This window comes from Aricia agestis, chromosome 18 (genome assembly GCF_905147365.1).
Source record: "Aricia agestis chromosome 18, ilAriAges1.1, whole genome shotgun sequence".
In the NCBI taxonomy this organism is placed as follows: Eukaryota; Metazoa; Arthropoda; class Insecta; order Lepidoptera; family Lycaenidae; genus Aricia; species Aricia agestis.
In genome coordinates, this window is record NC_056423.1 from 3,459,425 (window position 1) to 3,580,740 (window position 121,316).

The window sequence follows — 121,316 nt, forward strand, 5'->3', positions numbered from 1 at the left end:
ATTTCCTTAGTTAATCCGCCATTTTGTTTCTTCCACGTAGAAATTAATAATGCAATCATGCAGTGCCGTAAATAGGGCGGTGCCACCGGTGCCCAGGCACAGGGCGTAGACTCTGGGGGGGCGCAAAAATCGCCAGACCAGGCAGGACTATTATTTTTTTGCTTTGCTCCCGATAAGTTCCCACTGCGCCCCTAGTGCTGCACAGTGTGGGTGGTATAACAGGCGAAAGGCCTACTTGATATCAGACGGCTTCTTCTAATCAGTTCTTTAAAAAAGTATGTTTTCCAAAATTTTAGTATAGTATAATAATTGGTCAACCAACAGTCAACACCATGTTTTATTTTATCACCCTGAATGAAATAAAACAGGCCTATACAATATACATAGCATAATTGCTCTGGGTAGGTACCTATACTTATCTAAAAAAAAAAAACAAGGGCGCACTCGCACAGGGCGCAAAAAAGGCTATTTACGGCACTGCAATCATGCTAATCTTGCTGGCGGGGTTTTGTACCAAATAGCTGTTCACTAACTTATAAACCCTCAGTGAAAAGTTGCTTTGGCAAAAGAAGGCGTTTGAGGTAGCAAAAATGTAAGTTGTGTAACCTTTATGATAATATACGAACAGTAGAAGTCTATACTTAGAATTTATTTTTAAACTGATCACAAAGTGTTGTTATGATTATTATTTTATAGTAGGTAATTTAAATAATATAATCTGTGTTATAAATTGTTGTATAATATAATGTATTAACTATTAATATGCTTTGTAAAAAGTTTAAAAACATTCTTAACTGTACAGGTACCTGTTGTATTTTAAATAGGGAATATGTACTTACTTTTTGACCGACTGCGAGGGCTATGCTCGTATGTGTTTTTTGTCAAACTCTTTATGAAATTAAATTAAGTAACTATTAAATATTTCTGAGAATCTCTCTGATACCTGCTTCAAAGATGTCAATTAGAAAGGGACATAATATTGTGACGTCAGCTTAAGTCGGCACTACATATAGGCGAACGCGTTGGACTTGGCCGACGTGTTGGCCGGCGCGCTGGCCCAATGTGTAGAACAGGCGAAATACCTACCGCCAACGCGCGAACGCCCGTTCTACACATTGGGCCAGCGCGCCGGCCAACGCGTCGGCCAACGCGTTCGCCTATATGTAGTGCCGACATTACACACTACTAGAAATCTCAAACTATATATTTTTGTTTTAGGAAAAAACCATATTATATTTTAAAATAATTTGAGAGGTATTCTTTGCTCATTTTACAACAAATAATAATTATGGAGATTTGTTCCCAATTTTTTTTTAATTAAGTATTGCAATAATTTTTATATAATATACTTAACTTAAGCATTGTATGTTTAAAAAATCGTGCATATTCTCTGTTACTGTTGTAATTTATGTGTTGTAATTAGTAACTTAACCCTGTAACTATGTACTTATGTAGGGTAGGTTGTCTCACATTGAATCGGGTAAATTTCAAAGTCTCGCAGAATGCTTGTTTCTAAATTAATTCCCCAAATTTTTTTAAATATAGTTTGAAAATTTATTTAACTTCAATAAGGCCAACAATTTTATTTAAAATTCTGTTTGGTTTTAGCAATAAAAAATAAATTATAAAAAATTAGATTTGGTTAAATGTGTCCTTTGGGAGGTACACATTTAACCGGGGTATTTTCCACATTGAACCGCCTTATAAATCATTTACATTTAGACTAATTTGTATTTAAATTGCTTTGTAATGTAATAAAAAGCTAAATATCGATAGTATTATATTTATTATTTTACCATAAAACTAAAGTTTACAACGTCACTGTTCATTTGTACTTGAGCAACATGATTTTTATCACAAAATAATTAATAAAAGCTCTAAATCTTATAACCTAGACCTACTTTAAGCATAACAAAACATTTTTCTTAAACTTTTCGTTCAATTATTAGACCATTTTTTCTCGCTGCCAACTATAAGGGATAGTTATGTTATTTACCATCGCCATTTGGTACGCTACTTTACGACAGTCTTTTGGGGTCAGTCCATAAAATTTTAAAGTGCATTCTAAAATGTACTGTTTATAAACATCTTCTTGTTCGCTGGTAAAAATGAGATGATTGTCATAATTCGGTAGCAATCTCTTCCTAGCAAGGTCCTCTACGTTGACGTGCAAGTATTTTTCTACGTAACGTCGTAAAGTTGGGAACGCAATGTCATAAGTTTTCTAATACTTTCGCCTGATCTATGCAATTATTGGCAGCTGAATGTCCACCTCTTTTTCTTACTAACACCTTATTTCGCGCCATACTGTAACAAAATAAATAATTATGGTATTAGTACACATTTAACCTGTGGGGTGGTGCACATTGAGCCATGGTTCAATGTGTACCACCTACAAGTGGCTCATTGTGGGACAGACCACATTTTGGCAACTAATCTCAAAATTTTAGCCAGAAAATAATCTCGCACAGTAACGAATTAAGGTGCATTTTCAAGCTGGATAACTACAGTATACAGTTTTAATATAAAGAGACCAATATCATTGATTGTAAAAAAGTGAAAAAAGAAAGAAATTTGTAAAGAATACTTACTTTTCGAGTTCATTTTCGTAAAAATGCTTCTCACACAACCTCTTCGCGCGCTGGCGCCACGCAAACTAGTGGGCAGACAGAGATAGTAAATACCTCTCTTTCAGCCATTTTTGCAGAAATTGGCAACGTCGCATTTTGGAAATAAAATGGTGGTTAAATGTAGCTGCCTGGTTCAATGTGAGACATCCGACCCTACCTAATGTAAATATAACCTTAATGTTTAATATGCTTGTTTATTCATGTGCTATTATGTTCATACCTTTTCCTCCTTTATACTTACTATATATTTTAAATTTTCATCTAAATGTTTAACAAAGACAACCAAACTAATGCGCAAAACGAACAAGTTATTAATGAGAGTGAAATTATTGATAGTACATATTTTACTCAGTACTTATCTATTAATTAACAGTAGGTATGTCTTACAAATTTCTCTTTCTTTCTTATTTTTTCTGTCTTATATTTCTTTCTTTTCAACGCTTTATTACTAACATAGAATGGGTTGCCCTGTAAAAAACCTTGTCAAATTGTAATAATGATCTAAAAAAATCAGCATGGCAACCCTTATAATATTTGTTTCACTTATAATTATTTTCTTCTGCTTTAGTTCTATACAACACAATTCTATCTCCTTCTAGATCTGTTATGATTGTCACCACAGCTTTTTCAGCATTCAGGTAAGTAATTCTGAATTTAACGCAGTACTTGAACTAATTTTATACTAAAGGCTAATCGAGTTAGGAAGAGAATGCCGTCACTAATTCACCAATGAGTAATGACGTATACGCAGTACGTAGCCAGAAGCGTAGGTTGCCTCGGGGGGCTCCGTATGAAATTTTGTTTTGGGGCCCCCTTAGGAAGGGTAAAGCTTACCCCAAAAAATATTGCTTAAAATTTACGTTGGAGGCCCTTGTGATCCAGGGGCGCCGTATAACTGATAAGGTACATATCTACCTATTATGCAGGGCCGGTTTTAGAACTACCAGCGCCCTAGGCGAGATTTCTTCTGCGCCCAGGGTGCTGGTAGTGCTGAAAAAATTGGCGCCCCTTTTTATCTGGCGCCCATGGGCGATCGCCCAGCGTCGCTCCCCCTAACGCTGCTACTGCTATTATGCCTCGTACGTAGCAGTCATATTGTCATTGCGTTGATGATTCACTCGCTTCTTAACTCAAAAACTACTATTTATTCATTTCCTTACTAATTTTTAACACAGTTTCTAACTTTTTATGTTTTAACAAAATATGTAATATGTTTATAATATTATTATTGTATTGTGCTAACATTGTAATATTTTGTAGGTTTTGTGGAAGGTATTTTGGAGGATGTTCGAAGATTCCGGTATAATCTGGATTGTTTCTATGTAAATAAACTGGTAAGTAAACAACAATTACTTAATCAATACCTACCACAGATGAGCAATAATGTCTGTGATACCTACTAATATTGAAGATCCGAAAGCTTCGCTAATAAGCTCTATCCGATTTAGGCTACGTGTTGTTGCAGAAAAATGTACGGTTCATCTAGTAAAAAAATAATCTAAGGAATGACGCTAAAACGCGCTTAGATAGGTCTTGATTTCACAATGCTTTTACGCACAGCTAATTTTTGCAGTTTAGTGGAGTTCATTTAAACAATATGTAGTGTACCTACATTCTACAGGACGTAGTATCTTTCATCGTGGAAGAGTTTAAGAAGGCATAACATAGACATGGATACACCTCAACAATCAAAACATACACACATAGTATAGCTATTTTTGTAGATAGAGGTTATGTAGATTGTTTGATTTGATATCGTATCTTAGAGAAGGTTCGTAGTGTAGGTTGTGTTTCTAACAAAATAATAAATTTCTTATTAATACAAAATTCAATGGAACTTGTTAGTGTGTAAAAATAAATGTTGTTATTATTTTCAATGTATATTATTTTTTATTAAAGCCAATTAATATTATATTAGGTATGTTCCTGATTTTTTCATTGTGCTTGATAAATAAATGTTTTGCTATTAAAATATAACAGGCGTTGGGAAAGAAAAGTTTAACTTTTCCTTTGAACTCCCCATGGGCGTACCGAGGGGGGGGCAGGGGGGGCAGCTGCCCCCCCTGGATCATGTTGACGTCCCTACTAAGTACTTTTATCTATAAAAATTAAAAATTAAGAAAACTAATTTTTGCCATTTGTTTGCAATACAATATTTTTACAACTAAAAATTATGAATTTTTTATTCTTTATAAGCACCTAGGTAATGAAAAATCTGATTTAATTTCGGTAGCCACTCCGTAACTAGATGTGCCCATCTGTCCGGGTGCATGCGAGCGACGTGCCCTGCCCAGCTCCACTTTAAACTAGCCGCTTTACTGCCCGTGTCCATTAGCTTTGTTTTGGAGCGCAGAGTAGTGTTTCGGATACGATCCGTTCTTTTGGCACCTATAATGCTGCGCTCCGTAGCTCTTTGACAAACTCCGAGCCGGGACTTCTGTTGGTCGGTCAAAGACCAAGACTGAGCACCGTAGGTTAGGATGGGCAGGATGCACATGTCGACAAGTTTACGTTTTAGGCATACCCCGAAAAAAATATTTAGACATTTTTTAAATAAAATAAGGGGGCAAACGAGCAAACGGCTGATGGAAAACAACTTCCGTCGCCCATGGACTCTCGCAGCATCAGAAGAAGAGCTGCGAGAGTCCATGGACCATCCACCACTTAAGTTTGAGAATTTTACCAGCTAACCTACCTTAAGTCTGCTACTGGAAATATTTGAGTATTTTACTTAAATGTTCCTCCCATTTTCCCCCTGACCCATCGGGTCCTGTGTTCATGTAGAATTATTTTTGTCTATGTAGGTGCGTATATCTTTCACCCCAATTTCCGGTTACATTAAAAAAACAAAGTGTCAGCTAATCGGGATTAGGTGGCAAAGCGGCTGTCACACTTGGGCGCGTAAAACGCGGGTAATCTGCTGTGATATAAGCCAAGTGGGAAGCCTTATGACAAGGAACTAAGGCCACTTTACTTAAATCATAAGATATACCTACTGTTATTTTTATCCAAATTACTAAAGTGTTTCGGCGGAGTCGTGAAAGTTATGCAGCAGGCAGCAGCCCTGCGGGGCTAAAATGGTCACATTTAGCAATTCCTTTCAATCAATTCAGCAAATGAATTGTCGAAACTGTCAAACTGACAAATCAGCGGGGCTAAAATGGTCGCTTTGAAGAATCATGATATTACGCTTTTTTTGGCACTACCAGCATCCTGGGCGCCGAAGAAATTTCGCCCAGGGCGCTAGTGTGCTAAATCTAGTACTGCATCTAGGGCAGCAGAATTAGGAACATCGAACACGTTCGGGTTTTCGTGAGGTAACCAGCGGGGCTAAAATGGTCGCTTTGAAGAATCATGATATGAATCATAATATGATTCATTTTTCTAAAATCGCAAAATGCAACTCTGCTTGCAATTCATTTCTGTATTTTTGTACTGATTTGACATTTGTCAGTTTGACAGTTTTGACAATTCATTTGCTGAATTGATTGAGAGGAATTGCTAAATGTGACCATTTTAGCCCTGCAGGGCTCCGTCTTTGCTCTGGAAAGTTTCACATACTTACCTGTCTCCAGCGCTGTAAGGAGGGCTACTGACCCAAAAAATCAAACATCGTCCTTCTCTCTTCACACTCACGCCCGTCTTTCATATGCCAGGTGAAAAAGGACGCGGAATCATCGCCAAGTTAGTTTTACTTGAATAAAACATGAACTATAATGATCATGAAAAAAATATTTTGAGCAAATTTAGTTTTTATCAATGCCTTTTTAGATATTAAAAAATATTAAAGAAAAGACAGCAAACTTCGAAGATCCAAGCAAAAATGTGTCTAGAACAAGGTTTTTTGTAAAAAAGAAACTATCGAGCATTTTTTCAGTAGTCGTGTTTTCGTCTTGAGCATTTAGGTAATCTTCATAAACTGAAGTTTCTTGTGTTTACACAAGTAACTTCAGTTAAATCAGTTTTCTAGACCTTACAGATATTGAGATCTAGGTTTAAGTATGTAGTCAACTTATAATATAGGGTCAGATGCATTCTTCAAGACAAAGTAGGTTATCCTACAGGGTCCCGGGCAAGGTTTTATTTATTGCTCTCGTTTTTTATTAAAGTCCTTCTTCAGTATTTACGACGGCCATTGAAAACCATTCGAAACGTCGATCATATTCAACTAATCATGACTACCAATGCCCAATGCTCTCATGAAGAGTTAAGAATTTGCTTTGGTTTTATGACTGATAGATTAACCGTCTGAGACAAATGATACAAAGGGCCTGTTGCACCACTTCCTGATAAAGTGCCAGATATCCACAACTTTTTGACAGATTCTCTATCTGTCAAGTTAAGTGGTGGATAGCCTATCCTGCACTTATCAGTATTACATTATTATCATAATACTGTATTGTAAAAGGGACTGCATGTAACATATTCTTAATTTAAGATAATATTATCGTGATTACTAGGCTATTAATGCCTAAATGCTGATACAATATTGTTCTCTGGAAAACCCATATTATGTTCAAGTCATTCACACACACATTCGTGTACTGTGTAGGTACACCAAGTGTACACTGTACAATTATAATCACGTATGTGATAATACAATAATTATTAATATCAGATAAAAATATGACGATGAGTAATTGTAAGAAAAAAATGTTTACGTCATACAAGCAAGTATTATGGTACTACAATTTAATTTTTATGTTTCATTCTTATCAGCAGATCCTTCTATCAGCGGTATTATCTATAGTCTATAGTATATAGGGTAGACTGGGTACGATTGTGACATTTTTGGTTTGGAGGGCAATAATTTTGTTAATTTTACACCTAGCTAGGAAAATTTTATCACAAACCATAGTTTATTTATTTGTCTACATAAAAATACTAATATATCATGTTAAAATACGATATATTAGTCAAATTTAAAAGAAGGAGGGAAATTGTCACAACCGACCACAACCCAAGGACGGTTGTGACGGTGATTGGGGTCGGTAGTGCATCTACAAAAAATGTTTTATATGATTTTTATTTCAATCAAAATGTACCATAAAACATAATAATCTTATTCTAAACAAATTCATCTAGCGTATCAAAACATAGTCTATTTCTAAACATAATATTTATCAACCAAAACAACGACATCCGATTCATTTGATGAATTTCTCCGTTCTCTGTAAATAAGTCCTACGTTTGACTTCTTCGTAAGTATTGTCATATTGACTGATAATATCCTGCACTCGTTTGGTCTCCTGCAAGCGTTTTTAAACATGTAAGAAAAATTATAGGATAAATGTATGTCACAACCGTAGCCATAAGATATGTCACAACTGACAACCGTACCCAACACAGAATTTTAATTATCAAACAAGCGCCACGAATCGGCTAAACGATTTACGTAAAAAATAATCACTTGTAGTTAACTACTAATTATTATCAACTTATAACAAGAAAATAAACGACATAGGCTATCTGCATACAAAAATAGTAAACATTGAAATAAATCAAGCAAGAAAACCTACTTTTGACTCTTAAAAAGCAATGAAGGCCCCTGATAACATTATCGTCAAGTGCTGGCAAAAGCAATGCTGGGAGATGCATTCAGAATTGCAAGACGCGTCTTTCTCTCTTAGCACCCATCCCCATATTCCGTATAGTTTCGCTGTTATGACGACTGTCACAACCATACCCTGGCACAAACGTACCCAGTCTACCCTACTATAATATATTAATAAGATAAAAGTTATCAGCAACATTTTTTGTTTTCAAAATATGAGGGTTGTACAATGTACAGAGTACATTTACAGACCTTTGTCCAATATTATCTTCGCAATATGTCAAAGAACTGTACTTACGACTTTATTTAAATATATTTATGTGAAATAAACAGGAAAAGAAATTGAAATTTGTTTTTAATCAATGAATTGATTAAAAACAAATTTTTGGTCAAAGGGTTTAGCCGGATACGTATGACGAGTCGGCCCCCAAGTGGGAATCGAATCGAAACTTATGTTTTAATATTGACTTGATATACAAACACGATTTATGTACTTTTCACGGCCGCGGTTTGTCCTAGAGATAGAGGGCAAAACATCCGTATGCTTGACTATTACTGAATGTGATATATCTCTGAAGCTAATTAAGATAAATAAATAAAACTAACGCGAGGTGTTAAAAGCTACATTTTCGTGTACTAAATATTTATTCATTGCCTTGCTCGTGGTCATCGGAGGTAGGTATATCACCAGGTCACAAGTGTAATTATTAGCAATCCCATCATCAGTCAAGTTTGCGAATTATCAGCATCCTACTAATTATCAGCATCCCGCTTGTCAGCGCAATTTACTATTCATCAGCAATCCGCTCAGTGAAGTTTACTAACTGTCAGCGTCCCGGTCATCAGGTGCTACTAATTATCAGCATCCCGGTTATTAGCGCAATTTACTATACATCAGCAATCCGGTCAGTGAAGTCTACCAACTGTCAGCGTCCCGGTCATCGGGTGCTACTAATTATTATTATCAGCATCCCGATTATCAGCGCAATTTACTATTCATCTGCGATGCGGTCGTCATCAGTGAGGTCTTCGGGCGAGGGGCTCCGGGAGTCAGCTTCGGGCACGCAGCGACGCCACTTCGCACGACGGTTCTGGAACCAGGTCTTCACCTAGGAATAAAATAATAGCATTATAGTAGGTGTCAGTGGGACATATATATGTCGTAGGATGATTTGATAAATCGAATTTTCGCGAAAATTCTAGGGATTTCGCGAAAACACGGATTTATCAAATCATCCTACGACATATATAAAACGGGAAACGGGAACGCTTGACGCATAGCCGGTCACACGAGCGCTGCGTCATCGCAGCGTTATTACTTATTACGAAGCAGTCTTTAACGTCAACACCCTCTCCCGCTTCGTCTCGGGGGCTGCTGTCCGTCATGTATGCGTTGCGCGCTGCTGTCACTACGCAGCGCGCCGTGTGAACACCTTGGTTATTTGTAGGTAAAACAACGCAACGGCAGTGCTGCGTCGACGCAACGCGCCGTCTGGCTCTTATGTGATATTATGTCAAGTCAATATTAGTCGTAGTAAGTGTTCTCTGATCTGCCCCCGTAGACAAGTGGCAAAACGCTAACGCTAAGGCTGGCTTCTCACGGCGTATGATATCACAAGCCGTGCCGCGCCGAGCCAGCTATTACGAGCGAGCACGAGCCACAGGCGAGCACGAGCCACCCCTTCTCACGGCGCGTTATATCACAAGCCGCGCCACGCTGACAAACATTCAAGTAAAATTAAACTTTATTAACACGAAAATAGATATCATTTTGCTCTAAGTCAATACGTAAAATAAGTAAATTTTAATGAAATGCAACTTTATTGAGTAGGAAACTATTTAGGTTGCATTTCAATCTATGCCGCTAATTTTATTATATTAAGTTTAATTCCTTTATTTTGATAACAGATGCCGCTGCTTGGCGGCTACATCGCGCTATAGCTAGCACGAAGATATTTGTTATAGGTATAAGGTGATTATTTCCATTCATACTCACTCTTGGTGTAGTAGAATAATCGTGCCAGCGATTTTAGTCCCAGGGACCAGGGTAGCCGTACAGACGATTTCGTGATGTTGTGCTCGAACAGAAGCATCATTCTTCCACCAGTTTATACGTGGGAGAGCCATGTTTCGGTTGGTACTACTAATAAATATTCTGTGGCTTCGGCACGAATGGGCCGGCTCGACTGGAGAAATACCACGCCTCACAGAAAACCGGCGTGAAACAGCGCATGCGCTGTATTACGCCGAGTGAGTGAGTTTACCGGAGGCCCAATTCACTTCCATATCCTCCCTTATTCCCTTCCCTTCCCATCCCTACCCTCCCCTATTACCCTATTCCCTCTTAAAAGGCCGGCAACGCACCTGCAGCTCTTCTGATGCTGCGAGTGTCCATGGGGGACGGAAGTTGCTTTCCATCAGGTGATCCGTTTGCTCCCTTATTTCATAAAAAAAATATTCAAAACATCACCATAGCAACAGCTAAATCGGTTCAGCGATTTGGACGTCATGAGAAATAAGGGGGCAAACGAGCAAACGGGTCACTTGATGGAAAGCAACTTCCGTCGCCCATGGACACTCGCAGCATCTGAAGAGCTGCAGGTGCGTTGCCGGTCTTTTAAGGGGTAATAGGGGAGGGTAGGGAAGGGAATAGCCAATACGGGAGGGTACGGAAGGGAATAGGGGAGGGTAGGGAAGGGAAAAGGGTACGGGATTGAGCCTCCGGTAAACTCACTCACTCGGCGAAACACAGCGGAAGCGCTGTTTCACGCCGGGTTTCTGTGAGGACGTGGTATTTCTCCGGTCGAGCCGGCCCATTCGTGCCGAAGCATAGCTCTCCCACGTCAAAAGTGTAATAAAATAAATGAATTACATTTAATTTAATAAAATTAGCGGCATAGATTGAAATGCACCTTAGCTGCCTAGTGAATAAAGTTGCATTTCATTAAAATTTATTTATTTAACGAAGTGACTTAGAGCAAAATGATATCTATTATCGTGTTAATAACGTTTCATTTTACTTGAATTTTTGTTGGCGTGGCGCGGCTTGTGATATCACGCGCCGTGAGAAGGGGTGGCTCGTGCTCGCCTGTTTGCTCAAGCCGCGCCTTTGAAGTTACCGACTTTAATCGGATCGGGATGCGCCTGCACGAGCCGCGCCGCGCCACCCCTTCACACGGCGCGTGGCTCGAGCGGGCGCGGCGCGGCTTGTGGTAGCACGCGCCGTGAGAACGCAACCACGCCACCACTTTCTTCGGGCGCGTGGCTCGAGCTGGCGCGTGATATTAAACGCGCCTGCTCGAGCCAGCCCGAGCCACCCCTTCACACGGCGCGTGGCTCGAGCGGGCGCGGCGCGACTTGCGATAATACGCGCCGTGAGAAGGCACCATTACGCTAGCGCTACAAAATGTATGCGATTTGACATAAGTCATCGCTTCGCTAGCGAATACTAATGTCAAATCCATACATTTTGTAGCGCTAGCGACTAGCGTTAGCGTGCGGTCTTACGGCTTACCTGTCTATCAGTAAGTCTCAGACTGGCGGCCAGCGCCCGCCTTTCATCAGGACTGAGGTACTTGGCTGCTGAGAACCGTCTCTCCAGGGCCTGCGTCTGCGCCGCGCTGAACCGCACCTGCCCGCCCTTCCGCCGCCCGCCTACGCCCCACCAGCAGCAGCCCACGCCTGAAATATAAACAAGTAGATTCAGCGACTTTAATTTTTTCCAAACAGTTGCTCTATAATTGATTATATTCTCTATACTTCCTAGTTCCCTTGTGCACCCATTTTTTTTTAATCGATCGGGTGGTGGGAAGGGGTCGCCAGCGTTAATTAAAAGTAGGAAAATTATTATTTTCATGTGAGTGTAGCTGTATTGGCATTTTTTTTTTGTTTTTGGGATTACATATTAACTATAATCTTGCGTCAGAAAAAAGCCAACACAGCTGAACCCACATGAAATTAATAATAATTTTCCTACTTTTAATTAACGCTGGCAACCCCTTCCTCTGTATTAGCTCCGTGCCCCTTCCCACCACCCGATCGATTTAAAGTTTTTTTTGGGTGCACAGGAAGTACAGAGCAACTGTTTGAAAAAAAAGTTGCTGAACCTACTTTTTTTTCATTTTTTTCCCCACCCCACTACACCCACACACCCGCCGCCCACGGCCTGCCAGCACGCAGGTTATCAGAAAAGGTTGTTCAGGGTAATCAGGGAAGTAGCTAACGGAGTTTTAATACGACTGTAGCCACATGACGGATTTGGTCGTAAGCTCTTAGTCGACAAGACTTTTTCATTATCGCTATTTTTATAGAATCGCGGTAGGATGTGGAAGTTTTTTGTGACATACTAGACCATATGACAGCTGTTATCGCTTAGATAACTGCAAGCGTTTACCACAAGTTCACTTACTATAATGTGAATAGTTAACTTTCGTAGTGGTTATCTACGCATAAAGCCTGAAGAATAAGAATTATTTCATACTTTTTAGATAATTTTAAGAATGTTAGGTTCAATTTTTTTTTGTTAAAAAAATAATTGCCCAACACTGCCTACGGGCTACGGCAGCTCACTACGTATAGCGCCAACTCTCATTATTACACGTATCAATATTATCATGATTCTATATCACGCGAATCACATTATACTACTGCGATACTGCGATTCGGCCTATTACACCATCAATATTATCACGGAATCGTGATAATATTGATGCGTGTAATATGCCTCATTCATATTAGACGAGTCGAACGTCAACTTCATAATAATATTTAATTAATTAATTTATTTAATTCAGGCATCTTGGCCCATATTATAAATACCTTATAGACTAACATACATACTAAAAACTAACACTAACACTAAAACACTAAACACGTATTGTCTGCGACGTGGGGCGCGACGCGACGTGTTCGGAAGTCGTCCTCGGAACCCCTCCTGTAGACGACTCTAATCGGCCAGAACTCCTCCTTCTCGAAGGTCGGTAGATGGTGCGTCGGGACTCTCACCACAAAGGAGCTAAAATTCACTTTGTGGCGGGACTCCAAGTGCTCGACCCTCAAGACGAAGTGGGTCTTGCTCCTGATGTAGTCCACGGACCATGACCTGCTCGACCGTCGTGGACCAGTGCAGCCTGGACACGTACAGAGGCGTCGCGGGAGTCAATATTATATTATTCTCGAACACTTATGTCTAATCCATACATTTTAATCGGCGCGGGCGATTTTATAAAGAAGCAATACAGAAAACGTCTTGGCTAAAGGGCTAGGGGCCAGAAATCCTGTGTCTTTGATCTAACTTTGATCATGGTCTCTTATGTCACCGCCTGCAGAATTCTCAGGATATAAAATACTTAAATTAAGAAATAAATATCAGGAGCCCAGCTGGCCGATTCTGTATCGTACATTTGTGAGTTAATAACTGAGTTAGTATCGAAACGGAGGAGTGAGTAACCGAAAGTGCCACTTTTTGTATTCACTTGCATACAAAAGTGAGACTTTCCGTTGCTAACTCCTCCGTTTCGTTACTAACTCAGTGATTAACTCACAAATGTACGCAGAATCGACCAGCAATGGCAAAGAATCTGTCCTGGGTGGACAGATTTTGATCTTTTGTTTGTTTGACATGGTCGAAAGTATTTTTAGCCATAATTTGTTTGAATGCTACGATGCCACAGACAAACACACATATCGACATAATATTAAACTTATCCCTGTTTTCATCGGGATAAGTTTAATAAGCAAAAAATAATTAAAACCATTTTTTTCGATGTGAGACGTGAAATCACAATTAAAAGCAATTTTCCTTAAGGCCCTTCCCCTTCCGTAATATCATGTAATATACCAAATAGGGTATATTACGGAATATCCGTAGGGGAATCCGTATTTAGAGCCTTATAAACTCATAATTTGAAAGCTACAAAGTTATAATAAAAATACAGCAATAATCTTCGGTATATCAACTTTCCTTTCTCCGTTTTAAATTTTCTATTTTTGTTTATTATGCTCTGAATGATATTAGCTTCCAAAGTAATACCAATTTATTACAATTGAGGCATACTTTGTTGACTGCCATAGTGTTTCAAACAGCTTGGACCCCCTGGAATTACGCCGAGATGTAGCTTCACTCTGCATCCTCTATCGGTTGTATCACGGGGAGTGCTCTGAGGAATTGTTTGGAATCATACCACCTGCAACTTTTCGCTAACGTCCCATGCGAAAAACATACCATCCTCATCACCTTGATGAGTGGCAGTCTTCCACAGTGCGTTTTTCGCGTAACTTTCTGCCGCGCACTGTAAAACTCTGGAATGAACTGTCACCAGCAGTATTTCCAGACCGATACGACCTGCAAACCTTCAAGAAAAGAGCGTATTCCCTCTTAAAAGACCGGCAACGCACCTGCAGCTCTTCTTTTGTTGCGAGTGTCCATTGGCGACGGTAGTTGCTAACCATCAGGTGACCTGTTTGCTCGTTTGCCCCCTTATTTAATTAAAAAAAAATCTCCCTAATACTTATTTACAAATTACGTTTATTCGAAACACACGACAATGGATGGATAATTTCATTAACTACAATCTACATATTCCACGTTTTAACTTTTTTAGATCAATTTTAAACTATTAAGATAAGAAAAAAATATAGGATTTTTTATTTTTTGTGCGATCTCGGCAACGCTTCAAATGTATGGTCAAGGTCGTTTGCTCGGGGGATAGCCTTAAGAGGTGTCCACACCGCCCTTTTTTCCATACAAACGTTGTCCTCTGTTTCCTCCCTGGAAACACGGCCACCAATACAATGTCCCTATGTTTTCTTTTATTTTTCATAATTTAATTATTAAATAAGATATGAACGTTCAAAAACCCAAAAAAATGCCCAGATTTTCCGCTGTGTTCAAACGTCCAGAAAACAGATTTGGCTAGATTATACAAAAAAAGCAAAACATAGGAACATAGCTCAAGCCTTTCTTTAATCTTTAGTGAAAAAAGTACTTAAATTGGTTAAGTTTTGGAGAAGGAATCAGGGGAAAACAAATCGTTGATTTTCTGGATTTTCTGCAGTTGTCTCTATCGCATTCTGCGGTATAGGCTTGAGGTAAGGGAGACAGCTATAGATATTACATGTACTTTTTATTCATTTCTCTAGTCCCTGGTGTATCCTCTTAATTATTAATATTATGTTTTACAAACATAGTCCTAATTGGTTGAAAAATAAAAATGTTTCTCCCGATTATGCCTATAAGCTAGAATAATAAAAACTACCTTTATGATAAATATTATTAAATTTAAAATCCGTTTGATGTCTTATCAAATACCAATCTTATATTAGTAAAAATACGGTTATTTTTTGTTTACAATCCGATAATCAGATTGTCCTAATTGGTAAGTATCAGTTATTCTGATAAGAATTTGTTTAAACGATTGCTTTATCGAGTGGTAAAAGCGGAAAACTTAGTTTGATGGCCTGTTAATAGCACTTAGGTTCAATTAGGTATAACTTGTAAATTACTGTAAATTCCACCAAGACCATTTTTTCTAGATCGTAGTCTCTGAGATTTTTCCTGAATTATTTCTGAAGTATGTTTTGACGTTAGCCAATCAAAAGCACTATTATACCAGGGGTTCCCAAAGTGTGCGCCGCGGCGCCCGCGTGCCCTAGTGCGCCGCGCCATAGTAAAAGGAGGGGAAGTAAGTTATCTTCATACAAAGGCACCGCGCGCGGCTTGTATGTGTGCGCCATAGTATCAATGCGTCGCCACACGGCACACAACAAAATCTCGGACAATATTTCGGCATTACTAGTCGGGGCTAACACTTTACGCTGCACGCTCGCGCCGCTCCGCGCCACGGCTAAACGAATCAAAAATGTCCGATCATAATAGATCAAAAGATAATTTAAAAATACCTATCACATAAAATTATGATGATGCATATATGTTCATCACACAACAAACAGACCCTTCAACACAAACTAATATCGCATGACCATACATGCTTACACTCTACACCTGTAAAGGGACGCCTATGCACCTGCCCCGAAATTGAAGTCGTTAGAACCTTTAAATACCTGGGCCTAAACATCGATGATCGTTTAAAGTGGACTGACCATATTGATAGCGTTTGTATGAAGCTTAGAGCAATCTGAACCAAATTTTCAATAATAAGATGAAATATATCCTACAAAAACCTATTATCCCTTTATAACGCACTAGGTGAGTCTATTATTGATTACGGCATAAGCTCCTACGGTTTAACTTCACGTTCCCATCTTAATACTATTTATCAGCTACAACTAAGGATACTTAAAAAAATTGTTCCGTTCAAAATTCGATCTAAATTTCATAATAATAATAGTGGTCTGTTTAATTATTGTAAAATTATTCCTATACATGACAAAATAAAATATCGTCTACTAGTCGAAGAATTCTTCAACAGTAATATTCAAGTTCCGAAACAAAATACATACAACACTCGCAGCGCCAACTTATCAAAATTAGAAGTCCCTCAGTTTACAAATTCATACGGTAAAAATTGTCTCGAGTATGTAATACCTAAGCTAATCAATAACCTAAGTACAGAAATAAAAAATAATTTAACGCCAAAGAATATTAAATCATTCTTTGGCGTTAAATTATTTTTTATTCAAATATGTAAGTTTTTAATTTTTTATTAAATCAAAATTAAAAACTTACATATTAAAGAACTTAACTACTCAATGTGAGTAATTAACCCATATAGACCCGCCGTGCCCAAACGAGGACACTTTTTAAATTACTTAATTTTTTTTTCTTTCAAGTTAATACTTATTTTTATTGTAAGTGACAATTTGCTAAAAGTGTATTTTTTTATTACTAGAAGGTACAAATAATATAAAAATAATTCACAGTGTTTTATAATGATTTTTCTGAAGCTGTTTCTAACATCCGAAATGACGCCAAGTTATTATTTTTTATTTTTAAGTTTTTCTTTTAGGCATTCATATTTTTTTACTTGAAAGAGCTCATTACACTTTAACCTATAAAAAATATACATATAAGTGTGAAAAGCTTTAGTCTTCATAAGATTAGGAGTAGTTTTATACAAGTGTCCCTATTTGGGGCCAATGGACACATTGGATGTAAATTATTCCAATTTTGGTCCACCGATCAATTTCGTATAATCAATGAACTGAAGGGTATTCAATAGCTATGATAAATACTATGGATTTCAGAAAGTTGCTATGATTGAAGATGACAGTGGAAAGATATATATAGTCGTATTTCCTTCGCAACCATGTGTCTCCTTACCAGTTTTTCACTATTCCAAGGTGTAGCTGGCTATTGTGCAACTGATACTGTTGGCCAAGGCAGTACATAAAAGTGTCCTCTCGTATCCGTCAAGGATAAAAAAAAAGAAAACGACGAGTTTGACTACCGTTTCGACCAACTGAATTAGAATTTGTTTTATATCGGCTGGATTATAATATCTATGTGATCGGGAGAAGCCATTACAGCGTTTTTCTTCTGGGAAAAGTAAACATATGCATTACTGTTGAAAGAATGTGGACGTTAGCTTTGTACATTTTCATCAAAGCTATAAAAAGGATATGCGTGGGTTCAATCAACTATTCAATCGATTTTCTCGCACTGTCAAAAATTGGCAGTAACTGGTAGATACTGTTTACGCACATGCTGGATGTAGCAGTGGCAAACGCATGGCGGCTGCATCGTCAAAGTAATAAAAACAAGAATTAAATCAGCTCACATTTCGGTGGCATTTGGTCGTCTTTACTTGAGACATACAAGCGGTAGAATCCTGCAACCAGCAATACATATCTGTACTGCCAAACCTGCAGCATGAAGGGTAGTTTTCCCGAAAAACTGTTCCAACAATCGCGTTGTTCTGGTGAGCTAGCATTACGTCATGAAAAAGGTCAAAGGCAATTTGACAAATGTGTGAAAACACGGTACATTCATAAAATATGTATCGAAAATTTTCACACCGTATCACAATAAACATAACGACCAGTAGTTCGACTGCAAAGAGACGGACAGGTTTCAATATCTGTCAAATTCGTCGGGTTTCACTAGGATTATGAACGGAATGTGCCTCGCGCTGGCTGATGTCATTTATTTTTAAATATTTAAAATAAAGATTTCAAAATTGGATTCTGACAATTTTAATCACATGTGCCAAAACACAAACAACAATACGACCAAAGAGGAACACGTCCATCGAATATGTCATATTTTTAAATTCGTAGGTAACAAGTTAACAACCCTAGCGACGATTTTCGTCATAATACGTCAAATTTAAAAATTTCAACATCAGTTCTAAGTCGGTATACTCTATCATTCTGTCTACTCTGACCGTATGATCCCATTAGCCCCATTTGAGGACGGCAATTTTTTAAATATAAGAATTAAAAAATATATAAGTTTTTTTGTGTTTTCCTAATAATATTATTGGTTTCTATAAATTAACTAGATGTCCCGCGCGGCTTCGCCCGCGTAAATTAGAAATTTTACAGAATCCGTAGCTACATTTTCCCATAAAAAATATTTCCCCCGTTTTTCCCACATTTTCCTGAGTTTCTTCTGTCGTATTAGTCTTAGAGTAATAATATAATATAACCTTCTCGATAAATGATGAGTCTTACTCGATAAATGATCTATCTAACACTGAGATAAGTTTTTAAATCGGACCTGTAGTTTCTGAGATTGACGCGTTCAAGCAAACATACTCTTCAGGTTTATAATATTAGGTAGATATAGATTTTTTTTAATTATCGCTTGACAAACTCGAGTCTCGATCTAAAAGACTATGAAATGGTATAATATGGTAGTGATGATGATGATGATGATGATGATGATGATGAAGAATGTAATTTGCATAGTAGCATATGCTTTCTGTTCTTAAAACAACGCCGAAACTCCCAAACTTGTATCTATAAAGAATCAGGAATTCTCTCAGCACCTTCCGAACCACGGTATACCAGGTATATCTCGGTGCAAAATCTTACTTGTTGGTAGCATATGCTTAGAATACTTCTCACGAAACCGAAGTCACCATATGTTTCCCTATAAGTTTTGAGGAGTTCCCTCGATTATTTATGGATCCTTCATCAGATCACCACTGAAATTGGGATGATAGCCTATATACCAAAAGAAAAATTTTGAAAATCGGTTAACAAACGGCGGAGTAATCGTTGAATATAAGAAAACGAACATAACACCTCCCCCATTTTGAAAGTCGGTTAAAATTGTAGCCTATGTGTTATTTATTTAATATTTTAATCAGCACATGAATTGAATAACAAATTTTTTTTCAAATTAATCGTAGCACCATCTGTCAGGACAAACTAAAATTGAAATAGAATAATATTGAATGCGATGATAGCGCCGTCCGCCGGATCTAATGTAAAACATTCCAAAATCAACAACTCCTTATAAATAAGAAATTAATTGAAAAAACATTTTCCAGTAGACCAAACTGTAAATCTAAACCATTCTCGAATCTCCACGAACACACACAAAAAATTTCATCAAAATTGGTCCAGTCGTTTAGGAGGAGTTCAGTCACATACACACGCACACAAGAAATATATATATTAAGATAAAGAAATTTCATATTTTCCATGGCTCAGTTTCATTTGGGTCTAAATGGGTTAATGTTTTCCCTTATCATCCTGTATAATCGGTGTCTAACTACTAACTGCTAACCGGTTGTGAATGTATTGATAATTGAACGGCGCGGGCGCTGCCGTGGGCTGCGCAGTGCACGTCAGTCGCTGCGCGGCCCGGATGCGCGCGCACTTTTAGCACAGAGCATGGGCGTACCGAGGGAGGGGGCAGGGGGGGGTAGGGGGGGGACAGCTGCCCCCCCCTGGATCATGTTGACGTCCCTACTAAGTATATTATCTAGTACTTTCATCTATAAAAATAACGATTGTTTGCCATTTGTTTGCAATACAACTAAAAATTATTAATTTTTTATTCTTTATAAACACCTAGCTTATAAAAAATCTGATTTGCCCCCCCCTGGCCCAGAATCTGGGTACGCCCATGGCATAGAGTACTTTATTATATGACGTTTAGTATGACCATGACGCCTTACACACTACATTTACACTTATATACACGTTAATAGATGATCAATGTACTTATAATAATTTGCACTTTTTTGATATGTGAAACAACGACTGGACGGCGCATGGTAAAACTTGTATCAGCTTATATTGCGCCGTATAACATGTTTTTGTAATTTTTATTGATAAATAAAGGTTTAAAAAAAATCGCAGGAGTAATAGATATTGCTGTGTGTTTGGGTGTTTTAATAGTAATGCAACAATTCCAGAATTGTCTTTGTTTAAATTACCTGTTGAACAGGAAAGGTCAGTACTACTCACTTATTCTAGCATAATATAATAATTTTTACTTGATGATCAGATACCTACTTACTTCTTTTTATTGTATTAGTTTTCTATCACACAAAGGAAGTAGGTAGGTAGGTAGATCTACTTTCCCACTAGAACATAGTATAAATAAGATAATGTTTTAATTTTTATGTACTTTTGATCCGTCAACTAATTTGCCGCTATTGCTTTGTTTACGTAATAGTAATTTGCCGATTTTTCTGTGTTGTAGCCGGATATTAACTGACTACTTACAGTCAATTACTTATTTTAAATCGTAATTAAAAATAAGTAATTGACTAATTGTAAATCACAATGACATAAAGCAAAGTTCGAATCATAACAACAGATTTGTTTATAGTAAGTAAGTATATGAGACAGGCGTTAGTTTTTAATGTATTTTTACAGGGTATTTTTATAATTTTATTTAGACATCGGATTATATGCACGATGAAAGTGCCGAAATATGCATGCAAATATGCACGAAAAATGGCCGAAATATATAATATAAATATATCACGTGGTCGTGAGTCGATCCTCCATCGTAAGGCACAGCGCAGACGACAGACTATCCGAGACGCACTTTTTAGTCCGTGGAAATAGAACGTATGCAATTGTAAGCAGCAACGCATGCCTCCTTGCTGCGCGTCGTCACTCGTGTGCGTTGCGGACAGATGGACGGACAGACCGAAACTATAAGGGTTCCTTGTTGACTACGTAACCCTAAAAAATAATTGCTTTTTTGTTACTTAGTATAACTTTATCAGCATTAATTATTATCTTTATCGATATATCTTGTTCAATGAGTATTAGCATATATATAATCTCTTTTAATTTATTTAATAACTTTAATCTACTGTGTGATTACTTGATTAGCGATTAGTACAGATTAGGTTTAAACAAATATGTTGATAATCTTGGCTTTTTGTTATTTTGTTATTTAAATATTTTTTGATTTGGAAATACTTACGGCTTCAGTGAAGTTATGTGTTAGGTATTGAGATTAAAATAATGTGAATTATCGGTTTGCATTACACCGCTCGCGTCGAGTATTATTTCGCATCGAGTGGAAAATAAAAATTCATTAACACCGCGGACGTGATTTTTTTCATGGTCGCATACTATTGCTGCGCACGATAATATTATTAGCAATCGTATTTTTAGCAAGTACGATTAATTTAATTATTGCTAATCGGCATTTAACAATTAATTATTGCTAATGCTATTTTTATCAACACTACTACATACCTCTATCAGCGCCATATCTCATGGTATAAGGCGTCAACCTGTTCAGCCCAGTCCTCATGGTCTCATTGAGCATGGGCTCGCTGTAAAACATCGGTCGCTCCGTGTAGCTCTTCATCTTGTACCACGGCATCCGAATCGGGGTCGGGTACAGAGGGTACGTGTTTCTCCTCTGCTCCAAGTTCACTCTCATCCTCTCCTCGAATTCCCTCTGGTTGATTCTCTCCAGCTCCAGATTCCTCTCTCTCATTCTCTCAGCTTCTAAGTCTCGTTGATTTATATTCATTCTCTCCGCTTCTAAATCTCGCTGGTTGAAGTTCCCGTTCATTCTTTCTATTTCTAAGTTCCGTTGATTTAAGTACATTTTAATCTTTTCCTGTTCTATATTCTGCTGGTTTATCTTCATTCTCTCTAATTCTAAATGCGGTTGGTTTAATTTCACATTAATTCTCTTCGCTTCTAAATCATTATGATTATAGTTCATTTTGAATTTGTCCACTTCTACTTCCCCGTAAATATTCTGCTTCCTCTGTTCTCTCACCTCTTCAGCGTTCACTTTCAGCTTTGGAACTTCTAGCTCTCTATGAGCTTGTGCTACATTTATGTTTCTTTCCTTTTCAACAGGCTTAGCCGGTTCGCGGCACACGAATTTCTCTTTCGGTCCATCACTTAGGTTTTTGTAGGGTTTTTTGGGGTCCCTTAGTATGTCTTCTATAAGGAAGGAGGTCCGTTTTTGTCTGCACGCGCACATTTCGGCGTCCCGGTCTAAACTGGACAGTCCTTATCAGCATTTTAGTAATTGATATCTACTTGTTAAATGGACGCGTTTAATCTAATTGTATCTGATAGGTGATTAGTGTTATCGTTCTTGGAATTTAGAACGTGTGCTACATATTTAGGGTCCGTTTTCGATTGTATCTCTGTGTTTGCCGAGGAATCAGTATTGTCAATGATTCTATAATGCATGTTCATGGGGTTGACAGTGAGATTAGCGACTACAGAGTGGTGTGTAGGTGCGTGGGGTGCTGTCAGTTTTATTATATTGCCATTAATCCTATCTAATGGCTGCTGGCTAGTGATTACGTAAATGCGTTTTTCCTTATCCTTTTAATTCAGAGATAAAAATGGCAGTGGCATCGTAGCCTCAAAACAGCTAAACTGATTTTGATACCAAGTAAAATAAAATTTCGCAAGAGCTGGACAGTTTTATGTCCTTCTCCATACTCGATATTTAAAAAATTGAAATTAATAGTTTCACAGTTCAGACATTCTTCGATTAAAGTAAACAATCGTCATGTTCTTTTTTTTCAAGTATAGATCATTGGCAGTTTAATTAAACAATAATTTACGTACATTGTAGTATCTCGCCGTCTCCATGTGCAATCCGTAGTTTATTGATTTTGTCTATTTTAACTTCTCTGACCAACTTTATCGTGATACTATTAGCGGAAATGCAAGTTTGTTACATATTCAGCTGAGCCGATTTTAAACACATCAGCTTTGCCACGATATTTTTGATCTCCGACAAAAATAAGTGGATAAAATTTGAACAAGTCTGTTAGTTTGAAGCATCATACCTAACATACTAATTATTACCTATTCAAAGGAGGAGGAAAATCAGGAGCCCCGGGCTCCTGACTTTCTTTTACTCTTTAGTAAAGACTAAAGAGTCTTCACTCCAGTAATAATAATTTCGATAGTGAGGTTTTAACACCTCCGTCGTGGGTATCGCAGACACAATAGATCAATTATTATTATGCGGCAGCCGGCTGCCGCTTGGGGATCGATGGGTTAATTTAAAAAGGTATGAGATTTAACATAACGCATCGCTACAAGCGCCAAAAGTCTAAAATATATCTCTTTTTAAAAGTCATCTACAATATAAAATACTACTACTATCTTACACGTGGGTGAGCCATGCTTCGGCACGAATGGGCCGGCTCGACCAGAGAAGTACCACGTTATCACAGAAAACCGGCGTGAAACAGCGCTTGCGCTGTGTTTCGCCGAGTGAGTGAGTTTACCGGAGGCCCAATCCCCTACCCTATTCCCTTCCCTACCTTCCCCTATTCCCTTCTTTTCCCTACCCTCCCCTATTACACTATTCCCTCTTAAAAGGCCGGCAACGCACCTGCAGCTCTTCTGATGCTGCGAGTGTCCATGGGCGACGGAAGTTGCTTTCCATCAGGTGACCCGTTTGCTCGTCTGCCCCCTTATTTCATAAAAAAAAAAATCATGACGCCAGGAAAGGAAAAATAATTACCTAGCGGTTCTTCATTTAAAATCTAACTTTGGCGTCAAATTATCGAAAACAATTCGAAAAAACGTACAAAAAAGTCTCTTTCGCACTTGAGTGAATTAAGAAGCAAATAACAGCTACGGTTAAATTGAAAGAATAATACAAAAGACACGTTAAAATCGCTGAATAGGTAACAAAATAATCTACAGCCCTCAGACGGGGAAAGCCCTTCCGAGACAAAAGGTTTACCTCCCTGATATTGGTTTTTCTGCCTTTTGTGAGGGCTGAGGGCTCGAGAGGGCCGGGAGGGGTTAGGAGGTGGGTGGGTGGGCTAATTGTCCTTTAATTGGTGCGTTTTTCAGTTCGAGTTGTCTTCCCGTTGCGCTGATTTGACTTGCAAGGAATGCGGAAAGATTCTTTCGTAATTCGAAGGGCTAATATTTTGTTTTAGAATAGTAAGGTTAAGTATAACTTATAGTAACTATGTTAAGCTTGGATAATTTAACACAATATGATCTTTTTAATGGAAATACGATGTGTCTATTTTGCTACCAATTTAAATGCAACGTATAACAGGGGTTCCCAAACTGTATGCCGCGGCGCCCTGGTGCGCCGTGGAAAGGCAAGAGGGGCGCCGTGAGTCGACCCTCCATCATTATTCATTATCCATAGATCATAACAAAGCAGGCAGATTATTAAATATTTGTTTATTATTATTTACTTGCTAGGTTTGACTAGTAAGTGCGCCGCAGGCTGAAAAAGATTGGGAACCCCTGGACTATAACAAAAAATTGGTCAATTCAATGTTAGTGTCAATTCAGACCGCTACGCGGCGAGGCGAGGCGCGGTATGAATTTGTACTGAATGGGCATTGTCCACAAAAAAAATCACATGTACTTTTTATATTTTTTTTCGTTAAAATAGGGTATTTTAAGAATATAAATTAAATGATTTTGAAATTCATTGGCGAGTTTATCTCAATAAATTTTTAAAGTTTCGCTCTGACGTCATCATCGGCCGCCAATTGACCTCTGCATATGTTTTAAATTTCCTTTCAATCTTATTTATAATGGCTGGTTCGTCAAATGCAAGTTCTCATTATGTGAAAGCTGATACGAGAAGCTTACCAAAAGTTCGAAACGTAATGTTGGTCGAATTTATTGCTAATTTAACGCCATTGAAGGTCAAACAAAGGTTAAACGTATTTGTTCAAAAATATAAGTAACTAATGGGTATTTTTTTCTTTTATATACAGAAAAACGATCACTGACCTTATTCCTCGAAATGTTTTTGTAATGAGCAAAATTAAAAAAAAAATGGACAATCCCCATTGACATATTTCAATTTTCAATTACTGCGTGAGACGTCTTGCAAATCTGTCAAATACATACAGAAATGCATCAACGTGGCGCGTCGGATGAGTTTGACATAATATCGCGACCAAGTTATAGTCCGTGCAATCCACGAAGACGCGCCCCACCAATTTTTGGGTGAGCATCTTTCCCTTTGACCGTTACGCTTTCTCCTAATTGGTCTATTTATTGTAGTGTGCGCATGCACTCATAGGTAATTACTAATTAGTGTGTACCGATAACACTCAAACATTGGCGAAAGCTTGCACACATTTATACTAGAGACGATTAGGAGGAATTGTGGGGCGCGTCTTCGTGGATTGCACGGACTATACTTAGGTGCATGGGCGTTTATTTACCCAGGTTCTGGTGCCAGGGGGGGGCAAATCAGATTTTTCATAAGCTAGGTGTTTATAAAGAATAAAAAATTAATAATTTTTAGTTGTAAAAATATTGTATTGCAAACAAATGGGAGAAATTCGTTCTTAATTTTTATAGATAAAAGTACTAGATAATATACTTAGTAGGAACGTCAACATGATCTAGGGGGGGCAGCTGCCCCGTCCTGGATCATGTACCCCCCTCGGTACGCCCATGCTTAGGTGCGCTATCTGCCTAGAAATCAACTTCTCTGATAGTACCCAGACTACCTACCGCCCCTGCAGAATTACTAGAGACTTAGTTAAGTATGTTCTTAAATAAACTTTATTTATGAGTTTACACTAGAATCAACCATTTATTAAATAATAAAACCGTCTTATTTTAAATCTATGCGACGCACCGAAAGTTTCCTTTTTATACTCGTAGTTAAATAAAACTATTTTTAACCTTAACCTTTTGTTATAGAGTTCAAATTACCCTGTTAATAAATTAGTGGTTAGGTAGCAGATTTGTCCTAATTGAGGGTTTAATTGTGAATTGTTTAATTGTTTGTTAGTGAATGTGTTTGTTTGTTGTTTGCTCGGCATTGTTTGTACGTTGAATGAAATCGAAAGCTCTGAGGAAGAGGGTTTTTGTAAATGGCTATTATCTTCAGAATATTTATTGCGTCGAACTGCAGAATTTACCCCTGAATAAGGAGAAAAGTCGCTGGACTCGCTCGCTGCCAATCGAAAAAGGTACTCAATTAAAAAAAATGCTATTCATACTAGCTAGATACTAGCGACAGAGCATTGTTTATATAGTTTCTCTTCTTCTTTAGCTAATTAATATTTTGTTTCAAGTAATTTTATGTATTTTAGTAGAGTTTTAACTTGTCGATTTAAATGAAATCGAAAAGTTAAAACTCTATTAAAATAATAATTGCATTTAAAGGTATGTATAATAATTATTTATAATTTATTAATACTTTGGCAGCAAATATAACCGTCCATACTGAGCTCTGTTTTTTTTAATTTAGATAAAACTGAATAAAGATCAAAATAATAAATAATGAAGATGTGAGTGGAAGAAGCAGGTAAGTAACAAAAAAAATTGCCGTTTTTTGCATAAATGGAGGTTTTAGGACCAGGAAAATGATTTGAAATAAAAAATGTGGATTTTATGCATATCCAGATAGATATATTAGCCAGATGGTAAAGTACCTAAGCAAGTTATACGATTTGTTTGAATTATAAGGAAAGAATGAGAAATTGTCCTTATGTTATAAATTTCTGTATTCTGAGAACGTGTGAACTTATGACCTATGGAGATAGTTAAAGAAAGAAAAAGTTAAACGAACTGCATAGATAATAAATTACCTACGTACTCGTAGTACATAGTAGGTATAGTACCTAACTGTTTAAGAAACTGTGGATTTGTGGAATAACTATAAACTAAAGTGTAATATAATGGCAGCGGTTAAAATCAAAGAACGTTACGTCGTAGTGGGGGGACAAGGTGTCGAGGGGATATTAACGATCACTTAGCGTTGCCCAGGATTATAGGGAGGTGCTACATCGATATAAGACTGTCCAAAATAAATACTAATGTTAATTATTGTTAAGTACTTATAATAATCTTTAACGTGGGAGAGCCATGCTTCGGCACGAATGGGCTGGTTCGACCGGAGAAATACCACGTTCTCACAGAAAAATTTCGCCGAGTGAGTGAGTTTACCGGAGGCCCAATTCCCTACCCTACCCTCGCCTATTACCCTATTCCCTCTTAAAAGGCCGGCAACGCACCTGCCGCTCTTCTGATGCTGCGAGTGTCCATGGGCGACGGAAGTTGCTTTCCATCAGGTGACCCGTTTGCTCGTTTGCCCTCCTTATTTCATAAAAAAAAGATACTAAATGGCGTTGCGCCAAAATTTATCGCGCAGGAGCTACTACATACCAAATTTCATCAAAATCGGTTAAGCGGTTTGGGCATGAAGAGGTAACAGACAGACAGACACACTTTCGGATTTATAATATTAGTATGGAATTATGGATTTTTGTTTGTTTGCCTTGTATAGGTTCCAAAACTACTGGAATGGTTTTGAAATGTTTTGGCAAATATAAAAAGTGGGAAGTCTCATAAGTTTTTCACTTTCAGTGTCTAAACACACCATGCCGAATTTCCGCCGCGGAAGTTCCGCTTGATTCCGCCTGCAATGTATTTTAAATTACCGATGACACACCATGCCGAAATTCCGTCGCGTTATATTGTATGCGTTTGACATTGCTGAAGTATTCATGCGGAATTTCCGGAGCTTCGGCATAGTCTGTTTAGACACGTCTTATACTCTTTCTACTCGCTAGGACCCACAATATAGGAGTAATCTCCTGATAAAGATATCTTAAACTTATCCTTCGGGCTTCCTGAAATCATAGCAAAGGGTTTCCGTACTTAGATTATACTGCTGTCGATTTTGGCGACACAGATACCTAATGTTGAGGTAGGGATGTGTGTTTGACCAAAGCCCTTTAAAATACACCTATTGTGATCACATGTTCTTATACGTGGGAGAGCCATGCTTCGGCACGAATGGGCCGGCTCGACCGGATAAATACCACGTTCTCACAGAAAACCGGCGTGAAACAGCGCTTGCGCTGTGTTTCGCCGAGTGAGTGAGTTTACCGGAGGCCCAATCCCCTACCCTATTCCCTTTCCTACCCTCCCCTATTCCCTTCCCTTCCCTACCCTCCCCTATTACCCTATTCCCTCTTAAAAGGCCGGCAACGCACATGCAGCTCTTCTGATGCTGCGAGTGTCCATGGGCGACGGAAGTTGCTTTCCATCAGGTGACCCGTTTGCTCGTTTGCCCCCTTATTTCATAAAAAAAAAATATTCAATACTAATTGATATTGGTTTGTCGTATTTGATTTTATCTTTAACAACCACACGACAACCACAACCACCCCACGTGGTAGGGCGTATGTTTCGTATTGTAAATGAACTGGACTATTCACACATACCACATTTTGCAGTCGTTGTCGACTACTTGTGTGATACCGACCACATCGCAACTACAAGCGAACTAGTGGCCGACCACATTGCAACCACAACGTTGCGTCGATGCAATGACAGTGCGCACAAACCGCCCGCGCTCTTCCGCTTCCGCTCCCTCCGTTTTATTGACTTTCGTACGTAACCACATCGCAACTACTGGCGACAACGCAACCACGTCGACATTTTGTCGGTACCACAACGCAACTACAAAAAGTTGCAGCGACACCATTCACACGACGTAACCACTGCTTGACGGCATTTTGTCGTTGCGACGTGGTGTAAGGTGTGCTTGTGGTACGTGTGGGTTGGCCCTTACCATTTATATCAGGCCTGTTGGCTGAGGCATTTTATGTGGGAGTGCTCGAGTTATCGACATGATACCGTAAAGGGCACATCCCTACAGCGTTCAAATTGTATTGATTGTGTATTTCTGCCGCGGCCCACCTGATTGGGGAAAACTCTAACACGAATTGCGTGGACACAGTCAAAATCATCCTTACTAATATTAATGATCGGCCAAGCGCGAGTCGGACTCGTGCACGAAGGGTTCCGTACTGCTAGAACAAAACTAGGCCAAACATTTTGGTTTTTGTATGGGAGCCCTTAAATTTTTATTTTATTTTAATATTTTATTTAAATATTAAAGCGCACATATTATAACAAAGGACTTTGTGAAGAATTCAAGTGCCGACCTGTTTCCATTATTGATATTTGATATAAGTAGAGCAAAAGGGCCGAAAAAATCACGTTTGTTGTATGGGATGGGAGCCCCCCTTTAAAGTTAATTTTATTTTATTTTCAGTATTTGCAATTATAGGGGCAACAGAAGTAGACAATCTGTGAAAATTTAAGAAGTCTAGCTATAGCGGTTCTTGAGATACAGCCTGGTGACAGACAGACGGACAGACATCGAAGTCTCAGTAATACGGTCCCGTTTTTACCCTTTGGGTACGGAACTCTAAAAAAGGCAGACAGACATACGTCTCCCTGTCTATTACCTCTTCACGCCCAAACCGCTGAACTGATTTTTCTGGGTATGGAGACATTTGAATCGCAGAGAGTTGACATTGAGTCCTGCGGGGTAAAAATGGTCGCTTTGGAGAATCATGATATTATGATTCATAATGTGATTCATTTTTTTAAATTGCAAAATGCAAGACTGCTTGCAATTCATGTCCAGCAATTCGTACTAATTTGACATTTGTCAGTTTGACAGTTTTGACAATTCATTTGCTGAATTGATTGAGAGGGATTGCTAAATGTGACCATTTTAGCCCCGCTGGGAAAGGACAGGGCACTTTTTGTGATCATAAATGTACGGTTCCCGCGCTTTAAACGAATGTTGGCGTGTCGAAGTTGCGGGTGTCTTCTAGTTTGTTTGAAGGTTTCTCACGAGCTACTGGCCAGATTTTAATACAATTTGGCACCAGTAGACTGTGTCTATGAGGGATAAAGGCTCCTTTTTAGCAGGTTTCGTCAAAATTAAACCAACTACCTATGTACCAGTAGCTCTACCATGAGTTTAAAGCTATAGTATTTATCGATACTCGATACCGATTACGTAAATATTTAGTATGGAGATTTTAGTTCCGCAAGTGACCGCTAGAGGCGCCTTAAAATTTGCCATACTAAAAATTTACGATAGTCGGTATCGAGTATCGCGAATTACTATAGCTTTAAACTCATGGTAGAGCTACAGCCTAGGTATTTCTGTAGGACTATGTAGTTATTTATTTGGTCCTTACATAGGTGTCTTTCTTGGCATTATGTAGATCAGTGTTTTTCACCCTTTTTAACCGACTTCAAAAAAAGGAGGTTATCAATTCCACGCGTATGTATGTATGTAATATTTCCATAACTGCCCAGTTTTTGTATACGTTAGTCTATTTCAGTGTCTGAACAAATGTGCCAAAATCAAAAGTGTATGTATGTTTTTAAGTTTGTGTTCGCAAATCTCCGGAACTACAAGTCCGATTTAAATAATTATTTTTTTGTTGTACTTGGTATTGTTTAACTTAGAGAACACTATGAGTTTCATCAAAATCGGTTCAGTAGTTTTAGAGATAAGGTAATAATTTTAATTCTCAATTACGTACAATTTTGAAGTGGGTTTTATCTTTTTAAAATACTATTATTGGGTTATTCCTTTGGCTCTGTGTACAGTGTATGTATATTGCAAACTTTTTCGGCTCTAAGTTCTAACTAGAATGAGCGTAGATCTTAAACAGCTTTTCCTGTAAGAGATATGTCTTAGAAATGACACTGGGTACAAAGCAATCAGTTCTTTTGTTTTTAGGGTTCCGCAAACAAATAACTATTCAGACTCCTTATTTTACTTATTGTCCACGGAAAAATAGACAAAGTGACAGTTAGAAAATGGAAATCCGCTATTTTCGATAAAATCTGTCAGTATGTCGATTCTTTCCCATTTCTACTGTTGTTATGCTGTCTGCAGTATTCCCAAAAGACTTTCTGTACCAATAAAATCCATTAACTATTTCCCCATTAACATAAACCGTTTGATATCAAAAGGAACTATAAATTAGTATTAACAGCTCCATCAAACCTCGGAAGCCGTGCACTTAAGTCATACCTAAGTCATCATTATCGCCTCGTCGTAAACCGTCAATAGGGTGGGGTAATGAGGGTTGAGTTTATGGGGGTAGGAGATAGGGTTCCGTACTTTACTGACAAATCTATCCATACAAATATTATGAATGCGATAATATGTCTGTCTGACTGTCTTTTACCTCACCCCACTTTTGATTTTGCTGAAATTTGGTATAGAGATTGAAAATACTTTGAGTCCCGGAATAGGATACATTTTTATCCCAGGAAAATGTAGGGTTCTAACGCGATAACCGAATTTTGGCACATATAAGTTGCGGGCGAGGAGTTACTTTTAAGAACTGTCATTTTTGATCCGCATCTAGCCGTCATATTCTATTTCAATTCATTATTCCATTCATTTACTATCTACTACTTGTGTCATTCTGTAAAACAAACATGTCTTTCCAGTTTTCACCCTATGGCTATTTTTTTTTTTTTTTTACGTGGGAGAGCCATGCTTCGGCACGAATGGGCCGGCTCGACCGTAGAAATACCAGCTCACAGAATACCGACGGGAAACAGCGCTTGCGCTGTGTTTACCGGAGGCCCAATCCCCTACCCTTTTCTCTTCCCTATCCTCTCCTGTTTCCTTCCGTACCCTCCCCTGTTCCCTTCTCTACCCTCCCCTATTACCCTATTCCCTCTTAAAAGGACGGCAACGCACCTGCAGCTCTTCTGATGCTGCGAGTGTCCATGGGCGACGGAATTTGCTTTCTATCAGGTGACCCGTTTGCTCGTTTGCCCCCTTATTTCATTAAAAAAAGCCAAAAGGAAAGGAAGGGGATGATTTTGGCAGAGTAGCAGACTATGTTACATAGTTTGTATGCTACTTAAATATTCCAAATGAGATGACGCCTGCAATTCCATAGCGCCAAAATTAGTTTATCGCACGGGAACCGTACATTTTTCCGAATAAAATCCTATGTCCTTCCCCGGGACTCAAAATATCTCCACATCAAACAGCAAAATCGGTTCGGCGGATTAGGCGTGAAGAGGTAAAACAAAAAATCACGTTTGTTGTATGGGAGCCCCCCTCAAATATTATTTTGTTTTTAGTATTTGTTGTTATAGCGGCAACAGATATACACTCTGTGAAAATTTCAGATGTCTAGCTATAGCGGTTCTTCAGTTACAGCCTGGCGACAGACAGACAGACAGATAGAGTAACAGACAGACACGCTTTCGCATTTGTAATATTAGTATGGATTGCAGCTGTTGTCAACTTCTTCTAAATGATTCAAAAGTTACATTTAAGGTTTTTCTATCAACCACGGACCCATCTGTGACGATAAAGTCTTTTACGAGCTACCTGTGGCTCCCGTCAGCCGTCACATGTGACGCGCGTCACAGCGTCACAGTGACGAATGTGTGTGTCACGAAACACACTTTTTGTTGAGGGACCAAGGAATTGATTTGTTTGAATAGTTATTTCACCTGAAACAGGAACCTACGAATATTTCGTCAAGCTTATAATGCTTGATTAAAAATTCCGACGAAAAGTGGACTACCTCCAAAAATGTTTAAGCAAGTAATAGATTCTAATTGTAAAAGTTAATATTCAATGGTCAATCCGAGCTTAGATTTCAACTAGAAACAGAGCGATTCATACATAAGCTTGTAACCATTATGACAAAGGTAAATTATTAGCACATTTTAAATAATACATGTTCTAAACAATAATATCACGTTGAACGCACGTATAACTTGTCTCGGTGTTGAGCTAGTTTCAAAAATTAGGATAAGGATGTTACTACCTCGATCGTGGAAAACGCAGACAATATAGATTTTCAATTTTTATGCGGCAGCCGGGCGCCGCTCGGGGATTGATGGGTTAAACAAAATGGCTAGGATGAAAATGAAGTAAAAACTTGTAGTTTCATAGCTAGGAGGATACATACATACCCACACACACACATAAATCTCAGCGAAGACACGGCGCACTAATTATTACGGGGCAATTAAAATACTTCGCTCAAACCGTGATGCGACTGATCGATGGGCGAGTAATTAATATTCCTAAGCCCAAAGCCCAAAGCCCAATCGCAATGAGACCTCTAAGATTAAGAACACCGCTGCCTGCAAATGTAGAGTCTAAACATGGCGGGGGAAATTTGTAGCAGTTTTGTAGTACCTACCCTACAATATTAGGTAGACTATAAGTCTGGTAGTTTTTTTTTATGAAATAAGGGGGCAAACGAGCAAACGGGTCACCTGATGGAAAGCTACTTCCGTCGCCCATGGACACTCGCAGTATCAGAGGAAGAGGGAATAGGGTAATAGGGGAGGGTAGGAAAGTGAATAGGGGAGGGTAGGGAAGGATTGGGCCTCCGGTAAACTCACTCACTCGACGAAACACAGAGCAAGCGCTGTTTTCCGCCGGTTTTCTGTGAGCCCGTGGTATTTATCCGGTCGAGCCAGCCCATACGTGCCGAAGCATGGCTCTCCCACGTGCAAAAAAAGTAGTGTAGACTAGATAGATAAGTAGATAGAAAACTCTTTTTGGACACAGGCGAAAACAATAATTAAAATAACATCAATATCATGATGAAGGCGGCAATACTTTGGGAGCTTGTATTTATTTGTTTTTTATGTAAAGATGTGCTTTATTCATTCAAACTCAAACTCAATTTTTTTATTCAGAATAATTTTTTGCAAATGTTCTCTAAAAGTCTACATGATGCCTACCACCGGTTCGGGAAAATATAACCTGGCGTGAAGAACCGGCGTAAGAAACTTATGTGAAAATTTTGTATGCGGCTATAAAAATATTATGGTGTAGACGTGGAGATGAATATAATATTATCTTTCATTTGAAACCAAAATATCCTCGCAGTGTGACTCCTAATTCTTTAAAATGGTACCTGAAGATCGCTGATATTTTTGAAAAAATGTGATGAACAAATTCTCTTCAAAGTGACCTAAAAGTAATTCCTTATTAATTTTAGTAACAAAATAAACAAACCAAGTCTCCTGTCGATCCCAGTCTCAACAAGCCGCCCACGACCTATGAGGTCTGTTGTCGTTTTGTGAAGCGACTGGCGACACGATTAAGCGAACAACCTTTAATTGCTGGGTCCCTATTCTCATCACTTGAATATTGCTTCGATCGCAGGCTGTCACATTCGCGTGTCTTTCACACTATCTGCATTGTGCACGCAAGTGAGATAGTTTGAGATCGAAATGTTATTCTAGGCTTGAGAATCAAGCTCGAGAATTGCATAGAAGGCCCAAACGCCTTGTGATGAAAGACACTAAAATAGAGAATGTTATTGTCTAATGTTTAGTGTGAATACTATTTACTGTATTTTTTTTTCTATTATAAAACAAAGTCGTCTTTTTTCCTTCATGTCCCTTTGTTCCCTTTTGTCTTTAAAACTACGCAACGGATTTTGATGATTCTTTCAGTGTTAGATAGCCGATTTATCGAGGAAGGTTATAGGTTATTTTATCACGCTAAGGCTAATAGAAGCGAAGAAATAGAGGAAAATGTGGAAGAAACGGGGAAAATTATTTGAAAGGGCTAACTTGAACGCGCTAATCTCAGGAACTACTGGTCCGATTCAAAAAATTATTTCAGTGTTAGATAGCCTTTTTATTGAGGAAGGCTATAGGCTATATTTTATCACGCTAAAACTAACAGCAGAATGTGGAAAAAACGGGGGAAATTATTTGAAAGGGCTTATCTCGCGAACTACTACTGGAGCAATTTTTATGTTATTTGGCACAGATAATAAGTAGACCACGTGAAGGATCATAGGCTATCGATTCTAATCATTTTTTCAGTGGCTATAGATTTTATACCCGTGCGACGCCGGGGCGGGTCGCTAGTAAACTATAAAAAATTTACCGTGTCCTAGCATCAACACTTCTTCTACCTTAGTCTTTGGTTCTTCTTTTAGTTCTTCTTTAACTTTTATTAGAAGTTTCCAGTGTCTAAGCTGTAGTTGCAAATGTTTCGAATCACCCAAAACTCTACACAATCAAAACCGTTTAACGCAGGCGAAACAAAATGGCCGTCACTCCGTTCCCGCCGTCATTTAGTTGTATTTTGTTTTATTGACGCGCTTAGCTTAATAGTCCACGCTCCCGTTTAATACAGGCTGATGCAAAATTATCATCAACGAAATGACCTGTGACTTCGTATAACCATAGAGAAAATATTGGTGTAAAACTTATTTCATAGATATTGTACCTTTTTAACCCTTCACTGGACTTCCGCGGATATTTCGTGACTAAAATTTTGCAAATCAGTTCAGCCGTTCTCGAGTTTTAGAGAGACTAACAAAATTTTAAATTCATTTTTATCGACTAGACCAGGGGTTCCCAATCATAGAGGAGTACCGCCGAGTTTTTAGTGGGTAGGGGCTGCGTCCACCACCATCTTCGGACGCAGCAGAGACCCACATACTTGCGGATAGGACCCCCATCCCCCGCAAGATGCTTAAAAGCATTTTCTCGGCGCAAAAAAAAAAGGGTTCCCAATCTATTTCAGCTTACGGCGCAGTTACAAGTAACAATATTTTGTCACGGTACCCTACTCTACCATACCTAGGTAGGAGTAGTTACAAAAAGATACATAAATAAACACCTTTTATGATTATAGTTAGGTTAAGTAGGGAAATAGTAATAAACAAGTATTTAATTTTGTGTTGGAGAATCGACTCACGGCGCCCCTCTTGCCTTTCCACGGCGCACCAGGGCGCCGCGGCGCATACTTTGGGAACCCCTGGACTAGACGTTCTACGCGGTCGGAGATAGTAAGAAAATCCGTGAGAACCGTACGTTACCCGAAACAGTAGCCCAAAAAAGTAGCCTATGTCCTCCGTCGTTGTCTACTTTATGTTTGTGCCAAATTACATAAAAATCGGTTCAGTAGTTCCTGAGTTTAGCTCGTTCAAACCAATAAACTCTTTATATTCGCATAGCTATAGATAATTTCCTCGCTTTTTAAATGTGAATTTAGCATTTTGTATCTAAACGTCTTTGTAATTAACGAACTTAGGCAGTACCTAGGTAATTAGTTAAAAAATAATTTGTTGAACTACGTTCTTCCTTCAACTTATGCAAAAATCAATCGCGCTCGCATTTCTCGTAGTGTAGCTGTGTCAGTTATCCATTTGCTTTTTAATTTTCTTTTTAACTTATTAAAAAAAGAAACAACTTAAAAGCCCCAAAAATTATGATTATAGTATAGTATATCCCACAACCGGTACATTTTGTGGTACACTTTACGGAAAAACTATCACCTATTGATTTGTGGTTTAACATAGTATTTTTTATTTATATGTAGATGTGTTATCATCAGTCAGTCAAGGTGTGAGGATGCGAGCCCTCACAAAGCTCTGCTTTTAGAGTACTTTAGTGGGTTTAATTGGTTAAAAGATAAATTTTCTCGCATTTAAAGTAAATTTTCTGCTGTCAAAGTGATGTTTGTTGAAATTCAGCCGTTTTACATGTTTTATTAATTCGAATCATTCTGTATAGTCCCATTAATAACACAATCGGCATCGTAGTTATATTTTATCGTGTAGCGTAGTGAGCTGTTTCCCAGAAACCCGACGGACGTGGTGCGTATGTTAAGTGAGGCTTAAACGCGGTTTAGCTACTTGTCTACTTTATTGGCTTTTTTATTGATTTCAATATGTTAATGTTTAGTACTACATAGGGCAGTTTAAATTACACTTGACAGATTTGTTGATTTGGATTACAAATCAATAAGTTTATTTTATAAAAGTGGAATCACCTTTTTTGTAATTCGATCTAACAAACAAGACCAAACAATCTGATTAATCAATCAGACAAGATCTGTCGGGGATAGCCATTTAAAAATAATTGTAGAGGGTCTACGCCGTAGCGTCTACAATTTACAAATAATTACCTTAATAATTATTATAATAATTCATATTACAAACGCTAGAGGCATTTTCAGTATAATGTATAATTCGTCTATGGTATAATAATTAACTGTACCAAATTAGCCAAATTCGCATATTAGATAGTTTAACAATTAACAATTAATGCCGCCACATTATAACATGGCGGAAATTGAATAGACGACAAGCTAAGTGACATGCAAGTTTAATGAAATTGTAATCTATCTAAATAAAAATTAATTTTAAATTATGTTAGTCTCGCTAAATCTCGAGAACGGCCTAACCGATTTGTCTAATAGAATAATAAAAGCTTAATAATAATAAAAGCTAAGTTAAAATATTCGCAGAAGTCTAGGGAAGGTTTATATTGATGATGATGATGCGTGGGAGAGCCATGCTTCGGCACGAATGGGCCGGCTCGACCGGAGAAATACCACATTCTCACAGAAAGCCGGCGTGAAACAGCGCTTGTGCTGTGTTTCACCGAGTGAGTGAGTTTACCGGAGGCCCAATCCCCTACCCTATTCCTTTCCCTACTCTCCCCTATTCCCTTCCCTTCCCTACCCTCCCTATTCCCTCTTAAAAGGCCGGCAACGCACTTGCAGCTCTTCTGATGCTGCGAGTGTTCATGGGCGACGGAAGTTGCTTTCCATCAGGTGACCCGTTTGCTCGTTTGCCCCCTTATTTCATAAAAAAAAAACACACACACATACACAGCGTCATTCAGTTTTAAATACAACTATGTATAACATTGATAATTTCCTACTTAACACAAGACGCCATTTTTGTAACATGGCGTCAATTGTACAATAGTCAAGCTAAATGACATGGAAGCTCAATTATATGTTTAAATACATGTATTGTATGTAATGTACACAATACACCGGCCGGTAATATGTCAAACGTTGCGGCGCTAACAATGCCTGCACATACAAACAGCGGAAAACCACGCTCGTTCAAACATGATGCGCGCTTTGATATTTGGTTTTCTTCTTTCTTTCTCTTTTTTTTATAATTAGGTGATCTAACTTGGTGTATTTCATTTGGTGGCTCCTTACTAAATGTACTATGTACCGACTTTATATAATAATAATAATAATCTTTATTTCATTTACAAAAGTAACAGTTAAAGTACAATGATGGAAGCTACCTAGTAGGCTTACGGCCGTTCCCAATATTTGATCTATCTTTGGTTTTGCCCTACTAGAGATAGGAATAGCTCACAATTGAAATAAAATATATGTCTCTAATGTCTAATCTGAGCTATTCCTATCTCTAGTAGGGCAAAACCAGAGATAGATCAAATATTGGGAATGGCCGTTAGCCTGTATCAGGCAATGTCATTTTTTATCAATATTACTTGACGTGTTAATAAAATGAAACAGCTTTGTTTTAATATAGTATCTTTTGTCTTAGAAAGTTTTTATATACTTAATGTTACTAAAAACTATTCGCATAGCCAATATCTTTTCTCAAGGTAGTTATTTAGGTAAAGTCACCATTTTTGTCTGTCAGGTGACTCTTGAAACTTTTATATTGTCTCTAATCTAATAGGTTGGATTGGGTAGATATAGCATAGCTTTTTAAATGTGCTTTTGGATGATGTTAATTATGTAATACTTACATTAATCTCGATAAAAATTCGATAGCGCGTGGAATGTTTTGGAGTTTTGTTTAATCGATAGATTAACTTATTTACCCATTATTGTAAGAATACGATAATCTAGCTACATTAAATTCAATACTGTTTAGATAACAGATACAGTTTAGATAATTCCTATTATTCCCACGAAGTAACTTGATTTGAGAAATACATTTTATTTATTTGGAAAAAAAATATGCATTTTTGTCATTGTCATTTAAAGCGGTACCGCCAAGTTAGATAACATTGCTCTAATTTGGCAGTTATCTATGTCTAATGTCAGAGATTTATTTTCCCTCTCTACTTTCAAATTACATAATATTACAAATTACATTACATATAAATTAAAATTATAGTTTTATTAACATAAATCTTACTTATGAGAAAATAAATCTTTGTATTCTCTATTGATGCTAAAAATAGAACAAGTTATGACATAATATTTTAAAACAAGAATGCAAAGTAAAAATTATTTTCCAACATTAACATTTCGGATACTTACACTAGATTTAACATTTAAATCTGGTGCAAAAATTATCAATTTAGATGAAAAGTTTATTCCTTCCTTATGTTTTACATTATAGCTTTTTTATTGCTGATTTCCTGTAAATAGTATTATTTTATTATTACTAATCACGTAATAAGTATTCTAGTTCCTGGGAAAAGATGTGATACACACATTTAGGCCCGTATAAATAGTCAGTACTTAAGATGCGACCCGGTCTCAAGACGCGGTTCGGCTCTGTGATTGGTCCAAATTTTGACAGCCAACCAATCACAGAGCCTGAACCGAGTCTTGAGACCGAGATGCATCTTGAGTACTGACTATTTATACGGGCCTTAATGTAGATCAATTGTTTACTTACCGCCATCTTAAACGGTTATGGATACCCGAATTACTACAACATAAAAATTAAAACTATTAAATCACTTTTTAATAGTTTTATATTAAAGAGCTATAAAAATTTGAATTTTCTCAGCATATTATTCTTATATTTTGTAAATGTCATGATATTTGTTTTATGGGTACTAATAAATTAAAATTTTATGTTCTTATCGTATATTTTAGTGCCAAAATAGGTTATGCTTTTGTCTTTTTTTATAAAGATAAATTATTCTCATAATATTATCTATAATCTAAGTCATATAAAAATATTTAGTCACATTGGGATACTTAGTAATGAACTAGTTATTTACCCACTTATTTAACAATTTTTATATTCGTAAAATTTCTATAAGACATTGCAAATCAACAATAAAATAACAGGACGCAGAGAACTTTTAAAAAAATAACTGCAGCCCTATTTACAAAAATCTAAAACCGCCATGTTAGAGTCGTGCTACTGACCGCCATTTTGCGTAACGCGCAATTCAAATTTCGATTGTGGAAATGTCAAAATTCAAATATTGGAACACGCACCTGAATCACCCGCGTACACTGTCCCCTGTCTCCGGGAATGTGTGAGTATGTATCTGTGTGTGTCTGTAATAGAGCGATGACGTGATTGCCGCGCAGAGTTATTGCTACTGTAGCGGCTCTAAACGGTCCGTCGTTATAACTTTGTAATGCCGTAATATTTCATTTATTTAGTGAAAAGTTGTTATAATAGTATATTTTCTTAAAATAGTACAGGTTCCCTAGAACAATTTTTTTGATTATATCAACAAGTCGTTGACTACGGAACCCTAGAACAGAACCCTAACCAGCTGATTTGTTGTATATTGATACGTTAATAGTTATATAATTCAACCGTAATATTGTCCTACAAATAGAACAATCCATATTTTAGGATCATCAAATCGAAATATTAAATCCTTTCTATCTTCCCTGTTAGCTACCACTTACGAGAATTTTCGCAGAGGAAATTGTTGTTCGTCTTATCAAAATTAAGCTACTCACGATAGTTATAAAAAGTAATGTTCTAGTCTAGGGAACCTGTACTAGAATTTTTCGATTACAAGGATGATTGCGTGGTACTACAAAATGTGTAACGTGGTACCTATAATATGACGTGACAAAACTCTATGTATAATGTATATAGAGTTTAACTATTGAGGTAATTTGTTTTTAAATTATTATCTACAGTTATTTTTTTTATATAATTCAAGAATTTAAATGATAAACAACATTAACACGTTCATCGTTGGTATAGCAGACACAATAGATTTTCAATTACTGTCTTTTCTTAGGTTAACTCATCAAAACTCAAGTGTCAGCCGGCTGCCGCTTGGGGTTTGATGGGTTAACCTAAGAAAAGACAAAATATTGTCTTCAATAAACGATAGCAACATCGAATGGGAGGATTATTAGCTGATAACTTAACAATAAATTGTTTATTTTTAACAATACGATTTGTGATGATAGCTTGTCATATGATATGGTTAATTGAATACAGTGTTTCATCTTTGAAAAATTACTTTAAAGTGCATTGTGCATAATCTACATAGTATCAAAGTTTAACGTCTGATGTTAATCTAGGATTTTACATAATATTTACATTCCTAAATCTTCAAAATTTTGGATAACTATCACATTACACATACCGCTAACCGCACACAAGCTAAGAATTCAAAAAATAATCATGGTAAAACAAACGTCCATGCAAAGCCACAGCGGGCGCGCTTCGAGGGGGTGGAGAAGGCAAGGCAACAACTCATAAAATTAAGCGATTTGGATGTTAGTCTAACTGCGAGGACCGGCGCGTCAACTCCTCCCGCGCGATTCGTATTTCGAACGCCGCGCCGCGTTCCCGCCATGCGTTGACGCGAAGTGCCAATTGTGACTTTATTTTTTTTTCATCAACCTGTGGACTGTGTTTTTGTGACTCGGATTTTATAGGTCAGGTGAGTTTATAGCTTTATTCAAATAATGGCCATAAATCGGAGTGATTGATTGCCGCTGGTTAAATTTAATTGTTGTTTAATAGCGGTAATATAATATTGTCTAATGGCTTTTGACGGCCACTAGCGGATGCCCGTGACTTTGTTAATAATATAAAAGTATGTTTTTGAATTGAAAATATAACAATTCGAAAGCATTAAAGAAATGTTGTCACATATTTAATAAACAAACAGCCATCTTAGCTAGGTTGGCACTTGGCGGTCTATTTGAGTGATTGCGAAAGTTATTAACAAGTTTTGGAATTTTATCAAAGATAAAAAAAATGTTCATTGTACCATGGAGGAAATCGATTCCTAGGCAATTGACAGTTGACTACGTCATTATTTTGGTCGGATCATGTCAATTCAATGTTAATTGTGATCTGTCGGCTGGGTTTGACCTAACTCAACCAAATTACTTAGGTCCGCCATCTATGTGCCTAGGAATCAACTTCTCTGATATTTTTTAACGGGCTTTGGCCCACCACACATTTCCACCACTGTATCGCCAGCACGGAGTACTTTTTTATATATGGAAAGTCGCCAGGATCGACAGCGGTATGCAAGCACGAAAACCCTTTGATATGATCTCAGGGAACCCGAGGGACATGCTAAAGCTGTCTTGGGACCCGCAACGAATTTAATCAGAAGATAGGAGGAGTAGGACAGGGATAAGCATGACTCATGCCAATCCACTCTCACACACGGTCAGTTCTAACTGATCCAATCGGTAGCATCATGCCGATTAAACTATAGAAAGGATGGTGTATGGCCACCATTACTCAGACGAGATCTAATTATAATCCGCAAAAAGTAATGATAATATTTTGAGCTTAGTTTTGTGCAACCATGTACATATTTAAAAGAAATAATGATATTACCTTAAATACTAGAAAGTTTTTTTAACAATGTAAGTATGCAAATAAAGACATCACAATATCATGTATTAATAAGATAATTAGGGGATGTTTCATCACTAATTCATGACAAGTGCCTGATGGGACCGTCCACGATTTATCTAACAGAATTGAGAATGGAGTATGGAGTATCTGTCAGATAAGTTGTGGATCCGGCATTTATCAGGAAGTGGTGAAACAGGCCCTAAGTAAATATTTATCAGATTTGACTACACTCTTGTCCGTTTTCGTCAAGTGCTAAAGATTTTGATGAACCTCTTGAAACAAACATGGTTTCACCAAAGTTTGTGTGACATAAAATATTAAATTTCTTGAGGCTTCTAGGACTTTTGATAATATACAATATGTAAAAATACTAACTGATAATACATTAGGGTGTGAATGTGTCCCTTACATAGAGTTCATTGTGAAAGTTGCAGCGCTGAAAGAGCAAAATTTTTGAATGATTCGTATGAGACAGCGCCTCTGCGTCAAAAATTTTTCCATACAAAAGTAAAAACTAAAAAGTAAACTCTGGAACACATAAACAATATTACACACCCTAAAGTATTATCACTTAGTTTTGTTACACTCTGTATAACCCGTGGTAAAATTTTAAAAGAATACATAATACTCTTATTTACCAACACTTTAACATTAATTTTAATGTCTCCAAGGGATTGGTGAAAACGGGCATCAGCGATATATTTATTTATGTATTGTATATTTTTGTTGTTCTGCTCCTAGATACACACAGCACGTTGCGTGAACGTTGCGTCGACGCAGCGCTGCCGTTGTGTTGTTTTACATACAAATAACCAAGATGTTCACACAGCGCGCTGCGTCGTCGCAACGCACACATGAAGGACAGCAGCGGACAGCAGCCCCCGAGAAGAAGCGGGAGTGTTGACGTTAAGGGTCAATTCAGACCGCAACGTGACGCGACGCGACCTAAATTTGTATGGATTTCACAGATGTCGTCAGCGTGAGACGTCTTGCGAATCTGTCAAATCCATATGGATTAAGTGCACAACCATATGGTTGTGCACTTAATTTTGTTATAATTTAATATATTATATTTCCTTAATAATTAAATAATAAGTTCTCAAATTACACTCTGGATTTGTGTTGTGTTTGATTTCCACTGTTGGGATATAGCTCAGTTTGGGAATTTCTGTTTATCAACCGTTGGAGGAACCTTTAACATAATATGGCAATTCACCACTGTCGGAAAAAGACGAAGAATACATATCTTTGACACTTGACAGATGACAAGTGTTTGCTGGCGGCTTTTTGCCGCGGACCGGGCTTGATGGCATTCGAGAAAATTTTGTTCTGATAATTTTTCCTTGAAAAGGCTTAATCCAGCTGGAATTTCAAGTTTCTTTCCCTTTTGGTTTTTTTCAATATAATCGCTGTGAACTTTTTGTGTGGTCGGCCGACCAAAGTGCATCAAAATTCAAGAGTACTTCAGCTACGCTCCGGAGCGGACCACGCGCTACAGAAGACAATCATCTTGCTCCTACAAGATCCAACGGGCTTGCTGCTACTGCAATTGCCTGAGGATCACCCCTGCTGACTATGGAACAGGTTAGTCGGGCATGATACGGATTCCGGAGTGTCTTTTTTTGAGAACTTTGTATTATCCCGCAGGCAATTCAGCTATTTACACGCTATTGCCTTTCCACCATACTAATTTAGAAATTCATCTACGCGTCGCGTTGCGATCTGAATTGACCCTAAGAGTGAAGCCAAACTTCGGCTGGCAGAAATTCTGCTGCATTCAGTTTCATACAAAATTCCTGTTTGATTCACACGAGCGTAATTTTATGAGTCATGATTTGTATGAAAAGATAATTACGCAATCGAAATTCTGCGACTCACAACTCACAAATTACGCTCGTTTGGCTTCACCCAGACTGCTTTGTAATAAGTAATAACGCTGCGATGACGCAACGCGTCGTGTGGAATGGCTCTTACTGTAAGGTGAAAATTCGCGGATAATGCTCGATAATATTCACCAGATTACAAGAGATAAATTATATGCATGAATAGAATTATGCGTTTTCATCGTAATGGCATAGTAAAAAAGGAGGGGGTAATACTAATGGCTAATGAAATACAAATAATCCAGAAGGTTTTTCATTTAAGTAAATCATTAGGTACACTTTTGTTTGGCGCTTTGCACAAATTATTAAAATATTAAGTAGTCTATTTTATTTGTTTATTATTAGAAGATCATTAATTTAAAAAAAATATGAAGTTAGGCTAGTTGGTTAATTTATTTAAGGGTAAAAACGGGAACCAAAAAATTACAAATTTTGGTTTCATTACGTATTAGAGACCGCGTGGTATTAATTGAGGCTTTGATTTGGGGAGGGAGTCCTGTATACGCCTGTATACGGCTGAAGGCAAACCGCAGGTGGTTTTAGTGGGTAAGAGTCCCACATACCCCCGGGGTGCTTCAGCTAACTGAGGCACATCCCCAACCCGGGGCACCCATGATGGGTTTCGCCTGCGCATCAAAAAAAAAAGGCTTTGATTTGGGGCATATCTATGCGTATTATATCTCTCAAGTCCCAACTATAGGAGTGTTGGAGCACGCATAGCGTTTCCTCTGCATTTTTTTTTAATTTTTATTAATAGTTAGGTACCCAATTTTAATTAGAGATTATCGTATAAATAGTTAACATTTGTGTAGGTGTTGGCTTCTTAATTGTTTGTGTAATGTTATCAATTAATTAGTGCTGATCGCCGCTTAGTGGGGATTAAACACAAAAATAAATTGATTACGTTGTAACTGGTATTGCTACATTACATTTGAAGAGGTCAATATTTTATATTGAAACTCCTTAAATAAAGATTTAAAATGTATTGGGTGAAATAAACTTTTTGAATAGGTAAACTTACTATTAAAAATTGAAAGGGTGCTTCATAGTATTAATAATAATAATAATAATAATAATAATAATAATAATAATAATATCTATGGACGCTTCACACCACGTCAGTCTGGCCCCGTGCTAAGTACCTGAAGGACTTGTGTTACAGGTACCAGACAACGGAAATATATTTAATACTTTTATACTATACATATATTTAAGATTTTTATTATATCATACACATATTTAATACACATCCAGACCCGGGAACATTGAAAACTTTTTGTTCCGTCGGCGGGATTCGAACCCGCGATCTCCGGCTAGAGCTACCAACGCGCTCACCACTGAGCCACAGAGGTCGTCAAATTAATAGATACCAAATTGCTAACATAAATGAAGTAAACATTTTTCTAAATTACTCAACCGTAGGTAAATGCAATGGGTATTATATTATACTCACGTCAAAAACAATACGTTTGTCGTCAAAAACATTACGTACGTGTCTCTTATGGAAAAAAAAAATATCTTCAAAAAAGTTAATACTTTTTTTAGCTTTATGGTAAGGTGCAGAGTCCAGCATACATATGCAGGTCCCGTCTGGCTGCTATTCAGCCATCTAAAGAGAGACAGACTATTTTCCATTTGTTATATTAGTAGAGATAAATAGAAGCTTTTTTATACATGTAAAAATTGTAACACTTCACACGTCTTCTCTTATTTTATTTTAGCTAAAATAGGTCCGGCGGTGACAATTACAATACTTATATTATTTTTTTCTTCCTGTCCTCGCCGGAAATAGAAGTTTATTTGACTTCAAAATGGCGCTAAACATCAGAAAATAAGCAAGATTAAAATATTAACTTTCACAATAATTGTAAATAATTAGAAGCTATCCTATCTTTTTTGAAATAAGTCATAAGATTTAAATACTTTTCATTAAAGATTTGTGCGTGTAAAAGATATTTTAATGTTAACGAAAATAATGTTTAAAATTCGAACAATTTTATGCTAATACTGTGAGTGGTTTTCCGCAATTCGTATCCAAAATATAGTCATTTATCATTTATGTTCTGAGACGTTAACAAATTACAAAATTATTCTTTTTGTATAATTTTGCTCATAAAAAAATCATAAAATAATATTCCGGTCTGCTTAAACGGTGATATTTGATAATGCCCACTTTTTAGTCGAAGTCTGAAGCCTCCAGGCTAGGTTATACGAGTATTTTATTACTTAGGTATGGAAAAAATTAAGATTGGAAGATAATTATCATTTCAATAGTAATTGTTATGTAAGTTTTGCCTGACGAACAATTTTTTTAAACATATATTATAATTTGTCGAAGCATCAAATTCTTCTAAAATGTCTAAAAAATTTGCTTTAAGTAGTATTTATTAAGTTCTATAGTTAAACACAACTTTTAACCTGAAACATCAGCATGTTCAAAAAGTGACCAATTGAGGCAAAATATTTTTTAATTTGATTTTATGAAAATAAGGGTCTTAATTTTTGTATTTTCTCAAGCAGACCAAGGCCACCTCAAACTTTTAAGTTGTTTTTAAAATTATTACATTTTTAATAGAAATATTGATTTTATTTGATGAAAAATATATTTTGATATACTTAATACATTTTAATTTTTCTGCTTGAGCCCGTCCTAAAAGAACAGCTGAGTATTGAGTAAAGATTCTTACACCTAAACTCAGGGCCGTCTCTAGCCCATGTGGCGCCCGTGTGCAAACATTACTCTAGCGCCCCTTAGCAAGCGCGCGGTCAAAATGAAATGGGTACATAGTACAAGTACAGTTTGTCGGGCCGCCTAAGGGTGAAGACTCTATATTAGTATGGGTATAAGATAAGGGGGCAAATGAGCAAACGAGTCACCTGATGGAAAGCAAGTACCGTCGCTCATGGACACTTGCAACATCAGAAGAGCTGCTGGTGCGTTGCCATCCTTTTAAGAGGGAATACGCTCTCTTCTTGAAGGTTTGCAGGTCGTATTGACAGTGCCGTAAATAGGGCGGTACCACCGGTACCCAGGCACAGGGCGTAGACTCTGGGGGGCGCAAGAATGGCCAGACCTACTAATAGTACCAACTATTATTTTTTCGGTTTGCTCCTGATAAGTTCCTGCTGCGCCCCTAGTGATCGATCCCAACAATACGTTATACTTACATGCCAGTAACATCAAAAGTCTAAATAAATTAGACAAAACATTTTAAAAAATTAATAATTTCCTAAATACTAGTAGGTATATTATATAATACTAAAATGATATTAAGTATTATAATATATAATACTTAATATCATTTTATTATTATTGTAATTGGTCTACTAACACCAAGTTTTATTTTATCACCCTGAATGAAACAAAATAGGCCTATACTAGCATTGCTCTGGGTACCTACTACCTATAATACATAATTTTAAAAAACTAGGGCGCAGTTATGAAGCTCGCACAGGGTGCAAAAAAGGTTATTTACGGCACTGCGTATTGGTCCGGAAATACTGTTGATGACAGTTCATTACAGAGTTTTACAGTACGTGGCAGAAAGTTATGCGAAAAATGCTCGATGGAAGAATACACTCATCAAGGTGATGAGGATAGTATATTTTTCGTGTGGAACAATGGCGAAAAGTTGCAGGAGGTATGATTCCGAACAATTTCTCAGAGCATTCCCCGTGATGCAACCGATAGAGGATGCAGAATGAAGATACATCTCGATTCTCGGCGTAATTTCTAGGGGTCCAGTCTGTTTGATACACTATAGAAATCAACAATTCCCTTCGTTGGATATGATCCAGAGGGAGATAGTTGGTATTTAAGCGCCCCTGCCCAGAGATGAGAACAGTATTGTCACAGGCCGAACCTGCGCCTTGTAGAGTTGTACGTGTTGGTCCCGTCTGAAATGCTGTCTCGCTCTGTTAAGAACACCAAGCTTTTTCGAGCCTAACTTGGCCTTACTCTCTAGATCACATCGGAACTGGAATTCGCTCGATATGTTTACGCCGAGTATTTCAATGCTGGGGGAGATTGTTAAGGTGCTCTCAAAACGAGTCTTGGCAGGGTTGAATTGGACTAAGTTACGTCTACCCCATTTAGGGACGTTCTCCAATGCATTCTCTACTTTAAGCACAAGTTAGTTTCGACTCTCAATGACATTTAGCCGAGAAATATGGGGGGAGCCGGCATATTATAGGGCATCACTATTATCCGCATAGCAATGAATGCCGCTGGTCAGCCCTGAGGGACACCAGCATCAACAGACTGAGTTTCAGAGCATTCTGTCTGTTTATACTTCTGTCTGCAAAGAAACTTGTGACCCATTTGCATAAATTCTCGGGGAGCCCATAATATGATGAAAGCTTTGATGGCAGCGCTTTGTGCCAAACCCGATCAAACAGCATGAACTATAATTATAAAGAAATCGCAGTCAGAAACCTAAGGCTTGGCACGACTTTGTCTAGATTTCATTACTGTTTAGAGATAAACAAGCAGCTCCATCGATACTTGGCTAGGTTTTTTTACATAATGCTTTTGGTGGGATAGTGGGAAGGTAGCGCGCCTTGCTTTGCTGTAATTCGAATTTCTACAAATATAAGAAGATCTCCAGATGCTACACAAAATGTATGCAAACTGAAGTTCTTTTCACGTTGGTCATAAAAGCGCGGTGGCCGGCCAGCGCGGGCGCGCGCCGAATGGGGCTCCGTTGCGAGCGGCGCTCGGCGCCCCTAGGGCCGCGGCGCCCGTGTGCAACGCACACCCTGCACATAAGGGAAAGACGCCCCTGCCTAAACTAGTTATCGCGGAAATGGAAAAACGAGATGAGTTAATTTTCACATTTGTTTACTCAGACACTTGGTATGAATACTATAATTCAATTAATGTCATGAACTTGTCTCGTTTACCTGTGACGATCCTTGTCACTTAAACCGAGACATGTTCATAAATCATAATATTAATAACGTATTATCTGATCAGTAGGCTCAATAACCTACTTCCATAAATAGCCTTCGAAAATCAGCAATTAATTAAATACATTAAGATGGGTACAATTTCTCGCAATTAACACTTTTGTAATGTACGTCCGCGAAAATTACTATATAAACACTACGTAAACCTATTTAAAACGACACGTTGGATTTTAAACTCTATTTTGTGATTATTAAAGTATATTTTGTGAGTTTATCGTGCATTAGGGCAATGTCAGTAACTCTAATGACGTCAATGGAGTTGCACAGTCAGCGCGCAGACGCATCATATTAGTATACAGGATGTCCACAACACGCTCTCATACAATACGCATTATACCTACGTACCGGTTATTATAATGGGTGTAAAATATCCATACTAATATTATAAACGCGAAAGTGTGTCAGTCTGTTTGTCTGTCTGTACTCTGTTACCTCTTCACGCCCAAACAACTGAACCGATTTTAGTGAAAGGATACTTTTTATTCCGAAAAATGTGCGGTTCCCGGGCGACAGATTAATTTTGGTGCAACGCACTTTTTCTTGCCTAACATGTAGAGAATTAGGAGTTGATATAAATAAATAGTTATACCAACTCCTAATATAAAAATAACGTCCTGTATAAAATATAAATAAATTCTTTGTTTATTTATTTCGTGTTTTAAACGTTATGATAGAGTGACGAATATCCCATGGATACCTGCAACGCTAGAAGAGCGAGAGAGACTTGGCAATAGATTTGGGTACATTTTTTTCATAGGGCATACGCAATACCTAAAAAGAAGCCTATTTTTCATTTTCTTCAATGACCATGCACTGTGTAAAAAATAAGATTTCTTGATTTAAAAAAAGAATGAAGACTGTCGTTTGAAATTTTCTCGACTGCAGTGCGTGTGGCACCTTGGCAGCTGTAGATATGCGGAAACACCAATTAATATTATATAGAATTAGCGGGCACATTAATAAAGTGCCGTTTGATCATAGCTCATAAAATATTTAACGAATGTGTGAATCTGGAGCTGTGGAGATAGGCTATATATCACGATCGCGCCGAAAACCGGCGGAAATATGTAATTAACTCCCGTCCTGTCCGAATCAAAAGAAATAATGGAGGAAATGTAGCAGTTAACATTTTTGCTTTGAGCGCCTGGCGGCCATCTTGTTGCGCTAGCTTTTGATCGCTTTTTCGCAGACAGATTTAAATACAAATTCTGTTATGGAATTCCTTGGTTTTTTTGGTGCTCCTTTGAAACTGTTAAGAATTTATGGAGTCTTCGATTTGATGGTGGTCTTTTTGAATTGTGGCTTGTGATAGAGTTTGCACAAGTGGCCAATGTGGTAGGTAATTCACAAACTTTTTCAAAAATCAAAATAAAATCGAAATATTTATTTCTAAATAGGTTAACAAAGTTCTACATGAGCGAGGCCTACCACCGATACGGGAACTAACCCGGCGAGAAGAACCGACGTATAAGAAACTCGCACGGGACCATCTTTTACTACTTTTTTGGCCGTGTTTTTTGGTTTCAAACCAATATTTAGATTAGAGAATTTAGATTATAACTAGCTGTCCCGGCAAACGTTTCTTTGCCATATAAGGTATTTCGCCCGTATTATTTTATTGAAGTGACTAATTAGGTATGTCACCATGGCAACGTCCATCGCTAATCGCTATCCCGTCGCACAAACAATGGTCACCGTCAGTCTCGAGTTGTAACAATTTACTATTTTATTAATTCAATATTATTAATTCAACAAATGCACTTATCAATATAAAAGGACGAGGAGGTTTCGGAGGAGTACGCGGCCTAACATTGTGATTTGTGACACGAGAATTTTATACAGTGTGTTAGTGTAAACACCGTTATCCTTGAAACCATCAAATGAGCCCGTCAAAATGAACAACTTTTTCTATGAGAACAATGCTGGGAACACAAAAAAATGCCGTCTTCATACCCATACGGATGCTGGGTGTTATGTATGGGTATGAAGACGGATTTTTTGAGTTCCCAGCATTGTTCTCATACAAAAAGTTGTTCATTTTGACGGGCTCATTTGCTGGTTTCAAGGATAACGGTGTTTGCACAAACATCTTGTATAATATAAGAGAATTACTAGGAACTAGGTAGTAAGTCAAATACTTAGTAAGCCTAAACTGTGTGCGAGTGTGAGAGACTTTAATATTTATTAGAAGAAACAAGTATGAAGTAGCCAAGTTTAAAAATAAACAACAACAATAATAATAGCTATTTGTGTCAACGACATAAAAATTGTTTATTAATATTAATATATAGTTTAACTTTGATATATTAATTATTTACTGGGATGAACACTGCACATAAGTTATAATCGCGATAAAGCTTTTGATGTCAGTATGGAAATGATTTCAAAAGTAAGGACGAGTCTCTACTCTTTAGAAATATTCATAACTTTTTTCATATCTACGAAACTTACACCACCCAACCAAAGTCATGCAAAACTTAATAACAATAAAATCAATATCTTGCTGTTGCATTTTTCCCAAAATAAGATCAGATTTTTCCGTCTATACTATGTCTTGAATTTTGTGTCTTGACCCTTTACGCGTCCTGCGAGTCTTGCTCATTGGCTCCAGTATAAAATGGATACTGGTACCTTCGCGTTCGATAATTTATCGGTAGTAGTTAAATATGTATTTTTTATTCATAGAAATTACATGGAAATAAAGTGGTGTCGCAAGAATGTAACCATTTGCGGTGCTGTCTTGCACACACAGGAGCCCTATGGATGTGGCATACGCCTTAAACATGGTCTATAATAACATCTATTCATCGAAGGAAATTGTGCGGTCCCTAAAGCTAATGAAGTATACAGGAGCGAGAATACCTAAAACCGATCTAAATACCCTGTATCTTGTCCACACACAAGAGGAGAAAGCAGCCCTCACTAATACAGGCTATGGATCGGGAACGGACTCTCGCGTCCTCACAATCCATGAAGCTCAGGGATTAACGAGTCCTTCGGTGATCATCATACAGACCAAGTCCCGAAAGCTGGCAATCCATGACAGCGTTCCTCATGCAGTTGTAGCTATATCCCGGCACACTAACACCTGTGTCTATTACACTGACACTGATGGAGACGCTGTGGCAAGCTTCATAAAAAGAGCCACGGAGGTGTCAACCGAACACATAAAAGATTATAATATAAAAATGACTATAAAAGACAGGAACGATAAAGTCCTAAGCCACATGGCGGGTAGATTCGACACAGAACGATATCTTTTTAACAACCTAGAAACTCCACCCAGCTTGAGTGACCCCTCTCCACCAAGCCAATGTCACAACATCTAAAGGCAAAGGGTGGAGCAGCATAAAATCTAAGGAAATCGGAAAATGTCGGATCTACTGGCCGCCACACCGACTGGGACCTCACCGTTCAAAACATTAATATTATTATTATGCAATTTATAAAACAATAAATGTATATATTTATTTATTATATGTATAACATATTATACTCTATTCTATTAAATATATATACAGGATGTAACAAAAATAAGTGATAATACTTTAGGGTGTGTACGTGTTCCTTGTAGAGAGTTCACTGTGAAAGTAGCAGCGCTGAAAGACCAAAAATTTTTTTCACTTTTGTATGGGGAAACTCGTGACGCTCGGGCCCTTGCCCATACAAAAGTGAAAAAATATTTTCGTCTTTCAGAGCTGCTACTTTCACAGTGAACTCTCTACAAGGAACACATACACACCCTAAAGTATTATCACTTATTTTTGTTACACCCTGTATACACAAAAAAAAAAAAGTGTCCATGACGTGATGGACCACAATTAATTAAAATTCATAATATTATTTCAATTATCCTTAGTGCGAAAAATCTAAATAATAAAATAACAAAAAAAGGATATGGACGAACAGTCTATAGACGGCCCCAATTTTATAATAAAAAAAATAAAAAAAAAACCATTTGCGGTGCTGCCATAATCATAATATATTAAGCACGACTGCCATAGAAAGGCTTTATTTCTAGAAGGTAAATAAAGTGACAGAAGGATAAAAGAAATATTTTGTCACTGTCTCTAAAGTCTTAGTACTTTTTATTTATTTGCATTTCTTCTGTGAAAAGCACGATATGTCTCCTAATTTGCATCCCTGCGCTTTAACCTATCCTTACGCTAATAACATAGCTTAATAATTCGATGATGTATGGTTTTGTATGTGAGCGTGTATGAGAGTTGTGTATGTCTGTATGTATGTATGGTATATGTGTATGTGTGGCCACAGCCCACACGCACGCTTCCTCCACTTTGTGTAGCCGCCATTATAATTCTAATCGTTTATCGGCTCATATTAATTGATCGTTGCTGGTGACACGTTTATACTTCGATGATTTTGTCTTTTGCTTTTGGGATTTCGTTTGATTGTTGTCGTGGTGATGTGCTATTGCGTCAGGCAAAATATACATTTTTATATGAAAATGCATTAAATAATAAAGTAGTTTTTTTTAATGAAATGAGTGGGCTAACGAGCAAACTGGTCACCTGATGGAAAGCAACTTCCGTCGCCCATGGACACTCGTATCAGAAGAGCTGCAGGTGCGTTGCCGGCCTTTTACGAGGGAATAGGGTAATAGGGGAGGGTAGGGAAGGGAAGGGAAGGAAATAGGGTAAGGGATTGGGCCTCCGGTAAACTCACTCACTCGGCGAAACACAGCGCAAGCGCTGTTTCACGCCGGTTTTCTGTGAGAACGTGGTATTTCTCCGGTCGAGCCGGCCCATTTGTGCCGAAGCATGGCTCTCCCACGTTAACACGCTGTGTTTCGCCGGGTGAGTGAGTTTACCGGAGGCCCAATCCCCTACCCTATTCCCTTCCCCACCCTCCCCTTCCCTTCCCTACCCTCCCATATTACCCTATTCCCTCTTAAAAGGGCGGCAACGCACCTGCAGCTCTATTGTTGCGAGTGTCCATGGGCGACGGAAGTTACTTTCCATCAGGTGACCCGTTTGCTCGTTTGCCCCCTAATTAATAAAAAAAAAACATCTCAAATATATACAAAATGTATAATTTTGTCTGTCTGTCCGTCCACAATAATTATCGTGTCGTATTCGCATACTTTGTTTGAGCGAGCGATGACAACGATGTTTTGTTTCAGGGTTGTCACTTGTCACTTGTTGTTGTAATTATTTATTTTGATGTGACACATCTTGTTGATTGTTATATTCGCTACATGAATGTCAAATTAGTATTTGTTAAACCAACTAATATAGTCTGGGTTTCCCTAGAACATTTTTTCTATTACTATTTAATTTTACTATCAAGCGAATTTTTTGTGAGGACCATCAAATCAAAGTATGAAATCCTTTCTATCTCTATTCTCTGTTAGCTACCACATTCGAGATTTTTCGCAGATAAAATTGTTGTTCGTCTTATCAAAATGAAGCTACTCACAAAAAATTAGCTTGATAGTAATTAGTACCTAATAAAAAAAAATGATCGGGAATCGGACCAATAAAATCCACGTCACATTTTAGTTGATAGCTAACACTAAATTAATGTCCAGTTTCTAAGTTCTAACGTTTTTTTAAGAGTGGGCTGTCAGAAATCCTCCACGCCATTCATACATTCCAGAATCGTGCCCCTGGGCATTATGCTTTGCGCTGCAGCTAATAGTGAACAATATCGCGTGACAATGGTTCCCGCATAACTAGCACGAAAGTAAAGGTCGCAAGTCCCAAAAATGTTTTTGATGATTGCTTAAAAATTAAATACAATACTAATATTAAAGTCTGTGCAGTGTGACAAAGTCGTGCAAGTTATTGATATAAGGGGGCAAACGAGCAAACGGGTCACCTGATGGAAAGCAACTTCCGTCGCCCATGGACACTCGCAGCATCAGAAGAGCTGCAGGTGCGTTGCCGGCCTTTTAATAAGGTAATAGGGGAGGGAAGGGAAGGGAATAGGGGAGGGTATGGAAGGGAATAGGGTAGGGGATTGAGCCTCCGGTAAACTCACTCACTCGGCGAAACACAGCGCAAGCGCTGTTTCACGCCGGTTTTCTGTGAGGACGTGGTATTTCTCCGGTCGAGCCGGCCCATTCGTGCCGAAGCATGGCTCTCCCACGTACGTAAGGTACTTATAAACTTTAAATATATTATGTAATCAACTATTTAATGCAGTAGCTATAGGAAGCCTTACCCTATAACAATTAATAAACATTTATAGCTACAATTTATAACTTTTTCGTTCATTTAAAAACCAGTTCATTGAGTCAGTGGCGTATTCAGCTAACATGGGGCCCGTAGAATATTCGAGCGCGTAGCTACTAGCTACCCTCTTGCTACAAGCCAGATCGAGAGATAAGTGCAAAAAGTGGAAGACAAAAGAAAAAAGTTTTCAAAGAAAATTTCAGCCACAGTAATACTTAGCCTAATTGCCATTTCAGCTGAAATTCATTCTATATTTATAGGGTGTCACAAAATTAAGTATTATTACAGTTTGAGGGTGTGTATGTGTCCCGTGTATAGAGTTCACTGTAAAAGTAGCAGCGCTGAAAGATAATTTTTTTCACTTTTGTATGGGGAAACTCGTGTCGCTGGGGGGCTTGCCCATACAAATCACAAAATAAAATTAATCTTTCAGCGCTGCTACTTTCACAGTGAACTCTCTACAAGGAACACGTGCACACCCTAAAGTATTCTCACTTAGTTTGTTACAACCTGTAGAGAACTTTATAAGATTACTATGAAACACTTAAAGCCGCCACCTGCTGAAGACAGACACCGTTGTTTTGAATATAAATGACCAATATTTTGACACATATACGTGGGAGAGCCATGCTTTGGCATGAATGGGCTGGCTCGACCGGAGAAATACCACGTTCTCACAGAAAACCGGCGTGAAACAGCGCTTGCGCTGTGTTTCGCCGAGTGAATGAGTTTACCGGACGCCCAATTCCCTACCCTGTTACTCTTAAAAGGCCAGCAACGCACTTGCAGCTATTCTGATGCTGCGAGTGTTAAGTTGCTTTCCATCATGTGACACGTTTGCTTGTTTGCCTCCTTATTTCATAAAAAAGAACATTTAATCAAAACAACGAGGTACAGAATTTCATACTAATTTTAACACTTGATATAGAGATTTGAGCCTCGATTTGCCCCAAACTGCTTGGCCCGTAACACGCGCTACAATTGCTATATCCGACCCTGAATAGGTCCCAGTTAAATCGGTCGACGACTTCTTTCACGCGACTCTACAGCTTTTTATGTAAATATTACCAAAACAATAAAATTATAAGCCGGTTTTGGACAATAAAATACCACCGTAGAGGAATTTTGTTACTGTTCGAGTATTCGGTGTTGTCGTTAGCTAATTTTATGGCATTTCTTGTCATGGGGTTCTTGAAAATTTATTATTGTACAAAGTATTGAAATAACACTCTTTGGCATTAGGTACTTCAGCATGAATTGTTCATAGCGGCTGCTTTATTTAAATATGTACTAGTAGGATTGGAGTTGTGCCAAAAATCAAAATATAAAATTAAAAACTATTCAAAGTAGTATCTATATACCATGGTCAGCAAAATCAATTCAGCAGCTTAAAGGTGAAGTGGTAACAAACGTACAGACGACACAAACATATAGACATAGTTTCGCATTAACAATATTAATAGTAACTTGAAAAACTTTGTAAGAAAAACTCTTACTTGCCAGCCCTATTCGGCAATAAAAATCAATCAGTACCTCGAGGGTAGATAGGGCACGCACGAGGGGAGTGGAGACATCGATCATCTACTGACGAATTGCCGGATTATGAGGGGAGGTAGATATTTTAAAAGGCGAGACAAATGGGTATTAAGGTTGATGAAAACGGCTTAATTCTTATAGTGTAACAAAAGAAAAATTATTGGCAACCCAGATACTACCCCGTGATCAACTAATTGTGTGCAAAACGTCATCAAAATCAGTTAGCTGCATACGTAATAGCTAGGGTTGTCACTTGTCACACAAACTTATATTTCGGCGTCCTAAAAATGACATGAACATAAAATGTGTAACGCGAGATATGCTAATGAACGGTATTAATAAAACGAATGAGCCGATTAAATAAGCTATTTGGAAGTGCTATTAGTGGGACGGTTCTCACGCGGTATAATCGATGCTACTGCTACCACTATTATGTTGCTATTATATTTCATAGGAAAATACTTTGTGTGTTGATGCGTATGTTTATAGTATACTAGGTGTATAGTCTGCGCAATCCACGAAGACGCGCCCCACTTACTCCTCCTAATCGTTTATAATATATGTGTGATAATGTGTGCAAGCTTTCGCCAATGTTTGAGTGTTATCGGTACACACTAATTACCTATGAGTGCACGCGCACACTGCAATAAATATACCAATTAAGAAAAAGCGTCGCGGTCAAAGGGAAAAATGCTCACCCAATAAGTGGTGGGGCGCGTCTTCACGGATTGCACGGACTATATTATACAATACATGCTTATGTCATAAACTAGACAATGCGCGCGGCTTCACCCGCAAAAATAGTTTTGCGGGAATCGTACATTTCCCCGTAAGAAAATAGCCTATGTCTTTCCCAGTTCTCTACTCTATATTTTTGCCTATTTTTGCCAAATAACGTAAAAATCGCTCTTGTAGTTTGTGAGATTAGCGTGTTTAAATAATTTTCCCCGTTTCTTCCACAATTTCCTCTGATTCTTCGTCGCTATTGGTTGTAGTGTGATGTTTTATAACCTCAAGCATTCCTCGACAAGTGCAATATCCAACACAAAAATATTGTATTTGGTGAGATCAGTGCGTTCAAACAAACAAAAAAACAAAGTAATAAACTCTTTAGCTTTATAATCTTATATATAAAAATGGATTTTCAAATGTGTTAGTCGCGCTAAAACTCGAAAACGGCTGAACGGATTGGGCTGATTTTAGTCTTAAAATATTCGTAGAAGTCCAGGGAAGGTTTTAAAGTGATACGAAGTTCACCAGGACAGCTAGTATAAATATAGATGTGCAAGTAATATATTTGTTACAGCTTACCTACATCTTCAAGTATAAAACCACTGTTTTGACTTTAGATTTTGATGAATATGGAGATTAGAGATTGTTTGAATATCGAACCAGGACATACCTACGATAGTTTTCACCGTGCCATAATGCACGGTTGCCGTACGATAGACGAATTTCTGCCTCAATGCGATTTCGCTATAACCTAAGAGATGCCACGATACACAAGGTGCAAGTGCGCCCTAATTAAACAAAAGCCAGAATTTAAAAAAATCCGGATTTTTCAAATAATCCGGATTTTAGAACACAATATCGAATTTTACAAACTCTAGCGCAAAAGTATAGTTTGTAAGGTATCTAGATTTTTTTCATGAACAGCGTCATGTTTTAAAAGAACTACTTAATCTAAATGAACATCTTTTTTATCTATGACTTTTGTTTTTCATTCTGATGTGTGCCGTGGAAATAACATCTCATTAGCATAAATATATTATTTTATCATCCGATCTCCTTCTTGGAATATACATGTATGATATTTTATGTCTTTTTTATTTCCCTATCGGCTATTAACAAATTATAACAATTAATTAAACTATAAACTGACTGTTATAAAATGATAATATTTTGTGCTTTACATACTAATGAGAATTTAACCGGGATTAATGGACTGTTTGCGCAGTAGTACAAGTGAAATTGGTTTAAATCGATGAAATAAATTAAAGAATACGTTATCCGTGTATGTACCTAGGTTAAATTAAAATGATTTATTTTGTTTTTAGATGTCAGTTTAATGAAAATGTGCGGATCACAAGTAGTTTGTAAAATGTAGCCTATTTGTTAATCTTTGATGTTTTTTAACCTAGGTTAGATTATCAATTATCACGCAGGTAACAGGTTACATTTTACCATGAAAATATTAAGTATATCTATATTTTTTCATGAATAGTTAACAAAACATTACAGTTAACAGTGTCTCAAAGTTCTAATTAACAAGTTTATTTTCACTGCTCTATATTAAGTTATACACCGTTTACGATACCATTAAGTGTTACCACACAAAAATATGTAGAATTGCATCCTCATCTCATCGACCGAGCACCAATTATGCGCTTGTTGCAGGCAACATCAAAGGGGATCAAAGCGGCCATTACGAGATATCGTAAAATGCGCTTCCGCTGAACACATGAGCGCGAGCGACGAGATGCAGACAGTGTCGTACGTGCAGGACGACGCACGGTACGCGCAGGACGCGTCCGACCCGCAGGAGAGCGCGTCCTACACGCACGACTCTCAGGACAGGACCGCGCAGGACGCGTCCTTCCACGACGACACGTCCTACCAGGACAATGCGTCCTACCACGACAACGCGTCCTACACGCAAGACGCGCAGGATGAGGAAGAGCGAGAGATAGACGTCGTGAAAGATATAGAAGACTTCGAGTCATGGCACCCCCACGTGTACGGCAAACCGCCGAAGAAACCCACGCCGCACACCATCGAGTATATCCTAGGGTTGGACAAAGTGAGTAAAGTGATCAGTGATGAGAAGTTGAGTGCTCACGACAGACTGCAGGCGCAGCTGCGCGCCAGGACTAGTGACAAAGTGCGTGAGGAACCCCTGAATCTTTCCGTGCCAAAGCCGAAAGATTCGCCGCTGTGGAGCGATGATGACAAGTATAAAGGTAAGAGGCGTTTGGCAAGCAATTTGGCTAGCACGAGGATGATCTAGAAAACCTTGCTGGCCAAGTTGCTTGTCTTGAGGATAAATTTAGCTTTAGAGTCTGAAAGCGTAGATCTATTAATAAAATCCCTATGAGGTAATGAAGTATTTAATAGTATTTTGCATTTATTCGCATATCAAATTATTAAGAATATTCAGAATTTACAGCTCATAATGATAATGATGATGTTCAATTCTATATTTACTAATGACTTCTACTAGGAACTCTTATCACGGCTGGGGGCAAAACGTGTTCACAAAAACACACACTAAAATCCCACACACATTGACAAATAAACAATTTACATCCTAATTAACGATGGCTCGTTTTAAATTATATCCTATGATGAATAATTTAGAGTTAATTTTCGTTTGATCGCGTTTGACACCCCTAGGGATGTAACCCGGCTTAATTGTAGATCACTGTCGGCGAGCGATATTGCGCGCGTGTCGGGTGCTCTTAATTCGGGAGGGTAATACGTCAAACGCTCTTTGTTTTGAGTGGGCAATTAATTTGATCGCTAGTGATGGTCTATTATTGTCATCGGCTTAAATGGGACTAATAAAACGGTACTCAATAAGATTGTTTTAAAGGTTTTCGTTATCGATTTCCTCTTTTTTAAGGATTCCGTATTTAAATTTGATGTTTTGCTGGCAGTAAGGGTTGAATTTTTTTAGGGGTGACACTTCATAGAAAAAATTTATTACAGTTATCGATTTATTGTAATATTTACAAATTATGGATAACAAATGTATTGTTTAATAAATTAACTATAATAGTCCTCGCTTACTCATATCAAAATATTTAACATATCACTCTCAATTAACTTATCGCAAACTTAGAATAACTATTGCTTTATGATCAATACAAGATCCTTGTCTAAATCAGTTGACCACATACGATACAGCTCAAGAACCGACCTTGTATACTTGAGTTAAAGTTTATAATACTTTGAATATTTAAGATCAGAAATAGACCTAATCTCGAGTCGCTCTTGCATTATTGTTGCGTTTTAATAGAGCCGAGTACACGACAAACTTATTATAATAACTAACATCCGATTGCCATTCGATTATCGACCTTATCGTTCAACATTAAGGTCGGTATCGGTTAAATTCGTTGCATTTATGCGTTTGTAAGGCGTAATTCGAACGAAGCAATAAGCTAGCGGGCGTGCAGCTGCGTCGCTAGGGTTGCCAATTTATATTTAGATAATATGTAATTAATTCGGATTATTTGTGAGCGGTTATGTGGGCTTAATGCGTCAATCGGACGGATATATTTGCGATCGCTGTAGGGATGAGGTTATAGCCATTAAAATTAGACTTGAGATGACTATTAACAACCCAGTTGATTTAGGGTGAGCGTTTATAAACAAGTTATTGAAATTTCAATATCCGGATTTATTCTTGGATTCAAAATATTGAGAAAATATGTAAATGAAAATTTTAAAAGTTGATAATATCTGGGTGCGCGGCAGTGCTCCAGCCAAGCTTTTTAGCAAAGGCACGGCCGTAGCATACTTTTCTCGAAGCGGTTCGCGGCTTTTTCACCCCCCTTTATCTTCGATGTTAACAAAGCTAGGGATTGAGAATTTTGGTGACTAGGAGCAAGTATTAAAACTAGCTTAACCTCCAAATTACATAACATTTTGATAAATAGTTTAATAGTAACGGATAATCAAAGTTACTTCATTTTGTCACTCACTGACTGGCAGATCATCAAAATTCTAAGGTACTTCTAACAGACTTAGAACCTTGAAATTTGGCAACAAGGTAGTTCGTTATCCACAATGAAAGGAAAAATTATGAAACTGGCCAAGTGCGAGTCGGACTGGCGTACGTAGGGTTCCGTACCGTAAACTTGTATGGGAGCCCCCCTTAAATCACAAGTTTATGTACTTTTTATTACTTATTATTAAAGTTGAAATACAATTAAGTATTTTCTAAAATTTTCAAAAACCTTACTTTTACCATTATGGATATAGAGCAAAAAAGGGCAAAAAAACGTGTTTGTTGTATGAGACCCCCGATTAATCATTTATTTTATTTTAGTTGGACTGTTAGCTTTTATAGCGACAACAAAAGTACATAATTTGTAAAAAATTAAAATATCTATTCTATATATCTATTGCGGTTCTCGAGATCTAGCCTCGTGACACACGGACGGACGACAGACAGACAGCGAAGTCTAGACTCATTAGGAATATGCTCCCGTTTTCATCCTTTGGGCAAGGAAACCTAAAAACTGAAAAGTATAATATAACTTAGTAAATAAAAGAAAAGATTTTTATGTTTGTGGCTTTGCAAGAACATTAAAAATGAGTTTCGACTTCATAATAATTATTTTACCTACAAAAGGAAAAATAGTGTTGTAACAAAGTTAACAATGAAACTATGATAATTAAATTCGATTAAAATATAAATGAAATCAGAACTGCGAATTACGATGTACACTCCATACTCGCTCGATATATGGTGTAGCACTTCCTTTATATCGCGGTATCGCTTGTTTGCGGAGTATAATTATTATGGTTAAAAAAATCCGGGATAGGTCGTAATACTCAATCGAAAGTAACATCGGTGCACGAATAACCTCCTGAAAGTTCAAAAGTTGTTGGGCTATCGTCATAGAATTTGTACTTTGTAGAAGTACCTACCTGTTATTATCAATTAATTTTACGACCTAGAATATATACCTACCTAGAGATAGAGAATGGGTACTAAGCTAAGTACAGAAAAGTTTTAACGTGACCTGAAGACTGAAAAGAAAATAAACCTTAAAAAAGAAATGAAATCCCACCAAAACATTAAATGTAAAAAGTTGCCAAGCAAAATATTGCAAAGCAATGCAATATATCTATTGTAAAAAGTTTTCAGATCACATTCAAGCCAAGCCTTCAACTTATTTTGTAATTTAAATCAACATTCAGTGAATTTATCAATAGTTTTCTTTATTTTATAATTATTATAGTGGCTTGTCAATGAGCACTAGAGAAATAATCAGCGACTGATTGGATTTATTGGGTACCATCGTCCACATGCGTCGTTACATACTAAAAAATACTTTACGCTTTCCGTTTGTGTAAGTATGAACTACCCCAAATATGAAGTTTTATATTTGTTTTTCTTGTGCTCATTGCCGAGCCACTATAATAATTATAAAATAAAGAAAACTATTGATAAATTCACTGAATGTTGATTTAAATTACAAAATAAGTTGAAGGCTTGGCTTGAATGTGATCTGAAAACTTTTTACAATAAATATTATATTGCATGGCTATGCAATATTTTGCTTGGCAACTTTTTACATTTAATGTTTTGGTGGGATTATTCTTACTGATTTTTTAAATGAAAATAGCCGATAAGAATAAAATGATTATGTTAATTTCTCATTAAAACGATATCATAAATTAAATTACGAGTATTATCTTAAATTAAGCACTAATCACACATAATAATATCTGTTATCACTGCAATTTGCCGTACCACAGTTTTTTAATCTTGTTAATCCAAGCTATTTCAAAGATAAACCAAAAACACAAAATTTTGCAATAACCTTTTTAATAGTTATTGTTAATTTTTGCTGGTAAAACCTCAAATTAAAATGTTTTAAAATTAATTTATTATTTTGGACACGACAACATTTTGACTGATTCATAGGACGTTTCTCGGGATTTAAGTGAAAACTTTTTCAATTTTTTAATATCATTCCGCCTCATAGAACGCACGGGTGACGCAGAGGGCTGGAGCGTATTTCTCCTGGCTTTACAGCGGGACAATGTCGCCAGCATTCTAGGCACTGTCCCTAAGGGCAGCTGCCTGGATCAGAATCTATTTTATATTTAAACTGTTTACTTTTTATTGTACTAGTTTTTAGTGTAGTTTAACTTTAGTGTTTATTGTATTAGTTTATTTTATATAAAGCATTTGTTTTCGTATGTTTTGAATAAGTGAAAACTTGTTATTGGCTTTTTAAATTTCTAATTTATTATCTTAATACAGCTGCAAGGTAATAAAATTCTCAAATTTGTTTGTGGCAGCCCTAGCGCCGATTGGTCGTCAACCATCGGCGCGTTAATTATCATCCCAGTTTAGTTAAACCCCGCTCTGTCTCTGTCACACCCGACGACATCCAACGACATCCGACGCGACGTGTTCCGACGTTAATAAGACCACGATACTGTTGTGATTACCCGACGTGTCGTATTTAAGCAAAGACCTAAGCAATATCAATTTGACAGTAAAATTTGACTTATCTTCTTGACAATCATGACTTCTGAGATTATTATTGTAATACATCCGACGTGTCTTGCCCCTCGGGTCCCGACGTAGCTGAGAGCGTAGTAACGTAACGCAAAAGACGTAATGAAATCAACATTTATACAGGTACCCCTATTAGAAATTACAATAGTTACACTAATAGGCAAAAGTCGAAGGAGAGGGCGATTCTAGCACTTATGACATACAGTAAATAATAATCCGACCGAAATCCAACATTTTGCACACGTCATAACTCATATCACAAACGTTGCGCGTTGTCAAAGGTCGAACAAAACTTTTTGTTTAGTGTGTGTTGTATAATGTGTTGTGTGCTACCTCTAGCGTGAATACATTGCGATAATATTATCCTATTACTTCTCACTTGACGAATTCTGACCTACGTAAATTGTTAGAAATGAAACGAATATCCATCGAAATTCGAAAATCCGATATATGGATTTTCCAGATAAATTATATCCTGAATCCGGATACTAAGGGCCTGTTTCCTGGTAAGTGCCGAATATGCAATTCACCACTTAACTTGACAGTTGAAGTATGGAGAATCTGTCAAAAATGTTGTGAATAGCCTATCTGGCACTTTATCAGGAAGTGGTGAAACAGACCACATATTATGTGTAGGTATTACCTAATTACTATCTAGATGACGCCTGCATCTTCGTTGCTTCAATATTCGTTTATCGCATCGGAACCGTACATTTTTCCGCGATAAAAAGTATCCCATGTCCTTCCAAGGGCCTCAAACTATCTCCATAATATATTTCATCAAAATCGCTTAGCGGTTTAAGCATGAAGAGGCAACAGACATACAGACAGACACACTTTCGCATTTATAATTATTACTAGCTATTTGACCGAGATTTGCTCGGTATTCGATAAAACACGCATAAAATGACATTTTCTAAAAATGATTCCTAGCTTGATCGATTTATCGCCCCCGAAACCCCCTTTATAATAAATTTCATGAAAATCGTTGGAGCAGATTCCGAGATTCCAATTATATATTTATATACATACAAGAATTGCTCGTTTAAAGATATAAGATTTGTATGGATGTAGTAAGCCACACAAAAGTTTCAAGCGACTTGTCCCAGTGTTTTCTGACTAAAATAAGAAGACACTTCCCACCCGACATGTCGTGACTCGTGGAATACGGCTAAATGTGGACTAATTACCCTGACAAGAGTCAAGAACTCAAGCTGACAAGTGTTAATACGATAATTAATTAGCAGAACTTGAGTGTTGATCGGTACGTACGAAAATAGTGGATGGTGGAGTAAAGGGCTGATTAATGCCCGTTTTCACCAACTGCCTCCTAACACTAAGTTATTTTTTAGGATGTTTTCACCAACCTCTATACCTACGTGTCACCAAAAGCTTATATCTTCAATAAGTTCTTAAATTCTTTCATCAACACGTCTTATAATCACAATTGACTGTGTTGATGAAATTATTAATAATAATTAAATAAAAGACAGGTAGGTACTGTACTTTACAGTAGAAGGCGGTTGGCCGTTGGTGACAACGAACTTCTCTGAATATTAAAACCACGTTGCATATGATCGTAGAAACGTTTCTTTCTCGGTCTTTTCAATAAACTGTGGTTTAACAAGGTATCAAAAGTGATGGGTAGTATAATTGTTAGCCTTTTATTTAAATAAAAACTAGATGACGTACGCAAATCTGTCGCGTTTCGTTAAAATTCATTTATCGGAAAGCTCACATTTTAACCGATTTCCAAAAAGGAGGAGGTCTGAAGGAAGGTCTGAAGGAGAAAACTATCCTGTTACCCTTTCAGGGACTTAAGAATAAAATTTCAACAAAATCGGTTCACCGCTTTAAGCGTGAAGAGGTAACAAAAAGACGGACACACTTTCGCATTTATAATATGTATAAGTGTGGAGTAAGCACTTAGCTTAGCATTCGAGTCTATATTTAAATGACAGACCTTAATCCACATCGCAGTCGGCATGACAAATGTTATATTAATGTTAGCTCCTCAGTTTAATACAGGATGTAGCTGCAGGATAACTCAGGGACAAATCTGGACTTTTGTTTTCATATGCATTCTTTGTAAGTTTAAGATTAGTTATGATTTGTGAATTGTGACTCATTTAAACTAATATTATTCTCCACACTTCTTTAATACTAATTGTATAAATGCGAAAGACTTTGTCTATGAAACGTCTGAACGTTATATACGTGGGAGAGCCATGCTTCGACACGAATGGGCCGGCTCGACCGGAGAAATACCACGTTCTCACAGAAAACCGGCGTGAAACAGCGCTTGCGCTGTGTTTCGCCGCGTGAGTGAGTTTACCGGAGGCCCAATCCCCTACCCTATTCCCTTCCCTACCCTCCCCTATTTCCTTCCCATCCCTCCCCTATCCTCCCTTATTACCCAATCCAATTTTAAAAGGGCGGCAACGCACCTGCAGCTCTTCTGATGCTGCGAGTGTCCATGGGCGACGGAAGTTGCTTTCCATCAGGTGACCCGTTAACTCGTTTGCCCCCTTATTTCATAAAAAAAAATATATATCCTTTCCAGATCGATAAACGAATTTTGGCGCAAAGGAGTTGCGGGCGTCAACTAGTTTGTGCTAAAGTTACATAATCTGCCGACCGTAGTCCATCAAAACAAACAACGGAAGAATAAATTCGTCAGACGTTCGACAACGCGACGTGGCCCACCTGGGCTAGCGGATGTGCTGTCCCGCTCTGTTGCTACTGCGGTCGCTGAGACAACATGCGGTTACAGTAGGTGAAGACAGATGGTGACGTTAAGGGGGTAATAAAGTTAATTTTGTTGAAAAGTCGCACACAGAAAACGCAAAGGATCATGAAAACTGAAGTCTTGAAAGACCGTGGGCCGACGGAGTTACAAGTGGTCCAGTGGTCTAGTGGCTTATGACAGAGCTCTCGGCTCGGATGACGTGTTTAAAAAAAAATCAGTCAAGTGCGAGTCGGACTCGCGCACGAAGAACCAATATAGAGCAAAATTGTGTTTTTTGTATGTGATAAATTAAATATTAATTTTATTTTGTTTTTAGTATTTGTTGTTGTATAGCGGCAACAATTATACACAATCTGGCTATAGCAATTCTTGAGATACCTGGAGACAGACTTAGTAATGGAGTCCCGTTTTTACCCTTTAAGTACGGAAGTCGGAACCCTAAAAAAGAATTAATGTGGGCCAAAAGTTTATTTACTCACTAGATAACGCCGCCCCCATCTTCGTTGTGCATAAATTCGTTTATACTTTATCACGAGGGAATCATATATTTTTTTAGGATTAAAGTATCATATCTTAATATGATACTTTAAGCTACTTTACTTATCCTTGCCCTGGACTCCAAGTATCTCCATACCAAATTTCAGCAAAATTGGTTTGCAGCGGTTTGGGCGTGAAGACGTAACAAGGCCCCTTAGACAAGTATCTTTCGTTAAAAACGATGACGGAATTCGTTATCAAAAGACAAAATGTATGCGGTTTGACATTTGAAGTCATCGCTAAATGACATTTCACATACGAAGACTAATGTCAAATCCCATACATTTTGACAACGAATTTAGTCATCATTTTTAACGAAAGGAGCTTGGCTACGGCCTCAGACAGCAGACAAACAGACACACTTTTACATTTATAATATTAGTATGGAGTTATGGACTTCACCTAACTTTTAAAAAAATCACCGGCATATTTTGGAACTTGGATTTCTGCTGACGTTATCGAATATAGTTTATGTTAGCTTTCAACTCATCAGTACATCACAGTAACGACGCGGTTAGTGTAATTAACTGCGATTTAACTGCCCAGTTAATCACTATTGTGGTATTTTGGTAGAGGCATTAGGTACCTAAGGTAATAGAAAACATATGTGCGCAATTACTATTCTAGTAAGTATTATAAAAGCTCAGAATTAGTTAATGTGGAGCTTTGCTGCTTTTTCACGAAAACTTTGCGTGGCATAACTTGCTTTCATAGTGTAGTATTTTAGTTTACTCAAATCAAATCAAAATCAAATCAAAAATATTTTTATTCGGAGTAATTGTTTTACAAAAACTTTACCGAACGTCGATAGCGATACTAAGGTGCCTACCACCGGTTCGGGACAATGATATTCTATGTTACTAACGTAACTAGATTGGAAGTTTACGGTAGCAACGCGTTGCCACTTCGAAGATGCCTGCAGGCATATCTCACATACATAATGACATAACGAATATATGACTTGACATTGTCTTTTGAACAAAAAAGTGGTTACGCATTTCTGAGAATCTTTTGTAAGACATTGCTACTCTAGTATTTTAGAAACTCATTGGTTCGGGAACTAACCCAGCGAGAAGAACCGGCGGCGTAAGAAACTCGCACGGGGCAATCTTTTACTAAAAAGATGGAAAATTACAATTTATAAAACATATACAGTACAACACGGTCATATTAACCTGACGCACTACTGGAATGTACATGCAAGCTTCGTAATGACGTCATCACTTATAAGTTAATACGCAGGCTTCTTTTGTATTGAAAAAGCATAGCGTGACTATTGTGAAATTGGTAGAGCCGCGGACAAAATGTAGTATTTATAACCTAGGTTTTACTTTTATTACTTACGAGTACTAGACGTTCCAATAAATCCTTTCAAATAATTTCCCCCGTTTTTTCCACATTTTCCTCTATTTCTTCGCTCCTATTAGTGTTAACGTGATAAAATATAGTTTACAGCGTTTCTCGATAAATAGGCTATCTATAACTGAAAGATTTTTTCAAATCGGACCAGTAGTTCCTGAGATTAGTGCGTTCAAACAAACAAACAACCTCTTCCGCTTTATAATATTAAGTAAATATATATCAATTACCTAGGTACCATTAGAACTTGGCTTCACCCCGTGAAATAATAATTCTGGCATACAAACTTTGATCCCCAATTGAACTCATATTTGGTCGTGGTAGAGTTTTCAAAGTAAGAAGTACTTATGCAGATAACTTGGCTTTCCATTGGTTAAAGGAAAAATAATCAGTGTAGATCCAGAGACTTCAATCAACAACGTCAAAATCAACAAAAACGTTAGCTATGTCCACACTGTGCAGTTTCATCTTCAATTTTCGTCATCAACATTGGCGCATTCAATAATTGAATGCGTCAAGGAACGCAACGCCAAAATTGTCATTTTTGAAGTTTTGGATACGGTCAGAGGACATGCTCGCTGTTGACTGCGCTATAACGAATGCCCTTGACGAACAGAAAAAGGCACAGTGTGGACAAAGCTATTGTAGATCCAGAAACTTCAATCAACAACGTCAAAATCAACAAAAACATTCAGACAATAATCATAATACGTCGTCCCATTCGCTTCGGCACGAATGGGACGACTCGACCGGAGAAATACTGCGGGCTCACAAAAAACAGCGCTTGCGTTGTTTCACGCCGAGTGAGTGAGTTTACCGGAGGCCCAATCACCTACCCTATTCTATTCCCTACCCTCACCTATTCCCTTCCTACCCTCCTCTACCATATTACCCTATTCCCTCTTAAAAGGCCGGCAACGCACCTGCAGCTCTTCTGATGTTGCGAGTGTCCATGGGCGACGGAAGTTGCTTTCCATCAAGTGACCCCAAGGCTCATTTGCCCCCTTATTTCATAAAAAAAAAATGAAAGTAGAAACTTACAAAGTTTACCTCTATTAGTATTTAATTGTATCTCGGTACTACCTGGATTAGCAGTGTAAGCAGAGTCGATTGTTTCCGAGTAGTGTGACAGTGAGACAATGAGAACCGATCGTGCGACCCACAGACTGCTGCATCAGCACCCTCGGACACGTACATAGGCGGAGCGGATCCTGTAGCGTAGAAGCGGAGCGGACAGCGGGGCTAGATATGAATTCTTTGTATTAGTAATGATGGACCGTGTTACAGTTTTTTACATTGTAAAAAATCCAAAGACTGTATGTACTTTGTAATTAATAATAATTATAATATGTCTTGCGTCAAATACTACATAATATGGCTTAAGGACGCTATCACATTTTTTCACAAATATCAGCCATTTTCAGGTACCATTTTAAAGAATTAAGAGTCACACTGCAAGAATATTTTGATTTCAAATGAACGATAATAATAATATATTCATCTCCACGTCTATACCAAAAAAAAAAAATTATAACTGCATACAAAATTTGCGCATAAATACGTTGTAACCATCACAATAATCGCAGAGATTAAAAAAAGGGGTTTGATTAGGTACCATTATAGCTAAATACACTGAACTAAGGAAAATAAATATACAAAAAAAATTGTTGCTTATTTAGTCCCCAATACAAATAGCTAAATATTTTATATGAAAATAAATAACATTTCCATTTATAAGAAAAATAAGAAACACTCTCAAATTTCTTCATTTATACAGTTTCGCCCTATCAAGAAAGAGCGTCGTAACCGCCATTGTACAAGGTGCGCTGGTATTGAATGTTATTTTAATGTCCTTAATTCTTCAAGCCCCTTAAGAGCACCGTTGATCGCGACAACAATAGAATATAATAGCATTTCCTGGAAACTGTGATCGAAATATTAACGTCGATATTCGTACTGACCTGCTAGTTTTTGTCATAATTTTTGTGATAGCGTCCTTAATACTGACTAGGGAAAATAAAGAGAAAATAAACAAAACAAGTTTTTTTATATTTTCATCAAAATCGGTTCTCTGGTTTAGCAGAAAGAAACACTAACGTATTTTAGATACCAATATGGATAAAATACCGTGATTAATATCGTACTTCAGACATTGGAATTTATATTACCGTATCTATGCAAATTCAATTTTAGAAGACACCAATCAACAAACATTTGATTTAAATAGCCCATCACCGTTTAAATGTTAAACAGATTTAATTTAATTTCCAAACCAATTAGCGGCTTATGACAAAGTGGTAATATATTACCAAATACAGAAGCACGCAGTAAACCAAATGAATATTGAGAAATATTGACAGATGACGGATCATCAAGATATTAAGTGGCATTTAAAACTCGTTTTTAATGGGCTGATTAAGTTTTGTAGGTTATATTTAGTTTTATTTTTTGATATTTTCTCTATGGTTTTTGGCACAACCATTCTATCACATCTACTCGTATCACCATAATTTATTTTTTAATGTCTCTAAGTACCTTATTATCATTTTAGGATTTCGTACGAGCAAAAACGGGACCTTATTACCGAGACTTCGTGTCTGTCCGTCTCTCTGTCTGTCTGTATCTTAAGAACCGCAGCAGCTAGACATTTAAAATTTTTAACAAACTTTACAACCATATATTTAAGGGGCCGGGTGCCATCGAAATTCTCATACATACGTAATACCAAAATCATTTTCTCATACGAAAATATATAACATGTTTGAGTTATTTTTCAGTTTAAAATAGTAATAACTTAGGTTCCTGCACAAAAATTTACTACAAAATATTTAAACACTAAAAAATATAAGCACTATTTTAAGCAGCTCTTAAGTTTGGCCGACATAATCCAACCAAAATATAACATTAAAGTATGCTAAATAATCATTTTCTCAATCAATACTACAGTAAGTACGAGTATTTTACAAGTCGGACCCCCCTGGTAAAATTAAGAGCGTGTGATCAGCTAAGCGACGGCGTTTCTGTCCGCTCGTACGTGTCCTCACCGCTATCGATCACTTCTCACAGTAACTCTATATCGTCGTACAATAGATTAAAACATGGCGGGATAGCATTACAGATTATTGTTTTATAATTATTATATCAAGACAATTATACTTACTTATACTATGAGTACGAATGTATGTCTGTTTGTTAGCTCTTCACTCTCCGTGGACCGATTTTGATGAAACTATGTATAAATATGTAAAGATTTATGTAGAGATTTATCGCTCGGGAACCGTACATTATTCCGGTATAAAAACTATCCTATGTCCTTTCTCGGGACTAAAAGTATCCCCATGCTAAAATTCAGCAATAATCCGTTCAGCGATTTGTGCGTGAAGAGGTAACAGACAGACACATTTTCGCATTTATGCTAGCTATTAAGTATGGATTTTGTCAAAATTCGTTACCTAATTTTTACATTAAAGTGTCACATGAAACAACTATTAATATAGTATTCAAAGAATATTATGTGATTTGTCATACCTTCACTCGCATTTCTAGCAAATAAGGTTATTATAATATTATGCTAAGTACTCACATGCGGTTTTGCTCGATAGTTTTACTCCAAATCGAGCAATAACCACCGTGTGGACCGCAAAACTGACAGTTCGAAAGCTCGCTTCGAGCCGGCTCGATGGAATTAAATATTATGTCAAAGTCATTTCCTTCGATTCGGAGTAAAACTATCGAGCAAAACCGTATGTGAGTACTTAGCAAGTCACAAGTTTTCTTTATAAAAATTAGAACATGCTGTAACTATACAGCATACTGCATACAGTATCGACTATATGGACATCCGACTTCTAACTTGGTAGTCTTGTCCATTAAGCCACATTACAATAAATCTAAACATCAAACGCCTAATTAGAAACAACACCGCGGGCGTCTATTCTGGAAACGTACGATATATTGCCGCGAACACATAATATATAACCGGCCAAGTGCGTGTCGGGCCACGCGCAATATAGGGTTCCGTAGTTCCACTAGTTTTTTTAAATTTTTGTAAGTATGGTCAATGAATGTACCATCGAGGAAATTGATTCCTAGGCAATTGAGACCAACGTCATTTGGTCGGATCATGTCAACTGAATACTCGTAGTAATTATGGTCTGTCGGTTGGGTTTGACGTAACGCGACCAAACTACGTAGGTCCCCCATCTGCCTAGGAATCAACTTCTCTGATAGTATATTTATAACGTGTTTTAGACTACTTACAACATCAGCTCAGTTACTTTTAAAGGAATTTGAACGAAAAGTTCCTTTATACTTCGCCGAATAAAATTTTTTTTAGTTGATCGACTATTACTCAATAACTTATGAAGTCTTCTTAGCTGTGATAGTTTTCCTTTTAAATTTAGCATATTTCCTACTCCCGTGAATTTTTTGTTTAGCTGGTAGAAGGAAGCTGGGGACACTGGACTCTAACGATTTTTTCCACTTTAAAACTTAATATTTCACAAACGGATTCCTAAATCGGACAATGATTACTCATAATATTTTGAAAACAACCTATCCAAAGACACTCCACACGATGGGGTGGACGCGAAAAAAAAATCCCCGCTTGATGTGTAGGGAAGGTACCATAAGAAAAATATATTTTTTAAGGTTTCGTGTACCATTTTGTCGGCATCATTAATATGTGAATTCATGCCAAATTACAGCTTTGTAGGTCCTATAGTCTCTGAGCAAAACCGCAGACAGACGGACAAACGGACAGACGGACGGACAAACTATAAGGGTTCCTTGTTGACTACGGAACCCTAAAAACGCTAGATGACGCTCGCAATTCGTTGCGCCAAAATTAGTTTGTTGCGGTGAGAACCGTACATTTTCTAGGGATAAAAAGTGTCCTGTGTCCTTTCCCGGAACTAGAAGTATCTCCATACCATATTTCAGCAAAATCGGTTCAGCGGCTTGGGCGCGAAGATGTAACAGACCTTTCGCATTTTTATTATTAGTATGGATATGGATATTAATACAGCTTGCTACTTAACTATAAGTAATATGTGAGAACTGTAAAATTACATGAAACAAAAATTCTGAAGCCGCACGATAATATATTATCGTACGACCTTTTAGCCGGCAATCAGGATAGTTGGCACTTGGCAGCGAGTTTAAGGCGAGATATATCGCCGGAGTGGTGGTTCATTCATAGCTGAAGCAGGCCTAGCATAACAACAGTAGAAATCGGAAAGAATCGACATACCGAGATTTTATCGACAAAATGGCGGATTTCCATTGTCAGTTACGTCACCATAGAAATGGTTTCTTATCGGTTTCTTTTAAATCGCTCAAAGTATTAATATGACTTCAGATACCAGTTACTGTTAGAAACATGTGTCAAAGATATATGAAAAACAATTAAAAATATAAATGTTCAGTTCTACTCTTAGAGTATACATTAGCTTGCTATAATGTATACTCTATGGTTCTACTATTTTCTGGAAATAGTACTTCTCTTTCGTAGCATAATATTTTATTATTCATGGTATAGTACTTTTCTACTCACCTTTCACCAAAGCTGATCGATTGTCACATTCTCCTTCCAGACCCGAAGCCCCCCAAGCGGAGACCCCCCGACTCCCCCCACACCAGCGACGAGGAGTCCCGGCGGAAGAAGGCGCGCACCACCTTCACTGGCAGACAGATCTTCGAGCTGGAGAAGCTGTTCGAGGTCAAGAAGTACCTGTCATCCGGGGAACGAGCTGACATGGCCAAGCTGCTGAACGTCACGGAGACACAGGTCAGTAAAGACAGTAGCTTCGATTGGATTCATCAAACAGCAAAATAGTATTCACACGTTCATGCAAATGTCAATCATTTGCTTTTATCCCCCCACCAAAATCCCATGGGGCTCCACTCCTCGGTTAAGACGCTCCCCCTACGGAGATGCAGTAATGTACCGGTTTTAGAGTCTTATTAAGTCATAATTTGAAAGCCACAAAATTATGATAAAAAATACAGCAATAATCTTCAGCATATGAACATTCCATTCTCCGTTATTAATTTCCTATTTTTGTTACCAAAAAATATGAACGATTACAATTTAGTATGTAAATATTGTAATCGTTCATATTTTTGGTATGTAAATATTTTGCAGTGAATCTTTGTACAGGAACCTAGGTAATTACTATCTTAAGCTGAATAATAACTCAAATATCGTAAATATTCTCGTATGGGAAATGATCTTGGTATTACGTTTGTATGAGAACTGTGATGGCACCCGGACTCTTAAGGCAGAGTTGCGGGCACGATGGAACCTACCGAAGAATCAGAATAATTTTAACCTAGAGTAGCTGTTTACGAAATGTAACCCAGCGTAGGCCAGTGCTCATGATGTCTGGAATCGACGTTATACTTTTGACTCGTTCCGAAATATGCGCCAGTGCAGTGCATTGTAGATGTCTCTGTTGGTATGTCATTATAACACGTCACATTTGTCTCACCAGTGGTATACCATTACAAAATGGCGTCGGATTCAAGACGCCATCGGTACTGGGTTAATTTTTGGAACCTGCTCATTTAAATAACATGAGTGATGAGAACTAGCCAGTTCTGGGTTAATTTTCGGAACTCACTCATTAATTATATTTAGATATTAATCTCGAGGAGTCGGATTTTTTTTAATTTCATTGCTTTCCTTATTCTTAAACCGATATCTTTTGATACGTGATCAGTTGATCATGCAGCAATCATCAATTTGCATCGATGACTCGGCACACGTGTTGGTCTTACCTTAAAGGACTTCAAAGCCGGCAGTTTTTGATTGAAGACAGAAATGGTCTGGATATTAGTCGACAAATTGAACAGTCTTAAGAGTACAACCCTATCATCCAAACTCTTAAAAATATACTCTTCACGGTCCAGTATCACCCAACCAACCCCTTAAAAATGTTAAGATCTTGTAGTTATTATTAAAGGCGTTCTAGTTATAAATACATACCATGTTTTGTTCTTATCTGATACGTACTCGTAAATGTAGTTAGAAAAGCTGTAGGTATTACAATTTACAGACGAACAAAACATCAATATAATATTGTATCTTCCGCGTCTACACTCTACATATTCTGCAGACACAGTAAATATGTGCATAAAAAATTATTTTTCAAATGACAAAAACAATAATGAGGAATTGCTTGTTGAAGAACCATCCCAATCAAAATGATAGTTATAGTTATATTCTGCGAACAACCAAGTGCGTTCACTCTATGATCACTGGTTTATATTTAGACAAATCGCTGTCGCCCATCACTTAATGGCTCATTAGCGGACACCACGCGCTTCTTCGAAATGTACCGAATTAAACGCTCAAGCGTGTGGGACGCAGTACAAACTACAAGCGATAGTAGGTAAAGCTTAGTTTGTCTCAGAATTTCGTTATGTTATGCCCATAAATCAAATTAAATTAAAAATTAAATTTTGTTCAGTTATCTATCCACATCACTGAGCAAATTTTTCCAAAAAAAAATCTGAAACCATCCGGTAATATATATCGCATTATTTCATTGTAAACACCATCTTTTTGTGTTTCATTTTGCTGCAAAATAAAATTAGGATGAATATTTTTTAACATGTGTGTATTGCGTTTTCGGCGATATAAAATGGTACGCTTCTAGACTTTAGTCTAGAAGCGTACCATTTTATATCGCTCTAGACTTGACCAGGCTAGTCTTTAGACTAGCCTGGTCAAGTCTAGAGCACTCTTCCACGGCGTGTTTGACCCATTCTCTTTCCCTGGCACTAACCTACTCACCCGCTGTCCTCTCACCCTTGTGGGTTGTGGCACACACCGGCGACACCACACCACGGCGTCCCCCGTGACGTGACGTGACGCGTCACACATGGCGACACTAATTACGGCCGTGTCACGACGACCGCTGATATATTACGCCGAAACAACAATATAGAACTGTTTTTATTATTATCAGACTATTTGGTTCCTATACCAGAGTTTTAAGGTAACCTTGCCCAAAAGGCTAAAAAAATATTAAGAGGAGTCCACACCGCCGTTTTTCCATACAAACATTGTCCCCTGTTTCCTCCCTGGATAATGCCGGTAGAGTTTTGATTTTTTCCTGAATATCTATGGCCACTATTAGCATGTCCCTATGTTTTCTTTTTTTTCATAGTTTTATTATTAAAAAAGATAAGAACGTCCAAAAACCCAAAAAAATGGCCAGATTTTCCTCTGTGTTCAAACACCCATAAAACAAAACTAGCTAAAATATACAAAAAAAAAAAAAAAACATAGGAACACAGCTCAAGCCTTGCTTTAATTTTTAATGAAAAAAGTACTTAAATCGGATAAGTTTTGGAGAAGGAATCAGCGGACAACGAATCGTAGATTTTCTGTTCTTTTATAAGAACTTTTGTCGTGTTGTCTCTATCTTGAGACTTGAGATTGGTGAGACAGCAATAATTTTCAATTACCTATTTTCAATTTCTCTCGCCCCTGGTGTATCCTCTTAAGCTACTGCGACTTAGTAGTCTGTTCTTCGGTCAGTTTAAGAGTATGCGTCAAATGATTGAATTCTTAAGCCCGCTGTACAATGTACATATTGGGCTAACACATTGAGTCAACGTGTAAGACTAGGGTTACACGTGGTCAGTCTGGCATCAGTTCAGTCCATCAGTCTAATGTACGCCATACACGCTACGGTTTACCGGAGAGGTCTACCTGCGCAGGCAGACCGGAACGTGTGTGGTCGATCGGTATTTTCTGCAGTTTCTCTGCTATAAATTGTGATCTTCATCTGTTCTGCGAGAGAGTAAGAGAGAACTGAAAGACACTATAGCAGTTGTGTTTATTTCGGCTTAGTTATTGGGCGGTAAGTGGTAACCCTCAAGATCTTGTTATCAAAAGGCTATAATTGCGCCTACATCAGAGCATCTTCTAAGCTGAATTAGTTATAAGCTCTAAAGCTATTACCTGATGATCAGCAATGGGCCTACGTCTTCTAGCTTCTAAGTATAAGTACTTGTACTATTATCTATTCTGTGGCTTAAGCTTTTAGCTCTCAAGCTATTGACCCTGATGATGATGAGCAATTAGACCACGTGGTACAATTAGCGCGCGCTGGGGGACGACAAAAACACGCGCTTGGCTATTATGTGATGTTCATGTGTTCAACCATTATCTTTATTCGTAATTATTATTTACGTCTATACTAATACTCCGAAAGTGTGCTGTCTGTCTGTTACATCTTTTTTTATTTATATTCCACCCCCTAACGGAGTCAGGGCTCGTTTTATGCTTTTGTTTTACATTTTTTCTTAAAGGCTATTTTGTTACATCAATCATTTATGTTTACTATGTTTAAGCAATAGCCTATATAGTGGCCAATAAAATTTTAAAATACAATAATTAAAAATCCAGATATTTAGACAATATAAATAAAAACCAATTTAAATGACAAATAAATAAGTTGCAAGTTCATATTAAAACAATTTCTATTAATAAATTACCCAGTAAAATTAAATTCAATAAATACGATATAAATTAAAACAATAACATAAAACCAATTAAAATTACAATTCCAAATTCTATACAATAAAAACTGTCTGTTACATCTGCACGCCCGAACCGCTGAACCGATTTTGCTGTTAGGTATGAAGATATTTTGTGTCCCAAAAAATTTTTTAAGGAAAGGACATAGGATACTTTTTATCCCGGAAAAATGTACGGTTCCCGCGCTATAAACGCATTGTGGCGCAATAGAGTTGCGGGTGACATCTAGTTAGTAATAAACTAATAATGGAAAAAAGTATACTTCCTAGGTCCTAATAATTATTAATTTTTTTTTTATGAAATAAGGGGACAAACGAGCAAACGGGTCACCTGATGGAAAGCAAGTTGCTTTCCATCCCCATTTTCCGTCTTTCTTTCCGTCGCCCATGGACACTCGCAGCATCAGAAGAGCTGCAGGTGCGTTGCCGGCCTTTTAAGAGGGAATAGGGTAATAGGGGAGGGTAGGGATGGGAAGGGAATAGGGGGGGTAGGGAAGGGAATAGGGTAGGGGATTGGGCCTCCGGTAAACTCACTCACTCGGCGAAAGACAGCGCTAGCGCTGTTTCACGCCGGTTTTCTGTGAGAACGTGGTATTTCTCCGGTCGAGCCGGCCCATTTGTGCCGAAGCATGGCTCTCCCACGTATAAATGCTTTACATCAATACTTAACTCATCACATCAAAGGAATCATAAAGTAATAAACATCTAAACATCCAAAAGCATCAATTAAAGAGTGAACACGTTATCCCATCGTTTAGACTTGTTATTGAACAAACCCCTTAATTGGTACAGAAACACCATGTATAATGGTGCTAAATACCAATATTTGCAAAGGAATTACAACTCTATTAGCAGGCAATAGAACTATGATTCCTATATAAATTGTAAGATTGAGTGTTTAATCTAAATTCAACTTTATGGCCATTAAATAGAGTCGTAAATCGATCGATGTTGTGAGAACATAAGTTGTTGAAGATTTTATTGAAATTATGCAGCACGGGCACGGGATATACAGGATGCTCTGTAAATGTTTAATATGAAATTATGAGTAAATTGTTTGCTGTCGACTGTTTAGAGATCGTTTAGGTTTTCTAATAAGTATATTTACTTTGTGGTTAATGCATTTTTACGTTTTAATCCTAATCACTATTCTTTTGCAAGTCACCAAATATTTAGAATCTTCTTGAAGTTGCTAGATACTTAATGCGTGCAAAAGGAAATCTTGCAGTAAAGTTTACTGCAAGATTTATTGCAAGATGCAATTTCAGAATCGTATTTAATCCTTGTAATTATTATATCTATGTCCAATTTCGTCAAAATCAACTCATAATTACAATAATCATATCACAAGTGGGCATGTGATGGTGCATGGACATGACACATGAAATAAACAAACATCCCAACACCCAAACATTCTCATTAGGAAGTAATTACGAAAAAAAAATTAGTGACCAATGACGACAACACCCTGTGTTAACAATAATAACATCACCCTGTGCAGCACATGTCATTAGTTAAGTGATCTCCCGCGGCGCTACTACACAGTATCGGCTGTCTTCTGTCTACTACTTAATTCTATTGTCTATGGTGTATTTTCTACTGTCTACGGTCTACCAGAATCTGATGGCAGATTTTCAAAAAATATCCTTGATCATTGGATCAATTTTTATATTTGCATGTTTCACACACAGAATAAGCCGCTGGAAAAAAAGGATCAAAATGTTTTATTCCAATTACCCCGGTATTCATACAGTCAATTTATTTTCTCACTTTTTGCCATCAGGTTCTGGTAGACCTATACTTAATTCCACTGTCTGCGGCTTTTCAACTGGATTCTGTAGAAATGTGCATCTCGTGTGCACTTGTAAATGTGAAACTGTCTGTCTTTTACCTCTTCACGCTTAAACGACTGAATTGATTGAGATTTTTGGTGTTATTGCTTTGAGAAACGGACGGTACGTTTTTGGCCAATTTTGATGATAACACTGCAGAACTTAATGGAATGATCATGATAAAGATACATTTTTTTTAAACGGGGGCAAACGAGCAAACGGGTCACCTGATGGAAAGTAACTTCCGTCGCCCATGGACACTCGCAGCATCAGAATAGCTGCAGGTGCGTTGCCGGCCTTTTAAGAGGGAATAGATAGGGTAATAGGGGAGGGTAGGGATGGGAAGGGAAGAGGATAGGGGAGGGTAGGGAAGGGAATAGGGTAGGGCATTGGGCCTCCGGTAAACTCACTCACTCGGCGAAACACAGCGCAAGCGCTGTTTCACGCCGGTTTTCTGTGAGAACGTGGTATTTCTCCGGTCGAGCGGGCCCATTCGTGCCGAATCATGGCTCTCCCACGTAAGATTATGATCTATCTATAGAACAGTAAAGCCAGGTGATAATGATGATACTCACGAAAAGGTCAGAGCATTAAATTGGTCTAAGCTTAGCAGTGGCATCTAATAATGATGATGAATTAATTAGCACAGCTGTAACCGTGCAAAACGTTGTGCGAATCGCTCAAATACGATTTCGTGCGAGCCTACAAAGGCAAATTACATCAACAGGCGACGGAGGGGGTGAAGCATGCGGTAGCGGGGCAGGGGAGGGGGAGATATGAAGTTATTAATTCATTCGGAGCGCTTCAAACGATACACACGTGGGGTCGACGGGTTTAGCGGTAATCGGACGAGAGGTGTCTACGGTAATTTGAACCGTAAAATAACTGGTATAGTGTTGTTATTCCAATGGCGTTGAAACGTAGAGGTAATCGAACGAGAATCAACCGTGTGAGCTGATTTGAACTTTAACATATAAGATATAGGATTTGAATTTGAATGGCGATGTAACTGGAATAGGGTTGTCAACTGTTACCTTTTAATTTGTACGGAAATTAATATGGAGTTTGAAGATCAAAGCGCCTGATAACAATAGGATTTATCCGTTTGTCCGTCCCCTGTCGTTTATGACCGGAATTTGTCTTTTCACAAATGTTACATTTTGGCCTTTTACGAATTCCTATGGAAAGTGATGTATTAATTAGTATGCTAAAGTGCTCCTTACATTACTTGTACATGACAATTTTTTATCGAAATACAAATATTATTTTAAAGTGTAAGAGTGTATTTTGTTACTTCTGTACTTTTTATTTCGGCTCTGGGTTTACACCTAGGCTTCTTTCTTTTCGGAAATGCACATCGTTTCCATGACCCTGTTATAAATGTATGTAATTCAGTGATACCTTTGACAAGCCATTCACTTTAAAGGAGCTATTTTAGTATTTATATTACATACAATGTATAATAATATTATTTCCATCTAGACAAATTAGTTAAGTCTTCACAAATCTACAGTCATACTAAATTAAAATAATAATCCTTTTACTAATAAAGAGAAGAGATTCGCAGCGTATTCAAGTTACTTTTCCAATGTGACGAAGATCATTAGCTCCATTTTTATTGGCAAGGTTGTTAAAATAAACAAATTAAAAAAAAATCTGCTGTTGGCAGCCCTGGCTATTAGCAGATAACTCAAATCGATCGATTACGTTCGCTATTGGACACGTAATTTAAATTAATAAGCACAACCCTGGCCCCCGCGGCCAGGGTTGTGCTTATTAATTTTTCGCTTCGGTTCGCGGTTGAACACGGAGGGGGAGGGGGGACAGTTATGAGCTTGTTTTGTGTATAATGACCGTGTAGCTTTAGTTTTAAATTTAGCGATTTGACAATTAGTTTTTGGTGTGTCATTATTAAGTTTTGGTAAATTGTTATGGTCGATGTAAATTTTTGGTTCAACTTTTGCTACGTTATCATTCTTAGGTTTTGGTTCATTTTTAACAACAACTTTAATTTTACGTTTTAGGATTATTTATATTATCGTTCCTATTTTCATAGTCAACTCTATACATATTTCATACACACCCTAAAGTATTATCACTTGGTTTTGTCACACTCTGTATATCTGGATGATTTTTTTTAACCTTAATTCATTTTAAGTATTGTTTCAGACTTTTGTTCGCACCTGTTATATCTTAAGTTCATTTCAATTCATTTAAACCCTTTTTTTTTTTGATGCGAACTCTATGTCTCTAGTCTCTACCTTCTAAACTAGATACGACTCATAAATCTTCATATCATCTGTCAAAATATTAATCTCTTCGCTCATCTCATGGCTTGGACCATCTATGTCAGATCCCGTGTTGTTGTAGTCGTGTTCAATCGGCTCCATCAAAGTTCATTTATCCATTAGTATGATAATGAAATAACTATTAACATTAATTAACTGTTAAATCTTAACTTTCTTTTAACATGGAGTTGTTAATGGCATATTAATATTGTTACGTGCTAGGGTTCGAGGATTTGGAGAGAAAGACCTGGTGACTCCCTTGAAGACTTTATTAACACTGCACTAAACACTAGGTCACAACACTTAGCACTAAGTCCAAACACTAATCACTAGGTCCAATCACTAAGCACTATCACTGTCCTAGGTCGTAGCCAAGTCGCAGGTTTCACTGGTTCACTCACTATTGATCACTTGATGTCGCCTCGAAGATCGCTTAGATTAAACTGACTAGCCGGGCGCGCCTGCGGCTCTTTTTATATGGCGAGACGAATTCCAGAAATTTCCCGATTCACGCAAACAAGTAAACAACCGTGGGAAATTTCTAGGAGGCCCGGGTATGTACCACAATAAAACTGCCGTCCCTGCGATAAGTGCAGTAAGTTGAATTTAATTTAGACCTTATGTACTCAGTCATAAGGTCTAAATTCAAACACGCTAACAAATAAAGGGTAAACACGTAAACAAACACTGGACCTTCCCAGAAGGTTCGAGTATGTACTTGCGCACCACGTGTCCGTATACCATGTACCGTAACACTACTCCCCTCTTAGAGATGCTCGTCCCGAGCATCATTGTTACTGCCATGGTAACGCGCCAGACGGTCTATGTGTACCACTTTGAATGTCCCTCTTGGTTGCTTTTGAATCCTGTAAGTCACGTCATTCAATCGGGTAACCACTTTGTATGGGCCGTCCCACTTGGTCTGCAACTTTGGAGATTTGCCTTTTCGGCGAGTTGGGTTATGCAGCCACACCAGTGACCCTTCTTCGAAGCCGCTTGTATTCGATTTCCGGTCGTATCTGGTCTTCATGTTCTCACTTGACTGTAACCCATTTTCCCGAACCATGGCGTGTATATAACGCATCTTTTCCCTTAAATCGCAGACATAATCTGGTACGGTCTTTGGTTCTTCCGGTGATCCTCCTGTCAAAAGGTCTACTGGTACTCGTAGTTCTCTACCGTAATTGACATACGCCGGGGTAGCTTTTATGCTCTCATGCTCGGCGGTACGGTACGACAGAAGGAAGAGTGGTATATACTTGTCCCAGTCCTTTTGTTTGTCATCTACCAATTTCGCCAAATGCCTCTCAAGGGTCTGGTTAAATCTCTCAACCATTCCATCAGACTGTGGATGGTACGCGGTGGTCCTCGTTTTATGCATTCCCAAAATTCTGCACACTTCCTGGAAGACCTGCGATTCGAAATTCCTGCCCTGATCGGAATGGATTTCTAGAGGCACACCAAAGCGAGATATTACTTCTTCGACTAGCTTAGAAGCAACTGTTGTAGCTTCCTGGTTTGGTATGGCGAACACTTCGGGCCATTTGGTGAAGTAATCCATGACAACCATGAAATACTTGTTTCCTGATTCCGTTACAGGAAATGGCCCAGCTACGTCAACTGCGATTCGTTCCCACGGTGCGCCAACGTTATACAAGCGCAGGCTCCCACGGCTCCTTGTCAGTGGTCCCTTCACTGCAGCGCAAGTAGTGCATTTGCGGCACCAATCCTGTACATCATCTCGACAATGCAACCAGTAGAATCGTTCTCGCACTTTCGTTAACGTCCTCTTTACTCCTAGATGACCTCCCGATACGCCATCATGCATTTCACGGAGAACATCCGGTACTCTCGTTCTTGGGACAACTATCTGAAGATGGAACTCTCTGCCGTTGGTCTTCTCCCATTTCCGGTAAAGTATTCCGTTTTGAAGAATCAGACTGTCCCATTGCGCCCAGTACGCCTTAGTGACAGCGCCAGTGGGTGCAACCTCACTCCAGATTGGCTTTACGTCATCCCGTTTCTTCCATGTGATGATGTGTCGAAGGTCGTCATCTCTTTCTTGAGCCTCTCTCATACCATCATTCTCCCATGGACCCAAAGGACTTGTTTTCGTTAACTTTAATGTTACTTCATTAGATTCCTGCTTAACACAATGTTTGCAGTCTTCTGAACACGGCCTTCGTGAGAGTGCGTCGGCATTCCCATGCGACTTTCCGCTGCGGTGTTCCGTCTTAAAGTCATACTCCTGGAGTTGTTCTATCCATCGAGCTACTTGGCCTTCTGGGTTCTTGAATTGTAGTAGCCACTTCAAGGCTGCGTGATCAGTTCGCAGTAGAAACTGTCTGCCGATGAGATACTTGCTGAAATGTTGTAGCGTCTTTACGACAGCCAAGAGTTCTCTTCTTGTCACACAGTAGTTTCTCTCTGGCTTAGATAAAGATTTGCTGAAATATGCAATTACAACTTCTCTTTCACCCTGTTTTTGAGATAACACCCCTCCAATGGCCGTGTTGCTTGCGTCCGTGTCGACTATAAACTGACCTTCAGGTTGTGGATACCCCAGGATTGGTGTTTCACACAGATGTTTCTTTAGTTTCTGAAAAGAATCTTCGGAAGTCTCGTCCCAAATAAACTGTCGTTTATCTTCTGTCAGCCGATGTAATGGCTTGGCTATCTCTGAGAATCCCTTAACAAAACGCCTGTAGTAGGAGCATAGGCCGAGAAATGCCCGCACTTCGGTTTTGTTCTTAGGGGTTGGCCAATTTTGGACTGCTTCTAGTTTCTCCGGGTCCGTCTGAATTCCATCACTGGAGATAACATGGCCGAGATAGTTCACCTTACTCCTGAATAAACGACACTTTTTCGGATTCAACTTTAACTTGGCCCCCTCTATTTTGGCGAAAACTCGTTCTAAGTTTCGCAAATGGTCCTCGAAGTCGCGGCCAACAATGATGACGTCATCCAAGTAGACTAAGCAAGCCTCTCCAACTAAGCCTGCCAGTACACACTCCATGAGTCGCTCAAATGTGGCAGGTGCGTTGCACAATCCAAAGGGCATGACGTTAAACTGCCATAGACCTTTACCGGTGGAGAACGCTGTCTTCTCTTTGTCTTTTGGATGTATTTCCACCTGCCAGTATCCAGATTTCAGGTCCAGGGTCGAGAACCATTTCATGCCACTCAAGGTATCCAGAGTGTCGTCGATTCGAGGTAATGGATAACTGTCCTTCTTGGTGACATCATTGAGACGTCTGTAGTCCACACAAAATCTTGTGCTGCCATCTTTCTTCTTTACTAATACAACAGGTGAGCACCATGGACTTGCAGACGGTTCAATAATCTTATGCCTTCTCATGTCCTCCAAAAGGCCTTCAACTTCTTTCTCTTTTGCTATAGGTATCCGTCTTGCTCGTTGACGAATTGGGTTCTCGTTTCCGGTATCTATCCTGTGCTGAACCATCGACGTTCTTCCAAGGTCGCCTTCCTGACTGGAGAAGATATTCGCGTGGCGTTGTAAAAACTTCTTAGCTTTCATGCTCTGCGAATAAGTCAGATTACTCTTGCAGTCATCGAGTAGCTCAGTCACTATTCCATAGTTGCTGGTGTTTGCTGAGTCTGAGCCTGTGATCGAACTACACTGTCTCATCCAGACAACTTCCTCGCACTTTCCAATGACGTCACCTTTGTTCAAGCAGATCTCGCGATCACCAAGGTTCAAAACCCTGACCACAGCGTTACTGCTACCACTAACAAGGGTTCTCGCCGTCATCAGTTTTTGCGCTGATGTCTTGGTAGGTAAGTCTTCGATCAACACGCATCTATTTAACTTCTTCTTTCCAGCTGGCGGTAGTTTCACCAGCACTCTAGCTTCCGCTCGTCCAGGTATTATGACTTTCTTTACACATTCAACTTTCCCGCAAGCACCTCCAAGGATGAAAATTTCTTCTTCGCCACACTTGAACACTCCGTCGGCGACATTAATTCTGCAGTTGTGCTTCTTCATGAAATCCAAACCCAAGATGCAATCATCCATAATCTCAGCCACGATAACGTCATGAGGGTATGAGGATCCCCCTACATTAATCGTAACTGACATTTCTCCCAGGACGGGTATTGGCTGACCGGAGGCAGTAAGGAGCCGACAGTTAATTCTCCTCTTGTGTCGTCTTGCGGCTTTTACCAGATTTGGGTTCACTATCGTTCTAGAGGCTCCTGTATCTAGAGTCATTTTGCAATCCGTCCTGTTAATAGTCCCCTGAATCACAAGACTGTTCCCGCTGCATGCTTGGGAGATAACAGTTATCGGGGCTTCCTCCGTGTCAGCCAGCACTCGCCCCTTAGTCCTGGCTTTTATTCGTTTCCCTGATCCCGGGCAGGGAACGAGGCCCCTTGCTTTTGCAGCTCCTCCATTTGTTTCAGACGTTCCTCGAGCATTTTCATCCTTGCCATTTGGGTCTCTTTCTGCGGGCAGTTAAGCTGAAGATGGCCTCTCTCGCCGCACTTGTAGCACATGGCTCCAGAACTTCTCTTCGTAGGAGCCTTAACCTCCTTGACTTCCTCAGAGACCTCGCGGATCTTATATGTCTGCCGTATGTCACGCCGAACAGCCTCGACCTCTAAAGCATGCGCCAATGCTTCCTTAAGCGAGGTGTGGTGACGTAGCCTCACTGCAGCTCTGACCTCCAGGTCTCTGATTCCGTCGACAAATGCTTGCACAATATTCGTGTCGACCATCTTGGCGTCAGCTCCTGGGTGTGCCTTCTTGACGAGTTTTTCAATTTCCAACGCCCATTGTTGTAGTCCTTCTCCTGGGCGTTGGACTCTGTCACGCAGTTGGGCACGGAACACGTGCTCCAGGTGTCGCTCCCCGTATCTGGATTCAAGTGCCTCCATCAGGTCTTGAAACCCATTTCCTGTATGCGCTTCTAGGACCGACAAAGCTTGCCCTCTGAGCGCAACAGTGAGAGCGGTCAGGCGTTGTTCATCATTCCATCCGTTGGCAGAAGCAACAGTCTGGAATTGCTGACGATAAGCATTCCAAGAAGTAGTGCCGTCGTATGGTGGCACTTTTACTCTTGGCCCATGTGCCACTCCAGAATTTCCACTACACGTCGCGACTCCTGTGGTTTCCAGGCGCACTACTTTTTTCTGTAGTTCAGTGAGGCCGGTTTTCACATTTTCCACATCCACTCCCAACCCGGTAACGCGTTCGTCCATTACGTCGACGTCTTTACGAAGCTTAGTCACCGTGTCACTAACATCCTTTATAGCCAAAAGCGCTTTTTCTTGGAGGTCCTTTTGTTGCTCTTGTGACTCCTGCAACGCGCTGAGCTTACGGTCTTGTGCCTCTTGCAAAGCACCAAGCTTGCGGTCTTGTGCCTCTTGTAAAGCGCCGAACTTGCGGTCTTGTGACTCCATCATTGCCCTTTGAGAATCTTGCAAAGCGCTGAGTTTGCGGTCTTGGGCATCTTGCAAAGCCTGAATTAACTCAATTATGCTTTCTAATTGAGGAGCCATTTGAGGGGCCGTAGAAACAACGGGCGTGGCTGGATGGGTGGAGCTGGTCGACGGGGCCTGAGCAGGCAGGACTTGAGTAGGTGGAGCCTGGTGGGCGGGGCCAGTGGGCGTGGTCTGAGTGGGCGTGGCCTGGTGGGCGGAGCCAGTGGGTGTGGCCAGAGTGGGCGTGGCCTGATGGGCGGAGCCAGTGGGCGAGGCTTCACCCAAAGTGGGCGGAGCCTGGTGGGCGTGGTCAGTGGGCGGAGCCTGGTGGGCGGGGCCAGTAGGTGGGGCCTGTCCCTCAGTGGGCGGAGCTTGGTCCCCAGTGGGTGTGGCCTCCGCAACTCCTCTCTCGGAGTCAATGGCAGCAGCTCGCTGCGCCCTTGTCCTGACACTCCCCTTGAAGTCCTCTCTCGGAGTCAATGGCATCTCCAAATCTCACTTCCGACACCAGTTGTTACGTGCTAGGGTTCGAGGATTTGGAGAGAAAGACCTGGTGACTCCCTTGAAGACTTTATTAACACTGCACTAAACACTAGGTCACAACACTTAGCACTAAGTCCAAACACTAATCACTAGGTCCAATCACTAAGCACTATCACTGTCCTAGGTCGTAGCCAAGTCGCAGGTTTCACTGGTTCACTCACTATTGATCACTTGATGTCGCCTCGAAGATCGCTTAGATTAAACTGACTAGCCGGGCGCGCCTGCGGCTCTTTTTATATGGCGAGACGAATTCCAGAAATTTCCCGATTCACGCAAACAAGTAAACAACCGTGGGAAATTTCTAGGAGGCCCGGGTATGTACCACAATAAAACTGCCGTCCCTGCGATAAGTGCAGTAAGTTGAATTTAATTTAGACCTTATGTACTCAGTCATAAGGTCTAAATTCAAACACGCTAACAAATAAAGGGTAAACACGTAAACAAACACTGGACCTTCCCAGAAGGTTCGAGTATGTACTTGCGCACCACGTGTCCGTATACCATGTACCGTAACAATATTGAATATTGATTGGCTTCTTCTGATATCATGTAAACTTACATATCAATTGCTATGTGGATGATTTTAAGATGTTTCCGCAATAGCATATTATTATATCCTATATTTTTGTTGCAATAAGAATTTTAACGGATTATTATCCAAATCCATGGACAAATTATACATGTATAATTTCTCTATGCCAAAAGTTAATGCTTTGGCGCATTTACTAGATCAAGATCCGTTTAGTAGTTTATACTAACAACTAACAAGTTCCATTGAACTACATAACCGTCCAAAAATGTTTCTTGCACTGTCAAAAAGTAGGTTATCCTTGTTATTTCAGTACGAATCCCCAAAAACATTTTTAGCACGTCTTAATTAGAAAGTTATTTTTGGCACACCCCTAGTCTCTACTTCCTTCACTGAACAAACAGACAGCCCTATTAGCTAAACATAATTAATTTATATTATCTCCCGTAGAGCACCGTCGGCAAAAAAACCAACTCATTTTAGGAAGCTGCGCTGTCGACTCTACAGCTCCTTTGATTTATACCCTTATGTTTAATAGGGTTGACAGTGGAGAGAAAAAAATATAAAAAAAAATATATTATTTGCTTAATGATGGCAGCTGAATAGATTTAAAATCTAGATAGTATGTTTTTATGATAAACTAGATGACGCAAGCAACTCCATTGTGTTATAATTCGTTTATCGCGCAAGAACGGTACATTTTTCGGGATAAAAAGTATCCTATGTCCTTTCCCGGGACTCAAAGTATCCCCATACCAAATTTCATCAAAATTGGTTCAGCGGCTTGGGCGTGAAGAGGTAACAGACAGACAGACTTTCGCACTTATAATACCTATTAGTATGGATGGATAAAAATGATTCAATAAAGTATGTATTCATATTTTAGTTATTAAATATTATTTTCTATCCGTCGCCAGCCCTGCCCAAGCCCAGGATGTTATTCTAAGTGTAATGGAGATCAGAGGTAGTGTGTGACGGATTAGCCCATTCCGCTGTAACTCAAACTAATTAAACGCCGACAGCCCTCGGTAAATACTCATTAGTGGGGTGACAACCCTGATGCTTAATGGGCGGTTTACACAAAAATGTTCGCTACTTGAGTTTATTTTTCTTGTATTCTATAGGTCTATAGTCTATACAAACTCAGGTCTAGGTTATCTTAGGTCTAACTAGAAGTGGTATCTAGGTTCAGATTTCAAGATTTTTCATCAGTTTTTTTTACAATAGAGTGATTGATTAGTTAACTAACGTTAGCCAGAAAAAGCTCTTGTTAGCGTATAAAATCCTGACAAAAACCTTATAAACCAAGCATTACTTAAATTCAAAACAAATAAGTAACAATTTAGGGTTAAATAATTATACACTTTCCTTGCACTTATTCCACTTTATTATATTAGATTTATTACAAAATTGTTAATATACACGACCGGTTTAAAAAAATCATCATCAGGTGTACTGCTGAAAATTAACGGTCTTACTACAAAAGGTTTAAACACCTGTTGAACAGTTGATAAAAAAATATCAGTACATGACGATCTCAAAACAACTGTTCAATAGATGTTTAAATCTCTTGTGGTAAGACCGTTATAGTCCAGTAATATTAAGGAGGGTTTTTTCACGATTCGCGGATTAAAACACGAATTGCTGCATAAACTTGTAGTATAATAATAATAATAATAGCTCCCATACCGGTTTCGGTGACGGTGGCCGGTTTCATTGAAACCAGGCCAGCTACGCAGGAGTAATTTTTTAGTGCCCAAGTGTGTGCGCAGTACACAAGAGCACTCTCTATTCCTTTTACTCTCATAACCCAGTGGGACGGAAAACCGACACGACCGGCGAGAGATCAGGCGCAGGACCGACTTTTTACATGCCCATCCGACGCGACGCATGGATCATCTGACTTGTCAGACAATCAGGTGATCAGCATTGTCCTAACCAAACTTGGAAACAACATTTTTCCAACGCGGGAATCGAACCCACGACCTCCGAGTCAAGAGCCGCGCTTTGTACCACTAGACCACGGAGGCGTTAAACTTGTAGTATAAACAACATTCAAAACACGACCGGCTGATGATGATGAGCAAATAAAGCATCATTACAAAGACTTGCAAATGAATTGCCCTCTGCTTCCTGAGATCAGGCCGAGCCCCGAGTCCCGACAAATCACACAAACAGACGGATAAAACCTCAGCTCTCATCGACCACTTAACTCCTACAACATCCACCAAACCCTGCTCATCATCCCTAGCCCTTAACACGATGGAATAGAGCTCAAAGTCCCCCAATTCGTGGATACCAGCGGAAAATACGAGGTGGTTTTCGAAGCATTTATTTAAAGGCTAGTGTTGCGCGTAATGTCGATGTTTTGTGTATCTTTTTATTGCACTTTAATGGATGTTAGGCACGTGCAGCTCGGTGGATTTAAATAATTGGTTTTAGTTGATTTTTTATCCGACTACGCCAGGAAGGGTATGTTTTGCAGTGTTTGTAATGTGTATATTTGACACGCTTTTGGGTAACGGTTTATCGAATTAGATCTTAAGGTTTAAATATTCATCGGGATAGTGAAAAAACAGGATTTTAGATTTGGTAAAAATTAATGATTAGGTTGTTCTAATACATTTGTTTGTGATGTAGTTGAGTTAATATTATGAAGGAGGGTTTAATTCCTGTATAATAAATAATGTTTGAGTTGGTTCAGCTTTAGCCCACATATTAAACTTTACGACTCAAAACTATACAGTAATTAGTTGATGCGCTTAAAAATGTTAAAAACAAATGCCATATCAATTATTATTGACGACAGAAGGAACTACATTAAATCAAATTAATGACAAAATTAAATGAACAATTAAATCTACTTTTAAATAAATCGTCACTTGTAACCATTATAAATTATTGTAAAATCGATAATATTTTATCGACAAGCGCACACCCCTAATCACGTCAATCTCTAACAATTTCGAAAATACATCTCCCTTCACTTTGGCATCTCGTAAACCATATTTAGAGTATTCGCGTGCGAGCGAGACGCACTGCGCCGGGGTGGTGAGAGCGAGTGGGACAGACACAAAACAGGACGGTCGCAAGTGTATGAGTGTGTAATGGGTTAAATTGGTCGTTTTAATAAACGCCGTAAGACAACAACTTTTATACACCAATTAATATCAAGTGGATACATTTTAATGGTGCACTTAAATCGACATTATTCGATGCTTTGAGATATAAATAAACTAGATGATGCCCGCAACTCCGTTGCGCCAAAATTCGTTTATCACGTGGGAACCGTACATTTTTCCGGAATAAAACGTATCCTATGTCCTTTCCCGGGACTCAAAGTATCTCCATACCAAATTTCAGCAAAATCGGTTCAGCGGTTCGGGCGTGAAGAGGTTACAGACAGACAGACAAATAGACAGGCAGACACACTTTCGCATTTATAATATTAGTATGGATTGTAACGATAGATTTGATACTTTATATTAGACTAGCTCATAATACGGTGATGTTAGTAAGAACTCTACCTTTTTTATGTAAAAACGAGCAAACTGGTCACCTGATTGAAAGCAACTTCCGTCGCCCATGGACACTCACAACATCAAAAGAGCTGCAGGTGCGTTGCCGGCCTTTTAACAGGGAATAGGGAAGGGTAAGGAAGGGAATTATTAGGGAAGGGAATAGGGTAAGGATTGGGCTTCCGGTAAACTCACTCACTCGGTGAAACACAGCGCAAGCGCTGTTTCACGCCGGTTTTCTGTGAGCCCGTGGTATTTCTCCGGTCGAGCCGGCCCATTCGTGCCGAAGCATGGCTCTACCACGTTATTTATTACGTTCACTTGTATTACCTAGATAAAAAATGAAAGGATTGGCTTATTTAAAAATTAAGCTAAGTATGGACAAAATGAAACTGAATTAAAAAGGACCGTTGTTTGTAAGAACCTCTGAAAGATTTCCAAAATTCGCCTCCTTAGTTCAAGAGAAAATGAAAGATAAATAAGATTATATATATTATAATAAATAAGATTGCAAAGTAGCGAGCAAAGTCTAGTACAAGCCATCCAAAAATAATTTCACTTAATGAGTTACAGACTAAACAGTATAGCAGAGGTTCTTTGAACTTACATACGACCGTAGAATTCGCATCAATAATTGTTCAGCAATTTGCGCGGCCTAATGTCGCCGCTTCTTGGAATGATGCTCCATAAATTAAAATACATTAATAACCGCTATACAGGGCGCTCCTAATGTTGAGAACCGTAAATCATTCAAAATAGCTACTGCCAACGATTTATGCGAGTGATTTAATGGAAATATAGAAATTACAGCAATTTAACCTGCATTTAATAATCGAAAAATTGGAAATACTCATAATATGTAAGTAATACCAGATATTGATTGATGTAATTTACCTAAGTGTAACTAACATTCAGGCACACAGTTCCAATTTCTTTTTTCATAAAAAAAATCTGATAATATTAGTCTGGGCATTTTCCACATGCTAAATCTATACAATATATTATAAAAAGTCAAAGGTGACTGACTGACTGATTGACATAGTGATCTATCAACGCACAGCCCAAACCACTGTATGGATCGGGCTGAAATTTGGCATGCAGGTAGATGTTATGACGTAGGCATCCGCTAAGAAAGGATTTTCATAAATTCCAGCCCCAAGGGGTTCAAATAGGGGATGAAAGTTTGTATATAATAATACTCCTTAACGCGAGCGAAGCCGCGGGCAAAAGCTCGTATAATATAAAAATGTTAATTCTGTTAGCAACCACGATGTCAGTTGTCACAGATAAAGTTGGGGATACGTTGGACTTGAAGTTATAACACATGTTTTTCCTTTGGGTAGCATTTTAAATCGTTGCATTTGATCAAAATAAAACATAAAATCTAAATCAGATAAACTCAACAACTGTATTATTAGAATGTGAAGTCATAATAATATCGTGTAACGTTTAATTTAGCCAGTGATTCTGCAATCTGTAATTCAGACTGTAATAATATACACGATGTGACATGTCGGAAACTATCACGCGCCAACAGAAACGAGATTTGACTGATTTGGAACACTCTGTATACAGTCAAGTCCATTTCGCGCCAATTATGCCCTGTGTCAAACGCACACAGGCACCGCTCAGACGAAAACACGCCGTAACGTGGCGGCATAAAGTGCGAATCACCGGAGCCAATTCCGTCGCGAAATAGGAATGATCGGAGCGTGACGAATGTGTGCTCCATGTTAATGTGATAAGGTTTAGATTGCCGTGCGCCGGAGATCAAAGAGAGATGATGTCGGTGTAATGTACTCCGCAATAATATGACGATCCAAAACGGTTAAGGGGTAGCTATTTGAGATTGTAATTCCGAATCTAAACGGTCACACGTCATTTGTGCAAATTGCGCAGCTCAAAGGTGGTTTGGTAACATCCAGGAAATAGATTGATAGATGAAAGATGAGGAGGTTTAAATAATAAAATTCCTTTTTGCTTAAATCTAAGTAAAATTCTGGATTTTTCAAGAGAGAAGTGGAACTTGCCTGAGTCTATAAAGTTCAAAATTGACGGAAAAGTAATACTGTGATGCGACCTTCAAATTTTATTCTTAACCCGCCTGAGGAAATTTCGTTTTAAAATAAATAATTTTCTCATGACTTTAAAATTACTGATCGTGCTTATCGTTTCCCTACACCAGATACTACTAAATATGCATTCTTAATTAGCTCTATTTAGATATATTTACTTGCTCACTTATTACTACATAATTTGTAAACGTACATAATAAATGAAATCACCACGTAAAGTATGGCGCTTGCACTTGCCATTTGACGATTCATTCGGTTATTATAAAACGATTTGGCTGCGAGTGTAGGAAGCTCTACTTTAGCACACCGTCTGATTCACAGTTTATTTCAGGGCCTTATTAGCGATTGCTCTTATTAATCATTCAAATACCTAGTAGCTTGGCGACGGGACCTATGAATTGATTTGCCAAGGAATATTTTCGTATGGCACGCTCAAATATAGGGTTAATAAAAATGCAGTGTTAATTCGTGCATATTCCAAAAAACATGACCTATAAAACAAGACTTGGCTTTATTTTAGGTTTGTAAAGTGGTTTATTAATAATATTATTATTACTGCTACAATAGTAATAGTAAAGATAAAGTGTAAATAAGCCTATAATGTTTGCGAAGGTTATCCAGTATTTATGGCTCACCTCAGTCAATAATTACCTGTGCGACGATAATTGAGTGCGCAAAAGAATCAAAACAAAAGGAATATGATAGTCGCAAATAAAATATGTAGCGAGGGTGGATACGAACAAAGAAAGTGGGGTTAATTACCCCACCCCCGGGGGTTAGGGGTGATTTAGAATAACTCGACAGGTTTGGGGTGATTAAGAATAACTCCACAGATTTTGGTGGGAACTCACGCACGTTTATTTTTGGACTTCGTAAAAATGTATCATCAAGTTGACATAGTCATCATTTATCTTCATTTTGGGCATTACTTTATAAAATATGTATAGTTTGTAGTCTTTTGTGTGTAAATTAGTATAAATACTAAATGAATGGTCATTAAAACACAACTGAAAAGCTAGTTTAAAGTTAATCAATGAGAAGTAGTTGTGATATTTTTATATTGATGACCTGATTCATCGATTTGCGTATATCGTTTTACAAAGTGATGTATATTGAGCGCTCTCGGTCTTTGTAACTCCAACTCAGGAAATAATTAATTTTGCGTGCGGATGTCTTGTTACTTGTACTTGTATGATGCTTGTGTGTGCGCTGAAATTAAGTACAGACGTATTGAAAGATATTATGTTTCAAAACTTATGATATATGATATGAAACTATTGGAACAGAGTACAAGAGTATTTATATAATAAATACTATTATTATGTCAATTATTTACTTCCTAAAGTTCCTACTTAACAGCAAAAACTGTTAAAAGTTTAATTTCTGGAGATAATAATTATTGTTAGTTAGTTGCAAAGGACAATTATTTACTAATAATGTTGTGGAAACATCTTAAAAGACATGAGATTTGAGAATATATTTTTTATCCAATAAAGTTTTTATTCGCCTCAAACATAAATAAACCAAAATAAGGTACAATTTATTAGTAACATGACTCACCAAATACCGATCGCCATTTTGTTTTTCCAAGTCCTTTCAGGATTAACTCTCACTGAAATACACGAATGAAATGTCTTAATGATCCCGCCGTATCTGTTATTCGCAGAAGAACATTATTTTCGTTAACTCGACGTGCCGTTGAAAAATCGCCGTAGAATTAGTTATTAATGTCATGACATGTTCGGGGAAAAGTCTGCGAGTGGTGGCAGCGATAATATAATATTTTGTAGGTGATGATTGTGATATGGGCTTGTATATTTTATTTTATTTTTAAGTTGTTGTTTCGTTTTAATATTAGATCGGCTTTTGGAAAAATAATTTGGGTTATAATATTATGTATTTGAAAATTAGTAGTATTAGGTAGCTGGTAGTAGTAGGCTGTAGCTAAGGATACTTGTTTTAAAAGCTGTGCCAACGTATGTCTGAATTTAAATATCATATTATTATTTTTCATCACATTTCATGACTTGTTTGTGTCCACGTCAATAAAGTACCATAAATGGGATGTTCTTTTATTAATCCCAGTATATCGTGATGGACAATATTGGTAAATGACATCAAAACGTACTAGCCACTACAATACAAGGGAAGTTGATTCATAGGCAGATGGCGGATCTATTTAATTTAGTCACGTTATGTTAAACCCAGCCTACATTTACGAATTACGTTGAATTGGCATAATCTGACCAAATGACGTTGGTCCGCCATCTGCCTATAATATGAATCAGCTTCTCTGTTAGTACATGATCTCTGATCTGATCACGATTTATATCTTTTAACTTCTTATCGCCTCGCTCTCTCTGTGCCACCACCCTACCTCGTCTTTGACAGCGACTGTCAGACACTAATGGTACATTTCCTCGTATCACCACCGCTGTCACCACCGCCACCTACAGATCACACTTGTTTTACCTCTAACACCACCCTTATGCTGATGACATAAGGATTGATTTCGTAGAAACGAAATAACATTTCCTACGGTCCGAGCTGTTCGCGGCTTATCGTGTGGAAATGCTTGGAAAATTATATTATTGATGTTTTCAGAAGCGATATTATTGCAAGAAAAATATTTGTGTTTTTTCGTTAAAAATTTTGTTCTTTATGTGCTCAAGACAAATAAATGGTTTTGTGTACGTGTTTTTACCATACGATTTGACGAAAGATTCACGCTTTCATGCACCTATTTCATCTTTAAATTATGATTTTAATACTGTCATTTTTAACGCACCAACGTCATATTAAGCTGTTTAATATGTTATTATTATCAACAACTGTGTCTCATATTTGTTTGGAATTTGCTTTTTATACAATTAATATAAATGGAATTTCTTTAAATTTTTATTAGATCTTGTCCACTTTATTTTCAGACAAAACTAATATCGGCAGTTAAAATATAACCCACTTAAATGTTTCGTATTTACCTCAATATAATATAAAATACGGTATGTAATTCAATGACATTTCAATTTTAACATTACTTTTTTGCTTACTGTAAAGTTGGCTCCTTTTATGTGAATGAATTTTTCGTGTGTGAATGCGATAAAAACTCTTATTAAACTTTATCGCATTTTTATATTCTATAAAGAAGCCGATCAAAATGTATATGACGTTGACGTTCGACTCGTCTACTATCAATTCTATACATTTGATCAGCGACTCTTTAAATAAAGCATAAAAGAAAACGTCTCGGCTACAGGCCCAGTACTACGGAGTGCGGAACGGAACCCCAAAACAATATCCTCTTTTGACTGAAATAAAAATGTTGACACAGCAATTTGCCAGCGACAATAGTTGGAAAGGAGCAATAAATATCTGATCGTGGGGCAGTTCCCCCCATGATGGGGGTTGATGGGGTATGGGGGGTAGAGGATGGGGGTTGGGGTGCCGGGGCAGATAACGCACGTCCCGGGGTCGAGTGACTACAGTTTTATTTTAATGATGGTGTACTCGCGAACGAGGTGTTTTAGGGCTGTCAATGATATTTTTTTAAATTATTAGGTGGTCTAAAATAAGTATGTGAATTGTGATATTATACTTTTTAGATGGAATTTCTTAGTTCATATTATGTATAAGGAGAGCCGACCCTACGTAAAGTGGGAAAGAGTTAAGAAGAAGAATATTAGATAGTCTATAATGTTCTGTCAGAAAAGCTGATTCATTTACAGGTGGAGGGCTTACTTATACGTGGGAGAGCCATGCTTCGGCACGAATGGGCTGGTTCGACCGGAGAAATACCACGTTCTCACAGAAAACCGGCGTGAAACAGCGCTGTGTTTCGCCGAGTGAGTGAGTTTACCGGAGGCCCAATCCCCTACCCTATTCCCTTCCCTACCCTCCCCTATTCCCATCCCATCCCTACCCTCCCCTATTACCCTATTCCCTCTTAAAAGGACGGCAACGCACCTGCAGCTCTTCTGATGCTGCGAGTGTCCATGGGCGACGGAAGTGCTTTCCATCAGGTGACCCGTTTGCTCGTTTGCCCCCTTATTTCATTAAAAAAAAAAAATTGGTAGAGTTATGAAAAACCAAGCCGACAGATCACTATTAACATTGACTTGACATTTAAAGCATCCAAAGTTTTGACATTTTGTATATATTTGTATATATACAAAAGATCGATGTAGATTGTATATTGTGTGGTGTGCTGAACAATATTGAGACGTTAGTTTTTCAAATGTATTTAATATTAAATTAAATTCGGATTATATTTCTCATCAACTGCCAGCCCTATTGTTCCCCGTTTTTCGTTTTGAAGCAATTAAATAAGTGTTACTCAGCCCCTAACGCCCTCTCAGCGATTCTGAGAAAAGGTGCAAGCGATACAAGAAAGAATTCTATGTTTGCGCTTTAATAAAATAATAATTATTACTTAATTCCTAACAGATGATTTATATTATTATCGACGTATAGAATACTTTTATGACAGCCAGTACATTCAGGTGCAAAAGTGATTCACGATTATGTGGGCGATAACGCCCCCTTATAGGCGCTGAAGGTCTAAAGGTGGTGTGAGACCCAGAAAAAAATGAGGGCGTTTTGTAAAGGCTTGGGGGGTGATTTATTTCATCTGGATGCATTTTAAATTTAAACAATTATGGGGGTGCTAAAACATAAATTGTTATGAGGGCATTAGACAAAATAAGTTTGGGAACCCTTGGATTACAGGATTGAGAAGAATTTTAAAATAAATGAATAAACGTAGGGTTAGGTATTAAGAAGTCCGCGACATGAAAAAACGTATAGGATTTAATATGTTAATAACTTAATAATTGCTAAACTATAATATTGTGATAACATAATACATATACTGTAAGTATATGTACATTGTATATTATGTAGGTCGCATAATAAGCTATAATATGCCAACATATAATAACATAATGAGCTATATGTAATGGATAATCTGTCGATAATCACGCATTAGTTATGACCAATTAGGTTAATGCATCCAACAATGTCACACACAACATATATACAACATACAACATATACAACATACAACATAGCGGCTCACCGCGCCTGATTGACTTGCGGTGATATAATCAATACATTCATTACATATCTCTGTATGCTGCACATAATATAATATTATATGTCGGGAAACATTATTATGTTACCTTAGTTACAACTTACAAGAATAATGCGGCGCGGGTTTGAATTAGGGTGAAGCCAAACGTGCGTAATTTGTGAGTTGAGAGTCGCAGAATTTCTGCCAGCCGAAATTCTGCCAGCAGAATTTCGGCTGGCAGAAATTCTGCTGCATTAAGTTTTATACAAAAGTCCTTCTTGATTCACACGAGCGTCATTTTGTGAGTCATGATTTGTATGAAAAGATATTTACGCGACCGAAAGTCTGCGACTCACGACTCACAAAATTACGCTCGTTGGGCTTCAACCTTAGTGTTATGGCTATGAAAAGATTAATTATTATATCGATCTACAGGGTGTAACAAAGTACAGGATGTAAGTGATAATACTTTAGGTCGTGTATAATAATTAAACGTCCCTTGTATATAGTGTTCACTGTGAAAGTAGCAGAGCTTTAAGAGTTAATTTTTTGTACAGTTTATTACCTTGGGCCTTGGGAGTTGGGGTATTTCTCATAGAAACATAGAAGTTAAAACTAACTCTTTCAGCGCTGCTACTTTTACATCCAACTTTGGTCTGTTACATGTGACTCATACACACCCTAAACTATTATCACTAATTTGTTCTGATACACTCTGTATACATGTGACACATACGCATCCTAAAATATTATCGCTTCGTTTTGTTATTATTGGAGATAGAGCATAGAGTATAGAACTATAGACTATAGATTATTAATATACCTTAGATAGAATAGATAAGTTTTAGTAGACCAGATATGTCATTTGCCGTCGCGGTGGACTGTGGTGGGTGATTTACTGATCTACAGCTGCACTGTACATTCTGTGGTTAAACTACTGTCTATGTCATAAACCTATAATGCTATATTAAGTCTATGGTCGGTAAAAAGTCGGTCTTGCGCCTGATCTCTCGCCAGTCGTGTCGGTCTTCCGTCTTACTGGGTTATAAGAGTAAAAACTAAAAGGAATAGAGAGTGCTCTTGTGTACAGCGCACACACTTGGGCACTACAAAATTACTCCTGCGCAACTGGCCTGATTTCAATGAAACCGGTGTGGGAGTCATTATTATGTATAATATCTTGTAGTGATTGTCCGCAATCACGATTAATCCCACGAGAACTCTATATTTGAACATGTTTCATGATAAAAATTCATCTTTCATTTTATAGATACTTTAATTTACGGGAACGAAGTGTGAACAATGTAATATTACAAACAAAATATACAGGGTGTAACAAAAATAAGTGATAATACTTTAGGGTGTGTACGTGTTCCTTGTAGAGAGTTCACTGTGAAAGTAGCAGCGCTGAAAGACCAAAATTTTTTTTCACATTTTTTTCGCCTTTCAGAGCTGCTACTTTTACAGTGCGCTCTCTGCAAGGAACACGTACCCACCCTAAAGTATTATCACTTATTTTTGTTACACACTGTATTTAGTTTTAGGGCTGTTATAGTTATCATAATTAAAAAAAATCGAATAGGAAAGTACGATTAACGCAAGACATAACGAAGTTAAGGACATCTAGTATATATTACTAGCTGTCCCGGCAATCGTTGTTTTGCCATATAAAGTATTTCGCCCATAATATTATTTTATTGAAGTGACTAAATAAGTATGGCACCATGGCATCCCGTCGCACAAACAATGGTCGCCGTCAGTCTCGAGTTGTAATAATTTACTATTATTTATTCAACAAATGCACTTTTCAATATAAAAAGTACCCAGTAGCCGATTCTCAGATCCACTGAATATGCATATAATACGATAAATTTGGTTAAAATCAGTAAAGCCGTTTCGGAGGAGTAGGTACGGCAACTAAAATTGTGACACGAGAATAATAATATTTATTTATTACAATCTAGATGTCGCCCGCAACTCCGTTGCGTCAAAAGTCGTTTATCGCACAAGAACCGTACATTTTTGCGGGATAAAAATACTCCTCTGACCTTTCCCGGCATTCAAGGTATGTTTATACCAAATTTCAGCAAAATTGGTTCAGCGGTTCGGGCGTGAAGAGGTAACAGACAGACAGATACACTTTCTTATTTATAATATTTGTATGGATTACAATTCGCCTAGTAAATAACTATACCTAATAGTAATACAAACGAACGCCTCAAGACTTCGAGTTAGTGTGGGCGCGAACACAGTACTAATTGCTGTACACTGAGCCAAATATTGTGCTGATACTCGCGTTTCGACTTTGTTTTTTTCATGAGATTCATGAAAAAAAAACCTGAAAACCAATGTGCCACTGCCTAGTAAATTTAAGTAGGTATTTAAAGCTTCGCGGTTACGTGACATATACATTGACTAAGTTTTTATACGTGGGAGAGCCATGCTTCGGCACGAATGGGCCGACTCGACCGGAGAAATACCACGTTCTCACAGAAAACCGGCGTGAAACAGCGCTTGCGCTGTGTTTCGCCGAGTGAGTGAGTTTACCGGAGGCCCAATCCCCTATCCCTTCCCTACCCTCCCCTATTCTCTTCCCTTCCCATCCCTACCCTCCCCTATTACCTCTTGAAAGGTCGGCAACGCACCTGCAGCTCTCCTGATGCTGCGAGTGTCCATGGGCGTTTGATTGCATTTATAAATTAACTGTAACAATCTCACCTAGAAAATCAAAGCCATTCTTAGCAATATACTCAGTACTCACATACGGTTTTGCTCGATAGTTTTACTCTAAATCGAGCAATAACCACCGTGTGGACCGCAAAACTGACAGTTCAAAGGCTCGCTTCGAGCCGGCCTCGATGGAATTAAATATATCAAATATGTCATTTCCTTCGATTCGGAGTAAAACTATCGAGCAAAACCGTATGTGAGTACTTAGCATTAAGATTAAATTCAAATACTTTTTGTCTTCAACAGAAACCACATAAACCACTTTAGGCGGCAAAAATAGAAAAACCTATGAACCCACAACTGAGATAAATAGTTTATCAATTAGTATGCGTGTCGGGGCATTTTTATGCAAATGCCCCCACGCCGGTGGTCCGGGGCCCCGAGGCGAGGCCCCCGCGTGCCCCGCGAGACATTTAACATCGCGACTGTACCTGTAGATTAAATCTTATCTCAAGATAAGTGGAATAATCTGCTTCAGTTCGGAAGTCGACAAACCAGTCTTATTAAACTAATTTTCACTCCATTTGTAGAATAGACTCGAATAAATTAGTTTTATTCATAAAGCAATTAAGTGGCTTCTATTAATTATTATGTTTTTAATCAAATAATTAGGAACTTATTATGAAAGTGTTATTAATTGCTCAATATTAAATACAAGTTGTATATAATATTATTATGAATGTTGTCTGCAAAATTGTTGCTCTGAATCTCGTTCCAGTAGAACAAAATACCTTATTGACATAGGTACTTACCTGTCGTATTTTGGTGTACAGTAGTGTCGGATTTACCAATAGGCTAAGTAGACTGGAGCCTAGGGCGGCAAATTTAGAGGGGCGGTAAATTTAGCTCCAATTTTTATCTTACAGAAGTAAAAAATTTCACCAAAACATTTCTTGTAAAAATTGCCGAGACGACCACATAAGGTTTACGGTTTACCTTGTGAAAAAGATATGAGATCTCATGTAGAGCCAAGCTTCTGAATCTACACGGCCTATAAACTCTACTGACCCTACTTTAAACAAATTCTACATACCAGTAAATATGTATGGCTTCGCCGTTTCGCTACTGCACAGGTAAGGGTGAAACCTTGTGTGGTCGTCTCAGCAAAAATTTTCAAAAAATGTTTTTGGTGGGATATGATTGTGAACTAAACTAACGTATTGAATTTCAAAGGTCAGTTATAGGGGCGGCAAAAAATTGAATAGCCTACAGGCGGCAAATTTGTATATCCGCCACTGGTGTACACCTATGAAACATACGCCAATCGATAGAGAAGATGTTTACAAACAATAAATACTCTTTGACAAAATGTCGTAAGTAACTTATATTATACTTTCTGAGTTATTTCAGTTTGAAAATGTAAAATAAATAACATTTTAGATATAATATACGACCTGAAACATTTCAAAAAGTAAGTAAGTAAGTATATAATTAACGACATTTTGTCAAAGAGTATATTATGTTGTTTCTAATTATTTTCTCTGTCCATTGACGTATGTTTCATAGGTGTATGCCACGCTCTTTACAAAAAGGTTTGAATTCTTTTGTTTAGCGGTTTAAAACGCGGAGGTGACAGACAAAAACTACTTTGCTAATATTCTTGGCAGTAAGCGCTTTTTATGTCAGATTTACGAATAAAGATGACAGTAAAATCAGCTAAAATCAAGAGCTCTAATCAATTTGATATAAATTATAATATTTCACCTCGATGGTGACAGACATAAATATTTTGCTAATAGTTCTTGGCAGTAAGCGCTTTTTATGCCAGATTTACGAGTAACGATGACACTAAATCAGCTAAAATCAAGAGCTCTAATTAATTTATGAATCACCAGTCACTAAATTAAGAGACTGGAAAGTTATCGAGGTATTAAACCTATTTAAAGCTGTTGGAGGTCATTTTGTCGTGTCGAAGTATCGAAATAATTTATTCAGCTAGGCCGCTAATAAAAACTTGATCGCTCATTCTAAATTCAAATTTCAAACTGGCCCCGCCATTTTGTTAATTGCTTCATTCTTATCGCAAAGTAAACACTGTGTTTATTGCTAGGCGAAAATAGTTTCAAACACTATGATTTATGGTGCACTTTTCCGTGGCACGCTCCGCCCACTTGACGCGTTGCCAAATTATCGAGGTGGCGCAATCGACCAATCGGCGGCGAGTATTTCCTGGCCTAGATTTAAGCAGCCAATGAGTGTAAGGCGCAGTTGCCCACGCGCACGCGATAGAACATTGTTTAGCTATTTGTCACTGTTGTACCTATCTAAATAGCGGCTATTTCTAATGATATTAATTAATTGTAGTCGTTTAATACAAATTAGATGAGTTATTAGATGCTCTATCATAAAATGTAGAGAATCGCTTACTTTTAAAACCACACATTTTTTATTATCCATATTTCTTCCCTTCTCAATATTCAGATTAGAACTCGAAATTCATTAATGGTGCGGGAACCGTGCGTTTTTCTACAACTTTCAAAATATCTCCGTACAATATTTCATCTAAATCAGTTCCGTAGTTTAAGCGTGAAGAACACACACAAAGGCAGACATACACATTTTCGTATTTATAGTATTGAGTAATTATTTTTATTATTTAGTAAGTATTTATTTAGTACTTAATATATTTAGTAAGGATTTTTTTATGAAATAAGGGTGCAAACGAGCAAACGGGTCACCTGATGGAAAGCAACTTCCGTCGCCCATGGACACTCGCAGTATCAGAAGAGCTGCAGGTGCGTTGCCGGCCTTTTAAGAGTTAATAGGGTAATAGGGGAGGGTAGGGAAGGCAATAGGGTAGGGGATTGGGCCTCCGGTAAATTCACTCACTCGGCGAAACACAGCGCAAGCGCTGTTTCACGCCGGTTTTCTGTGAGAACGTGGTGTATCTCCGGTCGAGCCGGCCCATTCGTGCCGAAGCATGGCTTTCCCACGTTGAAGGATATTATTGGATTTAATAATAAATAACATTTCACATTCATCAAATGAAATATATAACGTTTCACGGTTCACCTTTTAACCAGTAATTAATAAATAGTGATGCAGTTTTGGTGGCGAGCCAACCACTTAGCGCTGCGGAGCCGGACCGTGCCAGACTGTGCCAGATTGTGCCAGATCTGCCAGATACGCCAGATCTCAGGTCGGACTATTAATGTCCCTAAGAGAAGCATTAATTAATTGATCTGCTAAAATTATCTGCCACATAATATTTTTTAAGTCAAAAATAGTGTCGTTAGCAAAATAATTAGGTTGGACGAATTATGAAGACTGTGAATTGAGTAGACTGTAGACAGCTGCGTATTCGTATGGTCTCGGAAGAGAAAAGAAAATTATAATTTATCTGTAAATTATATTGTATCTTGTGCACGTTAAAGTTAGGCTATCTTTTTATACTATATGACTAGCTGACCCTTGCCACATACATTATTTCTAGTATCAATATAAAAAGTAGATAAAAAATTAAAAACCTATTCTCAGGCTTAACGAAGGTACATACAAAATTTCATTAAAATCGGTTGAGCCGTACCTATTGGAGGAGTTCGCGCACAAACACTGTGACACGAGTATTGTATATAATTAGAGATGTTCTAAAACCAGGTAAGTGTTTTAAGGACCACTTAACTTTAAGTAGTGTTTGAACATGCGCCTGCTGCTGAATCGGAATCCCATTATGATATACATTATACACTATGTTTGCTAACAATTGAGCTAAAACACTAGATTCTAGATCAAAGGCACTCTCGAGATGCGCGCCAAATGCACTAAACTAGATCTATTTAGTGCTTATCTGGACTAAACAGATGCTTTTAAATATTATTCATACCTGTTTAGTATTTGCGAATGATAGGTTAAACACACGATGGTACTACGTACTTACTTTAGACTTGTACCTACTAATGTGTTCTGTGCTATAGTGTCTATTAGCCTATAGGAAAGATCATTAGCCTATAGGAAAGATCAAAAAGTGGGGAGTGATGATGGTTATTATAAACATAGAGAAAAGAAGTCGGACACGAAGGGTCCCGTGCCGTAAAATGGCGTTTTTGTGTGGCCCCCTAAAATATTTATTTTAATAATTTTATTAAATAAATATTATTACCATCCCTTTTTGCTTCTCAGTAGGGTAAAACGTTTAAGCAACTAGACGGCGCCAGTATCATTAAAATCGGTTCAGCGGTGGTTCGGGCGTCAAGGGGTAACCAGACAGACAGACTAAAGATTTTCGCATTTATAATATAAGTATAGATTGTACAACAAATTGTCATTATTAGTGTTTTAATTGCTTAATGTAGTGGTTTAAATAATGAATGGCTATTAATATCATGTGAATTGTGATATATCATCATTGGTGTCGGCGGTCACGTGGAATACTATCACCAATCACAATACCGCAGCCCACAGCTCATCAGCTGAATTACAATAGCAAATGCGGCCCGTGACCTCGTTTGTGCTGAATGTCGTTTATCGCGCGGGAACCGTACATCCTTACTATAGCATTATTGCTAAGTACTCATCACATATCGTTTTACTCGATAGTTTTACTCCAAATCAAGCAAAAACCACAGTGTGGACCGCAAAACTCACAGCTCGAAGGCTCGCATCGAGCCGGATCGATGGAATTAAATATATCTAATTTCCTTCGATTTGGAGTAAAACTATCGAGCAATGCTGAATGTGTGGATGCAAGCCCAAGCCGTGGGTTTTAGGGTCCCCGCAGACTTACAATTTAAAGTTGGCCGACTATCATAAAAACCACAGAGATTGGAGCGGCATGGCGCTTCTATCTTGATCTATCTCTGTGGTTTGTACGATAGTCGGCCAACTTTAAATTGTAAGTCTGCGGTGACACTTACTCTACGTGTTGATCGATCGAGCAAAACCGTATGTGAGTACTTAGCATATAATTGCCAAAGTGCGTCTGACTGTCTAAACTCTAAACGCTAACGGCTGAAACGGTTTGAATGAAATTTTGTATGGAGATACTTTTAGAGATGGAAAAGGATATACTTAGGATTTTTTTTAAGTGAAATAAGGGGGCAAACGAAACGAACTACCGTCGCCCATGGACACTCGCAACATCAGAAGAGCTGCAGGTGCGTTGCCGGCCTTTCAAGAGGGAATACGCTCTCTTCTTGTTTGCAGATCGTATAGGTCCGGAAAAACTGCTGGTGACAGTTCGTCCCAGGGGATAGTTTTTATCTCGGAAAAATGTACAGTCCCTACGCCATAACCTACTTTCGTAGCAGCGGCGTTGCGGGCCTTTATAATTAAACGTCAGAGCCTATAAAAAAATTTAAGGAGTCAAATTTCAAGTCAAATCAAAGGTCATCAAATCAATTCAACTATTTAAGTGTGAAGTAACAGACATATATACTTTCCTATTTTTAATACTAAGGGTCAATTCTGACTGCAACGCGACGATGCATTTCTAAAGTACTGAATTTACAGATTTCATTTGCGTAAGACGTCTTGCGAATCTATCAAATCCATACAAATTTAGAAATGCATCTACGCGTCGCGTTGCGGTCTGAATCAACCCTAAAGTGTAATATGACGATGATCTATCAGTGATCACAATGATGAATGACCACTGACCAGTCATCAGGCGGCGGGATCAAAGCGCTTAGCCGTCGGTTTAACCACGTATATTATACACATGCACTCAGTTAAAAGTTACCTAGATAGTGGCTTAAATTAATTCCATCGATTGTTAGAGGTGAGAAGCTGTTATGTTTATTACATAAACTAAGTGACATTACTATAGACATGGGTTACACGGTCAGTCTGACATCAGTGCAGTCCATCGGTCTGATCCATAAAGTTAATATACCTAGTGGAATAGAGAAACAAAGGCCTGAGCAAGGGAGATGTCACTATCAGTAACACTGCGTGGTAAAAAGAGACGTGTGATACATGACAGCAGCACTCCTTTTTTGACGTCCAGTCGGCACGTGCCTCACGTTGACAATTTAATCTCATAGAAATCATGTTCAATCTTGCTTATGTAAGTGTATACGTACACATATTTTTACACACAGATGAAACCAATTTCGGTTTCGTTTGACAGCTCGAGATTGTTGCTTTATTCCGCTACGTATATTAACTTTATGATCTGATCCAGACTGACGGGAGAGTGATCGTGTAACCGTTTAAGTGATGGACTGATAATTTTTTTATCATGTACTTTCTGGCCATCAGTCTGAGACTGATGGACTGAACTGATGCCAGACTGACCGTGTAAGTTGTAACCTACTCTACAGGGTGTAACAAAAATAAGTGATAATACTTTAGGGTGTGTACGTGTTCCTTGTAGAGAGTTCACTGTGAAAGTAGCAGCGCTGAAAGACAAAAAAATTTTTTCACTTATTATCACTTATTTTTGTTACACCCTGTATACAGGGGACTCATACACATCCAGTCATGTGTATGAGTCCCCTGTATAGAGTTCACTGTCAAACTAGCAGCGCTGAAAGAGTAACTTTTTTTAATTATTGTACGGGCAAAAACACGCTGAGGCGCTCCCCGCTTGCCCACACAAATCACATAAAATTACAGACTTAGTAGATTATTTTGATAAATCCTCTCGTAGGGTTCAGCCTGCGTTTGCAATGTAAGCGCGGGAAAAAAATGACATCACATTAGAAACACCATAAAAACAGTATTTCTCCACTATTTAATGAATATTATTATACTTATAAACCTTCCTCTTTAATCACTCTATCTATTATAGAAAACTGCATCAAAATCCGTTGCGTAGTTTTAAAGATTAAAGGGAACAAAGGGACATAGGGGAAAAAAACGACTTTGTTTTATACTATGTAGTGATCATACACATTCTAAAGTACCTACTTTATTTAATTAATTAATTAATTAGGAACAGAAATTAAACAGTCAAACTAATGATAACCAAACCTAAAATAGTTCCACCCCGGGTGTCAGATTACTAATTCTAGGGATAACAATTCGGATTACCTCCCTCTCCCTCTGATGTAGACGTGTGAGAGGAACAGAGGATGCTCAATGAATAATTGTTACATATTAACGATGTCTAGTCATCGCCCCGATCGGAGATAAGCCGAGTGATGGGGCCTTGTCGATAGACTTGTTGCCGTTTTCAAAATAGTAGACGCCGTGAACTCAATTTTTAAATGACGTGAAAGTTAAAAAAAAAAAATCAAATAAAAAAAGTAGTAGTAGTAGGCGTAAACTGCACCACCATTCGATTTTTGCGTTTCTGTTAGCAGTTAAAGTTATAAAATAAGCTTTGAGTTTTCAGAATTAGGAAAGAATTTTCAGTAAGTACAGTGTTTGCTCTGTTGCTTGCACCGCAGAACCTACATATATTTTTTTCCATACTTTTCATGCAAGGTTAGTGAAAAGTATGGAAAAAGTTTTAGCATAGTTTTAGTCCCAATACATGGGGTAATTGTTTCGAAAACGGGTTTCTGCGCGATAAAAAAAAATTGTACTACGCAATAAAATCTACTGCATCTACGAGTACTGCAGCGTAAACACTGTATAGTTTCTCGATAAACAAATTTTATTTTTATCGACTGTTAAATTATCGACACGAGCACATCTCTAGCAGCCCTAGCAATAATAGCCGCGAGTTCTATTGATTCTGTATCACGCCACCGGCTAACTGCCAGTTAGTTTAACTGCAGTTAAACTTAACTATTAATGCGACCTTGCTCGATAGTATCTATTTTAGTGTTTCGATTTTACTAACTAGGTTTACAGAATTTGGTTTGAGGTGAAGGATACTACTTTAAAATAATTATGAAACGTTGAGATATTAATGTTTCGTGGAATGAAGCACAAAATAGACGTTAAGAGCCCATATGACCCTAACTTGACTACATACTTTAACCTAGATCTCAAAATCTGTAAGGTCTAGAAAACTGATTTTTTGACACAAGTAACTTCAGTTCATAAAGATTAAATGCTCAAGAGTCAAGACGAAAACACGATTACTCAAAAAATGCTCGATAGTTTTTTTTTTACAAAAAACCTTGTTTTAGACACATTTTTGCTTGGATCTTCGAAGTTTGCTGTCTTTTCTTTAATATTTTTTAATATCTAAAAAGGTATTGATAAAACCTAAATTTGCTCAAAACACTTTTTTCATAATCATTATAGTTCGTCTTTTATTCAAGTAAAACTAACTCGGCGATGATTCCGCGCCGTCCTTTTTCACCTGGCATATGAAAGACGGGCGTGAGTGTGAAGAGAGAAGGACGATGTTTGATTTTTAGAGTCAGGTGAGCTCTTAATACAGCATTACATGTGTTACGTGCTGCCATGCACGCATGGTCGTTTATTGTATTGCATGATTGATGTGAATGACATGCAAACTACGTGCTGTACATTGATTGACAAGTTGTTTAATTTTTTGTCCTGCAATGTGTACATTACATGCACACATGATCGTTTGGCGATCAGCATGTCATGCAACAATTAATACTGCCACGTTGATGCATGTCATGCTCAATTACCGTCTTTAGAAAGTTACTTTACGTTAAGACTTTAGTAGGTATAAACTTATGAGTTTTTTACTGATAAATGATAATAATAATGAAAATACGGAATTGTATTTTCATTGTTATCTGTTTGTCCGTCTGTAATCTGTATGTTACCTTTTAAATTCAATTTCACGTTGGTCTATGATGGACCATGAATACAAGTGAGTATAGTGGGAAATTTTCGTCCATGATCGCCCATGCCTTACCTCAACATTTACCTAAACCTCTAGTAACATACTATGTTATTAAATGTAATTACCGGTATAATATGCTGTATCTGTCACATATGTAAACTAATTCCGGTAATGACTCGTATGCGGTGTCACTCCCGTTGTTCTGGGTAATTGAAAACGACACGTTAGTCCGTCTGTTTGTCATAACATTATTTATATTTAGACATACATAACGCTTTAATAAACAAACTCACGTTTTAGTTGTAACGAAATATTATGTTTTCCAGGACTCTCGACTGTTTACACCAACGGTCTCCTAACGCTAAGTCCCTAGCGATCTTTGCGGGTCAAATAAAACTTAAAACAAACACATTTAAAAAAAGTAATGTTTTGCAAAAGTTCTTACGCCCTAAGGACGAACGTGACACACAAAAATTCGTGAAATCTTGAAGGATATGTACCCTTAATGGCCGCTAGGGGACCACTTAGCGTTAGGAGGCGGTTGGTGAAAACACGCATCAAAGTCTTAAAAAATTAACGTCAATTCACAGATGGACATACCACATCTACATAAGCCCTTTATTCCCTACGTTTGAGCCAAATATTATAGCAATTTTTGATGTGCATGTATGTTTGTCCCACCGCAGCGCCAAAACTACTGAACTGATTTTAATAAATTGGGTGGTATATTATTCGTCTAGCCGAGTTATTGTTTTCAATTTACGATTATTTTTGATTTACGATTATTATGATTTATGCAGATCATGATAAACATATTTTGTATCCCTATTTAGTGTTCCCCCTTTTGATATTTCACCCCCACATGGGGTGTGGGATAGCCGAAGGGATAAATCAAAAATCAACTGCGGATATAGGTTTGAAAGAGATTATTAGGGGTTGTGTAAAACCGGTAAAGTGCTAGCCGGACTCGCGCAGGTACATAACAGTCAAAAACATAATATTGAGAATTGAGATCCTCATTTGAATATGTCATTTTATGAGTTTTTAAAACGGCACCAAAGTTACATACCTTTGTGATAATTTCGTCGAACGCTACAGATTGTAACTAAATAACATAGGGTATGTGTAAACTCTAAACGGGTATAGAGTTCACTGTGAAAGTAGCAGCGCTGAAAGAGTAACTTTCTTAACTTTTGTATATAAATCACAAAAAAATAGCTTTATCAGCTCTGCTGTTTCACAGTGAACATACACACCCTTAAGTATCATCACTTTATTTTGTTACACCCTGTAGTTAAGGAGATACGGTATTTACCCTATAGCCACATTGAAATTGACTCTGTTCAGGGCTTAACTGCTAAACATTCTAACACATAGACTGTAGGTCATACTAACATATAAACTGTAGATCAGACTACAGTAATCGATAACACAATCAGCGTCGACATGTCACACACCACATCGCGGTGTACGGTGACCTTGCTACCGATTTAAAGAGGACACTGTCCTGAATTAATCCTTATCCTTACTAACATTAGAAAAACGCTCTCTCACTTGGAGTCTGTCTGTAACATATTCACGCTCAAACGGCTGTACCGATTTAGATATTTGGTATACAAATACATTGAGAGACAGGAAATGTCATAGGATAGTTTTTCTTGCAAAAATGTACGGTTTTGGCTTATACGTGGGAGAGCCATGCTTCGGCACGAATGGGCCGGCTCGACCGGATAAATACCACGTTCTCACAGAAAACCGGCGTGAAACAGCGCTTGCGCTGTGTTTCGCCAAGTGAGTGAGTTTATCGGAGGCCCAATCCCCTACCCTATTCCCTTTCCTACCCTCCCCTATTCCCTTCCCTTCCCTACCATCCCCTATTACCCTATTCCCTCTTAAAAGGCCGGCAACGCACATGCAGCTCTTCTGATGCTGCGAGTGTCCATGGGCGACGGAAGTTGCTTTCCATCAGATGACCCGTGTGCTCGTTTGCCCCCTTATTTCATTAAAAAAAAAAAAAAAACTATCAGAGAAATTGATTCCTATGCAAATCGGGGACCTAAGTAGTTTGAACCCAGCTGACAGATCACAATTAACATTGAATTGACATATTCGACCAAATAACGTTGGTCTGTCAATTGCATAGGAATCAACTTCCTCGATGGTACATATGTACTTTTATTGCTATGGTGTCCCAGTGAAAAAAAAAATCGTCAAATACTATTGTGTTAGAATTTTTAAAGTTATATTATATTATTTTTTTAACATTTGTAAGATAAGGAATTTAAGTACCACTAATATTATAGTTTGACAAATTAAAAATGGTCTCCTCATAAACTCAATACAGCTTTCATAATTCATACACATTGACAAATATTGAAATAATCACACTTAACATCATATCCCCTTTTCTCTCTGCCGTGTGGTCACCCCGGGTCCCTCCCCCTTAGCCGCTAATGCGCAATCAATAATAATAATTAGCCCGCTGTTTGTAGCTCTGTGAGCTGTGGCCTGTGAGCTCTGCCTCGCTGAGGTGAAGCGGTGACCAAGAGTTGGGTGCTTGACGGACAGTCCTGACACCAGCGAGTTAATAACAAAATTGGTTCGTTGAAAAAAAAATATATGAGAAAAATCATTATTTTGCATCTGAATAAGTCACGTGATTATATCAGCCTGAATCTTCCTAATATTTTTTATTTCACCATTGGAACTCACGAACTTCCAGTTCAGTGCCAAGTAACCACTGAACCACAGAGGCGTTGACTTCTCGTTTTTAAGGTACAGGTTACAATGTTTTTGCAGTAGAATATACATACTTAAGTACTTTCCCTCGTGTATTATCTTTCAATGCTTTAAAGGGGTGAGTGACAGACGTGCGAGTAAGTACGCGGACTTATGGCTCGACGATCTCAATCGCCTGTGTTTTAGCAAAGCCGCGAGCCGCGAGCCTGGGGCATGGTAATCCAGTGTGAGCGATTCTCGTGTGTCACCGATGCGAGTCGAGTAAGTTCGCGAACTTAAAACCCGCGTACTTTAAGTTCGTAGTCTATCAGGCACTTTAAATTTCTAAGGGCCTGTTTCACCACTTCCTGATAAGGCTACCACCAATTAACTTGACAGATCAAGTGTGGAGAATCTGTCAAAAAAGTTGTGAATAGCCTATTAGGCACTTTATCAAAAAGTGGTGAAACAGATCCTTAATGTCGCACGCAACTCCGTTGCGCCAAAATTAGTTTATCGCGTGGAAACGGTACATTTTTTTGTAACGAAAACTTTCCTAAGTCCCGGGATGCGAAGTATCTTCGTATCAAATTTCATCAAAATCCATTCATTCGATTAAGAATGAAGAGGTGACAGACAAATAGAGACACACACATCTGCATTTATTATTATATTAATACGCAAGCGAAAAACTTTGGATCCCTTTTGACGAAAAATGCGGAAACATAGGTGAATGAAATTTTGCACAGCTACAGTTTATATGGTGAAGGAGTGCATCGAGCTAATGTTATTTTGAAATTATGCTTTTATCATACATTTTTTTAACAAATAAAACATTACACACACTACAATGTGCACACTACCATATTTTTGAGTGACAAGCCTATACATACGAATTATACTCTTTTGTTTATGGTTGAAGTTTGTTGTGAAATTAAAAATGGATTGTTGTTTTTTTTTTTATTAAATCTGAAATAGTCAGTACTTTAAACGGGTTTAAATTTGAACGAAATTTGGTAGAAATTCGACCATTTGGCGATCTCTAGTAATATTAACACAGCGTAAGAAAAAGTTCCATAGACTGTGATATTAGCAGATAATGTATGGACACCAAATCTCGTAGCGCCGTGCTACGCGCCGCAGCGCGCTCGTAGCGGTATAACATAATCACATAACTTGCTAAATATAATTATTCACCGGAAACAAATACGCTAATTCGACATAGCGGGGGCCTCGCGGGGCCCCTGATGGTCCAGAAGGCCCCGTTAGGCCCCAAAGTGGCCGGGGCCCAAAGTGCCCCCGAGCCCTCGATTGCCCCAAAACGCCACGAAAGCTCCAGTAGGATTTGCCTGCCGCGGAGGCCCCGCATTGCCCCGAAGGCCCCAGGTGCCCCCGCTTGCCCCGGGTCAGCGACATGACATTAATTAGCGAGGCAATTACACGGAACGCATTGTGTTGATGTGTGATGACGTCACAGACGCTCGCTTGAACGTGCCAGCTGCTTGCATGAGTTACTGGCGTTAGCATCACATATTGCTTAAGTAATCCATGCTAATATTATAAATGCGAAAGTGTGTCTGTCTGTCTGTATGCCACGTCTTCATGCCCAAACCGCTCAACCGAATTTGCTGGGCATGGAAATACGTTGACATAGGATACTTTTTATTCCGGCAAAATGTACGGTTCCCGGGCGATAAACGAATTTTAGCGAACGGAGTTGCGGGCGTAATATAGTCGTTTATAATTGTTAGTTAGATTTGTGGCACAAATTACTATGTTATAATAGATGTAGCATAGTAATATTTTCAATTTTTTCCTGGATGTCCTTTCTCGGGACTCATCGTAGTTTGACGAGGCATACATGCTTAACGCATATAATATATTTGTAACTTTGGATGCTAGTTCTACTGGTGATAGATGAAATTTAGTAAAAACATAATTGGAGTCCCGGGAAAGGACATAATATAATATCGCCGCAATGTAATGTAATGAATAGGTATATTATTGATAATTATGCAAGCCGTATATTATTCTTCCAGTCCCGTGTTATTGACAGCCCTGGGGCTCCACTAGGGGTGCGGGGCCCATGGCGCGGGGGCCGGGGGCACATTTGTCCCTTTTGTTGTGATGTCTCAGGTCCCCGCTGGCCCCTAATTGCTTGTCAATATAGTTTGTAAATATGGACATAGATACTGTAGCAATGTAACATAATAATTCCGTGATAAAAACAAAAGATAATATTATTTTACTTTGCGGAGATAAAAAGCTGGCCAACTGTGTATCAGATATGGTTCCATAGATTCTAATATTTAAAATTGGACGCTGTTTAGGCGACGCCTTGATAATGGGCATTGTCCAAAAAAAATCACATGTACTTTTTATATTTTTTTTAATTAAATAATTTTTTATTTAATTAAAAAAAATTTAAATTTAAATTTAAATTAATAAAAATTTAAATTATTTAATTATTTTTTTTAAATAATTAAATAATTTTGAAATTCGTTGGCTAGTTTTTTCTCAATAAATTTTTAAAGTTTCGCTCTGACGTCATCATCGGCCGCAATTGACCTCTGTAGTATGTTTTAAATTTCCTTTCAATCTTATTTATAATGGCTGGTTCGTCAAATAAAAGTTCTCATTATGTGAAAGCTGATACGAGAAGCTTACCAAAAGTTCGAAACTTAATGTTGGTCGAATTTATTGCTAACTAGCTGTTGAACGCGACTTCGTCCGCGTGGACTTCAGTTTATAGCGCGCGATGTCAACAAAGTTGGTGTCAAAAGCTTTTATTAAAAAAAACCTGGTACCCCCTTTAATCAAAACAGCTGTGCAGTGTGTACATAATATTTCATTTTTTAAAATTAAACTTTATATTTTATGCCAAATTTTAAAGCTTATTTAGCCCCCCAATTACACAGCTTTACCCATAAACTATTTATCATTGATAGGTTTAAGGTTACGTCACTGTATATAATATAAAGTACTGACTTATTAAATAACGTAAAAAAGAAATAGCAATCGAAAAAATTGAAACTCGAATGTACGATGATACCACTTCTTATAGAAAGATGTTGGGCAAGCGTTAGCGCGATGTAAGAGACAAACGGCGCCATCTAGTATGAATTTTTGGAACTAACTTAATTTGAACAAATTTTCGTATTTTCGCCCCCTTACAACCCTTTTTTCCAGTAAAAAAGTAGCCTATCAGGCTTTAGACTATCTGTATACAAAATTTCATTACAATGGGTTCGGTAGTTTTGGCGTGAAAGCGAGTCAGACAGACAGACAGACAGAGATACTTCCGCATTTATAATATTAGTATAGATTTAACGCCATTAAAGGTCAAACAAAGGTTAAACATATTTGTTCAAAAATATAAGTAACTAATGGGTATTTTTTTCGTTTATATACAGAAAAACGATCACTGACCTTATTCCTCGAAATGTTTTTGTAATGAGCAAAATTTAAAAAAAATGGAGCGATATCGATTTTTCTCAGCAATGACTAAAGCTAAGAAATTATAGTTCATTGTCAGTATTCATCATGTCTTTGTCTTTGAATTATCCATAGCATAACACGATTGGTTAACTTTTATAACACAGAATAATCAATCAAAAATACCTCTGTAAAAATGCATTCCTATTTTGCCAACAGAGGAGAGTGATTTAACCTTCCAAAATTTGTACATAGATTGGTTCAAGCATACACTTTAATTTGCCCATAGCTTATATGAAATGTATTTATGGTTTTTAAATTACGCGACAAAAACCATTTTGTCGCTTACGCCCTTTCCATTTTTTGCTGTTCCATTGCTTGTTTTCTACAGGAGGCCGGGCCGGCCTCTCATAGAAAACAAGCATTCTAAAACATATCCAAAACGGTTTTTTACTTTAACGCGGCGTCACCTTAAGCATTCGTGTACTAACCCACAAAAAATTACGTATTGAGTTACGAATGCAGTTATGTTCTTTAAATAATTTAGAACAAGACTGCATTTATAGTTCAGCAAAAAAAAGTGGGTTAGTACACAAAATATGCTTAACAGCGACCATAATATGTCCCCTATTTTGTTATTAGAATTATGTTCTCAAAGTACCTGACTGAAGCCACAAATGGACACTTAAGAAAAAAACAAAAGAAATATAATATCTCAGTTCAAAAATATTCTTTGTATGTACATTGTACCATCGAGGAAATTGATTCCTAGGCGGTTGACAGACCAATGTCATTTGGTCGGATCATGTCCATTCAATGTTAATTAAGATCTGTCGGCTGGGTTTGACGTAACTCGACCAAAGTACGTAGGTCCCTCATCTGCCTAGGAATCAACTTGATAAAACTCTCACATTTTGTCTTATATCCCAAATTAACCATTCTACGCTTACCAACTTATATCTAATTCTTCCATTTCTACGTTCCAGGTGAAAATCTGGTTCCAGAACAGAAGAACGAAATGGAAGAAGAAGGACAACATATCGAACGCAGAGGTAGCAGAACTGAAACAGCAGAACAAACCTGTAGAAGAGAAGAAAGAAGACAAAGAAGATCCCCTAGCCCTAGACATGTCGAAGAAGAATTGTAACAAAGCGCTGAGCGAGAAGTTAAAAAACTCTAAAGTGCTCTCCCCCAAGCCCAGAAGACCGGAGAAGATTCTGGAATGTGACACAGACATAGAGAGTAAGATATCCATAACTAAAATAACCAATAAGTTGTCCAGCACAGACCTCTCTGAGACCAGTGTATCTGTCAGAAGTTACACACCTGACTCCAAAGAGTTGAAGTATGAGAGTATTCTGAGAGATGTAGAAATGTAAGGCCCAGAGTGTAAATTAGAACTTTGTAAATCGTATTGAATATCATATTGTTGTCTCTTTTTTATGAAATGAACTAGGTGACGAGCAGACGGTTCACCTGATTGTGAAAGTAAACAGCCAATAGACAAATATCACCAGAATTTCACTAGTAACTCCAACTATTGCAAGAGTTTTTGGTCTAAAGACCCACAGCTTAGGGGACAGTTCATATTATAACATGACGAGGCTTTGCGATGCATTTTATAAATGATTCATTTAAAACTGTACTTTATTTATTACACAAAAAGATACACATTGAAATAACAGACTTCGATCCGCGTCGTTGTTTCTGCTGCCTGGCGTCTGCTGCCATTTTTCATGGCTTATCGCTTATCAGTCATCAATTATCTCAAAATACATTGTTTTGTCTCGTCACATTGCAAAATAACTTCAATCTTACTTGGTGAAACCCAGCATTTAAGCGATGTTTCTCGCTGGTTTTCTGCAGCCGGGCTGGCCCATTCGTGCCTTTATTCAATGTGTAGCTTCATCGCATTTATTCAATGTGTAGGAAAGAGATGGCACGGTATTTTGACAAACGATTCATGACCCAAGGTCTTAGAGAACAAGGATAAAAATTGTAAATTAAATTGTGCCTATTAAAATGTGGAACTTTTGTCAGCAATGCTCTTCTGATCCTACTAGAATCTATTTATATATTTTTTCAGTTTTCAAAGGCTACAAACAATGAAATATCTTCTTGGAAAGCTTTATTTACTACTTTATTATTTCTAATGTCTGTAATCTGTACGAATCTCTACTTAACAAACGATTTAAACGATCTACTTTTTGTTTACATTACAATGTAAATTTAAAACGATTGTCGACTGTAGGTCCTCACATTGAGGCAAACTTGGTGGTAAAAAAGCATCAGTAGGTATACGAAATAATACTGGGATTGTATTATTATATATATTATTTTATAAATACTCAGTAGATGTAGAGTGTAGAGGGAATTACATCCGAATATTATACTCATAATGGTCTCGATTTATATGCGTACGTCCGAACGGACGGATTGGCCGCCACATCGAGTCTAAGCGCCCTTCCACACGACGTTTTTTACGCTCGTTTGTATCGATACAAACGCAAGTTGTACGCTCAGCAAACGCAAGGAAGCCGACACGTTTTAAACTTTATATCTGCCAAAACGCGACGAAAACGAGCAGAAGACGAGCGCATCAGAAACGCGCGTCGTCAGTGCGCAAAAAATACGTCGTGTGGTAGTCCTTAAAGGATTAAGGTAGCCCTTAAGTGGGCGACTAACCCTAAAGTGTCGATTTTATAATTCATTTTTATACTTGAAAATAAGCCTCGAATTGTTTCATTTTCTAAAATTAGATACTACATTATATTTCCGAGAATTCGATCTGAGCAAAAACACGATATCTTAAAATTTTCTCGATAGAAAAAAATTACAAAGATGCATCTAATTTTCACGAATTTTTCATTTACTGCCATAACCGTGCATTGGACTAAGTTAATATTCTAACACATTGTATAAAATTCTATCATTGAGAGATCGACCTAGCGGATTTTTAAAATGTTGTATATTTATCGAGTTATTGAGAAAAAACTAATTTGGCGATGAATCCGCGTCGTCCTTTTTCACCCGGAATATTATGAAAGACGGGCGTGAGTGTGAAGAGAGAAGGACGATGTTTGATTTTTTGGGTTAGTCGCCCTCAAGTAATGATAATATTATAGTACAAGCGCTCGGGAAGAATGAGGCAATACCCCTACTCCTAATGTTTTTAGGTGATCTCAGATATTTTTATATTGTCATTAATGTTCTATTCAAATGTCGGTAAAAATTCGAGAAAGAGTTACTGAAAATCTAAAAGTTTTCTGACGCAAATGTGTGAAATTGTTAAATAACAATATTGACTAAATTGTAAATAGTAGAGTTAGCTTGCGTTTTGTGTAAAAACTTAACAAAAAATATAATAAAATAAAGTATAATGCATTTTTATTTAACAGTCTTATTTTACTCATAAAGACATTTCACAGAACTTAAACAGGTTGTAATAAAAATAAGTGATAATACTTTAGGGTGTGTACGTGTTCCTTGTAGAGAGTGTGAAAGTAGCAGCGCTGAAATACCACTTTTTTTTTCACTTTTGTATGGGGAAACTTGTGACGCTCGGGCCTTTGCCCATATAAAAGTGAAAAAAAAAACGTCTTTCAGTTTCGTCGTGAACTCTCTACAAGGAAAACGTACACACCCTAAAGTATTGTCACTTATTTTTGTTACACCCTGTATATTATGTAAATTCAGGGTATGCTGTCCT

General features: G+C 38.0%; 2 protein-coding genes and 1 long non-coding RNA gene across 4 annotated transcripts; 1 reads left to right on the forward strand and 2 right to left on the reverse strand.

Annotated features, from left to right (window-relative positions):
• Positions 1 to 8,840: 8,840 nt before the first annotated feature.
• On the reverse strand, positions 8,841 to 22,676 carry LOC121735994 (homeobox protein OTX-like). The gene is made up of 3 exons (XM_042127011.1): positions 21,820 to 22,676; positions 11,699 to 11,865; positions 8,841 to 9,293 (listed from the first exon to the last, which is right to left on the reverse strand). The coding sequence occupies exons 1-3, from the start codon at positions 22,565 to 22,567 to the stop codon at positions 9,177 to 9,179; spliced, it is 1,032 nt and encodes a 343-aa protein (XP_041982945.1). The 5' UTR covers positions 22,568 to 22,676; the 3' UTR covers positions 8,841 to 9,176.
• An 18,972-nt stretch (positions 22,677 to 41,648) lies between these two features.
• LOC121735993 (retinal homeobox protein Rx-B-like) lies at positions 41,649 to 120,092 on the forward strand. 2 transcript variants are annotated; one of them, XM_042127009.1, is made up of 4 exons: positions 41,649 to 41,790; positions 59,710 to 60,272; positions 74,816 to 75,009; positions 118,594 to 120,092. In XM_042127009.1, the coding sequence occupies exons 2-4, from the start codon at positions 59,774 to 59,776 to the stop codon at positions 118,984 to 118,986; spliced, it is 1,086 nt and encodes a 361-aa protein (XP_041982943.1). In that variant the 5' UTR covers positions 41,649 to 41,790; positions 59,710 to 59,773; the 3' UTR covers positions 118,987 to 120,092. The 2 variants fall into 2 exon arrangements, with proteins under 2 accessions (XP_041982943.1, XP_041982944.1); XM_042127010.1 differs by having other exon boundaries at positions 41,649 to 41,785.
• Positions 68,121 to 87,674, reverse strand: LOC121735999. Its single transcript, XR_006036955.1, has 3 exons — positions 87,664 to 87,674; positions 84,618 to 84,622; positions 68,121 to 68,186 (listed from the first exon to the last, which is right to left on the reverse strand). It is a non-coding gene; the product is annotated as an uncharacterized LOC121735999 (long non-coding RNA).
• Positions 120,093 to 121,316: the final 1,224 nt, after the last annotated feature.

Excerpts from the sequence above, each read along its gene's own strand:
- LOC121735994 (XM_042127011.1), bottom strand. The coding sequence starts at position 22,567 with ATGTGCGCGTGCAGACAAAAACGGACCTCCTTCCTTATAGAAGACATA. Across the intron at positions 11,866-21,819 it reads GAGATATGGCGCTGATAGAG|GCGTGGGCTGCTGCTGGTGG; the intron begins GTATGTAGTAGT and ends TTTATATTTCAG. Across the intron at positions 9,294-11,698 it reads TGAGACTTACTGATAGACAG|GTGAAGACCTGGTTCCAGAA; the intron begins GTAAGCCGTAAG and ends TTTTATTCCTAG.
- LOC121735993 (XM_042127009.1), top strand. The coding sequence starts at position 59,774 with ATGAGCGCGAGCGACGAGATGCAGACAGTGTCGTACGTGCAGGACGAC. Across the intron at positions 60,273-74,815 it reads CGATGATGACAAGTATAAAG|ACCCGAAGCCCCCCAAGCGG; the intron begins GTAAGAGGCGTT and ends TTCTCCTTCCAG. Across the intron at positions 75,010-118,593 it reads TGAACGTCACGGAGACACAG|GTGAAAATCTGGTTCCAGAA; the intron begins GTCAGTAAAGAC and ends TCTACGTTCCAG.